Genomic DNA, 126,153 nt, shown 5'->3' on the forward strand with positions numbered 1-126,153 from the left:
CAACTTGTCTGATAGTGTGTTGATTTGGCTTGTCTCGTTGTATTGTTCGATGTACGACTTGAGAAAAGTCAATGCACCTATGGCGTCAAATGTTTTATAACAGCATTACACCCACAAAATTCTGGGATTGACAATATAAAGCACGACTTTGGAAATGTCAATGCACCTTTCACATCAAAAGTTTGCGAGAACTTTATACCCATAAAGTTTAAGAATTGAAAATCCAAGCGCTCCCAAGATTCCACGGCCTCTGCGAGATGCCGCCACCAGCCCGCTCGCCATCAAAACGCCTTTGAGACTTTGTGCTCGGACGGAGCTCCTTGCGTTACGATATATGACTCCCGGTGCAATGGCGTTGCCGCGAAATCCAGCGCGAGTTCACAATGTTCGAGCTAAAATGCCTTTTCGAGCGTGAAAAGGACATCCTAGACAAAATCGAGCATGATTTCCGGCGGCGGGGGCTGAAGCCCCATAAGACCCCCCCCCCCCCCCCCCCGTCCCCCCTGGCTACGCCCCTCAAACCCAATGTATTCGTGAGTTTATGTATGCAGGAATTGAGACTAGAGTTTTGGCCTATGCAGATGACGTGCAATTATTTGCCGTGATACAGACACCGTGGATAAAACGATGAAAGAGGTTGTTCCTTTTTGCGCCGCATCTGGAAGTGTTGTCAGCTGGACTAAGTGCCTAGGTTTATGGCAGGGCAGCTGACCAAAGGCACCCGAATATTTTTTCAACATAAACTGTAGCGTTACCCCTAGAAAATATCTTGGGGTGCCATTGCAACATTATCGTGACAGTGCAGCGTATTGGATCGAAGAAGTAAAAAAAGATCAGACAGGAAAGTGGGGCGGACATAATTTTTTGATGTTTTCAAGAGCTGGTGCTTTCAGTTTGTTTTAGCTACAAAAGTGTATAGCGTACTATAGGTACTATGCATGGTAAGAATTTCGGTGGAGAAATTTTGTAGAGTGTTTGCGGTATAGAAATATAGAGATCCTTTTGGGAAAGAACTAGCCGGTGTAACTTGTTTCATTCGGTGAAGAATGGGGGACTAGGGCTAACACATCCATTTTTGAAACAGATTGTTAGTAGGTTCTTTTTCTTATGGGACCAAAGTGATATAATTCTGCGATATTGTTATTCAAGGGAGATTAAATTCTTCCTTGCCTAAGTGGGTTGTTTCATCAATAAGTGAACAAACTCCAACATCAATTGGTTTTCTGAGGGAGGTTGTAATGTCCTTTTCTTTACTGAAAGGGCATTTTTCGAATGAATTTTTGTATTCTGTGGCGCGTAAGAAACTCTATGTTGATCTTGTTGATGTTTTCTTGCCGCATCCTGTATACCGCACGATGTATAACTTGGGAGCTGAACGCAATGAGCTGAAACGCGTTAAAAATGCGGGTTAGATCTTCATGTGAAAACCTACTTCTTTCAATTGCATTCTGGCACTCTCCTTGTGAAGTCATGGCTACAAAGCAAGGACTTCTTTGTTTCATGGCCTGTTGATTACATCATAGGTAAGAAACCTGAAGCTATTGAACACATCTTCTTGGATTGCCATGACTATGTTTTCTTCTGGAATGTTCTAAAACGAACTCTGAAGAAAGAACTGTCGATAAGTCATTTCGGTATTCGGTTCTTACCATGCGCAGACACTGGGGGAGTGCCGGCTGACTTGATAATGCTTTAGTGTATGAGCAGCGTGTGAAAAACGCGTATGGATGTCAGGAATGCCCCCGATGAAAGGTCTGCGAGGGAACACCTAAGTCAAAGTCTTACGTACACGCGTGGTGCCCTCAAGCACATGATTGAACCACCAGAGTGGTTTCAGAAGCTTGACAGTTTGGTGTCTTTGATATCCTCGTTGAGGGCCTTTTAAATCAGTACGGTCTCACCAAATGATGTAATATTATTTTTCTGCACCAAGTGACCTGCTTTGTACGCGTTTGCATGGTGTTGTAATTAAGATAAATAAGAAAAAAAACGTGGTTGCTTAGTGGCTATGGTGTTGGGCTGCAAAGCACGAGGTCGCGGGGTCGAATTCTGGCATGCGGCGGCCGCATTTCGAGGGGGCCGGAGTGAGAAAACACCCGTGTAGTTATATTTAGGTGCACGTTAAAGAACACCACGTTGCCAAAATTCCTGGCGTCCTCCACAACGGCATGCCTCATAATCACATCCTGCTTTGGCACGTAAAATCTCATAATTTAATTTTATATTATTATACAATAAAGGCTGTTTTGTGTTGTAGATTGTATTGTACTCGATGGGGCTCTATGCGGTACTAAACATACCATATGCGTTGCATTTAATTTTATAGCAATCACTCCACCGCTTTACTAAAGTATTGCCTCGCATAAATTCCACCACGTGCATTGCACCGGAATAACATTCCCATTTCATCTTGTTCTGTCATGCACCCGCTCCGTGGATGATGCCCCGTTGTGGGCTTTAAGAAAATTGTGGCCAAAATGACGACGTGGTTATGAAGAGCGCTGTTGAGCGGATGACTCGGGATTAAGTTTGACTCCCTGGTGTTCTTTAATGTAAACACAGTGCACGCTACACGGGCTTTTTGCATATCGCCTCCATCGAAATGCGGCTCCCACGTCCGCCATTTCGGCCTCGCTCTCGTACTTAGCAGCGCCACGGCAAAACCTCTACACCACAACGGCAGGCGATCCGTTGTGATTTATGTGGGAGATTTTCGACTACTTACACAGTAGCGCAGAAGCGCATGGACGGCGAAAAGAAAAGGACGGGACACGGCGCTTTCTTTCTTTCGTCGTCCGTGTGTTTCTGCGCTACTGCGTAAATGATGCCGTATACCAACTCGCCCACCGGTCGGTCCGTTTGGTGTTTCGAATACTCGGCATCGTCATCAGCAGCAGAAGCGTGGCACGCGAGTTTCGCGCGTGGCCCGTGGCACGCGGAATCGAACCCCGTTCGAGACGACGGCGGCCAGGGGCCGGCATCGCCCTGCTCCTGAAAATTGATCTTTTGCTTCAGACCTGGTTGACCACGTCGAGCGACACCACAACGCGACCACCCGCCAGTTTCCGGTCAAATGACCGCCATTGATAAGGATGACGCAGCCGGATGCTAGCGCCGAGTTCCATCTACGGGTGGTCGCCGGCTGGCAGGGCTCTCCTGGGTGCCTTAGCGTGTCGTCCGTTACAGGCGAGTGAGATTACAGTGTAATATAGTTCGGGTTAACGACCTCCAAGATGGCGCGCGCTGGCAGGGTTTTCTCCAGCCGTCCCATTCAGGGCGCCCGACATCAACGAAGTCCGACAGGTGCACTTGGCGGCCCAGAGGGGGCGCTGTTAGCCGGCATCACTTAAGCTCCCTGGATCAAACAGCTTAGCGTGGAAGCTTGGGTACGTTGCTGAAACAAGTTAACTTGTGTTATATATGGACTTCAGCGTCACTCTCCCCTGTGACTCGGAAGGGAACTGTCTTGCCGAGTGGAAGAGCCTTCTTAGCGCAGGCGGAGCGACATGCCATAGCGATAAGCTTCTTCTTTGATATTTCGCCCGTTTGTTCTTTTTTGAGTGTTAGGTAAGCCGAGCAATCTTTATAACCTATTTTTCCTATACTTTTCATTTTCAACAATTTTTGCTTAGATATAAGTAGCTAACGAATAGTTACAATTTTTTACCACATCTAGGGTCACATTGTACTGCTCCTTTTTAGTGCGAGGTAATGGTTGGTACTAGGCGGAAGCCCCGCGTGCGTTGTTCTGAGGGGAAGCGCTCTTACGCGTTGGAAGAAACGCGATTTGAGTCAGTACGCGAAGCGAACGGTCCAGCTTTTATCTGTGGGATGTGCGTGCTAGGATCACGGCTAGATAACTTAGAGCAGGAAAAGCCGAGCGTGCTGGACAGCGAACAGAAGCAGAGGAAGGAAGTAGAATAAAAGTGCTGAAATGAAGTCTCTCATGGACAGTGTTAAATTTATGAGCGATGGATCCGAAGACATGAAAAAGAGGCTTAGAGAAGCCACAGAAGATAGGGAAGCCTTGAGAAAGGCGAATGAAAGGTTTTGTGCTAGGAGCAAGGAAAATGAAAACGTTATTCAACAACTTCAGAAGAAGGTTGTTCAATCGGAGCAATACTCGCGCAGGTCCAATATAGAAATTCAGGGACTTGTGCAACAGGACAATGAACACGTTACTGAACTTGTCGGGAAAATTGGTGATGTGCTAGCTGAGCCCATAACTCCTTGTGACATTGAAGTTTGTCACCGTGTGCCCACCTGAAAAGCTGGAAAATCTAATGTGGTTGTCCAGTTTAAGAGCAAACAGAAGAGGGACAGCGTTCTTGAAAATACGCGGAAGGCTAGGTTGCGAAACAATCATGTTGAAATTATTGATGATATCAGAGTATTTATTAATGAGCACCTCTGTCCCACTTTGAAACGTCTTCTTTCGCTGGCATTAGCAAGAAAGCGCGAATGTCAGTGGCGCTTTGTCTGGGCGCGAAATGGGAAAGTACTTGCACGCAAGACTGAAGCCAGTAGCGTCGTCCACATTGCCTCAGAGACTGACCTTCAATAGGTCGCCTAAATTGCAGCGTCCAAAGAAGTTCAACTTTGCTATCTTTTGACTGCCCGATGTATCGTGAGTATAGCTTACCAAGCGAAATTGCTCTGCCCGCACACGCAAAAACCATTTCCGCGCTTCACGTTCACTTGCCTATAAGCACGACATACTATGTTTCTTGCCGAGTTTACTTTTCCATTTGACAGCATCATGATCTCTGAAACGTGGTATCAGGAACACAGTGAAATGCTGATCATAGATGGTTACACACATTTCTTTATTAATCGCACCGATAAACGGGGGGGGGGGGGGGGGGGTGGCATTGCATGTCAAGCACGGCATACAGTGTGATGTGCTTGAGGAATTCACCTGCGTCACGCCGCATTACGAAGTGCTAAGCGTTAAATCTGACAATAACCTGTTTGTTGTGATGTACCGACCACCTACTGGTAATATATCTAATGTCTTAGAATTTACTGAAAAGCTACTAGAGCATGCTACTTTTCACAATTACAAAGTGCTTCTTGGTGGTGACTTCAACACTAACGTGCTTGATGAAAGCGCTCCAACTCTTGCAGTAAGTAAGGCAATCAATTCTTCCGGTTTCTGCAGCGTTATTACGACACCTACTCGCGCGACACCATCTTGTCAATCAGGTCTCGACAATTTCATTGTTAACGCTGGTGCAGACATTTGCACAGCCGGGACTCTCAGCTATGATATCAGCGATCATTTTCCAATATTCATAATGTGCTCATTTTATATTCACGAAAGAACTTTACCTGGTACCACGTTCAGCTACAGATGCCTGTCAGGCAAAAATATGCAACACTTTCGCGCGCTTGCTTTGCGCACAGACTGGTCTTCTCCTTGTAACGTAAAGGTGCTAGTCAAGCGTACGATGAATTTCTGTCTATATTCAGTCGCCTATACAATTTGTAGACGCGAGCGTCTACGTCATCTGTCGTGCGACGCTGATGCTGCTGCCGCTACAGAGGGGTGCCTCTGTAGCGGCAGCAGCATCGGCTTCGCACGAGAGATGACGTAGACGCTCGCGTCTACACGAGGCACGAGCGGCGGGCACGCTCCGGCACGGGCTAGCGTTCCGAAGGAGATTGTTAAAAGGATGCTACTCTAAGCGATCGGGTGTCGGTTTTTCCTCTCCTGCAAGAGCCCGACACTTTACCGGTCTACGTGGTCGCTCGTCGCCACAGTTTGGTGACTCCGGACGTGATACTGCCATACGCTCCTGTGGTAGAGACGACCATGGACCAGACCGACGCTACGAGAGCTCAAGGCCAGAACCCTTCCGAGGAACGCGGTGAGCCCTCCTGTTCCGCCATCGCTGTCCGTCTCCCACAGTTCTGGGACCAGCATCTTTCGGCGTGGTTTCTACAGGCCGAAGCGCAATTTCAAGTCGCTGGTATCCGCTCTCAAGCCTCGGAAGTTCCATTACACCGTCACAGCGCTCTCGCCCCCCGCCATTGACGAGGTAGCAGATTTGTTGAACTCCCCATTGCCTGCCGCCGCCTATGACGATCTCAAGGCAGCACTGCTACAGCGCACAGCAGCCTCACAGCGTTCTTGCATCCAGCAGCTTCTGCCCGCTGAAGAACTCGTCGACCGACGCCCTAGTCAACTTCTTCGCCGAATGACCCAGATGCTCGGAAACAACGCGAGATCCATCGACAACACAATGTTGCGCGAATAGTTTTTGCAACGACTCCCGGCTAACGTGCAGACTGTCCTGGCGACAGCCTCTACCATGGACCTTATCGGACTTGCCGCTTTGACCTACAAAGTCATGGAAGTAGCCACCCCAACCATCGCAGCCACGGCACCGTCTCCAGGTGACAATACAACCTCTCTGCAAACTCTTTCCTGCTCTTCCGCAGTGCAATCTCCTCTCGACTCCTTGAGTGAGCGCCTGGAACGCATCATCTGTGGAGCGGAACATCGCCGCACATCTCGTCGCCCACGCAGCCGTTGTTCCAGCAGATCAGGAGGCACGGGCACCCGCAATGAAACCTCAACTACAACGCCTGGCGTTTGATACTACCACCGCCGTTTTGGAAACGACCGACGCTCGTTAGTGTCGGCGTCCCTGCGCTTGGCAGGGAAACAGGCCGGCTGACCTCTAACGGCGACGAGTGGTCCGGCCCAACACACAAGTCGCCTTTTCTACGTGACGGACAGAGTTACGGGACAACGATTCTTAGTCGACACAGGTGCTGACATCAGCATTCTCCCCGCCCAACACTCCGACCGAAAAGAGACACCTGTGTCGTTTTTGCAAGCCGTCAACGGCACCAGGATTCCAGTTTTCTCGTCACGCTCCGTCATGCTAAACCTTGGCCTTCGACGAGCGTTCCGCTGGATTTTCCTGGTTGCAGACGTCCGTTGTGCAGTCATTGGAGCAGACTTCTTGCATAACTACGGACTCCTTGTGGACATCCAACGACGCCGTCTCATCAACTCCGTGACCCAGCTATCCGCTCCCGGCGTCCCATCATCAGACACATCGCCCATAGCGCCTATTTCTGCCATGTTGGACGAACCTTTCGCCGCGCTCCTACGCGAGTTTCCCACTTTGACGCGCCTGCCGGACTGCACGCAACCGGTGCAACATGACGAGTGCCATCACATCGTCAGCTCCGGCCCACCGGTCTATTTTAAACCCTGGCGATTGTCCCCGGAGAAACTCAAGATCGCTCGCGCGGAGTTCGAACACATGCTGCAACTTGGCATCATCCGCCCTTCCTTCAGTAACTGGGCATCACCACTTCAGATGGTGCCTAAGAATACGGGCGACTGGCGCCCATGCGGCGATTACCCGGCACTAAACAACGTCACAGTTCCTGATCGCTACCCTCTACCGAACAGTCAGGACTTCACGGTAGCGTTGCACGGTGCGACGATCTTTTCTAAGATCGATCTCGTTCGCGCCTACCATCAACTACCGGTCGGTGAAGAAGACATTCCCAAGACCGCCATCACCACACCCTTCGGTCTTTTCGAATTTCTCCGCATGCTTTTCGGTTTGTGGAACGCGGGCCAATCCTTTCAGCGTTTCATCGATTCCGTCACCCGAGGGTTGCCTTTCGTTTTTGCATACACTGACGCCTTCTCTTCGCAAGCTCTTCGGCAGAGGAACACCTTCACCACTCGCGGTTGTTGTTTTCACGCCTTGCCAGTAAGGGAATTGTCATCAACGCCGCCAAGAGTGAATTCGGTCAACCCGAACTCGAGTTCCTCGGTCATATCGTCGACGCTAATGGCATTCGACCTCTGCCGTCCAAGATTCGTGCCATCGAAAATCTTCCCCGACCGACCACACTCACCAAGCTTCGCCAATTTCTCGGATTTGTCAATTTCTACCGCCGATTCATTCCCGAGTGCGCAGGACTTATGGCTCCGCTAGACGCTCTCCTGGTAAACAAACGCAAACAAGTGCTTCAGTGGACTGAAGAGACCACTGACGCTTTCACAAGAATCAAGTCTGCCCTCGCCGACGCCACGCTGCTTAGACACCAAAAGCCAGACGCACCCACTGCCATCATGACCGACGCTTGAAACAACGCCGTTGGTGCCGTTCTGCAGCAATTCATCGACAATGCATGGCATCCACTCGCTTTTTTTCTTTAAGAAACTGAAGCCTGCGCAGTCCCGCTACAGCGTGTTCGGCCGTGAATTACTCGCTGTTTACGTGGCTATCGAGCATTTTCGCCATTTCCTCGAAGGCCGTGCATTCACTGTCTTGACTGACCACAAGCCCCTTGTGCACGCAACGAATCGCTCGACGTCCTGTTAATCGCCCCGCGAGAATCGACACCTTTCCTACATCTCCGAGTTTACAACAACGTTCCGCCACATCAAGGGCACCGACAACGTTCCAGCCGACGTTCTGAATCGTGTCAATGTCGTTTCCACGTTGACATCAGAACCTTTCATCATCAACGCCGACTTACTCGCCAGTCAACAGCGTTACGACACTGAACTTCGTACACTCCGGAATTCAACGTCCCTGAAATTGGAAGACGTCGTTGTGACTCCAGATGGTACGTCCGTCGTCTGCGACACTTTAACGACACACCAAGACCATACATTCCGGCATCCCTTCGCAGAAGTCTATTCGAAACAGTGCACAACCTATCGCACCCTGGCATACGCGTGACACAGAAGCTTCTTTCCAGTCGTTTCGTTTGGCCTCGGCAAAACGCGCAAGTTCGCGATTGGGTTCGCTGCTGTTTGCCGTGTCAACGTTCGAAGACCCAGCGTCACCCCATTCCGCCTGCCAAGTCTTTTCTTCCACCCCGATCGTGGCTCTCCAAGAAAATGCACAGCTCAACACACTGGATGAGCTGGTGCAGCAGCGGCGTGATGCTTGCAGGCTTCAAGGCCAGCCTTTCACACGCAACGTGTGTTCTCAGGGCTTACGCTTTCTCGAACTCGCTTCTACCACCACCATCGCCAGTTCTTCCTCCCTGCAGTTTTGTACAGCTGAGTGATAACAAGCCAACTGATATACATCGCCCGACATCAACTCACGCGGCCGCGTCGCTTCGTGACCGAATTATAGCTCACGATGCCCACCTGCTGCTTGGCTCCACCGTCCCTTACGTTGATGCAAGCATTCAGGACTGTGAAACAACCACTGCAACTTATTGCCCATGCGCACCTGCCCTTAATAAGACGACCCGGTTTCAAATCCAAGAACCTCCATCCTCCTTTTGTGCTGAGCTCCTTGCTGTCTGAGAAGCATTGTGCTCTGTGGCCGCCTTTCCCATGGTCCCCACGGCCGCATCGTCATCCGCACTGATGCCTTCCAGGCGACGCGGCTTCTGCGACGCGTCAGTCGCAGCCCTGACACATGCCAAAAGATCCATCTTCTGGCAGCACGCATCCCACTGGCAATATCTGTCGAGTGGATCCCACGCGACCTTATAAGCTTCCAAGGCCGTGCGGATTCTGCGACCCTTCCAGCGGCCTCTCCATCGTCACTGCCTCAACTCTTTCACCTAGATGATGCCACCCTCCTTTTATCAAGAAAGGAGCACCTCCGGCGCCGCACACGTGCTCTCATCCCTCCGTGTGCGGTAAACCTCCCTCGCGGTCTTACCCGTGCAGAGGAGGTTGCGCTTCGGAGGATCCGCGTCGGGGTTGCCCTCACTCCTGCCGTGACTAGGAAGTGGCCGCACTTTCGCCCGTTGTGTCCTCGTCCTGAGTGTCCACTCTGCAAGTCGCGAAATGCTGAAGCCGACATCCATCACCTGCCTTGGGTGTGCCCTGCACTGAAACCGACGAGGCTCCGGCACCTCGCAGCCGCGGCACTCTCGCTGCATAATCCGAGCGATTACACTGCTTGGACACAGGGACCGCATTATCGATCCCTCTTGGATTTCATTAGCTCAGCAAATCTTTTCTCATTCAGTTAATCATCCTTATTCAAAACCATCACATACCCCTGTATGCCCTGAGGCATTTAGCCTCGTATTAAAAAAAATTTAGCCACACTGCTTATCCGGGTGCCGTAGGCGTCAGCTCTCGCTAACTTGAATTAGTTTGAAAAGCACAACTTGCCTTCAATAACGCGAAACTTAACCAACACCACATGCACGCTGTGCCTACCGCGCCTCGCGATGAATGACGGTTAGCACGTATTCAAAAAACGCGCCAGTGCTCACTCACTTCCGAGCGCTCGTGACTAAGCGTGCTTCGTATTGAGCTTCGTGTTGAGCACTACACAATGCGTAATCTGATTTTGCCTACTGTCCACGTGATGCAAAGCCGGTCCGCACCACACAGTACGGCCAGGCTGGAGCACAAGAGCCCGAACTGCAGCCCTGCTGTGAGCTTACAGTTGTGCGTAGCCACATACAACTGACTCTTCTGCATAGCGTAAATACATCGATTTGCCGTACGTCCCACTTGCCGTACTCAGTAGGCGGAGTTCGGTCACTCTATCGCTACCGGCGTTCCTCTATACTCCTACGCAAGAGATAACTGAGGGCGAACGTAACTATTTCAGTAATATATTCTGGGTAGCTACCGTACTCACTCAAAGTTACACTTTAGGCTTCAAGAAATGTGGTTCAGGGGCCCTTTAATTTATAGTAGTGAACACGAGCTATTTACAAGCGCCAAACTGCTCACTCCTATTTTCGTGCCTTGTAGGAATAATTAATTTGCCTACTTTTTCATGCAGATCCCCTACACAAAGTGCAAGAACTGGCAGTCCGGGTGTTCAGAAATTTTGAGCCTGCATTGCATGGCCGCTCATGAAAAGTTCTGTACATTTCGGTAAGCAAGTTTTTCAAGACGCCGTCATGTTAGCGGCGCCAATTTCGCTCACACAATTTCAGTGTGCGTGTGTGTATGCTCTACCTGTGGCCTCCTTTTCAGAATTTAACAGTTGCTTGCTAGGGAGCACAGTGGAAAGTGACTTGCAACTTTAGGGTCTGGTTATAGATTTGCAAATGTCGAAATTGCTTGATCTCTCAATAAACATGATTGTTTCTAATAGCTGTGATACATTGAGAGATTGCATTACAATCGATGCTATTTAACTGCGAACGATCTTGCTGAATATTCTTAGAGCCGTAGACATAACAGTTTTCTTTGGGAGCTATTTCAGTGCCAGCAGCAGTTCTCACCGAATAAAAGTATCCATTCAGATTGTTGTCCATCTGTACGTCTATTCCAATTCGGCTATACACGTGACACAACTATCACACAACGCAAACGCAAAGTGGCTTCCTAAGCTCGCAGACCACGTGATGTGTCTATGCAGGCAAAGGAAAGGGCTCTTCAGCACACACACACACACACCTCCAGAGATTGATTGCGGCTATTAATGTAGTTACTGTGCGACACGTAATATATACATATTCTAAATGCTCGTAGAATTGGCTGATCAACAAACCCCAGCTTTCGGGCTTTTCTTCTGCCAGAACGCAGGGACATATAGATAGGATGCGTAACAAAACACGCGTTTATCAAGGCGATTGTATGAAATACGCGATCGTTATGCTGTTTTGTATCGTGTAACTGCGCTCGTGCCCGTGTTGTGTTCCTTTTCTTAACCGATATTGTTGTCGTTGTACGCGGCTACACCTCGTAGTGCATGCAATACACGACAGTAATACGCGCTGCTGTCTGTAGTGTTATTCGCGAACGGTCGTCTCGCTATTGCATAGGGCGATACGCAACGCTGGGCGCGCCATTTCCTCCGCCGATCTCGAAGGCGGCGAACGTGTGGGAAGGGTGCGTTCAGATGAATTCGGCCGAGCACATACGGCGACCGTTCATAATTCGGATTAAAAAAAAAGATGTCAGTTTTCTGCCAGATCATGGATGACAATGCAATCTAACTATTGCGGGAAAAAATGTTGCCTACACGAAGAAATAAAATGCGGAAGCAACCTATCCGTCACACGCGGTTCTTGTGGATTTTGCCACAGAAATTCACCTCGTAGTTAGCTTTCAAAGAAAACTTAGTCTGTGGCTCTAAGGATACTCAGCTGGAGAGTTGGCGGTTAAATACCATCGAATGTAACATATTACCACAGAATATCACAGCTATTCTTCTGAGAAAAATTAAGAAAACCTGCAAGAAGGGAACATTACGCAGCATTGACGGAAGTTCAATATTGTTTTTTTTCATCTGTGCTGAAAAAGAGCATATTTCTCAAATTTTCCAGCTTTTAAACTCGGTGTCAGAACACTCGTTGATGTATGAAGTAAATAGTTTTGCTTTTGCTGGGTGAACAAATCCATAGTAAGCGCTTACACTCTAAGAAACGTTTACACCTTTGGAGTGCCCCTTCTGCCACACAACGATAATCGTCATCTGCCTTGATGCGTTTCCTTTCTTAAACGCTGCGAGGCCGGTACTTTCCAGCAACGAACTGCATGCGCGTTATCAGCATGATAGCATTCCCGACAGGAAGGTAGCGCGCGCGGCGTTTTCAAGAAAGGTAACGCATCAAGGCAGATGACGATTATTGTGTAGCAGAAGGGTCACTCCAAAGGGTGTAAACTTTTCTTAAGGTGTATGATATGGCATGTTGACGAATCAAGACAATTCTAGAAAAAGAGCAATCTTGGATTCTGCCTTAGAAATTTCCCCAAATCAAGAGGTTTGACATACACTGTCAGGATTGGGGGCTCAATCCCATCGCTCGTGATCCGTTGTCAAGATTGGAGTCTCTGCAGCATGAATTCGAAGGTAGGTGGCCCATGCCGTCGTCCAACTTACCCACGCTGAGGACGTGGATGAAGGGAAGGACTGCTTCTCATCGAGAACGAGGAATACGGGTTTATTTACAGTATTTACACGCAGTTCATCAGTCTAGCATGACTGCGAGAGAAAGTACGTCAGTCTAACACGACTGCTTGAGAGAGTGTCTCAGTCCAGCATGACTGCTTAAGAAAAGTGTGTCGAGCATCCGCACAACAGCAGTTTTTAAACTATCGGTCCCCCCGCGATACAAGGTGACGCGAACGTTCGTTTAGTCACCGCAAACTAGCCGCCTCTCCGCAGGACTGTTTACACACACACATGCACACACACACGTGTTCACGGTCCGAAACCGACACCACACGAATTTCGTAGAAAACTCGGAGCCGTTCCGGGTAGCGCGTTGTCTTGCGTCTTGGTTGGTGCGTGGGAAGGAGCCTCCGTCGGCGTTCCCGCGGCAACTCCCCCGCCCGTAGGAGATCAGGTCCGCGTTGTCGTGTTGCGCACAAAGGCTGCTTCGTCGAACTCCTTCACTCACAACGCATTCTAGCGACGGAGAGTGGAGGATGCGCGTATTGTTACCGACACAAAGTCGACTTAGCCACGCCGTGGCTAGAGGTTGGCGGCGGCATTCCAAGATAAGGTTGCCACCGCTGGCGTAACTGGCTGGCAAACTTGCACTGCAGCTGGCCGTTCTTAACGACACTTAACAACAGCTAGCTCGTGTGTAATGCGGGACCGGGCAGTAAATGCGGGACCGGGCAGGCACCACTGTTCATGGAAAATCTGATGCCAACTTGGGCAACTGGGTATGTGCCACTTGCACTGCTCTACAAGGACGAAAAGAGTGCCTTAAGTTTCCCCGATCCGGAGCGAAAGTAAACCCACGTCACAAGGATTCCTGAAGGACAGCAAACCGAAGCATTAATTAATTACCGTGCTTCGCCACAATTTCACTGGGTACATATGTTTCACTTTTAACTGAACGCCTTTCACGCCAGTGCTACAGCGAGCTGGGCCATGAATGCACTGGGTATGTGCCGCTCTTCAAGAAACCTGTCGCCAAATTCCGAAGCTGGGTGCGTGCCGCTGAGTTTGCGGCCGTCGAGGAAATAATTATGAGCGTTCACACGCACCGGCACGCTTATTGTGCCAAAATCCACGCGCGGACTCCTCGGCAGTGCTACTACATGGCGCAGCATGTCTTTAATGAAATGCGTTAGAGGAGCCCGATGGCCGCATGATGCGTTTCTCAGCGCTTGTACGCACCGGCGCCACATGTATTTCAGAGACCACGTGCAGCCTTCGTGGCAGTGGCGCCTGGTGTCGCGGAGTTTTATTAGCGGAGCGCGAAGGAGGAGTCTCGCTGGAGTACACGAATCTTGCATAACTAGTTTCGGCGTTGGCAGTACCTTGTGTCGCTATATTGATTTAATGGCAACGCATTACCGTCGACATTCATCATGAGATGGGTTCCACCGCTTTCGCTTTCTTTCTTTCTCTTTGAGTATCGGTTTTGTCGTTTGTCAATTTTCATTATTTGTCTTTATCGCTGTTTATTTTTTATTTTTATGAACGAATGCTTGGTAATTGCACCGCTTCCAAGCATTGACTTCAGGGGCAACGGGCCTCGTCAAGGTGGCAAAACGCAGCTTTTCACCCAAGTACTCCCGTTTGCATGAGTGTACAACATGTATGAGGGAATCTCTATAAGTGTACAAGATGGCAAATAAAAAGAATAACTACGGAGACAAGACTACAAGAGCTGAACTGACTTCTGACGTGTTCTGCGTGCTACTCCTTCTCGTCTTAAGTCTTGTTCATGCTACTTATGTATTTTGTAATGGGACAGTAATCTCTTATTTTGAAATTATGCTCACTTTAGTCGGTGGAGAGTGCCGGAGAAGCCGGAGGACCAGGTCCAACCGCGGGGTCCCGACAGCTCACGCGGTCGAGCGATGGCGGAAAGCGTCGGCAGCGAAGAAGGCACTGATGCGGTGAGCACTGGGGTCACGAAAGGTTCTTTTCTCCGGACAATATTATTTTCTTTAACTATTACGACTTAGCAATATTAATAAAATAATAAAGTCCTTTTGTATGCCCATGACATTTGCATTGTGCTTAGAGATGACAACGTTTATGACTTATATATTAACGCAAACGAAGAGTTAAAGGGCCTATACACGGTTTTAATCGTCAAACTTACAATTAACGTTAAGAAAACTAAATATGTTGCATTTCGCGCATGTAGCAAGTCCCTACCTGTTAAACGTTTACTGTTATTATTAAACCACATGGCACTGGATGAAGTTGCTTCATTTCGATATCTTGACGTGTTCTTTGATAACAACCTGTATTGGTAAAAGCACATAAGCGCAGTCTACATACAGCAGACATCGCGATGCTTTCACTCACACGAACACATCATTTTAATATAAACACCTTGCGTATTTTATCCTTTGCATTCATCCACTGTCATCTAACGTACGGCAACGAATCTTCTCTTGAACTTCTCTTGAACTGATCCGCCAGCAACACAAACCTAGCGAAAATATACTCATCATTAGTAACGAACCTAGTCTGGCTTTGTTAGTAAAATGAATTTATTGTCATATGATAGAATCCATATAATAACGATTGCCGGAATTTTTTTTTTTTCTCAAAAATAATCTGCCCTTTTAGCAGTAGGTATTTTACTCATCCTCTCGGGCGACGATGCGCCATACATGCGGAAAGTTCAATCTTCCTTCTAGTAAGAATATTTAGTCAGCGTTTGACTCAGTTTAGTTGGCCTAAGTTTCGCATTAACTGCGAGTACAAATAAGACGAGGGAAACTATTCTTCAGTGCTTAAGAAGTGCTTCCTGGGGGTAAATCTAACTTCGCAACGTTACTGATCATATTTGTCTCGATTGCCATAATTCTTTAAACATTTGGCGGTACACCCTGTAATTCATTGTGATGCTATCTTACCCATAATACTTTTTGATTACGGCTTGGAAATGTTCATATTGACGATATTTTAATGCTTTGTTATTATAAGTGCTTGTGTTTGTATTTACTTGTACGTGTGTGTTAAACGCGTACATGCGAATTAAGTTACGTAGCTAGAACTTTTTTTCTACTTCAGACACTTTCCTTCTAAAGCATTCGATGGGGGCGAAATGCGAAAACACCCGTGTACTTATAGTTAAGTGCACGTTAAAGAACCTCAGGTGGTCGAAATTTCTGGAGTCCTCCACTACGGCGTGCCTCATAATCAGAAAGTGGTTTTGGCACGTAAAACCCCATGATATAAATTTTAATTCGAAAGCATGTATACAGTTTACTAGAATGAGGAAACTAGAGATTAATTATTTGTTCAGGTAGACATCAATTTGAACAAGAAAGCAATAAAATCAAGGGAAGCCGTTCACTAAATGATGTAATTAAAATAATTACCTTTTGAATTACAATTACGGAAGCCATGTATAGAGCAGTGGTAAAAGAAATCACGATAGCAATCTTGTTTCGCGTTCGTGCATTTCATATTCATCGTGTGGATCAATATGGCTACCGTCAAATTATTTGCTATATTCACTCCAATGCTCACGCGGCGGCGTGCGAAGCGACCACTGAGTGACGTATAGTAGGGCGACGTAAAATGAAGCTACACCATTTCGCATAATCAAGCGGTCTTGGTGCTGAAGGGAATGTTTGTTCAATCAGGTGCCGCGCAAAGCAGCAATGAAAGCTCGAGGTACGAATGACGTGCGAGCAGCTTCATTATACACCAACCTTCTATTTCACGGAGGGGTTGTATGAAGCAACGCCTGCTAGATACATATCTACACTCATAGGCAAAGTTACACCCTTGGGAGTGTATCTCTGCCACGCAACGATAATCGTCATCTGCCTTGCTTGCGTTTCCTTTCTTGAAAACGCCGCGCCCGCTACTTTCCTGTCGGGAGTGCTATGTCATGCTAATAACACGCATGCCGTTCGTTACAGGAAAGTACCGGGCTCGCCGCCTTAAATAAAGGAAATGCGGACAAGACAGATGACGATTATCGTTGCGTGGCAAAAGGCTGTAATTTTGCTTCAGAGTGTAGGAAGTGTTCCATAAAGCTCCTCAAACAACACTCTAAGAACAGTTTACACCCTTTGGAGTGCCCCTTCTGGCACACAACGATAATCGTCATCTGCCTTGATGAGTTTTCTTTCTTTAACGCTGCGAGTCCGGTACTTTCCGGTAACGAACGGCATGCGAGTCATCAGCATGATAGCATTTCCTTTCTTCTTTTTTTTTTAATGAACCAGATCTCTGTTCCCGACACTGTTCAGGAAGCTGCTGTCGCAATTACTGTCATTGGCTAGTAGAAGGGCTGGGTCGGCTTACCTGTGACCTCAGTTGGCAAAGCCAATGCAAAAGAAACATTTGCATGGCGAGGTCGAATTCCGGGTACTATCACCAGCGGCCATAGCACGCAGATCGCGATTGAGAAGCCAGAAAGGTTAAAGCTGGCAGCTCCCGCGCATCCTTTGCTCGGGTGATAAGGCTGCAGAGTCATGACGGGAAACGTGTAGAGATCTCTTTTTTGGCTGTCCTTTTTGCTTGCGTTCATGAGTACCACACAACCGCGCAGAAGTGCAGGCATCGTTTCGCAGCCGCCGTCTACGGCGTGGCTGCGAAACTCTACTTTGTCAACCCACTGGTACAGTGAGCTAAGTGCTTTCGCCGGAATCACTTCGACAGATGTCATCATCACCATCATAATGATCATCACCATCAGCCTATTTTACGTCCACTGCAGGACGAAGGCCTCTTCCCGCGATCTCCAATTACCCGGTCCTGCGCCAGCCGATTCCAAGTATATACCACTCGCCAATTTCCTGATTTCGTCGTACCACCTAGTCTTCTGCCGTCTTCTACTGCGGTTCCCCTCTCTTGGTACCCATTCTCTGACCTTAATGGTCCAAATGTTATGTAATAGTCGCATTACATGACCTGCCCAGCGCCATTTCCTTCTCTTAATGTCTAATAGAATATCGTCTATACCCGTTTGCTCTCTGATCCAAACCGCTCTCTTTCTGTCTTAAAGCTATGCCTTGTCAGGACTTACATAGAGGATATCTTGGCTCTGGCCGCCTTGCGAACCCTAGTATGACGGAAGCCGAACACGTTCGACACATTAAACGGCATTGGGTCTGTCGCGTTAAGCGCCTTAATCGTGCGAAATCCGGCTGCTGTCCAAGACATCACTTCCACGTATCAGCGCCTAGAGGAGCGGCGGTCTCTTCGTCTTCAACATGGCAGCAGCGATCCTCAGGTTCCCCGTTATTCAGATCTATGTGCTCTTATTCGCACCACCATCTGCGAAGAGCTTCAAATCGAAGACCTCAGGCGTTCACCTGCTGCCTGTGCCCCAAGCTTCGCCCTCCCCCCTCCCCCCCCCCTTCGACTTGCGCGAGGTCGTAAAGCAAGAGTTGACAGCGATAACTGCACCCACGACGCACCTCGCTCCGGTAGCGCGCCCCACGCCTACCTACGCGGATGTTGCTTCGCCACCCAGCCCTACCGTTATCTCCATGCCTAGTGACGTTACCTATGACCATTTGGCTTGGATGGGAACCAGAGCACTTGCTGCGCCATCCTACCCTCAGTGGCACCCACCTCATCGGGTTTGTTTTTACGTTGGTATACGCGGCCATATATCTCGCTTCTGCCGCCGTCGCCAGCAGGATGAAAGACGAGGCTATGCTGAGCACGAGAGAGACCGCACTCTCCAACCAGCCGCCCACTATCCCGGATTGTACTCGTTCCCTCAGCAGCGCTCTCGGTGTCCTCCAGCTGTTCCCAATCTGCATCATACTTCCCGTTCGGCCACACGTCGGTCTCCTTCGCCTTACCGGAACTCTACATGACCGCTTCGCCCCAGTTTTTGGAGGCCAAACTGCTTCTTATCGGTCTTCAAAAATTCCTCCTTTTCGCCCGGCCAACATGCTTTATGTAACTGCTGAAGGTGTTCCCGTGTGAGCTCTCATCGATACCGGTGCCGCCGTTTCTGTATTCACGGCTGCGGAAAGTAAAAACACCTTATCTTGGAGCTATTTTGCGTGGTGCTAATAATGCATTCATTCGCCCCGACGGAGAGTGTACTGCTCGTGTTCTCATCGACGGCATTCGCCACCACATTGAGTTAATCATCGTTCCAACGTGTATCCATGAACTTATACTGGGTTGGGACTTCCTACATTCTGCTTCAGCCGTCATTTCATGTAGAGAGGAAGTTGTCCATATTACGGATACAGCGCTTGCACCTGTTACGCACTCTTCACCTACATGCGTGAACTTGGCCATCGCTGTAGACTACGTCCTGCATCCTGGTCATGAAGTCGTTGTAGCCGTAACATCCACTCAGATCGCCAACGGAGGCGCTCTAGTCGCCCCTTCTTCCCGCTGTACTTCTCGCGGAATTCCCATTGCCGCTTGTCTCGTCCGGTTTTGACGTGGCCGCGCCTTCTGTATGCTTGCAACACGACACCAGATCCTGTGATACTGCCCAAAGGGATGACTGTGGCTTGGTTCTTGGTTCTGACTTAACAGCCGCGCAGTCCGAAGCCCTACTGTTGCTCTTGACGAAGCACAAAGACTGTTTCGATAGCTGTTCCCCTGTGTTGAGCCAAACTTCTGTTGCTACACACCCAATCGAAACCGATGGTTCCGCCATAATACGACGACGCCCCTATCGTGACTCGCCGTCCGAACTAGAGGTTATTGAACAACAGGTTGCTGCCATGCTCTAGCGGAAGACTATACGGCCTTCATCTAGTCCCTGGACTTCTCCCGTGGTTCTGGTAAAGAAAAAAGTGGCTGGGTTCCCTTTTGCGTCGATTATCGAGCGCTAAATAAGATCACACGCAAGGGCGTATATCCAATACCTCGAACTGACGACGCTTTCGACACATCACACGGGGCAGAGTATTTCTCCAACCTTGATCTTGGTCGAGGTGGGCCGCCGCTCTGCGCAGCTCAGACCTCGGAATTCAGATGTGGGCAGTCCAGCAAGCCCGTGAAGCGGCGTTGAGGCAGGGCCTTGACGTTCCTCCGTGGGAGACCTGAGCGCGGGTCGCGTTAAACCTTGCCGGACATACAAGAAAGTTGTATCCATCCATCCATCCATTGATCTTCGATCACGATTTTGGAAAATCCCGATGAACGAGGCTGACAAAGAATAGACCGCATGCGCTACACCAGACGGACTTTATGAATTTAACGTGATGCCTTTTGGTCTTTGTAACGCTTCCGCCACATTTGAAGGCCTAACAGGTCACATCTCAGGTCTTCCAATTTGATCGTGATCAAAATGGAAGACCTGCCTCTGTTATCTGGACGATATTGTCATCTTTTCGTCTAACTTCCGCCAACATCTTCATCACTTAGACCAAGTTCTGAAATGCCTTGCCAATCCTGCTCTCCTGATCAATACAAAACATGCAAATTTGCAAGCCAGACAATAAAAGTATTGGACCAAGTCGTCTCAAAAGATGGCATCCAGCCAGACCCTGAAAATATTAGCGCTGTTCTCCAGTTTCCTCTCCCCCAGCAACAGAAAGATCTAGTACTTTTCTCGGCTTGACTTCATACTTTCGTCGATTTATACGCAACTTCGCCGGAATTGCAGCTCCTCTACACAAGCTACTGGTTACCGGTGCCTCTTTCACATGGACTAACGACTACGAGTCGGCTTTTCAAGCTCTTAAGCAATATCTTACTTCCGGACCAGTGCATCGCGACTTCGATGATCGAGCCCTCACCATACTCCATACTCCATACTCCATACTGACGCAAGCGCACAAGGCATTCGCGCACTACTTCTGCAACGTAATGCAGCCTCTAAAGAGCAAGTCATAGCATATGCCAGCCGAACACTTTCTCCAACTGAGCGGAACTATATCATTACAGGCTAAGAGTGCCTGGCTATCGTTTGGTCGATTCAGAAATCCCGCCCATACTTCTATATATATATATATATATATATATATATATATATATCCCCGGGCGCCATCAGAAGACGAAGCGGCAGAAGACGGTTGTTGTTGCTCGTGCTCGGCCCGATCAGCCGTTGTCTCTTTCTTTGAATTTATATAAAACGCCGAGCTCATCTAGCCTTTAAAGCGTGCTATCAATTGTTGGAGGCGCTGACTTCCTTTTTCGATCTGGAACTCCGTTCCCGGATTCGCAGTACTCGGCATCGCAGAGCCGGAGGCAAGAACTGCGCTCATGTCGACAACTTCATGGCCTTGATTTCTACCTGCGAACGAAATAACCATGAATATTGAGGCTGTTTCCGGGCAAACACTCGTTGATACTGGAGCCGCTGTTTCTGTTCTTAGTGGAGAACTGTCCCGCAAGTTAACAAAGAACGCGATTCCGCTTTCCGACGTCTCCCTGCGTACTGCAAGCGCGTACCACATTCAACCTGCAGTGGCATGCTCAGCTCGCCTTTGTCATTCAGGACATTTTGTACCTAGTCGAATTTGCCTCCGCGAAGGGCTTCTGTACCGCCGCAACTACTTAAGTGATGGCCGTGAATGGTTGCTGTTGATTCCTCGCCACATACGCTCCGACGTCTGTGCCTCTTTTCACGCGGATCTGCAATGCGCGCATGCTGGTGTACTAAAGACGTATGCACGCCTACGGCTTCGACACTACTGGCGAGGAATGTACCGCTTCGCTCGGCAGCACGTCCACTCGTGCTCCAAGTACCAATGCCGTAGGAGCCCACCTCACCAGATAGTAGCGCCGCTCCAACGATGGCCTTGTCCCTCCTGACCTTCCGACCGTATCGGCAGTGATTTGTACGGACCTCTACACACCCCAGATGGTAACCACTGGGTCATCGTCACTGTGGACCACTTCACGCGCTACGCCGAAACTTCAGTGCTGCCGGCGGCCACAGCACGTGAGCTCGGCTTGTTGATCCTTAGCAACCTTGTCCTTCGACAGGGTGCGCCTCGCAAGTTACTGATTGACCGTGGTCGTTCATTTCTATCCGAAACTGTAGAAACCCTCCTTAGCTAATGCAACATTGTCCGTAGGACTACAAGTACCTATCTTCCGCGAACCAATGGTATGACTGAACGCTTTAATCGTGCTCTCGGTGACATGCTCGCCACGTACATCTCCGCTGACCACACCAACTGGGACCGCATCCCACCCCCGTTTGTTGCAGTATGCTTACAAAAGCACCACTCAGTCTACCACGGGATTCTCTCACTTTTTTCTTCTTTATGGTCGCGAACCTTCCTCGTTTGTGGACACAATTCTTTGCTATCGCCCCAACGCTTCCGAATCTACAACTCTATCCGAAGCCGCAATGTCGTCAGATTACCCGCTCACTTACTTTTTCCGTTCCTTTTGGTGAGATTTTCCATGCTAAAGGCACGATATGATTAAGAGGCATGCCGTAGCATTAGACTTAGTATCATTCCGGAGCACCTGGTGTTCTTTAACGTGTACCCAAGGAATGGTACACGGGCGATTTGAGATTTCGCCCCTATTTAAATGCGGCTTGTGTGACTTGATCCCACGCCTTCGCGATCAGTTGCGCAACTTCATTTTCACTACACCACCACGGCGGGTACCCCATTCAATCATGGTTTTCTTCTTTTTAAATTGGCCTGATTCTGAGGTGTTAATGAAACCAGGGTTCCGAAATTCCCCATTCCTCCCTTGGTACTCTCTGTCGCGTGCCTATAGACGGCGGAAGCGGGTTATAGGCACGTATAGGTAGCCGTAAAGGCAACCGGGTACCACCCGACTGCTGGTAGCCGGGTATCCAACTACAAAGAATTCGCCATCAAAGCAATGTTTTGTTAACGTCTCTGATAAGGTCGAAAGGTACAAGGAAAGGATACTCAGTGACGAGGAAGAGGGATGCCGCGGGAATCCTCTTTTCCCACTTCGTATGCAAGGGGGATGCGTTGGTGCTCTGTAGCAGGCCCCCATGGGCGCACGGCGACACTGTCCGAATTGCGGAGTAGAACCCGCTGAAGTGGTCCGTGTTTACGAAGCGCTGTTTTTTCTGCCGCCTTTGCCTTGCAAACTTCTATTCACACAAGTGCCGAATAGTTATGAGAAATGTTTATATAGCAAAGCTCATCAACCGCCAATATTCCCAGGTAAAATGTTAAATTTCGTCATGTCGTGAAAGTAGTCACTTTGAAATTCGTAACTTGCGGTGGGAGGTAGGATAAAGAAAATAACTTGATGGCACCATCAATCGTTAATTTCGTTCGTGTATTCTGAAGTGGATCAAGTAAAGCGGGTCTATTTCTTATTTAGTGAAAACTCAACACAAGTAAAATTCGAATGTTTTTCTTTTCATTGACACATTTCGTACTGGGAAAAGACGAAAGTATCAGCCTGCAGAAGCAATCTTCATTCACAACTCAAACTTGTACACAATATGCGAACATAGATTCTACAAGATCGAAACCAATGCGAAAATTATTATCGTCACGAGCTGGTCATAGGGCAATTGACGCTGTCACGTCTGTTATGATAGTGCACATTTATTGTGCCTCATAGAAAGTTCAGTTCAATACATACATTTCAGAGCCAGTATTAGAAGTAAAAAGTGGCAGAATTTTAAACTGGATACGTTAAGCTGCATGAAAGGAAGCTGCCTATAATAGCTCTTATCATTTGAACTACTTGCTTTGGCGGTGCATGTCAACAAAGAGTGAACAAAATCGACGTACATGCATTCAAGCCCTTCCTTACACCTATTTCACCGACAGCAGACGGGCTGTCGTCATGACGAATGAGTCGACACTGGTCCTATGAGAGTCCTCGCAGGCTTTCACAGAACGGTTTTACTCTTGCAAAATGAATACCTGCTCAGAAATTAGCGATATATACTTGTGCTTACCTGGTCTCATTCAGAAACCTGCAAAACTTCGCAGAAGTGAAAATGGTGGTGCTAGAACACCTTAGAGCCGCATAAGACGTGTGACATCCCGATTTAGCTATCCTCGTCTAATGATTAGTTGACCTGGTTTCCTGCGTCTTCCGTTCCTTGCACACCTGATCACGCCTACCCTGCTCATATTCCCATCGTCCTAGTAGGCACGATAACCGAAGCAGATGACGAAGCGCGGTCCGACTTGTGATATTGTTGAGCGAGTGGCAACGGTGAGTGGATGCGAGCCCGCACTGCGTCAGATTTGAAATTTACAAAAAGAGAAATAAAAATAACTAAACTGAAGGGAGAGCTGCTTACCGTTCATTGAAATTTTATTGTTTCTAAGAACTTGTGAATGACAAGAAATGTGAACATTCACATCTATTTTACTTAGTTCTGCGAGATCTTGGGATGCCTGACAACCGCTAGAAGCGCGCTTGTTCCTTGAAACACAGACTAGCACTTGCCCTCCTTGGCTTATTTATGAGATACGTGTTATTATAGCAGTGAACGCGTGCCATTTATCAGCTATAGAATGCTCACCCTTATTTTTGTGCCTTTTACGATTAACAAACTTGCCTACTTTATAATGCAGATTCCGTACACCCGGTGCAGAAATTGGGCGTCCGGCTGTACTGCCATCGCCAGGCTGGACCTGATGGCCAGCCATGAAGCCGCGTGCGGCTTTCGGTAAGCAAGTATTTGGCTACGTTGCACCTTACCTATAATAGATATGTTTCTTTCTGTGACCTCATTGCTCTGCAGTTCTGGCCGTTGTATCCTAAAAGAAAAAAGGAAGTGAGTAGCAGTTAGGCTGTGTATTACTGTCTGACAGTCAGATGTGTGCTTTAAACAAGACAGGAAAGCTTGAAATTATAAGCTAAATATTTCACGACTTCTCATCCTGTACAGCCTGAGTAGGAAAAAGTAAGGGCGGAGTGCATGATTATACATTATTTAACACGCATTAAGTCATCGCGACATTGGTGAAAACGTAGTGTTTGTACGCTTCCTGTATAGCAGTTGGCAGCGAAGTTGCTAAAACGTCCACGTAACGGAAAGATGAAAACGCCGTGGGTTTCGCCAGCATGGTGGCTTATGTGCCTCTGTTGCTGATTCAGCCACGACACAGCATAATCATAAATAACAGCAGAAATAGCTAAATTGCTGCTACAATACACCACCAAACATTTGCATCGCTTTGACCATACCACGCCGGCGTCGCGAAGGAACTGATATCGATGCCGATAGTCTCCTTCTTTGCTTCGACTCCGACCACTCCCAAATTCGTGCTTTCGCGCGAGAGAAGCATGTGACATTCTTTGAATCCACCCGCTTGGCGTTGACCACTGCCGAACTAAAGCCCCCCTTTTCGTCAAACCATGTACACGCCTCTTGCTTGCGAAGGTTGAATGACACCAAGACAGTCATCACCTCTCGGTGACAAGTGCGCGGGCCTTTGTGTGTGCATTCTTTTCTGCGGGACTTAGATGGAGAAATGTGCTTTATGGCCGAGGTCGAAAAGGAACCTGAAGAGACAACTCTGCTCCTTCCCCCCCAGCTTGATGTTGTTCGGCTGTTAGGGGCGGCGTGGTTTTATTTTTCGTGGCAATTATTGTTCCTGAAACGGACCTTCCCTCCAAACAAGATAAAGATTTAAAAATAATATCATATAGGGTGAATCAGGTGGTTAATATATTTTGCACAAAATATCTTTTAGCACTTGCCGCTCTCAAACACAATACTTTGCTTCGTGGAGACCAGCGCAAGACAATGTTGAAACCTGTTATAGTAGTACTTTTATAGTTAAATAGATGTCCATCGCATTGCGGCTACGACGTTAAAGATTTTAAGGCGTGCTAAGCATGGCAAAAGCATCACCACTGATATCCTGGCACTTGGTACCGTGGAATGCAGTAATTAGGAATTCCGTAAGGCCACCGGAAAACCTTACCTAAGCTTAGAACTTATTGCCGTGCTACGAAGCAAAAGCAGTGAATATTAAGAGTGAGCTATTATCGCTAATCGATATGGTTTCACACATCAAGCCAAAATCACCCATAAAGCAGATCAGCTGAAATTTATAATTAATTTGATTTAGCTTTGATGCAACGTCCTAATAATTTCCTCTAATGTGGAGGAGCCGTCTGTAACAGGCAGAGACGAAAGCGAACGAATAGGGAAGCGAACAAGGCTGCATTTTTTTTTATACAGCAAGGATCATTACTTTCTTCTTCACAGAAAGCTGACACTTGCAACGAGTGGAGCGCTTCTCAGTCTTCGCCCTCTGCGCTTCATGTCAACACGCTCTCACTCAACAGAAGCTGTATTTTGGAACCTTTTAGCTGTTTTAGAGGCAACGTTCCGGCACCGTGTTACTCCGAGTTTCGGCTCTTTTTCTCTTGTTTTAACAGATATTGTGACGCTACGTGCTGGCATGTTCCAGATTAGGACCTACTATTTATATCCCGGAGAGCATTGAGCTGATGATCTCGTTAGAAATCAAATTGGTGGCCTTGCGAAAGCAGTGCGCGGTTTAAGGCCGATTTACGCTGAAGCCGCACGCCGCACCGCCTGCCTGCCGCACGCCTGTGGTCGGGCGATTGCTCATTTCGCAGACTGGTACACACGCTTCAGTGTACACTCTATGTGCGGGCCCAGTGTACATCGATAATTGTGCACCAGTGCGCGAAATGTGCAGTTTTCCGCATGACCGCACGCATGCGGCCAGCGGGTGGTGCAGCTCGAGCGAAAATCGGCCTTTAATCGTCCGCCCTAAAGCTGAGATAAGTCTGTGTACCAGGTGCGCGGCCTGCATAGGACTCCGATATCGTCAGACCGGTCCACTGGTGTAGCGCGAGCTAATTTTCTCGGAGTGCGGTGGCTTCACCGTAGGCTCACTTAGTCCCGTAGAACCCATAAAAAATTATCTTTAATAGCAGTTTACTAACACATTACTTTAAACATTTTAGTGGCACTCCTTCAATAATTGGCCATCTACTTGGATTGGAATAGTGCTTTAAAAAAAGGGCTTGATTCGTGATTGTGTCATATATCGACATTATTGTGCTTAAAAAAAATTCATCGAAAGTTCTCAAGTCACTTCCTACTCTAAATATTTTTCGGCAAACAATACAAGCTGTGACGTACTACATGCTCAGTACGCCAACAGAAAAAAAAAATATTTTGATGTATAGTAATAAAACATTCTTTACACAAAACTAACAATCCTTTTGACGGAGTAATAAAGTGGTTATTTAGGCAGGAGTTAGAAGAAAGTATGTTAATGGTTAAAATATTCATTATACAGAAATAAATTGGAACACTAGTAACGGTGTACAAACAATGTTCTCCATACAAAAGTAAGAATGACAATTTTTAACAGTGTATTAAAAATGTTCTTTATTCAAGAGTAAGGAGGAATGCTTAAAACAATGTATTTAAGATATCCTTCATACAAAACTCAGAAGGAAGTCTGTGAACGGTGTAGTTAAAGTATTCTTCATACCAGCCGGCCAGCTGGTATTCTTAAACCAGCTGGCCGCTCACCTGGCGCAGCATCACAACGTCACTGTGAATGCAGTGCAGGGTAAGTCAGTACAACAAGAAAGAGAACACGAATTGTATTCCAATGTAACAATTGGGAGTGATAACTTGCGCTGCATGTCACCGTAACATCAACATGGAAACTGTCGTTTGCAATCCCGAGCAAGCTGTGCAGGAGTACTGCTCTAAGGTGCCAGGTGGACTAGCGAACCGCAATACATCGATTTCGACCTTTTAAAATATAGTAGTTATTTGTTTATGTATTTTTTATTTGTAAAATACCTTACAAGGCCCCTTCTTGGGGATTGAGTAAGGGGGGCATACGATCAAGTACATACAATTAACAACAATAACAAATGAAAACAGCAGCCAAGTGCACAGCCTAAAAGTCATGAAACATTTTTGCTACATAAAGCTGCATATGATTACAATAAAAAGGAACAATATAAGTTAGTAACAACGTATAACACTGCAAGAAAAAGGCAAAGAAATAATACAGAGCAGTGATTGTGATAATAATGGTTAACATGAGTTAAGCGAGTTCAGTGAGCTCTTGAATTTGTCACGGTCAGTTTCCAAAACTATGTTGTCGGGGAGGTTGTTCCAGAGCCGAATGGCACGTGGAATTGCAGACGAGTTAAATGGTTCTGTTTTACTGATTTATTGATGGACTTCAGTGCTAACGTCGAAAAAAAATTATATCTCATGGATTCAGGAAGCATGTTAACGCGCAAAAGGGATGTGAGTGAATGTTTTGACCCTTCATGTTCAGCTATTAGGAATTGTGAAGGGGTCATCAGGAGCACACTGACGCTTACCCGTTAAGGCGCATGTTTTACACAGCCTCATCATGGCATGAACCTCCTCAGCATTATTTGTAGATGAATACCGTCTCCCCATCTTAAATACAAAGGAAGACACGTCAGCCTAATGAGAATGAAAAATGGTATCACACTTACGTGCCGCACACAAGAAAGGATGTAGTAGCTCGTAAAATAAATCAGTTGTTTGAGAGCGTCTCCCTTAGGCGCCCGTTTCTGCGTTGAGTTTCGACGTCCCTCGGCGTCGGCGGTGTCCGTCAGCGTATCCGAGCGAACGAGTGCAGCGACGATTGAGAGAGCGAACGGGGAGCGCTGCGAGGGATGAAAGACGGCGATAACGAAGAGAACGCGAGGAGAAAAGCGAAGGCGGAGGGTGCAGCGGAACCATGAGGCGGTAAGCGGAGGAGCAGGGTATGGCGACACCGAGCGGGCCGCGTCGCTCTATGAACGGTAGATACGCTGGAAGAGGAGTTTATGTGCGGGGTCCCGCGTTACGGGATCACGTTTTATAGTACCTTCTTATTACAGTCCGAAGCTATCATGTCGGCAGCGTGGGTTTGGGCTGTACTTAACGATTTTCATGACGCATCTTACTATGAGAAATTCAATTAGTTCAGTAAGGCCTGTGCTCCATGCTGAGCGACTGCATGGTTGCGGCTTGGAACGATTCTTTGTCAAGCGACGTCTGAAGCCGACACCGGAGTTTTTGCGACAAGGGGCCCTTGACACTATCGCGTTAAAGAGTGTCTAAGCACTTGCATGCAGCAACATTACCGCGCTCCAACATGCTAGAAAGCGGCGATGGGTGTTGTAGGTAGACCGTGATGGGGTTCCTGATGCCAGTTTTTGCTGTGTCCTCTCTTGTGTCCTGCAGAGGGAAGTGCGGATGTGGTTCTGCAAGACCCCACAAGCAGAGACTACATCACGCGGGTCCTATTGCTCCTGCATGAGGACCACGTCTTTGGCGTGGTCTTTGAGCGGACCGGTCAGTTTCACACCGACGGAACTCTAAACGTCTTCAGCCTCACGCCAAGTTCTGACCCCTATGAGTTCGAGATAATTCTTCGGGGTCCAATGGGGACAAGTTCTTGGTGCTCCAGGGCTGTTGCTCCTGACGCAGGCGAAGACACGGCCATTGGCTTTACCGAGCCATTTCTCCATCGAATGGCTCTTCACGGCTGCCTCCGCATAGAAATAAAGCTGAAAAATTCAGTCCTGTAACAAGGACGAGGGGATTTCGTGTCTTGCATATGGACAGACACCTGAAAGCGTGACGTGGTCTGACCCCTCAGTTGAAGAAAGCTGCGTTCCATCGCCGTCTTTTCTCAAGTGTTATCATTTCTGTATGCAGGCAAGCTGTTTCCCTATAGCAAAAACCAGCGTCTTCCAGTGCCTTCCAGTGTGAAACCAGCGCGTTTTTTGAAACTGCATCACGATGGGTACCCTGGCGCTCGCTGGGACTTATTGGAACATCAGTGAGAACGCTGGATAAGAGTTGAGTCACACTGGAAGAGACGCTGATTCCACTGCCATGACGCTGGGGCGTACTGGCTTGTGCTGTACACTCGCTGGTTCTCGCTGCAGTTCTGAATATAAAATGTTTGTACAATTTCATCGCTTGATACTAGTCTTTTGTCCTAAATACCGCTATATCTTCGGGTCATAAAACTTTATTTCGTGTCGCAGGTTGCAAAAAGGTGTGTGAGCTGCCCTGTTAATTCATGCACATTTGACACTGAAGATCACTTTCGTTTTTTGAATTTCCCCGTTTGACTGTGCGGATAGCTAAATTCTTGAACGAAACCCCGCAAACGCAGAGAACGCCCCGTTTTTTAGTAGTTTGCACGTAACATATGACTGCGAGTTGTCGCCGTTGTCACAGTGTTGTGGTGTGGCCATGAACTCCACAAGTCGTTCAGACGCGCTCGAACGGACCCCGAGTTCGAAGCCTACCGCTGACTGACATTATCGCACCAATAACAAAGCTGAGGTGATTCGGGTGCTTCCACTTTTCCTATTGTATTAAAAAAAAAGTCCTGAGGCTCAAATACACACATTTTAGCTTTCGCCAGCTACGCGCGCCGAGATTTGTTCCCAGCGAAGCTTAGGCCTAGTGTATCCGCCCAGTCTGTCTGCACGCTATCGGCGCGTCTAGGCACAGGAATAAAGAAGTCTAGCAAGGATAAATCATCGGTGTTCTGAAATGAACCATTTTTTCAGGTCTACAGTGCCAGCAGAAGAAGCGATGACCGCCGATGTGACGCGTCATAAGCACAAGTATATCTGCTGTCGCCGAAGGCTCTCAGCACTAGCCTGCGCTTCTCTGACGAATATATAGAACTAGACAGACGTGTTGACTGTAACGCATCATTGAAATAAGGAAACGTTGCATATCCTTCGCGTGAAAAACAGGAAACGGCTATCGAAATCGGCAGTAATAGCCCATAACGGGTCCCGGGTCCGCGGTTCATTAAGGACATTTTTCGAACTTAATATACCAATCGCAAGCGAAAATCGATGTTGTGGCACTTCCGAGCATGCTACTGAATACGGACACCAAATGTTTCTTTGTAGTACAGGCGTGAGGTTTACGTGTTGGGCGAATAACGCATCTGCCATGTCTGTGCGAGGCGTACCTCTGCGAAACTAAAGCTGCTTTGTGATTTCGACACGGCAAATTATCCGTTCACGTTCACCTGCTGGCGTGGCGCAGCGGTGAAGTACCGTGTTTGGGCTGTGTAGGTCGGGCGATCAAATACGGGCTGGAGCACTTTTATTTTTACGTTCTTTTTCCTTTTTTTATTGCACTAAAACGCTCTCTGTTGTTTTCTTTATGCAAAAAAATATATACGGTCTCCAGGCACCGCGTATTTAACAAGCTAGAGCTGTTTCTCGCACCAGTAGCCAGCGCCTCCCAGTATATATGCTGCGCCTGCCCAGCGCCCCAGCATCAAGCGCGCGGCACTGGGCCCTTAATCCGGCGCGCTGGATACTGGGTGCTGGGTTTTGCAATAAGGTTTTTATACAAAGTCTATGCGTGTGTGAAGAATAAAATAAAATATATGTGAAAAAGATATTTTACAGGGTGAAATGATAAGTATGAACACAGCAGCAGGGCGCAAAGAATTTCTAAGAAGTAACGTGGAAATACAGACGCCATTTCATAAACGTGCCTTATGTACGTACCATCCCTAACCGTCAGGAATTGCATATGGCACAAGAGAAAATCATTCAATGATGCACCAAACTGACGTTTCGGCCGCACAATAGAAATAAAAAAAAGTGAAAAGTAGGAACGCGCATGGTAGCTTGAAATGCGCGTGCGCACCTGTTGAAGTTGGTCGACATGATGTCAAAATGTGTGCACGCGCATTTCTAGCTGTGATGCGTCCCTACTTGTTAATTCTTTTTTTAATCCGCTTTTTTTCTGTCTTTTTTTATTGTGATGCCGAAACGTGGGTTTGGTGCATCACTGCCTTCCAACCATGTGGGGGTATTGGCCATCTTCAGGTCGCAGCAGAGGCAACCCCTCTCAAACCTGTCACACGGACTGCATCTTTCATATTTCCTTGCGGACATGACGGAATGTGCACCTTGGCGCATGGGTCATTCACAAACGGCTTACCCATTTAGGTTTCCTTGGTTTTTCTTCTGACTTTTTTTTGTCTGTCACGCAAGTTTGTATTCACGGTTGTTTTCGTTGATTTCGACGTGAGCCAGTGCATGTGCTGGTATTTTTGACAGCACTCCACTTCCTTGTTATTTTCCTCTTTTTTTACAAGTGTAATGTCGTAAAGTTTGTATTCCCGTTTTTCTTTCCTCTCGCTGGCTTCTCTGTCTCCTTACTGAGAAAATGTACAAATTCACACTCTTGATGAAAGGCGTAGCCCGGCGGTAACGTCAGTAAAGTCATGTTATGTCTTCGACGTGCTTCTCTTCCTTGAACTATATATATATATATATATATATATATATATATATATATATAATATATATATATATAAAATATAAAATTTAACTGTAATTTGACACACCCTGGCGATTATATATATATATATATATATATATATATATATATATATATATATATATATATATATATATATATATATATATATAATCGCCAGGGTGTGTCAAATTACAGTTAAATTTTCTTGTTTAATCCCCTACAATTCAATTCTTACGACAAGACCGTAAACTTCGACTATTACTGCATGTTTTCTTTGGCACAAGCAGTAGTTCCTTGGCCAATAGTTAAGCAATTCCTGCAAAACAACTGTGTGTATAATATGCTTGCTTTATTATTTATTTTTATGATTTAGATTTATTATTTATTTGCTTGTTTTATTTTTATTATTTATTATTTATTTATTTATTATTATTTATTATTTTTTCGTGTAGCTATATATTATGGCGTGCGCGCGACTTCTTCTGTATGATTATTTAGAGATGTTATGTAAATTGTTCTCTTGTTTATGTGATTTGTTATGTGCACTCTTGCGAGCAGCTAGTTGTCATTTTCCTGAAACTGATGTACTGCAATCCTTTTTTTTTTTACTCTGTTGAACTCAAAGCGTGTGAGCTGCCACGAACTGCGGAGGGACAGGCACCTTTGTCAGGCTTGATTGCCTTTAGCCCCTGCCCCTGCAGTGAGCTTTGTATATTGCTTACTGTAAATAAAAACACTTACTCACTTACTTACTTACTTACTTACTTACTTACTTACTTACTTACTTACTTACTTACTTTACTTACTTACTTACTTACTTACTTTACTTACTTACTTACTTTACTTACTTACTTACTTTACTTACTTAATTTCTTAATTAATTATTGAAGTACTTAATCACTTAATTACATAATTACATACTTAATTACTTAGTCGCATACTTAAATACCTAATTAATTAATTAATTACCTAGTTACTTCATTACCTATTTACTTACTTAATTACCTAATTGATTACATAATTACTTAATTACTTACTTAATTACTTAATTACTAAATTACTTACCTAATTACTTACTTAATTACTTACTTACTTATCCGAATGTCCTGCTTCCACGTGGTTGCCTAATATAAAGCTTTAAAGAACAAGTAGCTTTAATTTATATTAATGTAATGAGTAATGAATGCGTACCATTCATACACTTCGTAGAAAGGCATGGAAGAATGCGCTTACCATCATGAAAGTTTGTGGTTCTAGCTTTCATAAAATCAATAATGAGTGATGTGCTGAAAGCGGGTACTTGTGCCCAAGGTTTGTGTTTCATGATGCTTGATTTCACTTACGTTACACAATACTAAACATTTTGTGAGAACCTGATAAGAATTCCACATTGTGAAGGGAACAATTAAAGGCTACTTACTAAATACAAACACGATGCGTACAGATGGCTTGGCAGTTCTGTAACTCAGAAAAGCACATACACGTTCGCTGACTAAATCTGTCGTTTAGACATAGGAGCTTATTTTTTAGTGAACAGATTGTCGCCGATGTCACGTTCTTTGCCATAGTCCCGACAAATGCATATGAACATCCTACATATGGTTTGCTGGCAAAGCCAGTTATCAAACTAACGAGATAGTGTGGAATCATATTTCAGAGTAAGCCGAAATTATTTTTTTGCTTCACAACTCACTTGACGAGTTAATCGAGGCGCACGACATTGCGCAGTACGAACGATTATCTAATTCAAAGACAGGTCGATGCATCCTCGAGGCACTCGGCATCGCGTACCATACTCAGCATGGAGAAAAGATGGCGGTTCAGGCTTCGGTCCGCGACCGCCTGATCATCCCGCCGCTTCCCAAAATCATGCACCCGACGCACCACGCCGCGAGACGCAACAATCGAGCAAGATACCTTCAGAAGAAGTTTGGCAACAGCAACGAGGCGGTGTACGTAGACGCTGCGAGATATGAAGGAGAGAAAAGCGCACACGCGATCGCGGTTGTAGACCGCACGGGTAAGTGCCTCGCGAGCGCTACAGTGACCACGGGACACACGGAGGCGGCCGAAGAAGCCGCAATAGCCCTGGCACTGGCCACGGTACCTAGCGCTGCGATCGTGATCAGCGACTCGCAGGCGGCAATCCGCGGCTTCGCGCGCGGTCGCGTCTCGCGGGAAGCGGTCCGCATACTCCAAATTTGTGACGACGGCGACTCGTCATCGCCCTCGCAACCCCAAAATTCTACAGTCTTCCTCCTCTGGACCCCGGCACACACCGATGTCCCGCTCGCGGGCAACGAGGCGGCCCACGCCACGGCTCGAGGTCTCACACGCCGAGCCGCCGCAGATTATGTGGCCGCCGCCCCGCCCCGGATAGCGGGGCATCGGATCTGCCTGATCGGGACACTACAACAGAAATGCGGCAACAAGAATCACAATGGGCGTGGGGCGATCGCCTGACCACGTTCAGAGATTTCACCCAACACTACAGACTCCAAAGACGCACATTCCCGCCACCACACGACAAGTTAAAGAGGAATGAGGCCGTAACTTTACGCTTGCTCCAGACACACAGCTACCCTAGCCCCCGCGGTCCTACATCATTTCTACCCAGGTTTATATCCAACAGATGCCTGTAAAGCTTGCGGACAGCGAGCAACGCTGCGACATATGCTCTGGGAATGTGCCGGCAACCACGGTAACGGGACCACATCCGTGCGCGACGCGTCCGTAATCGCGGCCTTTACCACAGTAAGGGAAGCCTCGAGCTCGCTTCTCCCCGACGCCGCCCCAGCTGCGGGGCCCGCCGGGGACCTTCTCCATCGGCGTCGCCGCCGCTGGGAGGCGGCTCTCAAAAGTTCAGAGTTGGCAGTCCAGCTCTGGGCCGTCCGGCAAGCCAAAGATGCCGCCCGAGTCCAAGGACTTGGAGCCGCCACCTGAGGCCACCACAACGAAACTGCCGGCCATTCATTAATAAAGTTTCTTCTCTCTCTCTCTTCATGACAGAAATTGCACAAGATGGCGGAATGAAATTTTGCGTACTTATATATATACTTGAACGGAGTAACCCTACTCTGCACAAGGTAATTACATCTGAATTTATGTCGAACTGATGCAACAACTACTGTTGAATAGTATCTCCAAATGGCTTCCTAACACGAAAAAGCAACAGCGCACAGACGAAAATTTTGTGCTTGGAACTACTGATATCAAAATATGATTTACACTACTTCAGATAAGTTGACAATTATATTTGCCTTTATCATGGTGCAAGGTCGTCAACACTGGGAACACGCAGGGATTTTGAAACATCATCGTGAGGTTAACGTAGTGTAAATAGTTTAGATAAGTTTGCTTCATAGTTCGATTTCCATAGCTAGATTGCTATATTTCAACCTCATTACGGGCATTTTATTGTCAAGCTGAAACATCTTTGAAAGCACACTCACTAAATAAGGCGAACAAGACAAAATTACACAATCACAATGTATAATGTCTTGAGTTTTCTAGGTTCTATCGCAGATGCAGGTAACCCACAAAGTTAATGAAGAAACACTAAACTAAACTGCGCGTAAGCATGCGCGTCTACCCGCTGGAAAGCACGGTAGCATTTGGCTGCAAACACATGGCACACCGCCGCTCTTTTCTGGCACGCACCACATAAGACGCATTCACGCTGCAGAGACACGTGGTCTTTTGAGGAATCTTGGTGGGCCGCACGACAAATACAGAAGGCGTAGACGACAGGAGCGCAAGCCGCACCCACTGAACACAGCCTACGCAATGAGGACGACACTGGCGTAACCTGCGCCCCACGAACGATGAGCCCTCGTATTTAATGCATTCTGATTTAAAGTTTGATAGTTGTATTCATATAGGAGGATGTGGCCAAGCACTGCACCAGGGTGGCCAATTCAGCTCTGGTGAGGGAGTGAGTTACCGGTTCTGGTTCCCGGGATCAGGGCGCACTCCAGGCCTGTTTATGCAATTTCATCAAGGCGTGAATTTTTTTTTAATCTAGTGGAAAATTGGGCGGCCCTGGGATACAAACCACGGTCCTCAAAGCACGCGAGGCGGATGCTCTACCTCTACGCCATCGCTGCAGTTTCGGATTGGGAAGAATTGGGGATATGAGTTAATGGAGAATACCTTAGTAACTTCGATTCGCTGATGATATTGCCTTGATTGGTAACTCAGGGCACCAACTGCGATGCATGCTCACTGACCTGGACAGGCAAAGCAGACGGGTGGGTCCAAAAATTAATCTGCAGAAAACTAAACTAATGCTTAACAGTCTCGGAAGAAAGCAGCACTTTACAATAGGTAGCGAGGCACTGGAAGTGGTAAGGGAATGCATCTACTTAGCACACGTAGTGATCGCGGGTCCGGATAATGAGAATCAAATTATCACAAGGATAAAAATGGGCTGGGATGCGTTTCGCATGCATTCTCAGATCTTGAACAGCAGGTTGCCATTATCCCTCTACAGAATAGTGTATAACAGCTTTGTCTTACCAGTGTTCACCAGCGGAAACGTGGAGGCTTACGAAAAGGGTTTTATTTAAATTGAGGACGACGTAACGAGTTATGGAAAGGAGAATGATGGCTGTACCGTTAAGGGACAAGAAGAGAGCAGATTGAGGGAGGCAACAAACGCGAGTTAGTGACGTCTTTGTTGAAATCAAGAAAAAGAAATCGGCATGGGCAGCGCATGTAATGAGGAGGGAAGATAACCGATGGTCATTAAGGGTTACGGACTGGATTCCAAGGGGAGGGAAGCATAGCGGGGAGCGGCAGAAGGTTAGGTGGGCGGATAATATTAAGAAGCTTGCAGGTACAACATGACCACAATTAGCACATGACTGGGGTAGTTGAAGTATGGGAGAGGCCTTTGCCCTTCAGTGGGCGTAGTCAGGATGATGATGATGACGATGATGATGATGATGATGATGATGATTGAAAGTTACAATGCGCCCGGAAACATCGCCCACTGCACATGTGTACCTCCGAGATCGTTTCAACAATTTGTAATGCTGCTGTAGGGGCTGACGACAGCAACAAGTTACTTAGAACAAAGTGAAGGCGCAGGTAGCACGGGCTCGTATCGTAAAGCGTCGTGGACGGGCTTCAAAACAACTGCATAAAGAAATTCAACAAGAGAGGACATTCGGCGAAAACTGTCAACGGGAAACGCGTCACACCTAGTGTAAAACTCAGCCATTAGTTGACGCGCGCTTCATATAGGATGTGGCAATATTAGGCAACCACGTCGAAGCAGGACACTAGGATAAAACAAGCATAGTATACACGCAGTTGTTTTGCCGGAATTACTTAACTATTTCCCATGGAACTACTGCTTGTGCCATGAAAACATGCAATAATAATCGAAGTTTACGATCTTGTAAAAATTGAATTGTAGGGGATGAAGCAGGAAAATTTAACTGTAATTTGACACACCCTGGCATTGATATATATATATATAGTTCATGGAAGAGAAGCACGTAGAAGAAATAACATGACTTTACTGACGTTACCGCCGGGCTACGCCCTTCATCAAGAGTGTGACACCAAGCACAGAGAGCTCAATTTGTACATTTTCTCAGTAAGGAGACAGTGAAGCCAGCGAGAGTAAACAGAAACGGGAATACAAACTTTACGAAATTACGCTTGTTAAAAAAGAGAAAAATAACCTAGGAATGGAGTGATGTCAAAAATACCAGCACATACACTCGCTCACGTCGAAATCAACGAAAACAACCATGAATAGAAACTTGCGCGACAGACAAAAAAGAAATCAGAAGAAAAACGAAGAAAATCTAAACGGGTAAGCAGTTTGTGAATGACCCATGCGTCAAGAGGTGGTGCATCATTGAATGATTTTCTTTTGTGCCATATGCAATTACTGACGGTTAGGGATGATATAAGGCACGTTTATGAAATGACATCTGTATTTCCACATTATTTCTTAGAAATTCCTTGCGCCCTGCTGCTGTGTTCATACTTATCATTTCACCTTGACAAATCATTTTTTCACATATATTTTATTTTATTCTTCACACACGCATAGACTTTGTATAAAAACCTTATTGCAAAACCCAGCACCCAGTATCCAGCGCGCCGGATTAAGGGCCCAGTGCCGCGCGCTTGATGCTGGGGAGCTGGGCAGACGCAGCATATATACTGGGAGGCGCTCGCTACTGGTGCGAAAAACAGCTCTAGCTTGTTAAATACGCGATGCCTGCAGACCATATATATTTTTTTGCAAAAGGAAAACAACAGAAAGCGTTTTAGCGCAAAAAAAAACGGAAAAAGAACGTAAAAATAAACGTGCTCCATCTAGTATTTGATCGTCCGACCTACAGAGCCGAAGCATTGTACTTCACCGCTGCGCCACGCCAGCAGGTGAGTGAGTGAGTGAGTGAAAACTTTTGAGTCTTTCAAGAGTTTTGCGGTTAAGAGGTCTCCGTCGTCTTCATCTTCTTGGCGCTGGCGACTTGAGACTCCTCTTCAGCAAGGGTGGGCCCATATTCCAAGGCTCCACTGAGTCGTGCTGCATCGCTCGCGTGCTGCACTAGGGCCCTTTGGGCCGTGAGCTCGCTGCTGGTGAGCCGACCCTCCCATTGCTCCGCACTCGGGTGTTCGTGTTTGTGGAATGTTTTGTTGCGTTCGCACTCCCAGGTGATGTGGTAGAGTGTAGGTTTGGCACCGCACCAAGGGCAGGTGGCCCTGTATTGTGTCGGAAACATCTTATTGAGCACGTGTAAGTTGGGGAAGGAGATTGTTTGTAGTCTGCGCCAGCTGGTCGCTTCCTCATTTGTGAGGTCTTTGTGTGGTGGCGGATATCTAATTCTAGTTCCTCTATGTAAGTTCAGGGTCTCTGCGTATCCCCCCTCGCAAGCCTGTAGGTGGGTCTCCGGGGCATCCGACCGCCCAGCTCGGAACGCTTCGCCTCAAGCTAGGCTGTCCGCAGGTGAACATGAACGGCTACTTTGCCGTGTCGAAATCGCGAAGCTGCTTTAGTTTCGCAGAGCTCGCCTCGCACAGACATGGCAGATGCGCTATCGCCCAACACCTAAAGCTCACCCCTGTACTACAAAGAAAAATTTGCTGTCCGTATTCAGTAGCATGCTCGGAAGTGCCACAACATCGATTTTCGCTTGCCATTGGTATTTTAAGTTCGAAAAAAGTCCTTAATGAACCGCGGACCCGGGACCCTGTATGGGCTATTACTGCCGATTTCGACAGCAGTTTCTTGTTTTTCACGCGAGAGATATGCAACGTTTCCTTATTTCAGTGACGCCTTTCAGTCAACACGTCTACTTTTATATATTCGTCAGGGAAGCGCAGGCTAGTGCTGAGAGCCTTCGGCGACAGCAGATATACTTGTGCTTATGACGCGTCACATCGGCGGTCATCGCTTCTTTTGCTGGCACTGTAGACATGAAAAAATGGTTCATTTAAGCACACCGATGATTTATCCTTGTTAGACTTCTTGCTTCCTGAGCTTAGACGCGCCGATAGCGTGCAGACAGACTCGGCGGATACACTAGGCCTAAGCTTCGCTGGTAACCAATCTCGGCGCGGGTAGCTGGCGAAAGCTAAATGTGTGTATTTGAGCATCAGGACAGTTTTTTAATGCAATAGGAAAAGTGGAAGCTCCCGAATCACCTCAGTTTAGTTATCGATGCGATAATGTCAGTCAGCGGTAGGCTCGCACTCGGGGTCCGTTCGAGCGCGTGTCTGAACGACTTCTGGAGTTCATGTCCACAGCACAACAATGTGACAACGGCGACAACTCCCAGTCATATGTTACGTGCAAACTACTAAAAAACGGGGCGTTCTCTGCGTTTGCGGGGTTTCGTTCAAGAATTTAGCTATCCGCACAATCAAAACGGAAAATTCAAAAGACGAAAGTGATCTTCAGTGTCAAATGTGCATGAATTAACAGGGCAGCTCACCCACCTTTTTGCAAACTGCGACACGAAATAAAGTTTTATGACCCGAAGATATAGCGTTATTTAGGACAAAAGATTAGTATCAAGCGATGAAATTGTACAAACATTTTATATTCAGAACTGCAGCGAGAACCAGCGCCTGTACAGCACAAGCCAGTGCGCCCCAGCGTCATGGCAGTGGAATCAGCGTCTCTTCCAGTGTGACTCAACTCTTATCCAGCGTTCTCACTGATGTTCCAATGAGTCCCAGCGAGCGCCAGGGTACCCATCGTGATGCAGTTTCAAAAAACGCGCTGGTTTCACACTGGAAGGCACTGGAAGACGCTGGTTTTCGCTATGGGGAAACCGCTTGCCTGCATACAGAAATGACAAGAGTTGAGAAAAGACGGCGATGGAACGCAACTTTCTTCAACTGAGGGGTCAGACCATGTCACGCTGTCAGGTGTCTGTCCATATGCAAGACACGAAATACCCTCGTCCTTTTTAAATGACAGATTTCGTCAATTTTATTTCCATGCGGAGGCAGCCTTCAAGATCCATTCTATGGAGAAATGGCTCGGTGAAGCCAATAGCGGTGTCTTGGCCTGCATCAGGAGCAAAAACCCTGGAGCACCAGGAATTTGTGCCCGCTGGACCCCGAAGAATGATCTCGAATTCGTATGGGTCAGAACTAGGTGTCAGGCTCAAGACATTTAGAGTGGCTTCGGTGTGAAATTGACCGGTGCGCTGAAAGACCACGCCGAAGACGTGGTCCTCATGCAGCAGCAGAAGGATGCGCGTGATGTGGTCTTTACTTGTGGGGTCTTCAAGAACAACATCCGCAGTTCCCTCTGCAGGACACAAAAGAGGACACAGCAAAAACTGGCATCAGGAACCCCATCATGGTCTAGCTACAACACCCATCGCCGCTTGCTAGCATGTTTGAGAGCGGTAATGTCGCTGCATGCAAGTGCTTAGACACTTTTTAACGCGATAGTGTCAAGGGCCCCTTGTCGCAAAAACTCCGGTGTCGGCTTCAGACGTCGCTTGACAACGAATCGTTCCGAGCCGCAACCATGCAGTCGCTCAGCATGGAGCACAGGCCTTACTGAACTAATTGAATTTCTCATAGTAAGATGCGTCATGAAAATCGTTAAGTACAACCCAAACCCAAGCTGCCGACATGATAGCTTCGGACTGTAATAAGAAGGTACCATAAAACGTGATCCTGTAACGCGGGACCCCGCACATAAACTCCTCTTCCAGCGTATCTACCGTTCATAGAGCGACGCGGCCCGCTCGGTGTCGCCATACCCTGCTCCTCCGCTTACCGCCTCAATTGTTCCGCTGCACCCTCCGCCTTCGCTTTTCTCCTCGCGTTCTCTTCGTTATCGCCGTCTTTCATCCCTCGCAGCGCTCCCCGTTCGCTCTCTCAATCGTCGCTGCACTCGTTCGCTCGGATACGCTGACGGACACCGCCGACGCCGAGGGACGTCGAAACTCAACGCAGAAACGGGCGCCTAAGGGAGACGCTCTCAAACAACTGATTTATTTTACGAGCTACTACATCCTTTGTCGTGTGCGGCACGTAAGTGTGACACCTTTTTTCATTCTCATTAGGCTGACGTGTCTTCCTTTGTAAGATGGGGAGACGGTATTCAACTACAGATAATGCTGAGGAGGTTCATGCCATGATGAGGCTGTGTAAAACATGCGCCTTAACGGGTAGGCGTCAGTGTGCTCCTGATGGCCCCTTCATATTTCCTAATGGCTGAACATGAAAAGTCAGAACATTCACTCACATTCGTTTTGCACGTAACATGTTTCCTGAATCCATGTGATTATGATTAATTGTTTTTTGACGTTAGCACTGAAGTCCATCAATGACTACTATATTTTATAGGGTCGAAATCGATGCATTGCGGTTCCCTAGTCAACCTGGCACCTTAGAGCAGTACTCCTGCACAGCTAGCTCCGCATTGCAAAGGCCAGTTTCCATGCTGATGTTACGGTGACATGCAGCGCAAGTTATCACTCCCAATTGTTGCAATGGAATTCAGTTTGTGTTCTCTTTCTTGTTGTACTGACTTACCCTGCACTGCAATCACGTTGACGCTGTGTTGCTGCGCCAGGTGCCCGGCCAGCTGGTTTAAGCAGCGGACCCATCCACAGCAATTGTACAAGCAGCGCACCTGTCTGCATACAAAAAAAAAAAAAAAACATTGCACCACTCATTATCTTTGAGGTTGCACCAAGAATCCAGCTTGTTTTACAGCGAAGCTGTTTATGAGTTTAGAAGCTCACGAACACCTTCCATGCCTCCTTCACGATTTTCTGAGAAATACAAATCAACCCCCAAGTTCATATCTTGAGAAAGCAGAAAATATTTTAGGGGTGATAGGCGGCCAACATTTGACTACGTCGGTTATTTGGAATTGATGAAATATTGCTAAACCTTTGTTACCAGCCGCTTTAGAGTCTGTATACGAAACACAAAGTTTCTATGCCCTGGGGAAGGGGGGGAGGGGGGGGGGGGAAGGGGGGGGGAGGGGGGTCGGCGAAGAATTGCTGTGATTTCATATTTAGAAAGAAATTGACGCCCCGCCATCATTGACGTTCATGGAACGTTTCAACTTGTGTAGGCTATTTTGTTTGAAAAATACTTATCGAATATTTGTGATACTTGTTTATTCCCTATTTTGATACGTTCTACGAAGCTGGTAGTCTAGTTTTCCTGTCGCCTTTGGGACCTAGGCGAATCACGTAGCTTTTATTGTATTAAAGTATTGAAGCACGTTAGGAATGACGTGCGATCAATGCTTCGTTTGCGTTCATTAATTATACCCTTTGTAAAGAATATTTATTGAAGTGATGCACAATGCCATTCCGCCATTATCTGCAAGGATGCAAGGAGTCCTAGAAAAACTGACATTGAGTATAAAATCAATAATATTGGGCGATATAGCAACTTTGATGTATGCCAAGCGTTGACGGTGCGCTAATTGGAAGCATTGCAAATAAGAACTCAACCCTCATTTTCCTCCCCTGTCATTAGCGTCGTACGAGGTTTGTATTGTGTTGCCATAGTTTTCTCGTTGAACTCCAGAAAACTACGTTAGCAGTTGGTGAAAAGGGGACACGTTATGTGTAATTGCAGGCTACCATTAATGTCCGTCGTTTAATTTCTTCCTTTGCAATAAATAAGGTATTCATTTGCTCCCGTGTTTTATGGGTAAGCTTTATCAGCAGCGCAAAATTGCTCTCGCTGAATAGCAATAACAAATTCCCCCAAGTTTTAATCTAGCGAAAATAGGGGAGAATGCTATGAAGAATCGGCATACGAAGCTAAATACCTGCGCAAGAAATACTGCCTTTACAAAAGATTCCGGACAAAGTGCCTGAATGTGTCTTACAGCCTAAATCAGCTATCCCTGGCAAAACATCTCTATTATAATAATATTAGGACTCCTACACAGTGTCTCTTTACTTAACTGACAATATGTTTAAATTTACATTCTGGTAACATTTGTTCATAGACTGTGAAAACACTTCTTTCTTACTTTTGTATGAAGGATACTTTAACTGCACCATTCACAGACTTCTTCTGAGTTTTATATGAAGGATATTTTAAATACATTGTTTTAAGTATTCCTCCTTACTCTTGTATAAAGAACATTTTTAATACACTGTTAAAAATTGTCATTCTTACTTTTGTATGGAAACATTGTTTGTACACCGTTACGAGGGTTCCAATTTAATTCTGTATAAAGAATATTTTAACCACCAACATACTTTCTTCTAACTCCTGCCTAAATACCCACATTATTACTCCCGTCAAAAGGATTGTTAGTTTTGTGTAGAGAATGCTTTATTACTATACATGAAAATATTTTTTTTTTTTCTGTTGGCGTACTGAGCATGTAGTACGTCACAGCTTGTATTGTTCGCCGAAAAATAATTAGAGTAGGAAGTGACTTGAGAACTTACGATGAATTTTTTTTAGGCACAATAATGTCGATATATGACGCACTCACGGATTAAGCCCTTTGTTTAAAGCACCATTGCAATCCAAGGAGATGGCGAATTATTCACACAGTGCTACTAGAATATTTAAAGGAATATGTTAGTAAACTGCTATTAAAGATAATTTTTTATGGGTTCTACGGGACTAAGTGAGCCTACGGTGAAGCCACCGCACTCCGAGAAAATTAGCTCGCGCTACACCAGTGGACCGGTCTGACGATATCGGAGTCCTATGCAGGCCGCGCACTTGGTGCACAGATTTATCTCAGCTTGAGGGCGGACGATTAGAGACTGATTTGCGCTCGAGCTGCACCACCCGCTGGCCGCACGCGTGCGGTCATGCGGAAAACTGCACATTTTGCGCACTGGTGCACAAATATCGATGTACACTGGGCCCGCACATACAGTGTACACTGAAGCGTGTGTGCCAGTCTGCGAAATGAGCAATCGCCCGAACACAGGCGTGCGGCAGGCAGGCGGTGCGGCGTGCGGCTTGAGCGTAAATCGGCCCTCACCGCGCACTGCTTCTGCGAGGCCACCGATTTCCTTTCTAACGAGATCATCAGGTCAATGCACTCCACGATATAAATAGTACGTCCTAATCTGGAACATGCCAGATCCCGGCCACGGCGGCCGCATTTCGATGGGGGCGAAATGCGATAACACCCGTGTACTTAGATTTAGGTGCACGTTAAAGAACCCCAGGTAGTCAAAATTTCCGGAGTCCCACACTACGGCGTGCCTCATAATCAGAAAGTGGTTTTGGCACGTGAAACCCCATAATTTAATTTTTTTTTGGCACATGCCAGCACGTAGCGTCACAATATCTGTTAAAAAAGCTAAAAAGAGCTGGAACTGAGAGTAACACGGTGCGGCAACGTTGCCTCTAAAACAGCTAAAAGGTTGCAAAATACAGCTCCTGTTGAGTGAGAGCGTGTTGACATGAGGAAGCGCAGAGGGCGAAGACCGAGAAGCGCTCAACTCGTTGCAAGTGTCAGCTTTCTGTGAAGAAGAAAATAATGATCCTTGCTGTATAAAAAAAAAAATGCAGCCTTGTTCGCGTCCCTATTTGCTCGCTTTCGTCTCTGCCTGTTACAGACGGCTCCTCCACATTAGAGGAAACTATTAGGACGTTGCATCAAAGCTAAATCAAATTATTTAAATTTCAGCTGATCTGCTTTACGGGTGATTTTGGCTTGATGTGTGAAACTATATCGATTAGCGATAATTGCTCACTCTTAATATTCACTGCTTTTGCTTCGTAGCACGGCAATAAGTTCTAAGCTTAGGTAAGGTTTTCCGGTGGCCTTACGGAATTACTAATTATTGCATTCGACGGTACCAAGAGCCAGGATATCAGTGGTGATGCTTTTGCCATGCTTAGCACGCCTTAAAATTTTTAACGTCGTAGCCGCAATGCGATGGACATCTGTTTAACTATAAAAATACTACTATAACAGCTTTCAACATTATCTTGCGCTGGTCTTCACGAAGCAAAGTATTGTGTTTGAGAGCGGCAAGTGCTAAAAGATATTTTGTGCAAAATATATTAACCACCTGATTCACCCTATATGATATTATTTTTAAATCTTTATCTTGTTTGGAGGGAAGGTCCGTTTTACGAACAATAATTGTCACGAAAAATAAAACTACGCCGCCCCTAACAGCCGAACAACATTAAGCTGGGGGGAGGGAGCAGACTTGTCTCTTCAGGTTCTTTTTCAACCTCGGCCATAAAGCACATTTCCCATCTAAGTCCCCCAGAAAAGAATGCACACACAAAGGCCGGCGCACTTGTCACCGAGAGGTGATGACTGTCTTGGTGTCATTCAACCTTCGCAAGGTATAGATGCGTGTACATGGTTTGACGAAAAGGGGGGCTTTAGTTCGGCAGTGGTTAACGCCAAGCGGGTGGATTCAAAGAATGTCACATGTTTCTCTCGCGCGAAAGCACGAATTTGACAGGGGTCGGAGTCGAAGCAAAGAAGGAGACTATCGACATCGATATCAGTTCCTTTGCGACGCCGGCGTGGTATGGTCAAAGCAATGCAAATGTTTGGTGGTGTATTGTAGCAGCAATTTAGCTATTTCTGTTGTGGTTTATGATTATGCTGTGTCGTAGCTGAATCAGCAACAGAGGCACAAAAGCCACCATGCTGGCGAAGCCCACGGCGTTTTCATCTTTCCGTTACGTGGACGTTTTGAGCAACTTCGCTGCCAACTGCGATACAGGAAGTGTACAAACACTACGTTTTCACCAATGTCGCGATGACTTAATGCGTGTTAAATAATGTATAATCATGCACTCCGCCCTTACTTTTTCCTACTCAGGCTGTACAGGGTGAGAAGTCGTGAAATATTTAGCTTATAATTTCAAGCTTTCCTGTCTTACTTGTTTAAAGCACACATCTGATTGTCAGACAGTAATACACAGCCTAACTTCTACTCACTTCCTTTTTCTTTCAGGATACAAACGGCGAGTGCCGTTTACCACGCTGTGGGCTTTGTTGTGCTTTCGGCCACGAGTAATAAGTTAATAAGTTAATAAGTTAACACCGAGGCCCAGTCCTCGGTGTTAACGACCCTGAAGAAGGCAACGCCTGTTAATGAAGCCAAGTCATTGGATGGTTGGAAATACACGTGGGATGACGCGGTAGAACCAACTAACTCAATAGAGGTCGAGGGAAATGAGGCCAAAGAAACTTGCACCTCAGCAGAAGTCATGATCGGAGAACAGCACTACAACGACGACACCGTGATGCCAACGTCAAGTAGTGCAGCTGCTAACAGGCTTCACGAAGAGGCGGATGAGCATGAGGAAAAAGACAGAGTCCGGGAGTGACGAGCGTCCACCGAAATCTACCCCGGGACGCCGACCGGCGTTCAAGCCCAAGCCCGGCGTTCCGCCGAAACGCCGCACTACAACCCAGACGCCTCCGCTAACGCGGAGGCGTTCCTGGGATAATAAAGGTTGGGAAGTCTGGGGACTGCAGTTTGTGGGCAGGAAGTGCGTCGGCCGTGGTCATTGTGCTTTGAAGTCCAGAAAATCATGGTCCGCCTCCCGAGACCGTCGAGTCATCGTAGCAGATGTGAGACAGACGATATGCGGTAACTGGTTTACATTCTCCTTTCGTTAAATGACAATTAACTTTTCGACTGGTTTTTGTGTCGTGACGTTGAACGTGCGCGGACTAAGCGGGCGTAGAAGGCAGTGCCAAGCAAACCATATTCCTATTGAAAATAGTATTGACATATTGGCCGTTGAAGAAGCAAAAATTGCGACTGATAAATACATGGAGCAAATGGTTAACGTTTTCCGCCCCAGATATACTGTATGTGTATGTCACACGGTGGGTAGGTCTTGGGCTGCCTTATTTTCTTTTTTTTTTTTTGTTTGCGTAGCAGCATTGGTGCAGTTGGAGTAGTCACGTCATCCGATTAATGGTAGAACGGTCCTCTGCGATTATATTTTTTCAGAGATGCCTTGAAGGGCTATGTTCTATTCTACGGGAATAAGAACTTGACGACATTGGTTATGTGTTGTCAAGCGAAAACCATGCCATGTATACGCACTACCAAGTTCAGTGTCAGCGCAGGCTAGACGGAATTTACGCTCCGTTAACCTTTGTACCTTTATTTTCAAGTTATAAGGTGTTACATGTTAGCTTTAGCGATCATTTCCTGATTATGTCAACCATAGGAAAGAAAGAAGAAGCACCAAAATTCAGTTGGGACTTATGGAAGCTAAATGAAGAGCTTTTGCAAGACCATGTCTTCCCAAAGGCAGTTGAAGAAAAGCTCGAAAATTTGCCCAGCACAACTACGTCAGCGTTCATTGCAGATCGGGAACTCTTCAAAAGAGACGTTAAATTCACCGCAATTGAAAGAGCATACGTAGTCAATCATAAAAAAAAAAAAAAAAAAAAGAAAACCTGGAAAGGAATTGCACCTCAGATTAAAATACATGCTCTGCGCAGAAAGCTGTTCGCCTGGATTATTTTTTTTATTAATAAGATTTTACGTGCCAAAACCACTTTCTGATTATGAGGCACGCCGTAGTGGAGGACACCGGAAATTTCGACCGCCTAGGGTTCTTTAACGTGCACCTAAATTGGATTATTTTCGATATAAATCAAAGAAGTTATATCGTAGCTTGAAGTCATGGATGAAGAAAAGTACAGGAGTTCAGTATTAATGGCAAGGGCAGAGAGTTTATGGATGAGAGAGACGCCTACCAAGTGAGTAGAAAGTGACGAGAAGAAACATGCAGTTTCCAAAGAAATAACAGAAATAAGGTATCAAAGCGAAGTCACTAATGATGTTGGAATAATTCAGCACGGATTTTAGTCTTATTAATGAAAGTTTGATGGGGAAGAAGACATGTGATGTTAAACGTTTTAGAATAGAATTTGCGCCATTATTTCCAGCATTGTCAGAGGAGAACTGCGAGGCGCTCGACAGACCAATAAGCCTTTCAGAACTCGAGGATGCGTTTGACGAACTTTGTCCCGGCAAGTCACCGGGGCGTGATGGTCTTGGGGAGGCGTTCTATAACAGCTTTAAAAGTGGAATAGCTGCAGCATTACACCGCGTGATAAGGGAGATGTACAATAACAGGGAAGCGCCTCCTCGTTTTCGGACATCGCACGTTATTTTAATTCCTAAAAGCGAAAGATCGTGCGAGACTTTTGGCGGTTGAAGCCCTACAGACCAATAAGCTTGAGAAATACGGGCTATAAAGTTTACACTAAAGTACCGGTGCGTCGATTGCAGAGTGTTATAAAAGAACTTGTGGGCCCCCATCAGACACGCGGTATCAAAGGCAGATCAATATTTTCGAATATACATACTGCAAGGCCGATACTGGAATGTTGCGATGAAAGGACAGAGTCGCTATGATACAAATTGACCTTGAAAAGGCTTTTGACAGTCGAGCATGATGTCATATTCTTGCTTTTAAAACATGTTAAAGCCAGTGCAGTGATAACACCTGGAGTAGGAATGGTGTACAAAGATTGCACTGCCATGTTAGTAATAAATAGGGAAATTTGGCGCCAGTATAAAAGTGGAATTATCAGTAAAACAAGGATGCTCTCTGTCGCCTCTTTTATTTGCCTTGTATTTAGAGCCTTTTTGTTTGAAAATAATTGAAAGCCAATCTTTCCGTGGGTTTATTTATGCAGGAATTGAGACTAGAGCTTTGGCTTATGCAGATGACGTGCTATTTTTTCCGTGATACAGACAGCATGGATAAAACGATGAAAGAGGTTGTTCCATTTTGCGCCGCAACTGGAAGCGTTGTTAGCTGGACGAAGTGTCTAGGTTTATGGCACGGCAGCTGGCCACAGGCACCCGTGTACTTTTGCAACATGAACTGGAGCGTTACCCCTGGAAAATATCTTGGGGTGCCATTGCAACATTATCGTGACAGTGCAGCGTATTGGATCTAAGAAGTAAAAAGAGTGAAAGATCATACACAAAAGGGGGGTGGGCACAATTTTTTGATGTTTTCAAGAGCTAGTGTTTGCAATTTGTTTTTAGCTACAAATGTGTATTATGTACTACAAGTGTTATGCATGGCAAGAATTTCTTTGGAGAGATTTGATAGAGTGTTTGCGGTATATATATGGTGATCCTCTTGGGAAAGAACTAGCCAGTGTGAGTTGTTTCATTCGGTGAAGAAGGGGGTACTAGGGCTAACCCATTTGTTTTTAAAACAGATTGTTAGTAACTTCTTTTTCTTAAAGGAACAGAGTGATATACTTCTGCGCACTGTTATTCAAGGGAGATTAAATTCTTCCTTGCCTAAGTGGGTTGTTTCATCAATAAATGGACAAACTCCAACACCAATTGGTTTTCTGAGGGAAGTTGCGATGTCCTTTTCTTTACAGAAAGCGCATTTTTCGAATGAATTTTTGTATTCTGTGGCACGTAAGAAACTCTATGGTGATCTGGTTGATGTTTTCTTGCCGCATCCTGTATACCACACGATGTATAACTTAGGAGCTGAACAGAATGGGCTGAAACGCGATAAAAATTCGGGTTAGATCTTCAGTGAAAACCTACTTCTTTCATTTGCATTCTGGCACTCTCCTTGTGTAGTCATGCCTACAAAGCAAGGGCTTCTTTGTTCCATGGTCTGTTGGCTGCATCATATGTAAGAAACCTGAAGCTATTGAACACATCTTCTTGGATTGCCATGGCTCTGTTTTCTTCTGGGACGTTCTAAAACGAACTCAGAAGAAAGAACTATCGATAAGTCATTTCGGTATTCGGTTCTTACCATGCGCAGACACTGGGGGAGTGCCGGTTTGACTTGATAATGCTTATGTGTATGAGCAGTGTGTGGAAAACGCGTGTGGATGTCAGGAATGCCCACGTAGATGGAAGGTCTGCGAGGGAACACCTAAATCAAAGTCTTACGTACACGCGTGGTGCCCTCAAGGACATGATTGAACCGCCAGAGTTGTTTCAGGAACTTGACAGTATGGTGTCTTTGATATCCTCTTTGAGGACCTTTTAAATCAGTACGGTCTCACCAAACGATGTAATATTATTTTTCTGCACCAAGTGACCTGCTTTGTACGCGTTTGCATGGTGTCGTAATTAAGGTAATTAAGAAAAGAAACCGTGGTTGCTAAGCACGAGGTCGCGGGATCGAGTTCTGGCATTCGGCGGCCGCATTTCGAGGGGGGCGGAGTGAGAAAAAAACCCTGTACTTATATTTAGGTGCACGTTAAAAACCCCAGGTTGCCAAAGCTCCTGGTGTCCCCGACTACGGCATGCCACATAATCACATCTTGCTTTGGCACGTAAAATCTTATAATTTATATTTATATTTTTTAAACGATAAAGGCTGTTTTGTGTTGTAGATTGTGATTGTACTCGATGGGGCTCCATGCGGTACTAAAAATACCATATGCGTTGTATTTAATTTTATAGCAATTACTCCACCGCTTTACTAAGGTCATGCCTCGCATAAATTTCACCACGTGCATTTCACCGGAATAACATTCCCATTTTATCTTGTTCTGTCATGCACCCGCTCCATGGATGATGCCCCGTTGTGTGCTTTAAGAAAATCGTGGCCAAAACGACGACGTGGTTATGAAGAGCGCTGTGGAGCGGATGACTCCGGATTAAGTTTGACCCCCTGGTGTTCTTTAACGTGAACACAATGCACGCTACACGGGCTTTTTGCATATCGCCCCCATCGAAATGCGGCTCCCACGTCCGACATTTCGGCCTCGCTCTCGTAGTTAGCAGCGCCACGGCAAAACGTCTGCACCACAACGGCAGGCAATCCGTTATGGGTTATGTGAGCGATGTTTCGGCTATTTACACAGTAGCGCAGAAGCGCATGGACGGCGAAAAAAAAAAAAAAAACGACGGGACACGGCGCTTTCTTTCTTTCGTCGTCCGTGTGTTTCTGCGCTACTGCGTAAATGATGCCGTATACCAACTGGCCCACCGGTCGTTTGCTTTGGTGTTTCGAAGGCTCGGCATCGTGATCAGCAGCACAAGCGTGGCACGCGAGTTTCGCGTGTGGCCCGTGCCACGCGGAATCGAACCCCGTTCGAGGCGACGGCGCCCAGGGGCCGACATCGCCCTGCTCCTAATAATTAATCTTTTGCTTCAGACCTGGTTGACCACGTCGAGCGACACCGCAACGCGGCCACCAGCCAGTTTCCTGTCAAAGGACCGCCATCGATAAGGATGACGCAACCGGATGCTAGCGCTGAGTTCCATCTACGGGTGGTCGCCGGCTGGCAGGGTTCTCGTGGGTGCCTGAACGTGTCGTCCATTACAGGCGAGTGAGATTACAGTGTAATATAGTTCTGGTTAACGACCTTCAAGATGGCGCGCGCTGGCAGGGTTTTCTCCGGCCGTCCCATTCAGGGCGCCGGACATCAACGAAGTATAGTCCAGCGAGTGCACTTGGCGGCCCAGAGGATCATTTAAGCTCCCTGGATTAAACAACTTAGCGTGGAAGCTTGGGTGTGTTGCTGAAACAAGTTAACTTTCGTTATATATGGACCTCAGCGTCACTCTCTCGAATGACTCGGAAGGGAACTGTCTTGCCGAGTGGAGGAGCCTTCTTAGCGCAGGCGGAGCAACATGCCAAAGCGATAAGCTTCTTATTTGATATTTTGCCAGTTTGTTCTTTTTTGAGTGTTAGGTTAGCCGAGCAATCTTTATAAATTACTTTTCCTATACTTTTTATTTTCAACAATTTTTGCTTATATATGTGTAGCTAACGAATAATTGCAATTTTTCACCACATCTAGGGTTACATTGTACTGCGCCTATTTAGTGCGAGGTAATGGTTCGTACTAGGCGGAACCCAGGCGTGCGTTGTTCTGAGGGGAAGCGCTCTTACGCGTTGGAAGAAACGCGCTTTCAGTCAGTACGCGAAGCGAACGGTCCAGCTTTTACCAGTGGGATGTGCGTGCTTGGGTCACGGCTAGAAAACTAAGAGCAGGAGAAGAATGAACTAGCCGAGCGTGCTGGAAAGCGACCAGAAGCAGAGCAAGGAAGTAGAATAAAAGTGCTGAAATGAAGTCTCTCATGGACATTGTTAAATTTATGAGCGATGAATTTGAGGACATGAAAAAGAGGCTGAGAGAAGCCACAGAAGATACGGAAGCCTTGAGGAAGGCGGATGAAAAGTTTTGTGCTAGGAGCAAGGAAAATGAAAATGTTATTCAACAACTTCAGAAGAGGGTTGTTCAATCGGAGCAACACTCGCGCAGGTCCAATATAGAAATTAAGGGACTTGTGCAACAGGACAATGAACGCGTTACTGAACTTGTTGGGAAAATTGGTGATGTGCTGGCTGAGCCCATAACTCCTTCTGACATAGAAGTTTGTCACCGTGTGCCCATCCGAGAAGCTGGAAAATCTAATATAGTTGTCCAGTTCAAGAGCAACCAGAAGAGGGACAGTGTTCTTGAAAAAGCGCGGAAGGCTAGGTTGCGAAACAATCAGGTTGGAATTCCTGATCATACCAGAGTATTTATTAATGAGCACCTCTGTCCCACCTTAAAACGTCTTCTTTCGCTGGCATTAGCAAGAAGGCGCGAATGTCACTGGCGCTTTGTCTGGGCGCGAAATGGGAAAGTACTTGCACGCCAGTAGCGTCGTCCACATGGCGCTTTGTCTGGGCGCGAAATGGGAAAGTACTTGCACGCCAGTAGCGTCGTCCACATTGCCTCAGAGACTGACCTTCAAAAGATCGCCTAAATTGCAGCGTCTAAAGAAGTTCAACTTTGCTCTCTTTTGACTACACGATGTGTCGTGAGTATAGCTTACGAAGCGAAATTCCTCTGCCTGCACACGCAAAAACATTTCCGCGCTTCACGTGAATTCACGTTCACTTGCTATAAGCACAACATACTATGTTTCTAGCCGAGTTTACTTTTCTATTTGACATTATCATGTTCTCTGAAACGTGGTATCAGGAACACAGTGAAATGCTGATCATAGATTGTCACACACATTTCTTTATTAATCGCACCGATAAACGTGGGGGCGGTGAAGCATTTCATGTCAAGCACGGCATACAGTGTGATGTGCTTGAGGAATTCACCTGCGTCACGCCGCATTACCAACTGCTAAGCGTTAAATCTGACAATGACCTGTTTGTTGTGATGTACCCACCACCTACTGGTAATATATCTAATTTCTTAGAATTTACTGAAAAGCTATTAGAACATGCTACTTTTCACAATTACAAAGTGCTTCTTGGTGGGGATTTCAACATTAACGTGCTTGATGAAAGCGCTCCAACTCGTGCAGTAATTAAGGTAATCTATTCTTCCGGTTTCTGCAGCGTTATTACGACACCTACTCTCGTGACACCGTCTTGTCAATCAGGTCTCGACAATTTCATTGTTAACGCTGGTGCAGAGATTTACACAGCCGGGACTATCAGCCATGATATTAGTGATCACTGTCCAATATTCATAATATGCTCATTTCATATTCACGAAAGAACTTTGCCTGATACCACGTTCAGCTACACATGCCTGTCAGGCGAAAATACGGAACACTTTCACGCGCTTGATTTGCGCACAGACTGGTCTTCTCTTTATAACAACAAAGATGTTAGTCAAGCGGACGATGAATTTCTGTCCATATTCAGTCGGCTATACAATTTGTCTTTCCCGCTTAAAACAGGAAAGGCAAAAAAAAAAAAACTCATTAGAAAGCCGTGGGTGCAACCACAGCATGTTAGAATGATTAAGTAAAAAATAGGATGTTAAATAAATTTCTGCGTATGCGTCAGCAAAGTGATCTCGTTGCATTTAGGAAGTTAAGGAATATACTAAAGAACTGCTAAAAGCTAAAGCCCTCTATAATGAGAGCCTTTTTGCAGCCGTGTGTAGAAAAAATCCAGAAAATACTTGGACAATTATAAATGATGCAATCAGACAGGGAAATGTGAATCGCAGTTTGCGTGAGATAACCGTGAACAACGAAAAGGGTACGGGCGTCCTTTTAAACGAGCGTTTCAATGAACACTTTGTGAACATGACGGCATCATCAAAAGACACGGTCAGTGGTACTACTGTTAAGAGATGTGCGCATAGCATTTTTCTCGGGCCGAGTGACGATGCCCGAATTTGTCGTACATTTTTGAGCTTAAAAAACAGCAATGCTGTTGCTGCAGACGGCATTCAAATCAGACCTATAAAATTTGTAATCGATGTCATCGCAGTTCCCCTCGCATTTGTTTAACCTTGTTATGGAATCGGGACATTCTCCAACAAGTATGAAGAAAGCAAGGGTGTCAGTTATTTTCAAAGGTGGGAACCGAAATGACCTGGGGAGTTATAAGCCTATTTCCATTTTATTCGCTTTTTCTAAGGGTTTACAAAAACTGATTTCTGCTCGCATTAACAATTTCTTTGCGAAGAATTACATTCTTCCTCATTGTCAACACCGATTACACTCGGGCAGGTCAACCGCAACAGCTTTGTTACGCCAAAAAGAGCTAATGATTAATAACATTGATGCGGAAAAACGAAAGTTGGGTATTTTTATTGATTATAGCAAGGCATTTGATCGCTTGTCATCAAATTTTAATAAGTAAAGTAGAAGGATATGGTATCCGTGTTGTGGCAAATCAACTCTTTCAATCTTATCTGTCTGGGCGGACGCAGTCCGTTGCTATCGAAAAGTACTGCTCTTCATATAGAGAAATTAAATCAGGTGTGCCCCAGGGTAACGTTTTGGGCCCGATTTTGTTTAATATCTTTGTAAACGATATTGCTGAAATAGGGACACATCCATTGTACTATACGCTGACGATACGAGCCTGTTTGTCTCTGGCAATGATCTTGATCTGTTACAGAGATCTCGCAGTATCCTTTCTAAATTGTCGAGTTGGTCTCGTGATAACGCTCTAACAATTAATAGCTCCTAATCAAAGGCCATATTGTTCAAGGCAAGAGGCAGGCAGTCTTATTTAAACGAAGATTTATTGCTGCATGGCGCGCCCATTGAGATTGTAACCAAATACAATGTATTGGGCGTTACGCTGTCAGAACATATGAACTGGACATATCACATTGAACTAGTTATGAAATCATTGTCATCTGCCGCAGGTGCATTTTCTCGTTGCGTTATTTTTTTCCAGAGAAAGTGAAGTTGCAGATATATTATGCCTTGTTTGAATCGCATCTGAATTATTGTGCGCTTGTATGGGCCACCACCACGAAACGTAATCTTCATGCACTTATTCATCTTCAAAAAAGAGCACTTCGACATTTAGCGAATGTACCTTATTTCTATTCAACTGCGCAACTTTTTGAAAGTAATAACAATACAAGTAACTAACTTTTATGAATACAGGCTACTGTATTCTTTTTGCTTCGGCTTCCAAAATATTAAAACATTTTTAAAGAACACGTCATGACTTGAATATGACAGAAGTGATGCGCGTACCCGCAGCAATGACAGGTGGTTAGTACCGTACAGGCGTACAAATTACCTCATGCAGTCGCTAAGACATACGCTACCTTCACTATTAAATAAATTTGGGAAAGAAAATGTTGTCATAAATACCTTGAGTCGAAAACAGATTAGAGCGTATTTTTGTAAACCTATTTTTGAAATGTGATCTTTGTAATTATTCTAAATGTGACCCATTGTATTTGTATATCCTAATAGATCAGTATTTCCGTTGTTGACTTACTGCTGCCATGTGAGTGCCTTGAGGCACATTCAAGCGGTATGTCCCAGCTTTTCGCCTGGAGGACCCCCAAGAAGTTTGTTGAAAATAAAACATTTTATTGATTGAATAAAAGCTAGCCAACGTAGAAATGAAGCTGAGGGCCACCATTCCGCAGAGCAACGGTGAACGCTTCGATGCGAACACCGAGAACAGCACTGACTTCAAAGCGAGAACAGCTCAAACCAGCGTGTCGGGAAGCATTGGCGGAAGCGTCATAGGTATGGTGACGAAGGGGCCACCACTGTCGTGCCGGCCGCGCAAGACAACAAAGCAAAGGACAAGGATAAGATAGGAGAGGGCGTAGTGGCCTCAGGTGCATTTTTAGGCGACGAGGAGGAGGAAAATCGTCGTGCTGTCATTGTTGGCGATTCCAGCATGTGTAAAGTAGAATCGGCGATAACAGAGAGGGTAGGCGCAGGCGAACGAGTCCAGGTTAGCGCGCTTTCGGGAAAACCGATTAGGGAGCTGATAGGGAAAGCCAAGGGGCCGGTGCGGGACACATTGGAGGAGAGACACCTAGTGTTGATAAAGGGCGGAGTGATTGACATAATGCAAGGACGAAGGGCAGGGATAGCGAACCAATTAGCCAAAGGAGTCACCCACCTCCGGAATGTTTTAAAGTACAAATCACAGGGCGCACGGTGCTAGAAGTTACATATATATATATATATATATATATATATATATATATATATATATATATATATATATATATATATATACATGTATTAGGTTTTTTTTTACAGTGGTATAATCTATTCTTGTACAATCATTTTCCCTTTGTTTTCATTTTCTTTCGCAAATGATAGATACTTCTCTCATTTCTTTCTTTTGAGGTTTTTTTTGCTAAAACCATGATATGATTAAGAGGCACGCCATATTGTTGGACTTCGAATTATTCGGCAGCACACGCCATTGTTTAACGTCTACGCAATGCATGATCCACGTGTCTTTCCACGCCTCCATGGAAATGCGGCTTTTGATGCCGGGATTTGATCCCGCACCCTGGGATTTGCAGCGCAACTCCAATTCCACTACACCATCACGGCGGGTACCCATTCATTCGTCCTTCTTTTCAAGTTGCTCTCATCCTGGTATCTTAATGTAACTACCAAAAAGAGATGTTATTTTCTAGTTCTTTGCACTTGTTTATGATTTATCCTTTATTTTATGCATACCTTGAGTCCCGTTGGAATTTTTGCGCTAAGCCGGGTATTTCTCTTTATTCACTTATACGATTGTGTTCAACAAGCATACGATCACATATCATTTTCACATTATGCCGACAGTTTTCGTATTTCTGCCTACTTTTGTTTATTTGTATAATATAATATTTGTTTACTAGCATTTCGTTGTTTTACCTATTACTATTTGTAGCCTTTGATGAGGAGGTCCACCAACATGTGCGTTTGCAGTTTCTCCTGTAAGTTCGTTTTCCCATAGCTTTCTCCTACAAAGCGGATGAAGTTAATTCCAATTGATCCTCACTGCGAAGCTTTTATTCTGTGACACACCCGAAGCATCATGTTATAGTCAGACGGATAATTCTTCCTTTCTTAAGAACTACCTGTGGTCTCGGTTTTCCACAGGACTCGTTGTCGCACTCCTAATTGTGTTTTCAAGGTTTACAATTCTCTGTACTGCTCCACCGTGCAACAAACCGAAGGAAACCTCCATTGCTTTCTGTAAGGTTAAAGCGGTTAAAGGTGAAAAAAAAAAGGATTCCACGGATACCATACGCTGGTACGCAAATCTCAGCCAAATTTTGCACTCGAACGCGGCGCAGTTCCTGGAACTCATTTTCTTAGCGGAGTCACCATTGCTCAAACATTATGTTGTAAACAGAAGCTCACCAAATTTGGAACTGCCATATTTCATCACGTTGCAGACTGCTGTATACAATTGGTATCGGCAAATAGCAACTGTGTATTCTTACATGGGTTGCGCCAGCCCACGTAGGAACAAAACTTTGGCCACACTGCTTACCCGCGTGACGTAGGCCTCAGCTCTCGCTAACGTCAATTAGTCTGGAAAGCACAACTTGCCTTCAATAACGCGAAACTTAAGCAACACCACATGCATGCTAGGCCTACCGCGCCTCGCGATGAATGACGGTTAACACGTATTCAAAAAACGCGCCAGTGCTCGCTCACTTCCGAGCCCTCGTGGCTAAACGTGCTTCGTATTGAGCTTCGTGTTGAGCACAACACAATGCGCAATCTGATTTTGCCTACTGTCCCCGTGAGGCAAAGCCGGTCCGCACCACACAGCACGGCCTGGCTGGAGCCCAGGAGCCTGAACTCCAGCCCTGCTGTGAACTTACAGTTGTGCGTAACCACACACAGCTGTCTCTTCTGCATAGCGTAAATACATCGATTTGCTGTATGGCCCACTTGCCGTACTCAATAGGCGGAGTTCGGTCACTCTATCGCTAGCGGCGTTCCTCAATACTCCTACGCAAGAGAGAACTGAGGGCGAACGTAACTATTTCAGTAATATATTCTTGGTAGGTACCGTACTCGCTCAAACTTACACTTTAGGCTTCAAGAAATGTGGTTCAGGGCCCCTTTAATTTATAGTAGTGAACACGAGCTATTTACAAGCGCCAAAAATGCTCACTTATATTTTCGTGCCTTGTAGGAATAAATAACTTGCCTACTTTTTTATGCAGATCCCCTACACAAAGTGCAAGAACTGGCAGTCCGGGTGTTCAGAAATTTTGAGCCTGGATTGCATGGCCGCTCATGAAAAGTTCCATACATTTCGGTAAGCAAGTTTTTGAAGACGCCGTCATGTTAGCGGCGCCAATTTCGCTCACACAATTTCAGTGTGTGTGTCTATGCTCTACCTGTGGCCTGCTTTTTGAGAATTTGACAATTTCTTGCTAGGGAGCACAGTGGAAAGCGACTTTCAACTTTAGGGTCTGGTTATAGATCTGCAAATGTCGAAATTACTTCTGATCTCTCCAATAAACATGATTGTTTATAATGGCTGTGATACAGTAAGGTAGTGCATTACAATCGATGCTATTTACCTGCGAACTATCTTGCTGAATATTCTGAGAGCCGTAGACATAACAGTTTTCTTTGGGAGCTATTTCAGTGCCAGCAGCAGTTCTCACCGAATAAAAGTATCCATTCAGATTGTTGTCCATCTGTACGTCTATTCCAATTCGGCTATACACGTGACACATCACACAACGCAAAGTAGCTTCCTAAGCTCACAGACCACGTGATGCGTCTAGGCAGGCAAAAGAAAGGGTACTCGAGCACACACACACATCTCCAGAGATTGAGTGCGGCTATTATTGTAGTTACTGCGCGACACGTACTATATGCATATTCTAAGTGCTCGTAGAATTGGCTGGTATTTCTGCTGCCAGAACGCAGGGACATATAGATAGGATGCGTAATAAAACACGCGTTTATCAAGGCGATTGTATGAAATAAGCGAACGTTATGCTGTTTTCTACCGTGTAACTGCGCTCGTGTCCGTGTTGTGTTCCTTTTCTTAACAGATATTGTCGTCGTTGTACGCGGCTATTCCGTGACTACGCCTCGAAGTGCATGCAATACACGACAGTAATACGCGCTGCTGTCTGTGGTGTTATTCGCGAACGGTCGTCACGCTATTGCATAGAGCGATACGCAATGCCAAGCGCTGCATTTCATCCGCCGATCTCGAAGGCGGCGAACGGGTAGGAAGGGTGCGTTCACATAAATTCGGCCGAGCACATACGGCGACCGTTCATAATTCTGATTAAAAAAAAGATGTCAGTTTTCTGCCAGATCACTGATGACAATGGAGTCTAACCATTGCGGAAAAAAAAATGGCTACACGAAAAAATAAAATGCGGAAGCACCCTATCCGTCACACGCGCTTCATGTGGATTTTGACACAGAATTTGACCTCGTGGTTAGCTCTCAAAGAAAACTTAGTCTGTAGCTCTAAGGATACTCAGCAGGAGAGTTGGCGGTTAAATACCATCGATTGTAACATACTACCACAGAATATCACAGCTATTCTTTTGAGAAAAATACAACCAAACCTGCAAGAAGGGAACATCACGCCGTATTGACGGAAATTCAAAATTTTTTTTTTCATCTGTGCTTAAAAAGACCATATTTCTCAAATTTGCTAGCCTTCAAACTCGGCGTCAGAGCACTCGTTGATGTATGAAGTAAATAGTTTTGCTTTTGCAGGGTGAACAAATCCACAGTAAGCGCTTACACTCTAAGAAAAGTTTACACGCTTTGGAGTGCCCCTTCTGCCACACAACGATAATCGTCATCTGCCTTGATGCGTTTCCTTTCTTTAACGCATCGAGGCCGGTACTTTCCAGTAACGAATGGCATGCGCGTTATCAGCATGATACCATTCCCGACAGGAAAGTTGCAGGCGCGGCGTTTTCTAGAAAGGTAACGCATCAAGGCAGATGACGATTATTGTTGTGTGGCAAAAAGGGCACTCCAAAGGGTGCAAACTTTTCTTAAGGTGTATGAAATCGCATGTTGACGAATCAAGACAATTCTAGAAAAAGAGCAATCCTGGATTCTGCCTTAGAAATTTCCCCTAATCAAGAGATTTCACATACACTAACACAATCTGCAATGGAATTTAGCGTTTTGTTTTTCTCATTGAGTAGCAAAGCAAGAAATGTGACAGAGAAAACGATAACCCCGGAGCAATAATTAATTAATTAATTAATTAATTTTATTGATACATATTGCAGGCTCAATGAGGCTATTGTAAGAGTGCGACGAACAAAAAACACAATTATAAGAGAGCCTGCGTCAATTGTTTCAGTGGTAGTGAACGGATGTTGCCCGATAATGATTCGAGATCCGTCATTCAATTTTCACCTCTGATTTCTCGCCTACTACCTGCGCCGAGCCAGATGATGCGCGTGAGATACGTGTATATATCGGCTGCGAAACACCATACCGTGGGTTCCTCCTTCTGAACAGCGATTCAAAAGCAAGTTTCCCAGCCCGCGCACACCAAAACGGCTCTTCTAAAATCACAAAGAAGTTCTTGCAAGACCGCAACTTCATCTAGAAAAGTGCCAAATAGGACATTGCTTTCCTCAGAGGTTTACTCGAGCAGCTCGAAGATGGTGCACTACTGGGGTACAACTTGGCGCAGAGGAAAGGGGACACGTTCGCAATAACTGAGAAGCTAGGCAAGCCCACATTCTTTAACTCTCAGCATGTCCGAACTCCGCAATGAGCACCTGCTCAAATTCATCGACAGAGTCACAGAGCCGGTCGAGACGCCGCCGCAGAGTCAATGCCACGGCCAGCTACCTGCAAAACAATAGCATAACTTCTAATGCTACCCTACGTAAGATCACAACAATTGTTATTGTTTTTTTCGGTGGCACGGAAAGTCGTAACTTGGGGCGCTCTGAGGTAAAACTATTCCAAACTTTTCTGTTCCCATTCTGCAATCAGCCCTCCGCGATTGGTCAAAAACTTTTTTAGACCACCCCCACTTCTATCTGTCACGCGACGTCACGAAAATCGCGATAGCTCCTCATATGATATGACATGTACACACTGATTATGCATGATTTGCCCGAACAAAAAAAAATAGTTATTTCTGATTCGACGCCTTTTCCCCATTAGCCCTGGGCTATTGGTCAAGAGTTTTCGGGCTGCACCCATTTCACCTGCTTGTCACGCGACGTCACAAAGCTGCAAAAACTTACCGCGTCATAATGACGTGTACGCGTTAACGGTTCATTAATATGCCGAACAAAACTGAATTTTCTTCTGAATAACCGCATGCTGCCCCGTTCCGAATGGAATAAAAGATGGCTGCCGCCGATCGCTCAGCCACTGGCTACTCGCACCTGCCGGAGAACATGGGTTTATTTGCGCGTAATACACCTTTTTGTGTGGCCGTTTAACGTTTTTGGGCACTTTGTTCCGTGCAATACATGCATTTCAATGACAGTATTAAAAGTAAAGAGTCGCAGAATTTTAAACTGGATACATGCACCTGCATGAAAGGAAGGCGCCTATAATTGCCCTCATTTAAACTACTTGCCTTGGCGGCGCATGTCATAAAAGAGTGAACAAATTGAACAAACAAGCATTCAAGCGCTTCGTTACACCTATTCAACAGGCAGCAGATGGGCTGCCGTCATGACGAGTTAGTCAAGTGACACTGGTCTTATGCGAGTCCACTCAGGCTTGCACAGATGGGATTACCCTTGCAAAATGAATACCTGCTCAGAAAATAGCGAGAAATACTTGTGCGCACCTGGTCTCATTATGAAACCTGCAAAACTTCGCAGAAGTGAAAATGGCGGTGCCAGAACACCATAGAGCCACATAAGACATGTGATGTCCCGATTTAGCCATCCTTGTCTAATGATTAGTTGACGTGGTTTCCTGCGTCTTCCGTTCCTTGCACACATGATCACGCCTATCCTACTCATATTCCCATCGTCCTAGTAGGCACGATAACCGAAGCAGATGACGAAGCGCGATCCGACTTGTGATATTGTTGAGCGAGTGGCAACGGTGAGTGGATGCGAGCCCGCACTTCGTCCGATTTGAAATTTACAAAACGAGAAACAAATAACTAAACAGAAGGGAGAGTTGCTTACCGTTCATTGAAATTTTGTTGTTTCTAAGAACTTGTGAATGACAAGAAATGTGAACATTCACATCGTATTTTACTTGGTTCTGCGAGATCTTGGGACGCCTAACAACCGCTAGAAGCGCGCTTGTTCCTTGAAACACAGACTAGCACTCGCCCTCCTTGGCCTATATATGAGATACGTGTTATTATAGCAGTGAACGCGTGCCATTTATCAGCTATAGAATGCTCACCCTTATTTTTGTGCCTTTTACGATTAATAAACTTGGCCTACTTTTTAATGCAGATTCCCTACACCCGGTGTAGGAATTGGGCAGCGGGCTGTACTGCAATAGCCAGGCTGGACCTGATGGCCAGCCATGAAGCCACATGTGGCTTCCGGTAAGCAAGTATTTGACTACGTTGCACCCTACCTATAATAGATATGTTTCTTTCTGTGACCTCATTGCTCTGCAATTCTGGCCGTTGTATCCTGAAAGAAGAAAGGAAGTGAGTAGCAGTTAGGCTATGTATTACTGTCTGACAATCAGATGTGTGCTTTAAACAAGTAAGACAGGCAAGCTTGAAATTATAAGCTAAATATTTCACGACTTCTCATCCTGTACAGCCTGAGTAGGAAAAAGTAAGGGCGGAGTGCATGATTATACATTATTTAACACGCATTAAGTAATCGCGACATTGGTGAAAACATAGTGTTTGTACGCGTCCTGTATAGCAGTTGGCAGCGAAGTTGCTGAAACGTCCACGTAACGGAAAGATGAAAACGCCGTGGGTTTCGCCAGCATGGTGGCTTATGTGCCTCTGTTGCTGATTCAGCCACGACACAGCATAATCATAAACCACAGCAGAAATAGCTAAATTGCTGCTACAATACACCACCAAACATTTACATCGCTTTGACCATACCATGCCGGCGTCGCAAAGGAATTGATATCGATGGTGATAGTCTCCTTCTTTGCATCGACTCCGACCACTGTCAAATTCGTGCTATCGCGCGAGAGAAGCATGTGACATTCTTTGAATCCACCCGCTTGGCCTTGACCACTGCCCCATTTTCGTCAAACCATGTACACGCCTCTTGCTTGCGAAGGTTGAATGACACCAAGACAGTCATCACCTCTCGGTGACAAGTGGGCGGGCCTTTGTGTGTGCATCCTTTTCTGGGGGACTTAGATGGAGAAATGTCCTTTATGGCCGAGGTCGAAAAGGAACCTGAAGAGACAACTCTGCTCCTTCCCCCCAGCTTAATGTTGTTCGGCTGTTAGGGGCGGCGTAGCTTTATTTTTCGTGACAATTATTGTTCCTAAAACGGACCTTCCCTCCAAACAAGATAAAGATTTAAAAATAATATCATATAGGGTGAATCAGGTGGTTAATATATTTTGCACAAAATATCTTTTAGCACATGCCGCTCTCAAACACAATACTTTGCTTCGTGGAGACCAGCGCAAGATAATGTTGAAACCTGTTATAGTAGTACTTTTATAGTTAAATAGATGTCCATCGCATTGCGGCTACGACGTTAAAAATTTTAAGGCGTGCTAAGCATGGCAAAAGCATCACCACTGATATCCTGGCTCTTGGCACCGTGGGATGCAATAATTAGGAATTCCGTAAGGCCACCGGAAAACCTTACCTAAGCTTAGAACTGATTGCCGTGCTACGAAGCAAAAGCAGTGAATATTAAGAGTGAGCAATTATCGCTAATCGATATGGTTTCACACATCAAGCCAAAATCACCCGTAAAGCAGATCAGCTGAAATTTATAATTAATTTGATTTAGCTTTGATGCAACGTCCTAATAGTTTCCTCTAATGTGGAGGAGCCGTCTGTAACAGGCAGAGACGAAAGCGAGCGAATAGGGAAGCGAACAAGGCTGCATTTTTTTTTTTATACAGCAAGGATCATTACTTTCTTCTTCACAGAAAGCTGACACTTGCAACGAGTTGAGCGCTTCTCGGTCTTCGCCCTCTGCGCTTCCTCATGTCAACACGCTCTCACTCAACAGGAGCACTATTTCGCAACCTTTTAGCTGTTTTAGAGGCAACGTTCCGGCACCGTGTTACTCCGAGTTTCGGCTCTTTTTCTCTTGTTTTAACAGATATTGTGACGCTACGTGCTGGCATGTTCCAGATTAGGACGTACTAATTATATCGCGGAGTGCATTGACCTGATGATCTCGTTAGAAAGGAAATCGGTGGCCTTGCAGAAGCAGTGCGCGGTGAGGGCCGATTTACGCTCAAGCCGCACGCCGCACCGCCTGCCTGCCGCACGCCTGTGGTCGGGCGATTGCTGATTTCGCAGGCTGGTACACACGCTTCAGTGTACACTCTATGTGCGGGCCCAGTGTACATCGATATTTGTGCACCAGTGCGCGAAATGTGCAGTTTTCCGCATGACCACACGCGTGCGGCCTGCGGGTGGTGCAGCTCGAGCGAAAATCGGCCTCTAATCGTCCGCCCTAAAGCTGAGATAAGTCTGTGTACCAGGTGCGCGGCCTGCATAGGACTCCGATATCGTCAGACCGGTCCACTGGTGTAGCGCGAGCTAATTTTCTCGGAGTGCGGTAGCTTCACCGTAGGCTCACTTAGTCCCGTAGAACCCATAAAAAGTTATCGTTAATAGCAGTTTACTAACATATTCCTTTAAACATTTTAGTAGCACTCTGTGGATAATTCGCCATCTCCTTGCATTGGAATGGTGCTTTAAACAAAGGGCTTGATTCGTGAGTGTGTCATATATCGACATTATTGTGCCTAAGAAAAATTCATCGAAAGTTCTCAAGCCACTTCCTACTCTAAATATTTTTGGCAAAAATACAAGCTGTGACGTACTACATGCTCAGTACGTCAACAGAAAAAGAAAGATATTTTCATGTATAGTAATAAAGCATTCTTTACACAAAACTAACAATCCTTTTGACGGGAGTAATAATGTGGGTATTTAGGCAGGAGTTAGAAGAAAGTATGTTGGTGGTTAAAATATTCTTTATACAGAATTAAATTGGAACCCTCGTAACGGTGTACAAACAATGTTTCCATACAAAAGTAAGAATGACAATTTTTAACAGCGTATAAAAATGTTCTTTATACAAGAGTAAGGAGGAATACTTAAAACAATGTATTTAAAATATCCTTCATATAAAACTCAGAAGAAGTCTGTGAATGGTGCAGTTAAAGTATCCTTCATACAAAAGTAAGAAAGAAGTGTTTTGACAGTCTATGAACAAATGTTACCATAATGTAAATTTAGATATATTGTCAGTAAAGTAAAGAGACACTGTGTAGGAGTTCTAAATATTATTATAATAGAGATTTTTTGCCAGGGATAGCTGATTTCGGCTGTAAGACACATTCAGGCACTCTGTCAGGAATCTTTTGTAAAGGCAGTATTTTTTGCGCAGGTATTTAGCTTCGTATGCCGATTCTTCATAGCATTCTCCCCTATTTTCGCTAGATTAAAACTTGGGGGAATTTGTTATTGCTATTCAGCGAGAGCAATTTTGCGCTGCTGATAAAGCTTACCCATAAAACACGGGAGCATATGAATACCTTATTTATTGCAAAGGAAGAAATTAAACGACGGACGTTAATGGTAGCCTGCAATTACACATAACATGTCCCCTTTTCACCAAGTACTAACGTAGTTTTCTGGAGTTCATCGAGAAAAGGATGGCAACACAATACAAACCTCGTACAACGCTGATGACAGGGGAGGAAAATGAGGGTTAAGTTATTATTTGCAATGCTTCCAGTTAGCGCACCGTCAACGCTTGGCATACATCAAAATTGCTATATCGCCCAATATTATTGATTTTATACTCAATGTGAGTTTTTCTAGGACTCCTCGCATCCTTGCAGATAATGGCGGAATGGCATTGTGCATCACTTCAATAAATATTCTTTACAAAGGGTATAATTAATGAACGCAAACGAAGCATTGATCGCACGTCATTCCTAACGTGCTTCAATACTTTAATACAATAAAAGCTACGTGATTCGCCTAGGTCTCAAAGGCGACAGGAAAAGAAGACTACCAGCTTCGTAGAACGTATCAAAATAGGGAATAAACAACTATCACAAATATTCGATAAATATTTTTCAAACAAAATAGCCTACACCAGTTGAAACGTTCCATGAACGTCAATGATGGCGGGGCGTCAATTTCTTTCTAATTATGAAATTACAGTAGTTCTTCGCCGACGCCACTACGCACCCCCCCCCCCCCCCCCCCCAGGGCATAGAAACTTTGTGTTTCGTATACAGACTCTAAAGCGGCTGGTAACAAAGGTTTAGCAATATTTCATCAATTCCAAATAACCGACGTAGTCAAATGTTGGCCGCCTATCACCCCTAAAATATTTTCTGCTTTCTCAAGATATAAACTTGAGGGTTTATTTGTATTTCTCAGAAAATCGTGAAGGTGGCATGGAAGGTGTTCGTGAGCTTCTAAACTCATAAACAGCTTCGCTGTAAAACAAGCTGGATTCTTGGTGGAACCTCAAAGATAATGAGTGGTGCAATATTTTTTTTTTTTGTATGCAGCCAGGTCCGTTGCATCTATAGAAGCTGCGGCTGGCTCTGCTGCTTAAACCAGCTGGCCGGCCACTTGGCGCATCAACACAGCGTCAACGTGATTGCAGTTCAGGGTAAGTCAGAACAACAAGAAAGAGAACACGAACTGTATTCCAATGTAACAATTGGGAGTGATAACTTGCGCTGCATGTCACCGTAACATCAGCATGGAAACTGGCCTTTGCAATGCGGAGCTAGCTGTGCAGGAGTACTGCTCTAAGGTGCCAGGTTGACTAGGGAACCGCAATGCATCGATTTCGACCCTTTAAAATATAGTAGTCATTGATGGACTTCAGTGCTAACGTCAAAAAACAATTAATCATAATCACATGGATTCAGGAAACATGTTAACGTGCAAAACGAATGTGAGTGAATGTTCTGACTTTTCATGTTCAGCCATTAGGAAATATGAAGGGGCCATCAGGAGCACACTGACGCCTACCCGTAAGGCGCATGTTTTACACAGCCTCATCATGGCATGAACCTCCTCAGTATAATTTGTAGTTATACCGTCTCCCCATCTTACAAAGGAAGACACGTCAGCCTAATGAGAATGAAAAAAGGTCTCACACTTACGTGCCGCACACGACAAAGGATGTAGTAGCTCGTAAAATAAATCAGTTGTTTGAGAGCGTCTCCCTTAGGCGCCCGTTTCTGCGTTGAGTTTCGACGTCCCTCGGCGTCGGCGGTGTCCGTCAACGTATCCGAGCGAACGAGTGCAGCGACGATTGAGAGAGCGAACGGGGAGCGCTGCGAGGGATGAAAGACGGCGATAACGAAGAGAACGCGAGGAGAAAAGCGAAGGCGGAGGGTGCAGCGGAACAATTGAGGCGGTAAGCGGAGGAGCAGGGTATGGCGACACCGAGCGGGCCACGTCGCTCTATGAACGGTAGATACGCTGGAAGAGGAGTTTATGTGCGGGGTCCCGCGTTACAGGATCACGTTTTATAGTACCTTCTCATTACAGTCCGAAGCTATCATGTCGGCAGCTTGGGTTTGGGTTGTACTTAACGATTTTCATGACGCATCTTACTATGAGAAATTCAATTAGTTCCGTAAGGCCTGTGCTCCATGGTGAGCGACTGCATGGTTGCGGCTCGGAACGATTCTTTGTCAAGCGACGTCTGAAGCCGACACCGGAGTTTTTGCGACAAGGGGCCCTTGACACTATCGCGTTAAAAAGTGACTAAGCACTTGCACGCAGCGGCATTACCACTCTCAAACATGCTAGAAAACGGCGGTGGGTGTTGTAGCTAGGCCGCGATGTGGTTCCTGATGCCAGTTTTTGCTGAGTGTCCTCTCTTGTGTCTTGCAGAGGACCGCGCGGAGCTCGTCTTGGAAGATCCCAACAACAAAGAAAACAGCATGCGCATGGTCCTCCTGCTGCATCAGGAGAGCGTGTTTGCAGTCACCTACGAGCGGACTGGCCCGTTCTACACGGAATCGAAACTCAACATCGTCACGCTGACTCCTCGTTGTGACGAATATGAGTTTGAGATTATTCTTCGTGGGCCCTCTGGTGTGAACTCATGGCGGTCAAAGGCACTTGCATGTGGAACACTCGAAGACACATCCGTGGGGCTCACCGAGTCATTTATCAACAAGATGGCTCCCCACGGACTCCTAAGAATGGAAATGAAATTGACGAAATCTGTCATTTAAAAAGGACGAGGGTATTTCGTGTCTTGCATATGGACAGAAACCTGACAGCGTGACGTGGTCTGACCCCTCAGTTGAAGAAAGCTGCGTTCCATCGCCGTCTTTTCTCATGTGGTATCATTTCTGTATGCAGGCAAGCTGTTTCCCTATAGCAAAAACCAGCGTCTTCCAGTGCCTTCCAGTGTGAAACCAGCGCGTTTTTTGAAACTGCATCGCAATGGGTACCCTGGCGCTCGCTGGGACTCATTGGAACATCAGTGAGAACGCTGGATAAGAGTTTAGTCACACTGGAAGGGACGCTGATTCCACTGCCATGACGCTGGGGCGCACTGGCTTGTGCTGTACAGGCGCTGGTTCTCGATGCAGTTCTCAATATAAAATGTTTGTACAATTTCATCGCTTGATACTAGTCTTTTGTCCTAAATAACGCTATACCTTCTGGTCATAAAACTATTTCGTGTCGCAGTTTGCAAAAAGGTGGGTGAGCTGCCCTGTTTATTCATGCACATTTGACACTGAAGATCACTTTCGTTTTTTGAATTTTCCCTTTTGACTGTGCGTATAGCTGAATTGTTGAACGAAACCCCGCAAACGCAGAGAACACCACGTTTTTTAGTAGTTTGCACGTAACATATGACTGGGAGTTGTCGCCGTTGTCACAGTGTTGTGGTGTGGCCATGGACTCCAGAAGTCGTTCAGACGCGCTCGAACGGACCCCGAGTTCGAAGCCTACCGCTGACTGACATTATTGCACCGATAACAAAGCTGAGGTGATTCGCGCGCTTCCACTTTTCCTGTTGTATTAAAAAAAAAGTTGCACGAACCACATTGGGTGGGCGTGTATGCGTGTGTTTGTGCGTGTGCGTGCGTGTGTGCCTGCACGTGTGTGGTTGTGTCGTTTGGGGAAGGAAACCGAATTGGGCCTCGAGAGCACAGCAAATAATTGCGTACGTTTATTTTGGTTGCTTTTTGAATTGCGCGTTTTTATGCAAGAAGGCTACGTTGAAGCTGGAAAGAAACACGCCACGCGTCCCTTCACATATATACAGCCATGAATTCATGTCACCCCGTCTCTTTCAATTCTAGCGACATAGTATTCATTACACGGCCCTTATTGCAATAAAACATGCAACCACGTTTACTTCAATGAGGACATCAGGTAAACGTCCCATCACGTACAGGAAAACAAAAAAAAACCGAGGAGGAAATATTTCTTAATGTTCCTGATTACGTCAGTAACATGTACATTTTGGTTAATATTGAACTTCACATGCCGCACGCTTCTATAAAATAAACGTTTTTTCTAACAAGGACTTCTCTGTCGAGAGAGAGCGAAGCGTTGCTGAAAGTAGTAGCGTGACACATCCGAGCTTTTGTTAAAGGCATTTCTTACAAAAGTGGCAATTTTTATACATGCGCCTAACTCGGCCCAATGAATTGCGATAGCGATCCCTCAGTTCGCCGATTTTGCTTTTTCTCGCATTTGTAGTTATGCTGTTAAAGAAATTCATTAATTTACGGAGAAACCTGCTGGCATTACGTTCGCGGAGAGCATTCCGTACTTAAATGAGTACCGACAAAAAAATTTCGAAGCCGTTTTAACGAGTGAGATCGATTAACGTGGACGCCCCCACATGGTCTGCAATATATCAACGGCGTATAAAGCTTACAACATATATAAACTAAATTTAAAGTACGTGCTTGCAGCCAACCGCAAAACGCTGGCTCTCACGACATCGACATCAAGAAAGGAATGTAAACAACCGAGAAAACAATACGTCACAAGTTTTCGTTGGCTGCCATGCCTCCTTGAATGTTGTCTTCTTCTCAATTATTGATTGTGGGAGGACGCTCTCCGTGTCGCTGCAACTGCAGAATTAAGCGACAGTTTTCTTCGTGTCAGCGGATTTGCCGCACTATCAGCTTGACTGCGCTGCACTTACCATGCACGAATTGCGAGTAAAGCGCAATGTCGCATATGTGCTGCGTCATTGACTGCTGCCGAACACATTCAGGGTTTGGAATAGCGAGGCATCGTTTTCTCCGCGATAGCCTTCAACTGACATAAGTGTACTCAGTTTGTGCGCGTCTCTGGACACTTAGAATGGACCCTGCTGAGGAACAGACAGATTTGCTCCTTTCATTTTGAGCGCGCATGCAACAAGTAAAACCCGCCAAACTTAGCGCAGGCCGACCTTCCACCAATACTACGTGGCCACAAGCCTGCTGCTGTGCCGACTATTCACCACTCATTGTATCCTGCTGCGGAATATACTTCATTGCCCAAGCATTCTCGACAACAAGTTCGTACTACTGGCAGCGGTGCGTACGCATAATGATAGCGTCGTATGTGATGATGCCTGATATTGTGCAGTGATGCTCGGAGTCATGCACGGGCACGGAGTTTGAGCCAGGTGCCCCCCTTCTCGTGTCGATGGACATCAGCGTGGGCTACGAGATGAATGAGGCCGCAAATGCAGCAGATGGGTGTTTAGTGCACCGTGGCGACGACTATAATGGTGAGCGCAGAACGATTACCGTTTAGCCAGTGGCTCAACTTTGCTTCTTGCTCTGCGCGATATACTGCTGACCAGTGACCGTGCGAATGGCAAACCATCAAGTCACGTTTGCAAAAATTGAGATATGTTTGAGCTTTTCCGAGTAAAAGGCTAGGCCGCGCTCTTCGAGTAATCGACCATCCCGATAGAAATAGTAAGCAATATACAAAGCTCACTGCAGGGGCAGGGGTTAAAGGCAATCAAGCCTGACAAAGGAGCCTGTCCCTCCGCAGTTCGTGGCAGCTCACACGCTTTGAGTTCAAAAGAGTAAAAAAAAAAAGGATTGCAGTACATCAGTTTCAGGAAAATGGACAACTAGCTACTCGCAAGAGTGCACATAACAAATCACATAAACAAGAGAAAAATTTACATAACATCTCTAAATAATCATACAGAAGAAGTCGCGCGCACGCCATAATATATAGCTACACGAAATAAATAATAAATAATAATAAATAAATAAATAATAAATAATAAAAATTAAACAAGCAAATAAATAATAAAACTAAATCATAAAAATAAATAATAAAACAAGCATATTATACACACAGTTGTTATGCCGGAATTGCTTAACTATTTCCCAAGGAACTACTGCTTGTGCCAAAGAAAACATGCAGTAATAATCGAAGTTTACGTTCTTGTCGTAAAAATTAAATTGTAGGGGATTAAACAAGAAAATTTAACTGTAATTTGACACACCCTGGCGTTTATTTATATATATATATATATATATATATATATATATATATATATATATATATATATATATATATATACCATGGAATAGAAGCACGTAGAAGAAATAACATGACTTTACTGACGTTACCGCCAGGCTACGCCCTTCATCAAGAGTGTGACACCAAGCACAAAGAGCTCAATTTCTGCATTTTCTCAGTAAGGAGACAGAGAAGCCAGCGAGAGGAAACAAACACGGGAATACAAACTTTACGAAATTACGCTTGTAAAAAAGAGGAAAATAGCAAAGGAATGGAGTGATGTCAAAAATACCAGCACATGCACTAACTCACGTCGAAATCAACGAAAACGACCATGAATACATACTTGCGTGACAGACAAAAAAAAATCAGAAGAAATACCAAGGAAATCTAGATGGGTAAGCCGTTTGTGAATGACCCATGCGTTAAGGTGCACATTCCGTCATGTCCGCAAGGAAATATGACAGATGCAGTCCGTGTGACAGGTTTGAGACGGGTTGCCTCTGCTGCGACCTTGAAGATGGCCAATACCGTCGCATGGTTGGAAGGCAGTGATACACCAAACTGACGTTTCGGCAGCACAAGAAAAAAAGACAGAAAAAAAGTGGATTAAAAAGAGAATTCACAAGTAGGGACGCAACAGGTGCGCACGCGCATTTCAAGCTACCATGCGCGTTCCTACTTTTCACTTTTTTTTATTTATATTGTGCGGCCGAAACGTCAGTTTGGTGCATCATTGAATGATTTTCTCTTGTGCCATATGCAATTCCTGACGGTTAGGGATGGTACGTACATAAGGCACCTTTATGAAATGGCGTCTGTATTTCCACGTTACTTCTTAGAAATTCTTTGCGCCCTGCTGCTGTGTTCATACTCATCATTTCACCCTGTAAAATATCTTTTTCACATATATTTTATTGTATTCTTCCCACACGCATAGACTTTGTATAAAAACCTTATTGCAAAACCCAGCACCCAGTATCCAGCGCGCTGGATTAAGGGCCCAGTGCCGCGCGCTTGATGCTGGGGCGCTGGGCAGGCGCAGCATATTGGGAGGCGCTGGCTACTGGTGCGAGAAACAGCTCTAGCTTGTTAAATACGCCGTGCCTGGAGACCGCATATATTTTTTTGCAAAAAGAAAACAACAGAGAGCGTTTTAGTGCAATAAAAAAAGGAAAAAGAACGTAAAAATAAAAGTGCTCCAGCCCGTATTTGATCGCCCGACCTACACAGCCCAAACACGGTACTTCACCGCTGCGCCACGCCAGCAGGTGAACGTGAACGGATAATTTGCCGTGTCGAAATCAAGAAGCAGCTTTGGTTTCGCAGAGGTACGCCTCGCACAGACATGGCAGATGCGTAATCGCCCAACACGTAAAGCTCACGCCTGTACTACAAAGAAACATTTGGTGTCCGTATTCAGTAGCATGCTCGGAAGTGCCACAACATCGATTTTCGCTTGCGATTGGTATTTTAAATTCGAAAAAGGTCCTTAATGAACCGCGGACTCGGGACCCTGTATGGTCTATTACTGCCGATTTCCATAGCCGTTTCTTGTTTTTCACGCAAAGGATATGCAACGTTTCCTTATTTCAATGATGCCTTTCAGTCAACACGTCTGTCTAGTTTTATATATTCGTCAGAGAAGCGCAGGCTAGTGCTGAGAGCCTTCGGCGACAGCAGATATAATTGTGCTTATGACGCGTCACATCGGCGGTCATCGCTTCTTCTGCTGGCACTGTAGACATGAAAAAATGGTTCATTTCAGAACACCGATGATTTATCCTTGCTAGACTTCTTTATTCCTGTGCCTAGACGCGCCGATAGCGTGCAGACAGACTGGGCGGATACACTAGGCCTAAGCTTCGCTGGGAACAAATCTCGGCGCGGGTAGCTGGCGAAAGTTAAAATTTGTGTATTTGAGCCTCAGGAGCGCGCGAATCACCTCAGCTTTGTTATCGGTGCAATAATGTCAGTCAGCGGTAAGCTTCGAACTCGGGGTCCGTTCGAGCGCGTCTGAACGACTTCTGGAGTCCATGGCCACACTACAACACTGACAACGGCGACAACTCCCAGTCATATGTTACGTGCAAACTACTAAAAAACGGGGCGTTCTCTGCGTTTGCGGGGTTTCATTAAAGAATTTAGCTATCCGCACAATCAAAAGGGAAAATTCAAAAAACGAAAGTGATCTTCAGTGTCGAATGTGCATGAATAAACAGGGCAGCTCACCCACCTTTTTGCAAACTGCGACACGAAATAAAGTTTTATGACCAGAAGGTATAGCGTTGTTTAGGACAAAAGACTAGTATCAAGCGATGAAATTGTACAAACATTTTATATTGAGAACTGCAGCGAGAACCAGCGCCTGTACAGCACAAGCCAGTGCGCCCCAGCGTCATGGCAGTGGAATCAGCGTCTCTTCCAGTGTGACTAAACTCTTATCCAGCGTTCTCACTGATGTTCCAATGAGTCCCAGCGAGCGCCAGGGTACCCATTGCGATGAAGTTTCAAAAAACGCGCTGGTTTCACACTGGAAGGCACTGGAAGACGCTGGTTTTTGCTATAGGGAAACAGCTTGCCTGCATACAGAAATGATACCACATGAGAAAAGATGGCGATGGAACGCAGCTTTCTTCAACTGAGGGGTCAGACCACGTCACGCTGTCAGGTTTCTGTCTATATGCAAGACACGAAATACCCTCGTCCTTTTTAAATGACATTTCGTCAATTTAATATCCATTCTTAGGAGTCCGTCGGGAGCCATCTTGTTGATAAATGACACGGTGAGCCCCACGGATGTGTCTTCGAGTGTTCCACATGCAAGTGCCTTTGACCGCCATGAGTTCACACCAGAGGGCCCACGAAGAATAATCTCAAACTCATATTCGTCACAACGAGGAGTCAGCGTGACGATGTTGAGTTTGGCTTCCGCGTAGAACGGGCCAGTCCGCTCGTAGGTGACTGCAAACACGCTCTCCTGATGCAGCAGGAGGACCATGCGCATGCTGATTTCTTTGTTGTTGGGATCTTCCAAGACGAGCTCCGCGCGGTCCTCTGCAAGACACAAGAGAGGACACTCAGCAAAAACTGGCATCAGGAACCACATCGCGGCCTAGCTACAACACCCACCGCCGTTTTCTAGCATGTTTGAGAGTGGTAATGCCGCTGCGTGCAAGCGCTTAGTCACTTTTTAACGCGATAGTGTCAAGGGCCCCTTGACGCAAAAACTCCGGTGTCGGCTTCAGACGTCGCTTGACAAAGAATCGTTCCGAGCCGCAACCATGCAGTCGCTCACCATGGAGCACAGGCCTTACGGAACTAATTGAATTTCTCATAGTAAGATGCGTCATGAAAATCGTTAAGTACAACCCAAACCCAAGCTGCCGACATGATAGCTTCAGATTGTAATGACAAGGTACCATAAAATGTTATCCTGTAACGCGGGACCCCGCGCATAAACTCCTCTTCCAGCGTATCTACCGTTCATAGAGCGACGCGGCCCGCTCGGTGTCGCCATACCCTGCTCCTCCGCTTACCGCCTCAATTGTTCCGCTGCACCCTCCGCCTTCGCTTTTCTCCTCGCGTTCTCTTCGTTATCGCTGTCTTTCATCCCTCGCAGCGCTCCCCGTTCGCTCTCTCAATCGTCGCTGCACTCGTTCGCTCGGATACGTTGACGGACACCGCCGACGCCGAGGGACGTCGAAACTCAACGCAGAAACGGGCGCCTAAGGGAGACGCTCTCAAACAACTGATTTATTTTACGAGCTACTACATCCTTTGTCGTGTGCGGCACGTAAGTGTGAGACCTTTTTTCATTCTCATTAGGCTGACGTGTCTTCCTTTGTAAGATGGGGAGACGGTATTCAACTACAAATTATACTGAGGAGGTTCATGCCATGATGAGGCTGTGTAAAACATGCGCCTTACGGGTAGGCGTCAGTGTGCTCCTGATGGCCCCTTCATATTTCCTAATGGCTGAACATGAAAAGTCAGAACATTCACTCACATTCGTTTTGCACGTTAACATGTTTCCTGAATCCATGTGATTATGATGAATTGTTTTTTTGACGTTAGCACTGAAGTCCATCAATGACTACTATATTTTAAAGGGTCGAAATCGATGCATTGCGGTTCCCTAGTCAACCTGGCACCTTAGAGCAGTACTCCTGCACAGCTAGCTCCGCATTGCAAAGGCCAGTTTCCATGCTGATGTTACGGTGACATGCAGCGCAAGTTATCACTCCCAATTGTTACATTGGAATACAGTTCGTGTTCTCTTTCTTGTTGTTCTGACTTACCCTGAACTGCAATCACGTTGACGCTGTGTTGATGCGCCAAGTGGCCGGTCAGCTGGTTTAAGCAGCAGAGCCAGCCGCAGCTTTTATAGATGCAACGGACCTGGCTGCATACAAAAAAAAAAAAAATTGCACCACTCATTATCTTTGAGGTTCCACCAAGAATCCAGTTTGTTTTACAGCGAAGATGTTTATGAGTTTAGAAGCTCACGAACACCTTCCATGCCTCCTTCACGATTTTCTGAGAAATACAAATAAACCCTCAAGTTTATATGTTGAGAAAGCAGAAAATATTTTAGGGGTGATAGGCGGCCAACATTTGACTACGTCGGTTATTTGGAATCGATGAAATATTGCTAAACCTTTGTTACTAGCCGCTTTAGAGTCTGTATACGAAACACAAAGTTTCTATGCCCTGGGGGGGGGGGGGGCGTAGGGGGGTCGGCGAAGAATTTTATCCCAGTCAGTGTGGTCAGGAAATATGTACATGAAAATCATGTCAGACAGCGTACGGTGGAAGCGCTCAGTAAGGCCATTGGTTTGCAGATGATAGGTAGACGTAGATTTGTGCATGGTATCAGCGGCTCGAAGGACTTCCTTGAGAACTTAAGAAATAAACGCCTTGCCACGGTCACTCACAAGAACGCGAGGAGCCCCGCTGCGCAAGACGATGGAGGGCAAGAAAAAGTCAGCGACCTCACAAGCGGTACCGGATCGGAGAGGGGCAGTCTTGGCATGTCTTGTTAATAAATGGTCGACCGAAGTGACAATCCAATGGTGACCGGAGGGAGTCAAAGGCAAGGGGCCATATAAATCAATGCCAACAAATTAAAAAGGTGCGTCCGGGCAAGGCAGAGGTGGTAGTAAACCGGCAGGAGGGGATATCGAGCGTATGCGGTGCTGACATGACGCACAAGAGGCAATATATTTGGCCACCGTTGTGGATAGGCCAGGCCAGAAGCAGCGGGTCTTGATGCGGTCGTAAGTCTTGTGAAAGCCTAAGTGGCCAGGCGATACGCTGTCGTGAAGTGCCTCTAAAGCTCGAAGGCGAAGGCAGCGAGGTAGAACTGCGACCCACCGGTGACCTGTTGGGCGGTAAATGTAGTAGTGTAGCACGCCACCTTGAAGGCGGAATTGTTGAAGTTGGCGTCGCTAGCGGCTGTTGGGTGGTTGGGCGAACCCACTAAGGCGATCCATGAGAGTTCGACAGTAGGAGTCGGCCCGCGGATGCAAGACGAAAACAGAGCGTGATTAAAGCGTAACTTGGTCCAGGGCCGTTATCGAGAGCTGGTGTGAGGCAGGAGTAGCATCGGAACGAGGTGGTGGGGAAGACGAGGGCGCGTTACCGGGAGAGAGCGAGAGTGGGCAGCGAGACAATGCGTCTGCATCATCATGACTTTTTCCGCACTTGTACGTTATGGTAAATTCATATGGTAAATTACGTTATGTAAGTACCATTACCATTACGTAAGTACGTTATGGTAAATTCATAGCGGCGTATCCCGCGTCCTAAGCGTCCTGACATGTTTTTCATTGATGACAACCAACACAGAGCATGATGGTCGGTGGCGATCGTGAAGTGGCGACCATAAAGGTATGGGCGGAATTTCTGAATCGACCAAACGATAGCCAGGCACTCTTGCTCTGTAATGATGTAGTTCCGCTCAGGTGGAGAAAGTGTTCAGCTGGCATATGCTATGACTTGCTCTTTAGAGGCTGCATTACGTTGCAGTAGTGCGCGAATGCCTTGTGCGCTTGCGTCAGTATGGAGTATGGAGTATGGAGTATGGTGAGGGCTCGACCATCGAAGTCGCGATGCACTGGTCCGGAAGTAAGATATTGCTTAAGAGCTTGAAAAGCCGACTCGTAGTTGTTAGTCCATTTGAAAGAGGCACCGGTAACCAGTAGCTTGTGTAGAGGAGCTGCTATTGCGGCGAAGTTGCGTACAAATCGACGAAAGTATGACGTCAAGCCGAGAAAAGTGCTAGATCTTTCTGTTGCTGGGGGAGAGGAAACTGGAGAACAGCGCTAATATTTTCAGGGTCTGGCTGGATGCCATCTTGAGACGACGTGGTCCAATACTTCTATTGTCTGGCTTGCAAATTTGCAAGTTTTGTATTGATCAGGAGAGCAGGATTGGCAAGGCACTTCAGAACTTGGTCTAAGTGATGAAGATGTTGGCGGAAGTTAGACGAAAAGATGACAATATCGTCCAGATAACAGAGGCAGGTCTTCCATTTCGATCACGATCAAATTGGAAGACCTGAGATGTGACGTATTAAACCTTCAAATGCGGCGGACACGTTACAAAGGCCAAAAGGCATCACGTTAAATTCATAAAGTCCGTCTGGTGTAGCGAATGCGGTCTATTCTTTGTCAGCCTCGTTCATCGGGATTTTCCAAAATCCTGATCGAAGATCAAGGCTGGAGAAATACTCCGCCCCGTGTAATGTGTCGAAAGCGTCGTCAGTTCGAGGTATTGGATATACGTCCTTGCGTGTGATCTTATTTAGCGCTCGATAATCGACGCAAAAGGGAACCCAGCCACTTTTCTTTTTTACCAGAACCACGGGAGAAGCCCAGGGGCTAGATGAAGGCTGTATGATCTTCCGCTCAAGCATGGCAGCAACCTGTTGTTCAATAACCGTTAGTTCGGACGGCGAGTCAGGATAGGGGCGTCGTGGTATTATGGCGGAACCATCGGTTTCGATTGGGTGTGTAGAAACAGAAGTTTGGCTCAACACAGGGGAACAGCTATCGAAACAGTCTCTGTGCTTCGTCAAGAGCACCAGTAAGGCTTCGGACTGCGCGGCTGTTAAGTTAGAACCAAGAACCAAGCCACAGTCATCCCTTTGGGCAGTATCACAGGATCTGGTGTCGTGTTGCAAGCATACAGAAGGCGCGGCCACGTCAAAACCGGACGAGACAAGCGGCAATGGGAATTCCGCGAGAAGTACAGCGGGAAGAAGGGGCGACTAGAGCGCCTCCGTTGGCGATCTGACTGGATGTTACCGCTAGAACGACTTCATGACCAGGACGCAGGACCTAGTCTACAGCGATGGCCAAGTTCACGCAGGCAGCAGGTGAACGCCTGAGGTCTTCGATTTGAAGCTCTTCGCACATGGTGGTGCGAATAAGAGCACATAGATCTGAATAATGGGGAACCTGAGGATCGCTGCTGCCATGTTGAAGACGAAGAGACCGCCGCTCCTCTAGGCGCTGACACGTGGAAGTGATGTCTTGGACAGGAGCCGGATTTTGCACGATTAAGGCGCTTAACGCGACACACCCAATGCCGTTTAATGTGTGGAACGTGTTCGGCTTCCGTCATACTAGGGTTCGCAAGGCGGCCAGAGCCAAGATATCCTCTATGTAAGTCCTGACAAGGCATAACTTTAAGACAGAAAGAGAGCGGTTGGGATCAGAGAGCAAACGGGTATAGACGATATTCTAATAGACATTAAGAGAAGAAAATGGCGCTGGGCAGATCATGTAATGCGACTATTACATAACATTTGGACCATTAAGGTCAGAGAATGGGTACCAAGAGAAGGGAACCGCAGTAGAAGACGACAGAAGACTAGGTGGTACGACGATATCAGGAAATTGGCGGGTGCTATATACTTGGAATCGGCTGGCGCAGGACCGGATAATTGGAGATCGCGGGAAGAGGCCTTCGTCCTGCAGTGGACGTAAAATAGGCTGATGGTGATGATCATTATGATGGTGATGATGACATCTGTCGAAGTGATTCCGGCGAAAGCACTTAGCTCACTGAACGAGTGGGTTGACAAAGTAGAGTTTCGCAGCCACGCCGTAGACGGCGGCTGCGAAACGATGCCTGCACTTCTGCGCGGTTGTGTGGTACTCATGAACGCAAGCAAAAAGGACAGCCAAAAAAGGGATCTCTACACGTTTCCCGTCATCACTCTGCAGCCTTATCACCCGAGCAAAGGATGCGCGGGAGCTGCCAGCTTTAACCTTTCTGGCTTCTCAATCGCGATCTGCGTGCTATGGCCGCTAGTGATAGTACCCGGAATTCGAACTCGCCATGCAAATGTTTCCTTTGCATTGGCTTTGGCAACTGAGGTCACAGGTAAGCCGACCCAGCTCTTCTACTAGCCAATGACAGTAATTGCGACAGCAACTTCCTGAACAGTGTCAGGAACAGAGATCTGGTTCATTAAAAAGAAAAGAAGAAAGGAAATGATATCATGCTTATAAGTCGCATGCCGTTCGTTACCGGAAAGTACCGGACTCGCAGCGTTAAAGAAAGAAAACTCATCAACGCAGATGACGATTATCGTTGTGTGCCAGAAGGGGCATTCCAAAGGGTGTAAACTGTTCTTAGAGTGTTGTTTGAGGAGCTTTATGGGACACTTCCTACACTCTTAAGCAAAATTACAACCTTTTGCCACGCAACGATAATCGTGATCTGTCTTGTCCGCATTTCCTTTATTTAAGGCGGCGAGCCCGGTACTTTCCTTGTAACGAATGGCATGCGTGTTATCAGCATGAAATAGCACTCCCGACTGGAAAGTAGCGGGCGCGGCGTTTTCAAGAAAGGAAACGCAAGCAAGGCAGATGACGATTATCGTTGTGTGGCAGAGATACACTCCCAAGGGTGTAACTTTGCCTATGAATGTAGATATGTATCTAGCAGGCGTTGCTTCATACAACCCCTCTGTGAAATAAAAGGTTGGTGTAAAATGAAGCTGCTCGCACGTCATTCGCACCTCGAGCTTTTATTGCTGCTTTGCGCGGCACCTGATTGAACAAACAGTCCCTTCAGCACCAAGACCGCTTGATTATGTGACATGGTGTAGCTTCATTTTACGTCGCCCTACTATACGTCCCTCAGTGGTCGCTTCGCACGCCGCCGCGTGAGCATTGGAGTGAATATAGCAAATAATTTGACGGTAGCCATATTGATCCGCACGATGAATATGAAATGCACGAACGCGAAACAAGATTGCTATCGCGATTTCTTTTACCACTGCTCTATACATGGCTTCCGTAATTGTAATTCAAAAGGTAATTATTTTAATTACATCATTTAGTGAACGGCTTCCCTTGATTTTATTGCTTTTTTGTTCAAAATGATGTCTACCTGAACAAATAATTACTTTCTAGTGTCCTCATTCTAGTAAACTGTATACATGCTTTAGAATTAAAATTTATAGCATGGGGTTTTACGTGCCAAAACCACTTTCTGATTATGAGGCACGCCGTAGTGGAGGACTCCAGAAATTTTGACCACCTGGGGTTCTTTAACGTGCACCTAAATCTAAGTACACGGGTGTTTTCGCATTTCGCCCCCACCGAATGCTTTAGAAGGAAAGTGTCTGAAGTAGAAAAAAAGTTCTAGCTACGTAACTTAATTCGCATGTACGCGTTTAACACACACGTCCAAGTAAATACAAACACAAGCACTTATAGTAACAAAGCATTAAGATATCGTCAATATGAACATTTCCAAGCCGTAATCAAAAAGTATTATGGGTAAGATAGCATCACAATGAATTACAGGGTGTATCGCCAAATGTTTAAAGAATTATAGCAATCGAGACAAATATGATCAGTAACGTTGCGAAGTTAGATTTACCCCCAGGAAGCACTTCTTAAGCACTGAAGAATAGTTTCCCTCGTCTTATTTGTACTCGCAGTTAATGCGAAACTTAGGCCAACTAAACGGAGTCAAACGCTGACTAAATATTCTTACTAGAAGGAAGATTAAACTTTCCGAATGTATGGCGCGTCGTCGCTCGAGAGGGTGAGTAGAATACCTACTGCTAAAGGGGCAGAATATTTTTAATATTCTTCTTCTTCTTCTTCTTCTTCTTCTTCTTATTATTATTATTATTATTATTATTATTATTATTATTATTATTATTATTATTATTATTATTATTATTATTATTATTATCTAGTGAAAGGAGAGACGCTTGATTCTGCAGCTCTTGAGGGAGCACGGCGAAGCGTCGGCAGGGGACAGGGAGTGGGAAGTGAAAGATGATAGAGAAAGAGGGAAGATGTGGCCTAATAGACTGCACTATGCGCGACAGGTGGCAGTCATCAGTAAAGTTGCCAGGGTTGTAGCGGGCGCTTACAGGGTGTCTATTCCAGCGGAATTTATAAACCCCAGCAGGCTTCGCAGTGTAGGAAGCTGGGCACACACCGGAAACAGCAGGTCAGTCTCTGTGGCCGCTGGAAGGCCGTGGCGTCTGTAAGTGTTGATCACTATGGAGCGTTCCTGCGCCAAGGATGGGCAGGGACAGAGAAGGTGCTCCAGAGTCTCGGGGAGTATAGTGCCTAGAATATACTGGCACTGTACATGAGGGGAGAGTGCATCGCCGCGACGCCACGTGACCCACGCTGTCGGTCTCGCAAGCCGGTGTATTTCGCGCGTTCCTCGTCCACGCAAGCTCTCGCCTGCTGTCTGACCATGCCTCGGTAAGGCCCAATGAAAACGCGCCAAGCGTCTGAAGGTTCTCAGTTTCCTGCGAGGCGTTCGTAACTCGAAGGACGCTCAGCAGAATTCAAGTGGATGTTGGGCCACCCCAAGATCTAACGTTGGCCCGCACCCAAATTCCATGTAGGTCCCACCCCAAAACTTCAAGTTTTCCCAATCCCACATTTCATTTGTGCCAACCCCAAATTTCAAGCATGTCCAACCCGCAATTGAAGTTGGCCCACCCCCAAATTTCAGTTGGCGCACCCCCACGCTTCAACTGGGCCTACCACCAAATTTAAGTTGGCCCACCCCCTGATTTCAACATGGTCCGCACCCAGATTTCAAGTTGGCCCACTCCAAATCTAACTTCGCCCACCCCCAGATTTCAAGTTGGCTCACTCCCAAATTTAAGTTGGCCCACCGAGAGGCTCGACCCACGTGGGAGCGGCCCACTTCGTGAAGACTCACGATCTGCAGGCCTTAAATAAAATTTTACCATACCATACCATACCCCCAGATTTTAACTTTCCCCATCGACAAATTTAGTCTGAACCACCGCCAAATCAACTTGGCCCACCTCCTAATTTATTTGGCCCACCCCACGTTTCAAGTTGACTCACCCCCAAATGTCAACTTGGCCCACGCCCAAATTTCAGTTCGCCTACCCCTACTATAAGCTTCGCCATGCATTTTCAAAGGAGCCTTATGTATTTCTATGGGTATTCTCTTTTTTATTTTATTTTGCTTGAATTTGTTCCTTACCGCTTAAAAGCTACAAATCGTCTGCATTTACATTATCATAACGCTTAAATGTGTGCAAATTGCGCAATTTTGTACAGATACAAGTCATTACAGTTCTCGCGTGATAGGGCTGGGGAGCTCGCCAAAGAATGCTACGTATTAAAACTTGCAGTGCATGCGCGCACAATATCTAATGCAAACAAAATCATGAGCCATTTTACTCTGTGAAGATGGATGACCAGCGAAGCGGTGTAGCACACGACAAAGAGGTGGCACAGACTTTTGAACAAAGGTGCGGACACATTTTTTGTCTTGATCGGTGTTCATCGTGACGAAAAGTACGCACACACATTTATTTTGATACATCCGCTTTCATTCGTGCTATACATTCCTTATATACATTCGTGTTTTTATTTCGCGATATATTGAGGCAAAAAATTTGAGACCGAAATCACCGCACCGACTAGGAGTGGGCCAGTGCCGTCAGCACCTTCGCAGAGGTAAGAGCAGTACGGGAACGCTGGCCTGATGAGCGGCATCGGAGCCAGCTGTGGTAGAAGACGACGACGAACGCGCGAGCAGCGGCACGAGCCATTGCTGATGATGATAGCTTTTGCTCACACAGATTTGCTTACGGACACGAAAAATGCATGGAACCCTAGCCATAAACAAACGCTGCAATAAGAATACTAATATCGCCTTTGTTGCGCGCACAGCCACGGCCACTGGGAAAGCACTGCTCCAAGTATACTGGCCTGAAACAGATGCTCTAGACGGTTGTTAACGCGTACGCTTGTACATAATACTTGTGTATGTTGCGTGTGTGTGTTCTGTGCATGATGGGTCATCCCACACATCACCCTTGTCCATTTGGAGTAGCATGCAACACAAACATCTCCAACATCCAATAAATAAAGTCTCCGTCGAGCAAGAGAGAGAGAGAGAGAACGTTGATGTAGGAAAGGTGGATAAATCGGCCAGAGTGCCTCTACCCTGCTGCTCAGCTTTGAAGAAGGGGTTGGGGTACGATAGAGAATACCGTATGTGCAGTCTGTGGCTCCATGTCGCATCATGCCTTCCTCATTGGGATGACCGATCACTTGCGACACATGCAGCTGCGACGAGACTTTGACGCACCTTCTCTTTGCCCAAGTGATGTGCCTCGTGCTTTACACATAAGATAGTCGCCGAATGTCTGAATGTTTTAGGTCAGTGCTTCTAAAAGAATTACGCGGAGACGACTGTTGGCAGTGCTCCATTTCCCCCGAGATCTACGAGCCTACACCCCAGAGTTCAGCACGCTACGTACTTCACCCCTAGTTTGTGCGCGCGCTTGCGTGGTGCTTATTTCCCTTTTCTTGCTATCGCTTCACATCCTCGCCCTATGCGGCGCAGCCAACCACAACTACCTGCGTTAAGCCTCCTTACATTTATATGCATCAGTCACGAGATATTCAAACACCAACGTTGCCGCACTTCTCGAACGTTTATTCATAGGCTTCGGAGTGCAGAGTGCAGTCTACCGGGTGGCCGTATATTAGCTACAACGCAGCAGAGCTGCAGCGCCGTGGCGGCGTGAGGGAATCGAGACGTATCTTCGCAATAATGACAAGCACACGAGAAGGCCATTACGTTTTGACAAATATATACCCAGCAAATGAAAAAGAAAGGGAGGCGAATATTTTAAATTTTGCGCCCGCCACAGCGGTTCGTCGAGGCCACCGCGACGAAGTGCAGCTAGACGGTGGTGAGGCAGATGACCCTGCCGTAGCTGTGCAGGGGTTCCCTCTTGGTGTACACGAGGCGCCACGGCTCGAGTTGGCGGGTGCTGAGCTTGTCGAGGATAGGTCGCGTGGCAGCCGAACGCAGGAAGAACGCGGCCACCACCTCCACCTCGTCCTCGTGGCTGCACGAGGCCAGCAGGCTGGACAGCAGCGACTCGGCCGTCTCAACGTCGTCGGCGAACAGCCAGCGCAGCACCAAGCGACCGGTGCTGTCTCGCTGCATGCCGCCGTAGCCGCAAATGTTGCGCTCGTTGCGCGTGGCCACGCGGATGTCGAGCCCGACCTCGTGCACGGTCGAGGCCAAGTGGCGCTTGCGGTTGAAGCCGAACACGTGCTTGTCGTACGAGGCGAGAGCGTCGAAGTACTTGTCCTTGTACTCGAGCACCAGGAGGGTGCGCGCGAACGCGGCCCGCGAAAGCCGGGTCGGCCCGAAGAGGATGCCCGTCGCTGGGTTCAACGGGAACGGGTAGACCTGCTGCAGTTCCCGGCAGGCGGGCTCGGGCAGCAGGGTGAACAGGTTCTTGCCGCTGGTGACGTGCAGCAGCTCGTTCCACAGCAGGACGCCCACGTGCTCGAACGCGTAGTTCTCGCGGATGTGGCAGAAGCCGCAGAAGGCGACCTCTTCGTCGAACACGAGCACGCTCGCGGCGCCACAGATGAGCCCTGGCACGAGCGCGCAATCGCTAAAGCATGGCTTCCACATGCGCCCGGAATCAGGTGAACGAAAAAAATATATATATATTGCGCGCGAACACGAAGCGGGTTTAGCGGAACAGCGAATGACGCCGTCATTAGCTGTTGATCGGAAACTTTAACGGAACCCATCCGTTCAGATTATTTCGCTTTTTGAAGGTTCAGTGAGCCCCGGACCGTAGCTACACTGCATGGCCGAGTGGTATTTACACCACCACCACCACCACTACTACTACTACTACTACTACTACTACTACTACTACTACTACTACTACTACTACTACTACTACTACTACTACTACTACTACTACTACTACTACTACTACTACTGCTACTACTACTACTACTACTAGAAATATGAATAATGACAATTACTCGTACAATGACTGCGATGACTATGTATTGAGCGCCACGCAATGCAACCATGATGGTGATGGTCGGCTCAACGTAACAACAAAAATAAACAGATTATAACGCGGCGTGTTTCTATGATACTTGGCTCCACTGAATGCAAGCGGTAGTTCGTGCCCACGAGATATTTGACCTGCCAAGAACAAAATTCGCCGCGCGCCGTTCGGCCTGAACAGTGTTGAGGATGCATGTATAAGGCCTACCGCAGGAAATGAAAGGCTGTTGGCAGCGATGAACGTCGTGCCTTTCACTGCGATAGCAGCGAGAAGCTCTCAACTCCGTCCATCTTTTGCGTGACGCCGACAGCGTCAGTGACCATAATCATCGTCATGAAGTCATCGTTTATCGCGTTGTTGTTAGACCACCTTGTCATCGCCGACGTCAAGAAAAAAAAAAGCCCTCCACCGCAATGCTCTCGCTGCCGACAACCCGGCAATCTGGCCCCGGCATTTATCTTATAATAGCGCGGCGTTATAAGGTATAAAGTATTACCAGGGAGGGCATCGCTGTTTCGCGCAATGAAACAATAAAGCACGGCAAAATATATGTACTCGTATGTACGAGGTGCTTAATTAAGACGATACATACTTTTTATAAAAAAAGCTATGAGCGTGGGACGCCTGCCGTCTTTACATGCGAGCTTTGCGGCGAGGCGGAAATACTTTGCCGCTGCTTACGTTACCTTCAAAAATAAAAAATTAAAAAAATCTGTTCATTAACATTTTTATTATTAACCTGGCGGCAGTTTTTTATACATGCGAAACTTGTGGGGCGTATCAATTTATAGTATACCCATTTGTTAGAAATCCAAGAAATCGCACTTAATTTGACACATTTATCATTGAAATTGAAGGCCAAGTCCAGGCAATATCGAGACAGCGCGCGTCCCGCAGCGCGTCGGATAGCAGCAGCCCGTAAACGAAGTTTGAGTGATGGCATACCGATGCAAATCATAACCGGACAAACAGCGGCGCATGCTTGCTTGGCAAGGCGTGCCGTATCAGTAGCTGCCGCGAATGGCCGAGGCGTTTGGTTTCGAACTTCCTCGCACTTGTTGTCACGGGGAGTTTAGGCCTGATATCGCCACCCGCAGTAGTGGGGACAGTGCAAGAGAAGAGGCAGGAAGGACAAGGAAGAAGAGCGCGTGCTATCCCCCCCGCCCGCTCGATGGTCAGGTCCCTCCGCCGTGTTTTTCGGAAGCCAGCTGTCCTCATTAAACGGCGCGAGTCCTCTCTGAAGACACGTGACAATATGACAGCCGGGCCGCCTTTACTGCGCTCCCCTACGCTCGCTTTTCGATTTTGTCCGGATTTAGCAACGAGACAAATATATATAGTTAGGTGGCACTTTCTAGGTAAAAAATAAAGTACGGGTACATTAAAATGTGACTGAATTCAAATTTTCCATTTACCCACTGCCCCGAAGGCACTAATAAAAAAGTGAATTATTTTTAGTTTTAGTCTTTTAAAGAAACTTAAGCGGTGGATAAGCATTTTTGCATCACCGTGCGACTCGCATGGGAGGGCGATAGGTGTCTCACGGTCATAGTCTTTTTTATATAAAAAATCTGTAATGATTAACAAAATCACCATGTATAAAGTCACTTCGTATGTGTATCTCTTGGCACTGTGTCCAGCTATAAGAACAGCGCATGATATTGGACGATTTCATTATTCCAACACGTTATGTGTCGCCTACGAACATCGTCAAAAGCTGCGTAAATTGGCCACGTTAACGCTTGCACATATAAAAAAGAAAGCTATATGCCTACTAACCGCGTGGTTCGAAATCACGGCGCTGCTGCACGGAACACTTTCGAGCGTGACGCGCTGACCGCTGCGCAGTCGCACGAACTTAGGGCCTGGTAGTTTTCGTGCGCAGCGTTGCACCGCGCACTGTCTCTGAACGTGGCGGTGTGTGTGCACTAATTTACGAGGCCACCGCGGGCCATAAATAGCGGAGGCAGACGACGCTCTATGCATCGCGAAGAAGTTCTTGAAATGATGACGGTATCAGCTGTGAGAGCCCTCTGGCGTCACCAATAGCTACAAGGGCTGCTCTGGACTACTTGAAGATCACCGGACTAGAAGGAAGGCTTTAAGGAAACTGGTGTGTTAGTGTATATATGCGTCCCTTCTTCCTGTTCTCTTCATCACCTTTCTTTACTCTTTTCTGTTCCCTTTACTTTTTCCCCTGCGCAGAGTAGCAGGGGAAGAGGGAAAGAAAAAGAGAAAGAGAGTCTCTCTCCTTTTTTCTTGTTCCCCTGCTTCAAGTTTTACTTTGTTCCAGGGAGGGTAGGTTTAGTACACCCGAAGACCAACTTGCTTGCCCAAGAACAAGTTCTTTTGGAGATTCTTAGCGCATTTATAAAATATTGGACGAACTACAGCATATTTTGAATGTTGCTCTAGCGGAATTTTTGGAAAAAATAGTGGAAACACTGTTAAGCGGCTTTTGTTCCTAATAGTACATCCATTGCTTAAAAAGCTCTGTAGAGCTGTTTCCTAACGTTTTCTTTAGGAAAGCATGATCTTCTTTCGAAATTCTGCAAGCGCTCTGACATCAACATAAATCACACAATAAAAACTTTACAAGCTTTAGATGGAGCTTCTCTTTATTTACCGCGCAAAAATAATAAATGATCCTCGTCCTACGTAGAAATATTGCTTAGCTATGCTTCACATTAGATTCCAGAGATCTTGTGAGTGAATTTCAGCGGCTTCACGAAAATAACAAGCTGAATGCAGACTATTGTTAACGTTTTGTCTTCATCGCGGCAAGGAAAAGTTGACAAATACTGAGGCCTGTGCCGCAATTTTGTCCGGCACCAGTGAATATTACTATCCGAACTCATAGCTAGGAGAATATCAAAGAGCTCCAGCATGACAAACAGAATGTCGAAGTCTACGTTGGTGGTAACAAACCCGGAGGAATAACATGTTGGGAAGAAGCTTCTGAAGTTCACGCAGACAGTCTCTGTGCACACTACAGTCCTTTCAAAAGCCGTAAGTTAGGGTACCAACGTAGCCTGCATTAGTTTACACGGCACGGAAGGCGACAAGTATTTTTTGTTGTTTCTACAGGAGAATGTGAACACGATGTGGTACTTTTGTAGTGCACTGTAGTGTAATAGGAGTTAACCCAAATGATGCCGAATGCGCCTCTCAGTTTCAGAAAACCTGCATACGCTGCAATAAACGTGGTTTTCCGTGCTTCTCGGACCCGTAAAATTTTATGGACAACCTACGGACGGGTTCATCGACTCAATTTAACGTCCTCTCTAGCGACTGTCATCTACTTCACACAAAACGTTTTATTCTGGAGATAGATGGACGGTGCGTCCTTCAGCGTCGTTCAATATTAATGTTATATGGCGTTTACGCTTACCTCGTGAGGTGTCGACGGCGACGAAGAAGCTACTTGGGCAAAGCATGTGCCTCGTGACTATTGCGGCGTGCAGAGTGTACGTGGATTCCGGTTCTTTCCAAGGCAGATACATGATCTCTCTCACGTCGTCGTCGGTGGCAATTCTCAGCTTGACAGTGTCACGCACTTCAGAAGGAAGGGTCGCAAAGTAGTTGGGCAGATCATGAAGGCCAAAGCAGATGAATGACTCGAACGATTTTTCCGGAGAAATGCGGTTCCTACACAATGTGCACTCCCCCGAACCGATGCGAACGGTGCTTTTCAAGCTGGCTGCGGAGGGCTGCTCGGCCACAAAGCGCTGCTCTTCTGACGTCGTAGTCGCTTTCACTGTGGCTGTCCTCCGAGGTTCCCGAGTGGACCTCTCGCTCGACGCGAAAGTCGACGAACGTTTCTCTTCGTAGCTTTCTGCCGAAGTTGCTGCCATCGCCTGCTTCTCATTTCCGACAAAATTCGACGCTGCGGCAGTCACGTTTCTCGCCTCTTCGAATGCAGCGTCCCGCGGGGCCTCTTCTTTTTCAGTGGCCTGTGCTGTCGAGTCCTGGGCCGCGCCTAAGCAATACTCCGCTCCTCCTTCGACATTCTCTCCGTGCTCCACGTTACGTGATGGTGTCGGAGGTGGCGCAGCAATCGCTTCAGACGACGCGCCCGCCTTGGAGAATGTGCCCGTTGACAACGTTCGCGAGACGACTCTATTCTCGAGATTAAGTGGCTTCTTGCCCCGTAGTTCCGCCTGGTTTCTTATTATGCCTGAATCGAGCATTCTTTGTACGAAATAGTCTTCCACAGAAGGTGCGCTCTGCGACGACGTCGACGAGGCAGTCTTTTCAACGTTCATACCCTGTCTATTCTCGTAAAATTTCGCCTTCTGCGCGTCGGAAAGGACACCCTCGGTGCCCTGAGGCGATTGCTTGCGCAATACACGCCAAGCAACGGCCTCTGCATAAGCGTTCCTTATGGCAGTTAAGCTCTCAGCAGGTGAAACAGTGATTGGTGCCGGTTCGTTGAGCCTAGTGCCTGAGGAAGACACACGCAAATTAGGTGTTGTTATATGGTCGAAAATTTCGCTGACCAGCATTTGCTCTTCGGCCATGACCATGTCGGTTTGATTTTCTTGGTTTTTATCTGCGGGCGCTACTTCTACTAGGTAAGTTAAAGCTCCAGGTTCAAGTTTTCGAATTACACATTTGGCGCCGCGGCCGCCCAACGCTGAGAACGAGAACCGGCGGTCCGTATGGGAAGTTCTCTCCAACTGGGTGTCGCTCTTCCGTGGAGCGCCTTGCAAAGAGCAACGATAGTCGTTGACGTACTGATCACCTGGCTTTTGGCTAACCGTCCCCGTCTGGTAATAGACAGGTATTTCCTGTTGTCCCATGTTGGGCGGGAAACTTGGAGCTTGCGCGCTTGTGAAGTCCTGTGCCTGCACCTGTTTCTGATGCACCATGCCTTGTTTGTGGATGTCGGTTCCACTGACGTGCTGCTGAATGATTTTTTCAATTAACTCTGCAATGGACTTGCAACGCACAGGCTGTGGTATGGCTTTCTCTTGCTGCACCTTTTTGTCGGCAAGACGGCGTTCCTCTTCTTTGCGGGAAGCTAAGTCAGTTGCAGAAGTGTATGGTGACCCCGAACGTATCCTCGCGGGCGCCTCTTCCGAGCAGGGGTACTCCCTAAATCGCTTAACGGATTTGGTAGTTTCTTCGCGCTTTGCCGCTTCTTCGATGGCTGCCGCTATGAAGCGCCTCACCGCATTTTCAGACGTCCGTTCACCTATATGTTTCTTCACAAGAACTTTGTCTTGAAGTTCTTTAGTTTCGCCTTGATCTGTCGTCAAAGTGGTCCTCTGGGCTATTTCAAGCGTTCCCTTGTCCTGTACTGATGCTGTTCTCCCTTCTCTTTCTATTGAAACAGGCACATCATTCCAACGCTGCTCGAACTGTCTATGTCTTTCTTCTCGAATAGCATCATATGGCCTTTCGGAGAAAATTTCCTTGCCATCCACCTCTTTGCTTTCAGCATCTTTACCTTCCCATTGGTCGTGTTCTTCCGCGAGAACACGGTGTTTTTCTTGCGCCTTTGTGGTAACTGCGGATTTGTGCTCTTCAACTTTCGCCTTGATTTCTTCACCAATATCTACTGAAGGCTGTGCGCCTGCTTTGGTCGGCTCTTCTGGCTCTGGTTCTGGTTGTCTTTTCTCAATACGTTCATAATATTCTTCAAGGACCCCCGCATATCCCTCCTGGTCAAGGCTCATGACAGTTTGTTGCACTGCGGTCGCAGGTTGTTCAAGTGCTTCTGCTGTTGACCTTTCCTGTTCTTGAGACAGATCGTCCTCACTGCGTCGCATGAGGAGCTCCTCTTCATATGTCTCGTACCTTAGCCGGCCAAGAGACTCGATTCCTTTGGATGATCGTATCGTAAGTACGTCATCAGGGAGAGGTTCGACGTGGTAACGAGAGCTAGCTTCGATCTTCTTTTCCACTTCACGAACTAACTCAGCCAGGATGTACTCGTCAGGGGTGTACTGTAGGAGGCTGCTATCTACGCGGGGCTGATCATTTGTCGGTTGACTGACCCGCTCTTCTTGTTCGGCGCCGTACGTAATAGGAGCTATTTGGGGCTTTATAAGCGCCTCGCTTACTGGTGGGGGAGCGGTGCCTTCTTGCATAGCTGTGTCGTACATTTTCCTTCCAGAAACTTCTTCGTAACCACCCTTCTGCTCCTCGGCCTGTCTTACCTGCTCGGTCATCTCTTTGTTCTGTACTTTGATTCTGCTGTGCCCAGTGTGCACTACGTCTGAAGGAGCATCGAAAAGGGCGGCAGCTTCTCCCAGCCTAGTGCTACGACGCTCTGTAGTGTAAAGACGGGCGGGCCATTGTAACGCGTCATCTCGATCGGTGAATTTGCAAACAGGTCGCTCAGTCTCACTTGAACGAATTTCTTCGGACGATGCCTTAGGGGTCGACCCAATCAGTGAAAGCTCTGGAAGCGGTGTGAGCACTACAGCTGTTGTACTTCCGGCTTTATTTTCCACTTGCTTCTCTTTGTGTGCGCTGACATATTCCGTACTCAAGTCTTGAGGGGCTTTATCAGGAAGCGATTCACATTCGCAAGCAATTTCGGCAGTAGCTTGTGTGGGAAACAGCTTGCCTGCATACAGAAATGATACCACATGAGAAAAGACGGCGATGGAATGCAGCTTTCTTCAACTGATGGGTCAGATGACGTCACGCTGTCAGGGTCTGTCCACATGCAAGACATGACATACCCTCGTCCTTCTTAAATGACAGACTTTGTTAATTTAATTTCCATTCTTAGAAGTCCGTCGGGAGCCATCCTGCTGATAAATGACTCGGTGAGCCCAACAGATGTGTCTTCGAGTGTGTCACATGCAAGCGCCTTTGAGCGCCATGAGTTCACACCAGAGGGCCCACGAAGTACAATCTCAAACTCGCATTCGTCACAACGAGGTGTCAGTGTGACGATATTCAGTTTGGCTTCGGCGTAGAAGGGGCCAGTCCGCTCGTAGGTCACGGCAAACACGCTCTCCTGATGCAGCAGGAGGACCATGCGCATGCTGTTGTCCTTATTGTTGGGATCCTCCAACACGAGCTCCGCGCTGTCCTCTGCAAGACACAAGAGAGGACACTCAGCAAAAACTGGCATCAGGAACCACATCGCGGCCTAGCTACAACGCCCACCGCCGTTTTCTAGCATGTTTGAGAGTGGTAATGCCGCTGCGTGCAAGTGCTTAGCCACTTTTTAACGCGATAGTGTCAAGGGCCCCTTGTCGCAAAAACTCCGGTGTCGGCTTCAGACGTCGCTTGACAAACAATCGTTCCGAGCCGCAACCATGCAGTCGCTCACCATGGAGCACAGGCCTTACTGAACTAATTGAATTTCTCATAGTAAGATGCGTCATGAAAATCGTTAAGTACAACCCAAACCCAAGCTGCCGACATGATAGCTTCAGATTGTAATCAGAAGGTACCATAAAACGTTATCCTGTAACGCGGGACCCCGCACATAAACTCCTCTTCCAGCGTATCTACCGTTCATAGAACGACGCGGCCCGCTCGGTGTCGCCATACCCTGCTCCTCCGCTTACCGCCTCAATTGTTCCGCTGCACCCTCCGCCTTCGCTTTTCTCCTCGCGTTCTCTTCGTTATCGCTGTCTTTCATCCCTCGCAGCGCTCCCCGTTCGCTCTCTCAATCGTCGCTGCACTCGTTCGCTCGGATACGTTGACGGACACCGCCGACGCCGAGGGACGTCGAAACTCAACGCAGAAACGGGCGCCTAAGGGAGACGCTCTCAAACAACTGATTTATTTTACGAGCTACTACATCCTTTGTCGTGTGCGGCACGTAAGTGTGAGACCTTTTTTCATTCTCATTAGACTGACGTGTCTTCCTTTGTAAGATGGGGAGACGGTATTCAACTACAAATTATACTGAGGAGGTTCATGCCATGATGAGGCTGTGTAAAACATGTGCCTTACGGGTAGGCGTCAGTGTGCTCCTGATGGCCCCTTCATATTTCCTAATGGCTGAACATGAAAAGTCAGAGCATTCACTCACATTCGTTTTGCACGTTAACGTGTTTCCTGAATCCATGTGATTATGATTAATTGTTTTTTCACGTTAGCACTGAAGTCCATCAATGACTACTATATTTTAAAGGGTCGAAATCGACGCATTGCGGTTCCTTAGTCAACCTGGCACCTTAGAGCAGTACTCCTGCACAGCTAGCTCCGCATTGCAAAGGCCAGTTTCCATGCTGATGTTACGGTGACATGCAGCGCAAGTTATCACTCCCAATTGTTACATTGGAATACAGTTCGTGTTCTCTTTCTTGTTGTACTGACTTACCCTGAACTGCAACCACGTTGACACTGTGTTGATGCGCCAAGTGGCCGGCCAGCTGGCTTAAACAGCAGAGCCAGCCGCAGCTCTTGAAGGTGCAACGGACCTGGCTGCATACAAAAAAAAAAACATTGCACCACTCATTATCTTTGAGGTTCCAACAAGAATCCAGCTTGTTTTACAGCGAAGCTGTTTATGAGTTTAGAAGCTCACGAACACCTTCCATGCCTCCTTCACGATTTTCTGAGAAATACAAATAAACCCTCAAGTTTATATCTTGAGAAAGCAGAAAATATTTTAGGGGTGATAGGCGGCCAACATTTGACTACGTCGGTTATTTGGAATTGATGAAATATTGCTAAACCTTTGTTACCAGCCGCTTTAGAGTCTGTATACGAAACACAAAGTTTCTATACCCTGGGGGGGGGGGGGGGGGGGAGGGTGCGTAGGGGGGTCGGCGAAGAACTACTGTGATTTCATAATTAGAAAGAAATTGACGCCCGCCATCATTGACGTTCATGGAACGTTTCAACTGGTGTAGGCTATTTTGTTTGAAAAATATTTATCGAATATTTGTGATAGTTGCTTATTCCCTATTTTGATACGTTCTACGAAGCTGGTAGTCTAGTTTTCCTGTCGCCTTTGAGACCTAGGCGAATCACGTAGCTTTTATTGTATTGAAGTATTGAAGCACGTTAGGAATGACGTGCGATCAATGCTTCGTTTGCGTTCATTAATTATACCCTTTGTAAAGAATATTTATTGAAGTGATGCACAATGCCATTCCGCCATTATCTGCAAGGATGCAAGGAGTCCTAGAAAAACTCACATTGAGTATAAAATCAGTAATATTGGGCGATATAGCAATTTTGATGTATGCCAAGCGTTGACGGTGCGCTAACTGGAAGCATTGCAAATAATATCTTAACCCTCATTTTCCTCCCCTGTCATTAGCGTTGTACGAGGTTTGTATTGTGTTGCCATCGTTTTCTCGATGAACTCCAGAAAACTACGTTCGTACTTGCTGAAAAGGGGACATGTTATGTGCAATTGCAGGCTACCATTAACGTCCGTCGTTTAATTTCTTCCTTTGCAATAAATAAGGTATTCATATGCTCCCGTGTTTTATGGGTAAGCTTTATCAGCAGCGCAAAATTGCTCTCGCTGAATAGCAATAACAAATTCCGCCAAGTTTTCATCTAGCGAAAATAGGGGAGAATGCTATGAAGAATCGGCATACGAAGCTAAATACCTGCGCAAAAAAATACTGCCTTTACAAAAGATTCCTGACAGAGTGCCTGAATGTGTCTTACAGCCGAAATCAGCTATCCCTGGCAAAAAATCTCTATTATAATATTATTTAGAACTCCTACACAGTGTCTCTTTACTTTACTGACAATATATTTAAATTTACATTATGGTAACATTTCTTCATAGACTGTCAAAACACTTCTTTCTTACTTTTGTATGAAGCATACTTTAACTGCACCATTCACAGACTTCTTCTGAGTTTTATATGAAGGATATTTTAAATACATTGTTTTAAGTATTCCTCCTTACTCTTGTATAAAGAACATTTTTATACGCTGTTAAAAATTGTCATTCTTACTTTTGTATGGAAACATTGTTTGTACACCGTTACGAGGGTTCCAATTTAATTCTGTATAAAGAATATTTTAACCACCAACATACTTTCTTCTAACTCCTGCCTAAATACCCACATCATTACTCCCGTCAAAAGGATTGTTAGTTTTGTGTAAAGAATGCTTTATTACTATACATGAAAATATTTTTTTTTTTCTGTTGGCGTACTGAGCATGTAGTACGTCACAGCTTGTATTGTTCGCCGAAAAATATTTAGAGTAGGAAGTGACTTGAGAACTTTCGATGAATTTTGCTTAGGCACAATAATGTCGATATATGACGCACTCACGAATCAAGCCCTTTGTTTAAAGCACCATTGCAATCCAAGGAGATGGCGAATTATTCACAGAGTGATACTAGAATGTTTAAAGGAATATGTTAGTAAACTGCTATTAAAGATAATTTTTTATGGGTTCTACGGGACTAAGTGAGCCTACGGTGAAGCCACCGCACTCCGAGAAAATTAGCTCGCGCTACACCAGTGGACCGGTCTGACGATATCGGAGTCCTTCCTATGCAGGCCGCGCACTTGGTGCACAGATTTATCTAAGCTTTAGGGCGGACGATTAGAGGCCGATTTGCGCTCGAGCTGCACCACCCGCTGGCCGCACCCGTGCGGTCATGCGGAAAGCTGCACATTTCGCGCACTGGTGCACAAATATCGATGTACACTGGGCCCGCACATACAGTGTACACTGAAGCGTGTGTACCAGTCTGCGAAATGAGCAATCGCCCGACCACAGGCGTGCGGCAGGCAGGCGGTGCGGCGTGCGGCTTGAGCGTAAATCGGCCCTCACCGCGCACTGCTTCTGCAAGGCCACCGATTTCCTTTCTAACGAGATCATCAGGTCAATGCAGTCCGCGATATAAATACTACGTCCTAATCTGGAACATGCCAGCACGTAGCGTCACAATATCTGTTAAAACAAGAGAAAACGAGCCGAAACTCGGAGTAACACGATGCCGGAACGTTGCCTCTGAAACAGCTAAAAGGTTGCAAAATACAGCTCCTGTTGAGTGAGAGCGTGTTGACATGAGGAAGCGCAGAGGGCGAAGACCGAGAAGCGCTCAACTCGTTGCAAGTGTCAGCTTTCTGTGAAGAAGAAAGTAATGATCCTTGCTGTATAAAAAAAAATGCAGCCTTGTTCGCGTCCCTATTCGCTCGCTTTCGTCTCTGCCTGTTACAGACGGCTCCTCCACATTAGAGGAAACTATTAGGACGTTGCATCAAAGCTAAATCAAATTAATTATAAATTTCAGCTGATCTGCTTTACGGGTGATTTTGGCTAATGTGTGAAACCATATCGATTAGCGATAATAGCTCACTCTTAATATTCACTGCTTTTGCTTCGTAGCACGGCAATAAGTTCTAAGCTTAGGTAAGGTTTTCCGGTGGCCTTACGGAATTCCTAATTACTGCATTCCACGGTACCAAGAGCCAGGATATCAGTGGTGATGCTTTTGCCATGCTTAGCCCGCCTTAAAATTTTTAACGTCGTAGCCGCAATGCGATGGACATCTATTTAACTATAAAACTACTACTATAACAGGTTTCAGCATTGTCTTGCGCTGGTCTCCACGAAGCAAAGTATTGTGTTTGAGAGCGGCAAGTGCTAAAAGATATTTTGTGCAAAATATATTAACCACCTGATTCACCCTATATGATATTATTTTTAAATCTTTATCTTGTTTGGAGGGAAGGTCCGTTTCAGGAACAATAATTGTCACGAAAAATAAAACCACGCCGCCCCTAACAGCCGAACAACATTAAGCTGGGGGGAGGGAGCAGAGTTCTCTTCAGGTTCCTTTTCGACCTCGGCCATAAAGCACATTTCTCCATCTAAGTCCCGCAGAGAAAGATGCACACACAAAGGCCCGCGCACTTGTCACCGAGAGGCGATGACTGTCTTGGTGTCATTCAACCTTCGCAAGGTATAGATGCGTGTACATGGTTTGACGAAAAAGGGGGCTTTAGTTCGGCAGTGGTCAACGCCAAGCGGGTGGATTCAAAGAATGTCACATGCTTCTCTCGCGCGAAAGCACGAATTTGAGAGTGGTCGGAGTCGAAGCAAAGAAGGAGACTGTCGCCATCGATATCAGTTCCTTTGCGACGCCGGCGTGGTATGGTCAAAGCGATGCAAATGTTTGGTGGTGTATTGTAGCAGCAATTTAGCTATTTCTGCTGTGGTTTATGATTATGCTGTGTCGTGGCTGAATCAGCAACAGAGGCACATAAGCCACCATGCTGGCGAAACCCACGGCGTTTTCATCTTTCCGTTACGTGGACGTTTCAGCAACTTCGCTGCCAACTGCGATACAGGAAGTGTACAAACACTACGTTTTCACCAATGTCGCGATGACTTAATGCGTGTTAAATAATGTATAATCATGCACTCCGCCCTTACTTTTTCCTACTCAGGCTGTACAGGATGAAAAGTCGTGAAATATTTAGCTTATAATTTCAAGCTTTCCTGTCTTGTTTAAAGCACACATCTGATTGTCAGACAGTAATACACAGCCTAACTGCTACTCACTTCCTTTTTTCTTTCAGGACACAACGGCCAGAACTGCAGAGCAATGAGGTCACAGAAAGAAACATATCTATTATAGGTAAGGTGCAACGTAGCCAAATACTTGCTTACCGAAAGCCACACGTGGCTTCATGGCTGGCCATCAGGTCCAGCCTGGCGATGGCGGTACAGCCGGACGGCCAATTTCTACACCGGGTGTAGGGAATCTGCATTAAAAAGTAGGCAAGTTTGTTAATCGTAAAAGGCACAAAAATGAGGGTGAGCATTCTATAGCTGATAAATGGCACGCGTTCACTGCTATAATAACACGTATCTCATAAATAAGCCAAGGAGGGCGAGTGCTAGTCTGTGTTTCAAGGAATAAGCGCGCTTCTAGCGGTTGTCAGGCATCCCAAGATCTCGCAGAATCAAGTAAAATAGATATGAATGTTCACATTTCTTGTCATTCACAAGTTCTTAGAAACAATAAAATTTCAATGAACGGTAAGCAGCTCTCCCTTCAGTTTAGTTTTTTTTTATTTCTAGTCCCAGTTGGTGTGGTCATCGCAGATGTACATGGGGAGCATGTCGCCGAGAGTACGATTAAAGCGTTCAGTCATACCATTGGTTTGCGGAAGATAGGCACTTGTAGAACGACCACGGTCAATCAGTAGCTTGCGAGGCACACCGTGTCGAAGGACAAGGTTGCTAAGGATGAACAAGCCGAGCTCACGTGCTGTGGCCGCCGGCAGTACTGAAGTTTCGGCGTAGCGCGTGAAGTGGTCCACAGTGACGATGACCCAGTGGTTACCATCTGGGGTGTGTAGAGGTCCGTACAAATCACTGCCGATACGGTCGAAAGGTCAGGAGGGACAAGGCCATCGTTGGAGCGGCGCTACTATCTGGTGAGGTGGGCTCCTACGGCATTGGTACTTGGAGCACGAGTGGACGTGCTGCCGAGCGAAGCGGTACATTCCTCGCCAGTAGTATCGAAGCCGTAGGCGTGCATACGTCTTTAGTACACCAGCATGCGCGCATTGCAGATCCGCGTGAAAAGAGGTACAGACGTCGGAGCGTATGTGGCGAGGAATCACCAGCAACCATTCACGGCCACCACTTAAGTAGTTGCGACGGTACAGAAGCCTTTTGCGGAGGCCAATTCGACTAGGTACAATATGTCCTGAATGACAAAGGCGAGCAGAGCATGCCACTGCAGGTTGAATGTGGTACGCGCTTGCAGTACGCAGGGAGACGTCGGAAAGCGGAATCGCATTCTTTGTTAACTTGCGGGACAGTTCTCCACTAAGAACAGAAACAGCGGCTCCAGTATCAACGAGTGTTTGCCCGGAAACAGCCTCGATATTCATGGTTATTTCGTTCGCAGGTAGAAATCAAGGCCATGAAGTTGTCGACATGAGCGCAGTTCTTGCCTCCGGCACTGCGATGCCGAGTACTGCGAATCCGGGAACGGAGTTCCAGATCGAAAAAGGAAACCAGCGCCTCCAACAATTGATAGCACGCTTTGAAGGCTAGATGAGCTCGGCGTTTTATACAAATTCAAAGAAAGAGACAACGGCTGATCGGCCCGAGCAACCGTCTTCTGCCTCTTCGTCTTCTGATGGCGCCCAGGTACATATATATATATATATATATATATATATATATATATATATATATATATATATATATATATATATATATATATATATATATATATATATATATATATATATATATATATATATATATATATATATATATATATAAAAGAAGACCGAGACCGACCAAGCTGTCAACGCTCTTTATTCGTCAAAGGCGACGCCCCAGCTCACGCACGAAGAAGTAGAATAACAGGGAAGATGATGACGGCTATGTACAAATGAAACCGACAAAGTTTATGAATAGTCCTTACACTAACTTCCCGCCGTCATGGAAGCGGTCAGCCTGGCCGTAGATTAGAGATTATCAAACCAGGAGTGAAGGGCTTCATCCGGGAGTCGTGAACAACTGCGGCATTCCGGCGACGCCGGTCATTGATGGAGTGTACTGGGCGGACGAGATAGTTCACTGCAGATCTTTGCTGCACAACGGTGTATGGTCCAATGTAGCGTTGAAGGAAGTTCTCACAGAGGTCTGGAGTGCAGACTGGTGTCCAAAGCAGGACTTGGTCTCCAGGGTGAAAACGCGGGTCACGGCGTGTGTTGTCGCAGCGACGTTTGCGCTCAGCTTGGGTAGTTTCAGTGCTTTGCCGGGTGATTTGAAGCAACGTGCAACTCTGGCAGCAATATCTTCTGGAATGGACGCGTTAAGTGAAGGTGCTAAAAAGAATTCTCTGTCGAATATGGTGGAAGGAGATCGTCCATACTCAAAGGAAGAAAGGGCTGCAGCCGGTATTCGGTTGAATAGCAGAATTATATGCGAATGTCACAAAAGGAAGAATTTTATCCCAGTCAGCGTGGTCAGGACATATGTACATGAAAATCATGTCGGACAGCGTACGGTGGAAGCGCTCAGTAAGGCCATTGGTTTGCAGATGATAGGTAGACGTAGATTTGTGCATGGTATCAGCGGCTCGAAGGACTTCCTTGAGAACTTGGGAAATAAACGCCTTGCCACGGTCACTCAGAAGAACGCGAGGAGCCCCGCGGCGCAAGACGATGGAGGGCAAGAAAAAGTCAGCGACCTCACAAGCGGTACCGGATCGCAGAGGGGCAGTCTTGGCATGTCTTGTTAATAAATGGTCGACCGAAGTGACAATCCAATGGTGACCGGAGGGAGTCAAAGGCAAGGGGCCATATAAATCAAAGTCGACAAATTAAAAAATTGCGTCCGGGCAAGGGAGAGGTGGTAGTAAACCGGCAGGAGGGGATATCGAGCGTATGCGGTGCTGACATGACGCACAAGAGGCAATGTATTTGGCCACCGTTGTGGATAGGCCAGGTCAGAAGCAGCGGGTCTTGATGCGGTCGTAAGTCTTGTGAAAGCCTAAGTGGCCAGCCGACACGCTGTCGTGAAATGCCTCTAGAACTCGCAGGCGAAGGCAGCGAGGTAGAACTGCGACCCACCGGTGACCTGTTGGGCGGTAAATGTAGTAGTGTAGCACGCCACCTTGAAGGCGGAATGGTTGAAGTTGGCGTCGCATGCGGCTGTTGGGTGGTTGGGCGAACCCACTAAGGTGATCCATGAGAGTTCGACAGTAGGAGTCGGCCCGCGGATGCAAGACGAAAACAGAGCGTGATTGAAGCGTAACTTGGTCCAGGGCTGTTATCGAGAGCTGGTGTGAGGCAGGTGTAGCATCGGAACGAGGTGGTGGGGAAGACGAGGGCGCGTTACCGGGAGAGAGCGAGAGTGGGCAGCGAGACAATGCGTCTGCATCATCATGACTTTTTCCGCACTTGTACGTTATGGTAAATTCATATGGTAAATTACGTTATGTAAGTACCATTACCATTACGTAAGTACGTTATGGTAAATTCATAGCGGCGTATCCCGCGTCCTAAGCGTCCTGACATGTTTTTCATTGATGACAGCCAACACAGAGCATGATGGTCGGTGGCGATCGTGAAGTGGCGACCATAAAGGTATGGGCGGAATTTCTGAATCGACCAAACGATAGCCAGGCACTCTTGCTCTGTAATGATGTAGTTCCGCTCAGGTGGAGAAAGTGTTCAGCTGGCATATGCTATGACTTGCTCTTTAGAGGCTGCATTACGTTGCAGAAGTAGTGCGCGAATGCCTTGTGCGCTTGCGTCAGTATGGAGTATGGAGTATGGAGTATGGTGAGGGCTCGATCATCGAAGTCGCGATGCACTGGTCCGGAAGTAATATATTGCTTAAGAGCTTGAAAAGCCGACTCGTAGTCGTTAGACCATGTGAAAGAGGCACCGGTAACCAGTAGCTTGTGTAGAGGAGCTGCTATTGCGGCGAAGTTGCGTATAAATCGACGAAAGTATGAAGTCAAGCCGAGAAAAGTACTAGATCTTTCTGTTGCTGGGGGAGAGGAAACTGGAGAACAGCGCTAATATTTTCAGGGTCTGGCTGGATGCCATCTTTTGAGACGACGTGGTCCAATACTTTTATTGTCTGGCTTGCAAATTTGCATGTTTTGTATTGATCAGGAGAGCAGGATTGGCAAGGCACTTCAGAACTTGGTCTAAGTGATGAAGATGTTGGCGGAAGTTAGACGAAAAGATGACAATATCGTCCAGATAACAGAGGCAGGTCTTCCATTTTGATCACAATCAAATTGGAAGACCTGAGATGTGACCTATTAAGCCTTCAAATGTGGCGGAAACGTTACAAAGGCCAAAAGGCATCACGTTAAATTCATAAAGTCCGTCTGGTGTAGCGAATGCGGTCTATTCTTTGTCAGCCTCGTTCATCGGGATGTTCCAAAATCCTGATCGAAGATCAAGGCTGGAGAAATACTCTGCCCCGTGTAATGTGTCGAAAGCGTCGTCAGTTCGAGGTATTGGATATACGCCCTTGCGTGTGATCTTATTTAGCGCTCGATAATCGACGCAAAAGGGAACCCAGCCACTTTTTTCTTTACCAGAACCACGGGGGAAGCCCAGGGGCTAGATGAAGGCCGTATAATCTTCCGCTCAAGCATGGCAGCAACCTGTTGTTCAATACCCTTTAGTTCGGACGGCGAGTCACGATAGGGGCGTCATCGTATTATGGCGGAACCATCGGTTTCGATTGGGTGTGTAGCAACAGAAGTTTGGCTCAACACAGGGGAACAGCTATCGAAACAGTCTTTGTGCTTCGTCAAGAGCACCAGTAAGGCTTCGGACTGCACGGCTGTTAAGTCAGAACCAAGAACCAAGCCACAGTCATCCCTTTGGGCAGTATCACAGGATCTGGTGTCGTGTTGCAAGCATACAGAAGGCGCGGCCACTTCAAAACCGGACGAGACAAGCGGCAATGGGAATTCCGCGAGAAGTACAGCGGGAAGAAGGGGCGACTAGAGCGCCTCCGTTGGCGATCTGACTGGATGTTACGGCTAGAACGACTTCATGACCAGGACGCAGGACCTAGTCTACAGCGATGGCCAAGTTCACGCAGGCAGCAGGTGAACGCCTGAGGTGTTCGATTTGAAGCTCTTCGCAGATGGTGGTGCGAATAAGAGCACATAGATCTGAATAATGGGGAACCTGAGGATCGCTGCTGCCATGTTGAAGACGAAGAGACCGCCGCTCCTCTAAGCGCTGACACGTGGAAGTGATGTCTTGGACAGGAGCCGGATTTTGCACGATTAAGGCGCTTAATGCGACACACCCAATGCCGTTTAATGTGTCGAACGTGTTCGGCTTCCGTCATACTAGGGTTCGCAAGGCGGCCAGAGCCAAGATATCCTCTATGTAAGTCCTGACAAGGCATAATTTTAAGACAGAAAGAGAGCGGTTTGGGTCAGAGAGCAAACGGGTATAGACGATATTCTAATAGACATTAAGAGAAGAAAATGGCGCTGGGCAGGTCATGTAATGCGACTATTACATAACATTTGGACCATTAAGGTCAGAGAATGTTTACCAAGAGAAGGGAACCGCAGTAGAAGACGACAGAAAACTAGGTGGTACGACGATATCAGGAAATTGGCGGGTGCTATATACTTGGAATCGGCTGGCGCAGGACCGGATAATTGGAGATCGCGGGAAGAGGCCTTCGTCCTGCAGTGGACGTAACATAGGCTGATGGTGATGATCATTATGATGGTGATGATGACATCTGTCGAAGTGATTCGGGCGAAAGCACTTAGCTGACTGTACGAGTGGGTTGACAAAGTAGAGTTTCGCAGCCACGGCGTAGACGGCGGCTGCGAAACGATGCCTGCACCTCTGCGCGGTTGTGTGGTACTCATGAACGCAAGCAAAAAGGACAGCCAAAAAAGAGATCTCTACACGTTTCCCGTCATGACTCTGCAGCCTTATTACCCGAGCAAAGGATGCGCGGGAGCTGCCAGCGTTAACCTTTCTGGCTTCTCAATCGCGATCTGCGTGCTATGGCCGCTAGTGATAGTACCCGGAATTCGAACTCGCCATGCAAATGTTTCCTTTGCATTGGCTTTGGTAACTGAGGTCACAGATAAGCCGACCCAGCTCTTCTACTAGCCAATGACAGTAATTGCGACAACAACTTCCTGAAGAGTGTCAGGAACAGAGATCTGGTTCATTAAAAAGAAAAGAAGAAAGGAAATGATATCATGCTGATAACTCGCATGCTGTTCGTTACCGGAAAGTACCAGACTCGAAGCGTTAAAGAAAGAAAACTCATCAAGGCAGATGACGATTATCGTTGTGTGCCAGAAGGGGCATTCCAAAGGGTGTAAACTGTTCTTAGAGTGTTGTTTGAGGAGCTTTATGGGACACTTCCTACACTCTTAAGCAAAATTACAACCTTTTGCCACGCAACGATAATCGTCATCTGTCTTGTCCGCATTTCCTTTATTTAAGGCGGCGAGCCCGGTACTTTCCTGTAACGAATGGCATGCGTGTTATCAGCATGAAATAGCACTCCCGACCGGAAAGTAGCGGGCGCGGCGTTTTCAAGAAAGGAAACGCAAGCAAGGCAGATGACGATTATCGTTGTGTGGCAGAGATACACTCCCAAGGGTGTAACTTTGCCTATGAGTGTAGATATGTATCTAGCAGGCGTTGCTTCATACAACCCCTCTGTGAAATAGAAGGTTGGTGGAAAATGAAGCTGCTCGCACGTCATTCGTACCTCGAGCTTTTATTGCTGCTTTGCGCGGCACCTGATTGAACAAACAGTCCCTTCAGCACCAAGACCGCTTGATTATGCGAAATGGTGTAGCTTCATTTTACGTCGCCCTACTATACGTCACTCAGTGGTCGCTTCGCACGCCGCCGCGTGAGCATTGGAGTGAATGTAGCAAATCATTTGACGGTAGCCATATTGATCCACACGATGATATATGAAATGCACGAACGCGAAACAAGATTGCTATCGCGATTTCTTTTACCACTGCTCTATACATGGCTTCCGTAATTGTAATTCAAAAGGTAATTATTTTAATTACATCATTTAGTGAACGGCTTCCCTTGATTTCATTGCTTTTTTGTTCAAAATGATGTCTACCTGAACAAATAATTACTCTCTAGTGTCCTCATTCTAGTAAACTGTATACATGCTTTAGAATTAAAATTTATATCATGGGGTTTTACGTGCCAAAACCACTTTCTGATTATGAGGCACGCCGTAGTGGAGGACTCCAGAAATTTTGACCACCTGGGGTTCTTTAACGTGCACCTAAATCTAAGTACACGGGTGTTTTCGCATTTCGCCCCCATCGAATGCTTGAGAAGGAAAGTGTCTGGAGTAGAAAAAAAGTTCTGGCTACATAACTTAATTCGCATGTACGCGTTTAACACACATGTCCAAGTAAATACAAACACAAGCACTTATAATAACAAAGCATTAAAATATCGTCAATATGAACATTTCCAAGCCGTAATCAAAAAGTATTATGGGTAAGATAGCATCACAATGAATTACAGGGTGTATCGCCAAATGTTTAAAGAATTATGGCAATCGAGACAAATATGATCAGTAACGTTGCGAAGTTAGATTTACCCCCAGGAAGCACTTCTTAAGCACTGAAGAATAGTTTCCCTCGTCTTACTTGTACTCGCAGTTAATGCGGAACTTAGGCCAACTAAACTGAGTCAAACGCTGACTAAATATTCTTACTAGAAGGAAGATTAAACTTTCCGAATGTATGGCGCATCGTCGCCCGAGAGGATGAGTAAAATACCTACTGCTAAAGGGGTAGAATATTTTTGAGAAAAGAAAAAAAATTCCGGCAATCTTTATTATATGTATTCTATCATATGACAATAAATTCATTTTACTAACAAAGCCAGACTAGGTTCGTTACTAATGAGTGAGTATATTTTCGCTAGGTTTGTGTAGCTGGCGGATCAGTTCAAGAGATATTCAAGAGAAGATTCGTTGCCGTACGTTAGATGACAGTGGATGAATGCAAAGGATAAAATACGCAAGGTGTTTATATTAAAATGATGTGTTGGTGTGAGTGAAAGCATCGCGATGTCTGCTGTATGTAGACTGCGCTTATGTGCTTTTACCAGTACAGGTTGTTATCAAAGAACACGTCAAGATATCGAAATGAAGCAACTTCATCCAGTGCCATGTGGTTTAATAATAACAGTAAACGTTTAACAGGTAGGGACTTGCTACATGCGCGAAATGCAACATATTTAGTTTTCTTAACGTTAATTGTAAGTCTGACGATTAAAACCGTGTATAGACCCTTTAACTCTTCGTTTGCGTTAATATATAAGTCATAAACGTTGTCATCTCTAAGCACAATGCAAATGTCATGGGCATACAAAAGGACTTCATTATTTTATTAATATTGCTAAGTCGTAATAGTTAAAGAAAATAATATTGTCCGGAGAAAAGAACCTTTCATGACCCCAGTGCTCACCGCATCAGTGCCTTCTTCGCTGCCGACGCTTTCCGCCATCGCTCGACCGCGTGAGCTGTCGGGACCCCGCGGTTGGACCTGGTCCTCCGGCTTCTCCGGCACTCTCCACCGACTAAAGTGAGCATAATTTCAAAATGACAGATTACTCTACCATTACAAAATACATAAGTAGCATGTACAAGACTTAGGACGAGAAGGAGTAGCACGCAGAACACGTCATAAGTCAGCTCAGCTCTTGTAAGTCTTGTCTCAGTAGTTATTCTTTTTATTTGCCACCTTGTACACTTATAGAGATTCCCTCATACATGTTGTACACTCATGCAAATGGGAGTACTTGGGTGAAAAGCTGCGTTTTGCCACCTTGACGAGGCCCGTTGCCCCTGAAGTCAGTGCTTGGAAGCGGTGCAATTACCAAGCATTCGTTCATAAAAAAAAAACAAAGAAACAGCGACAAAGACATATAATGAAAACTGACAAACGACAAAACCGATACTCAAAGAGAAAGAAAGAAAGCAAAAGCGGTGGAACCCATCTCATGATGAATGTCGACGGTAATGCGTTACCATTAAATCAATATAGCGACACAAGGTACTGCCAACGCCGAAACTAGTTATGCAAGATGCGTGTACTCCAGCGAGACTCCTCCTCCGCGCTCCGCTAATAAAACACCGCGACACCAGGCGCCACTGCCACGAAGGCTGCACGTGGTCTCTGGAATACATGTGGCGCCGGTGCGTACAAGCGCTGAGAAACGCATCATGCGGCCATCGGGCTCCTCTAACGCATTTCATTAAAGACATGCTGCGCCATGTAGTAGCACTGCCGAGGAGTCCGCGCGTGGATTTTGGCACAATAAGCCTAGCGCGCCGGTGCGTGTGAACGCTCATAATTATTTCCTCGACGGCCGCGCACTCAGCGGCACGCACCCAGGGTCCGAATTTGGCGACAGGTTTCCTGAAGAGCGGCACATACCCAGTGCATTCATGGCCCAGCTCGCTGTAGCACTGGCGTGAAAGGCGTTCAGCTAAAAGTGAAACATATGTACCCAGTGAAATTGTGGCGGAGCGCGGTAATTAATTAATGCTTCGGGTTGCTGTCCTTGAGGAATCCTTGTGACGTGGGTTTACTTTCGCTCAGGATCGGGGAAACTTAAGGCACTCTTTTCGTCCTTGTAGAGCAGTGCAAGTGGCACATACCCAGTTGCCGAAGTTGGCATCAGATTTTCCATGAACAGCGGTGCCTGCCCGGTCCCGCATTTACTGGAATACCCCTGACACACGGGCACTCTAAAGTCCTTTAGGTAAGGGGACATCTACCGGAAAGGCGTTCAAGTGCAGTGACACACGACAAAGGAGTATCTCCTTTCCGGCAAAGTTCCTTTTCGGGAAAGGAGAGCGCGCAACTACTTTTCGAGCGGAAAAGGAGTTACTCTCGCACACAGCGTGCACAACTCGTCAATTGGAGGAAACCTGCCACACAACTACGGTGCCCATAGGTATTTTTTTACCTGGCGAAAATGTTTTAATTGTTAGCGGTATTACAATTTGTCGAATAGTGAAGATTTCCTCTAGCTATGCTCTCAAACGCTCGCATAACGTCGCTACTGCCGCCATATTGAATTCCGGCAGTGTCGTCGTCGTTTGCTGCGCGCATGTCGTGTTTTCACGTCGCAAGATGGAGACTGGACAATCAGCGCCCGCAGTAAATACCCAGAAGAAACTACAGTTGTTGGAATAACATACTGAATAAAACGCGTTACGCCTGCGCGCACAAAGGAAGGCACGACGAAGACGTGAAGAAGGACGACAGAAACGTGGACAGCACGCACAGCAAATGAACAGCACGCACAGCAAAACACCGGCTGCACATAGTTGCTGGACCAAGTTAAATGGCTACTAACAACGCAAAAACGCGAATAACATAAACGACTATAAGCATTATTAGCCATCAACAGTGAAAAAAATATATTTTTAGGTTCTACAGTAGCTAAGTGTAATTAAATACGCAGCTTTTTAAGAATGTTTTCTCTCTTGTGGCTTTAACAGCCAGCGCTATTTTTCTTGCGGCGTTCATCTGAGGAACTACCTGAAGAAGTTCAGTGCGGTGCCGTGTGTCATCGGGGCAACTCCTTTCTGCAAAGGGTCCTTCAGAGTAGCAAAAGGGGTTTACTGGAAAGGACTTTAGTTTTGCCCGTGTGTCAGGGGTATACCCCTGACACACGAGCTAGCTGTTGTTAAGTGTCGTTAAGAACGGCCAGCTGCAGTGCAAGTTTGCCAGCCAGTTACGCCAGCGGTGGCAACCTCATCTTGGAATGCCGCCGCCAACCTCTAGCCATGGCGTGGCTAAGTCGACTTTGTGTCGGTAACAATACGCGCATCCTCCACTCTCCGTCGCTAGGATGCGTTGTGACTGAAGGAGTTCAACGAAGCAGGCTTTGTGCGCAACACGACAACGCGGACCTGATCTCCTACGGGCGGGGGAGTTGCCGCGGGAACGCCGACGGAGGCTCCTTCCCACGCACCGACCAAGACGCAACACAACGCGCAACCCGGAACGGCTCCGAGTTCTACGAAATTCGTGTGGTGTCGGTGTCGGACCGTGAACACGTGTGTCTGTGCATGTGTGTGTGTAAACCGTCCTGCGGAGAGGCGGCTAGTTTGCGATGACTAAACGAACGTTCGCGTCACCTTGTATCACGGGGGGACCGATAGTTTAAAAACTGCTGTTGTGCGGATGCCCGACACATTTTTCTTAAGCGGTCATGCTGGACTGACACACTCTCTCAAGCAGTCGTGTTAGACTGACGTACTTTCTCTCGCAGTCATGCTAGACTGATGAACTGCATGTAAATACTGTAAATAAACCCGTATTCCTCGTTCTCGATGAGAAGCAGTCCTTCCCTTCATCCACGTCCTCAGCGTGGATAAGTTGGACGACGGCATGGGCCAGCTACCTTCGAATTCATGCTGGACTCCAATCTTGACAACGGATCACGAGCGATGGGATTGAGCCCCCAATCCTGACAGTGTATGTCAAACCTCTTGATTTGGGGAAATTTCTAAGGCAGAATCCAAGATTGCTCTTTTTCTAGAATTGTCTTGATTCGTCAACGTGTCATATCATACACCTTAAGAAAAGTTTACACCCTTTGGAGTGCCCCTTCTGCTACACAACAATAATCGTCATCTGCCTTGCTGCGTTACCTTTCTTGAAAACGCCGCGCGCGCTACCTTCCTGTCGGGAATGCTATCATGCTGATAACGCGCATGCAGTTCGTTGCTGGAAAGTACCGGCCTCGCAGCGTTAAAGAAAGGAAACGCATCAAGGCAGATGACGCTTATCGTTGTGTGGCAGAAGGGGCACTCCAAAGGGTGTAAACGTTTCTTAGAGTGTAAGCGCTTACTGTGGATTTGTTCACCCAGCAAAAGCAAAACTATTTACTTCATACATCAACGAGTGTTCTGACGCCGAGTTTAAAGGCTGGAAAATTTGAGAAATATGCTCTTTTTCAGCACACATGAAAAAACAATTTTGAACTTCCGTCAATACTGCGTAATGTTCCCTGTTTGCAGGTTTTCTCAGAAGAATAGCTCAGAAGAATAGCTGTGATATTCTGTGGTAATATGTTATATTCGATGGTATTTAACCGCCAACTCTCCAGCTGAGTATCCTTAGAGCCACAGAGTAAGTATTCTTTGAAAGCTAACCACGAGGTGAATTTCTGCGGCAAAACCCACAAGAACCGCGTGTGACGGATAGGGTGCTTCCGCATTTTATTTTTTCCTGTAGGCAACATTTTTTCCCGCAATAGTAAGATTGCATTGTCATCCGTGATCTGGCAGAAAACTGACATCTTTTTTTTAATCAGAATTATGAACGGTCGCCGTATGTGCTCGGCCTAATTTATCTGAACGCACCCTTCCCACACATTCACCGCCTTCGAGATCGGCGCAGGAAATGGCGCGCCCGGCGTTGCGTATCGCTCTATGCAATAGCGAGACGACCGTTCGCGAATAACACCACAGACAGCAACGCCTATTACTGTCGTGTATTGCATGCACTACGAGGTGTAGCCGCGTACAACGACGACAATATCTGTTAAGAAAAGGAACACAAAACGGACACGAGCGCAGTTACACGATACAAAACAGCATAACGTTCGCTTATTTCATACAATCGCCTTGATAAACGCGTGTTTTATTACGCATCCTATCTATATGTCCCTGCGTTCTGGCAGAAGAAAAACCAGCCAATTCTACGAGCACTTAGAATATGTATATAGTACGTGTCGCGCAGTAACGACAATAATAGCCGCAATCAATCTCTGGAGGTGTGTGTGTGTGCTGGAGTACCCTTTCTTTTGCCTGCATAGACGCATCACGTGCTCTGTGAGCTTAGGAAGCTACTTTGCGCTGTGTGATGTGTCACGTGTATATCCGAATTGGAATAGACGTACAGATGGTCAACAATCTGAATAGATACTTTTATTCGGTGAGAACTCCTTCTGGCACTGAAATAGCTCCCAAAGAAAACTGTTATGTCTACGGCTCTAAGAATATTCAGCAAGATAGTTCGCAGTTAAATAGCATCGATTATAATGCACTACCACAAAATATCACAGCTATTATAAACAATCATGTTTATTGGAGAGATCAGAAGTAATTTCTACATTTGCAGATCTATAACCAGACCCTAAAGTTGCAAGTCGCTTTCCACTGTGCTCCCTAGCAAGCAATTGTTAAATTCTGAAAAGGAGGCCACAAGTACAGCATACACACACACACACTGAAATTGTGTGAGCGAAATTGGCGCCGCTAACATGACGGCGTCTTCAAAAATTTGCTTACCGAAATGTACAGAACTTTTCATGAGCGGCCATGCAATTCAGGCTCAAAATTTCTGAACACCCGGACTGCCATTTCTTGCACTTTGTGTAGGGGATCTGCATAAAAAAGTAGCCAAGGTAATTATTCCTACAAGGCACGAAAATAGAAGTGAGCATTTTTGGCGCTTGTAAATAGCTCGTGTTCACTATTATAAATTAAAGGGGCCCTGAACCACATTTCTTGAAGCCTAAAGTGTAACTTTGAGCAAGTACGGTACCTACCAAGAATATATTACTGAAATAGTTACGTTCGCCCTCAGTTATCTCTTGCGTAGGAGTATTGAGGAACGCCGGTAGCGATAGAGTGACCGAACTCCGCCTACAGAGTAGGGCAAGTGGGACGTACGGCAAATCGATGTATTCACGCTATGCAGAAGAGGCAGTTGTGTGTGGTTACGCACAACTGTAAGTTCACAGCAGGGCTGGAGTTCAGGCTCCTGGGCTCCAGCCTGGCCGTGCTGTGTGGCGCGGACCGGCTTTGCCTCACGGGCAAAGTAGCCGAAATCAGATTGCGTATTGTGTAGTGCTCAACACGAAGATCAATACGAAGCACGTTTAGCCACGAGCGCTCGGAAGTGAGCGAGCACTGGCGCGTTTTTTGAATACGTGCTAACCGTCATTCATCGCGAGGCGCGGTAGGCACAGCGTGCATGTGGTGTTGGTTAAGTTTCGCGTTATTGAAGGCAAGTTGTGCTTTCCAGACTAATTGAAGTTCGCGAGAGCTGACGCCTACGGCACCCGGATAAGCAGTGTGGCCAAATTTTTTTTTTTTAATACGAGGGTAAATGCCTCAGGGCATACAGGGGTATGGGATGGTTTTGAATAAGGATGATTTAATGAATGAAAAAAGATTTGCTGACCTAATGAAATCCAGGAGGGATCGATAATGCGGTCCCTGTGTCCAAGCAGTGTAATCGCTCAGATTATGCAGCGAGACTGCCGCTGCTGCGAGGTGCCGGAGCCTCGTCGGTTTCATGTGCAGGGCACACCCACAGCAGGTGGTGGATGTCGGCTTCAGCATTTCGCGACTTGCAGAGTGGACACTCAGGACGAGGATATAACGGGCGAAAGTGCGGCCACTTCCTAGTCACGGCAGGAGTGAGGGCAACCCCGACCCGGATCCTCCGAAGCGCAACCTCCTCCGCACGGGTAAGACCGCAGGGGAGGTTTACCGCACACGGAGGTATGAGAGCACGTGTGCGGCGCCGGAGGTGCTCCTTTCTTGTTAAAAGGAGGGTGGCATCATCTAGGTGAAAGAGTTGAGGCAGTGACGATGGAGAGGCCGCTGGACGGGTCGCAGAATCTGCACGGCCTTGGAAGCTTATAAGGTCGCGTGGGATCCACTCGACAGATATTGGCTGCGGGATGCCTGCCGCCAGAAGATGGATCTGTTGGCATTTGTCAGGGCTGCGACTGACACGTCGCAGAAGCCGCGTCGCCTGGAGGGCATCAGTGCGGATGACGATGCGGCCGTGGGGACCATGGGAAAGGCGGCCACAGAGCACAACGCTTCTCGGACAGCAAGGAGCTCAGCACAAAAGGAGGAAGGTGGTTCTTGGATTTGAAACCGGGTCGTCTCATTAGGGCAGGTGCGCATGGGGAATAAATTGCAGTGGTTCTTTCACAGTCCTGAATGCTTGCATCAACGTAAAGGACGATGGAGCCAAGTAGCAGGTGGGCGTCGTGAGCTATAATTCGGTCACGAAGCGACGCGGCCGCGTGAGTTGATGTCGGGCGATGTATATCAGTTGGCTTGTTATCACTCAGCTGTACAAAACTCCAGGGAGGAAGAACTGGCGATGGTGGTGGTTGAAGCGAGTTCGAGAAAGCGTAAGCCCTGAGAGCACACGTTGCGTGTGAAAGGCTGGCCTTGAAGCCTGCGAGCATCACGCCGCTGCTGCACCAGCTCATCCAGTGTGTTGAGCTGTGCATTTTCTTGGAGAGCCACGATCAGGGGGGAAGAAAAGACTTGGAAGGCGGAATGGGGTGACGCTGGGTCTTCGAACGTTGACACGGCAAACAGCAGCGAACCCAATCGCGAACTTGCGCGTTTAGCCGAGGCCAAACGAAACGTCTGGAAAGAAGCTTCTGTGTCGCGCGTATGCCAGGGTGCGACAAGTTGTGCACGGTTTCGAATAGACGTCTGCGAAGGGATGCCGGAATGTATGGTCTAGGTGTGTCGTTAGAAGTGTCGCAGACGACGGACGTACCATCTGGAGTCACAACGACGTCTTCCAATTTCATGGATGTTGACGAAATCCGGAGTGTACGAAGTTCAGTGTCGTCACGCTGTTGACTGGCGAGTAAGTCGGCGTCGATGATGAAAGGTTCCGATGTCAACGTGGAAACGACATTGACACGACTCAGAACGTCGGCTGGAACGTTGTCCGTGCCCTTGATGTGGCGGAACGTTGTTGTAAACTCGGAGATGTAGGAAAGGTGTCGAATCTCGCGGGGCGCGCGTAACAGGACGCCGAGCGATTCGTTGCGTGCACAAGGGCCTTGTGGTCAGTCAAGACAGTGAATGCACGGCCTTCGAGGAAATGGCGAAAATGCTTGATAGCCAGGTAAACAGCGAGCAATTCACGGCTGAACACGCTGTAGCGGGACTGCGCAGGCTTCAGTTTCTTGGAGAAAAAAAGCGAGTGGATGCCATGCATTGTCGATGAATTGCTGCAGAACGGCACCAACGGCGTTGTTTGAAGCGTCGGTCATGATGGCAGTGGGTGCGTCTGGCTTTTGGTGTCTAAGCAGCGTGGCGTCGGCGAGGACAGACTTGACTCTTGTGAAAGCGTCAGTGGCCTCTTCAGTCCACTGAAGCACTTGTTTGCGTTTGTTTACCAGGAGAGCGTCTAGCGGAGCCATAAGTCATGCGCACTCGGGAATGAATCGGCGGTAGAAATTGACAAATCCGAGAAATTGGCGAAGCTTGGTGAGTGTGGTCGGTCGGGGAAGATTTTCGATGGCACGAATCTTGGACGACAGAGGCCGAATGCCATTAGCGTCGACGATATGACCGAGGAACTCGAGTTCGGGTTGACCGAATGCACTCTTGGCGGCGTTGATGACAATTCCTTTACTGCCAAGGCGTGATAACAACAACCGCAAGTGGTGAAGATGTTCTTCTGCCGAAGAGCTTGCGACGAGAAGGTCGTCAATGTATGCAAAAACGAAAGGCAAACCTCGGGTGACGGAATCGATGAAACGCTGAAAGGATTGGCCCGCGTTTCGTAAACCGAAAAGCATGCGGAGAAATTCGAAAAGACCGAAGGCTGTGGTGATGGCGGTCTTGGGAATGCCTTCTTCAGCGACCGGTAGTTGATGGTAGGCGCACGAGATCGATCTTAGAAAAGATCGTCGCACCGTGTAACATTACTGTGAAGTCCTGAATCTTCGGTAGAGGGTAGCGATCAGGAACTGACGTTGTTTAGTGCCCGGTGATCACCGCATGGGCGCCAGTCGCCCGTCTTCTTAGGCACCATCTGAAGTGGTGATGCCCAGTTACTGGAGGAAGGGTGGATGATGCCAAGCTGCAGCATGTGTTCGAACTCCGCTCGAGCGATATTGAGTTTCTCCGGAGACAAACGCCGGGGTCGGAAATAGACCGGTGGGCCGGAGGTGACGATGTGATGGCACACGTCATGTTGCACCGGTTGCGTTCAGTCCGGTAGGCGCGTCAAAGTGGGAAACTCGCGTAGGAGCGCGGCGAAAGGTTCGTCCAACATGGCAGAAATAGGCGCTATGGGCGATGTGCCGGATGATGGGACGCCGGGAACGGATAGCTGGGTCCCGGAGTCGATGAGACGGCGTCGTTGGCTGTCCACAAGGAGTCCGTAGTTGTTCAAGAAGTCTGCTCCAATGACTGCACAACGGACGTCTGCAACCAGGAAAATCCAGCGGAACGCTCGTCGAAGGCCAAGGTTTAGCATGACGGAGCGTGACGAGAAAACTGGAATCCTGGTGCCGTTGACGGCTTGCAAAAACGACACAGGTGTGGCTTTTCGGTCGGAGTGTTGGGCGGGGAGAATGCTGATGTCAACACCTGTGTCGACTAAGAATCGTTGTCCCGTAACTCTGTCCGTCACGTAGAAAAGGCGACTTGTGTGTTGGGCCGGACCACTCGTCGCCGTTAGAGGTCGGCCGGCCTGTTTCCTTGCCAAGCGCAGGGACGCCGACAGTGACGATCGAGCGTCGTTTCCAAAACGGCGGTGGTAGTCTCAAACGCCAGGCGTTGTAGTTGAGGTTTCATTGCGGGTGCGCGTGCGTCTTGATCTGCTGGAACTACTGCTGCGTGGGCGACGAGATGTGCGGCGATGTTCCGCTCCACAGATGATGCGTTCCAGGCGCTCACTCAAGGAGTCGAGAGGAGATTGCACTGCGGAAGAGCAGGGAAGAGTTTGCAGAGCGGTTGTATTGCCACCCGAGAGTTTTCAGAGCGGTTGTATTGCCACCCGGAGACGGTGCCGTGGCTGCGATGGTTGTGGTGGCTACTTCCATGACTTTGTCGGCCAAAGCGGCAAGTCCGGTAAGGTCCATGGTAGAGGCTGTCGCCAGGACCGTCTGCACGTTAGCCGCGAGTCGTTGCAAAAACAATTCGCGCAACAGCGTGTTGTCGATGGATCTCGCGTTGTTTCCGAGCAGCTGGCTCATTTGGCGATGAAGTTGACTAGGGCGTCGGTCGCCGAGTTCTTCAGCGGACAGAAGCTGCTGGATGCGAGAACGCTGTGAAGCTGCCGTGCGCTGTAGCAGTGCTGCCTTGAGAACGTCATAGGCGGCGGCAGACAATGGGCAGTTAAATAAATCTTCTACCTCGTCAATGGCGGCGGGCGAGAGCGCTGCGACGGCGTAATGGAGCTTCGAGGCCTGAGAGCGGATACACGCGACTTGAAATTGCGCTTCGGGCTGAAGAAACCACGCCGAAGGATGCTGGTCCCAGTACTGTGGGAGACGGACAGCGATGGCGGAACAGGAGGGCTCACCGCGTTCCTCGGGAGGGTTCTGGCCTTGAGCTCTCGTAGCGTCGGTCTGGTCCATGGTCGTCTCTACAACAGGAGCGTATGGCAGTATCACGTCCGGAGTCATCAAACTGTGGCGACGAGCGACCACGTAGACCGGTAAAGTCTCGGGCTCTCGCAGGAGAGGAAAAACCGACAACCGATCGCTTAGAGTAGCATCCTTTTAACAATCTCCTTCGGAACGCTAGCCCGTGCCGGAGCGTGCCCGCCGCTCGTGCCTCGTGTAGACGCGAGCGTCTACAAATTGTATAGGCGACTGAATATAGACAGAAATTCATCGTACGCTTGACTAGCACCTTTGCTGTTATAAGGATAAGACCAGTCTGTGCGCAAAGCAATCGCGCGAAAGTGTCCCGTATTTTCGCCTGACAGGCATCTGTAGCTGAACGTGGTATCAGGTAAAGTTCTTTCGTGAATATAAAATGAGCATATTATGAATATTGGACTTTTATCACTGATATCATAGCTGATAGTCCCGGCTGTGTAAATCTCTGCACCAGCGTTAACAAAGAAATTGTCGAGACTTGATTGACAAGATGGTGTCACGCGAGTAGGTGTCGTAATAACGCTGCAGAAACCGGAAGAATTGATTACCTCAGTTACTGCACGAGTTGGAGCGCTTTCATCAAACACGTTAATGTTGAAGTCACCACCAAGAAGCACTGTGTAATTGTGAAAAGTAGCATGCTCTAATAGCTTTTCAGTAAATTCTAAGAAATTAGATATATTACCAGAAGGTGGTCGATACATCACAAAAAGCACGTTATTGTCAGATTTAATGCTTAGCACTTCGTAATGCGGCGTGACGCAGGTGAATTCCTCAAGCACATCACACTGTATGCCGTGCTTGACATGCAATGCTACACCGCCCCCCCCCCCCCCCCGTTTATCGGTTCGATTAATAAAGAAATGTGTGTAACCATCTATGATCAGCATTTCACTGTGTTCCTGATACCACGTTTCAGACAACATGATAATGTCAAATGGAAAAGTAAACTCGGCTAGACACACAGTTATTATGTCGTGCTTATAGGCAAGCGAACGTGAATTCACGTGAAGGGCGGAAAGGTTTTTGCATGTGCGGGCAGAGCAATTTCGCTTGGTAAGCTATACTCACAATACATCGTGCAGTCAAAAGAGAGCGAAGTTGAACTTCTTTAGACGCTTCAATTTAGGCGATCTTTTGAAGGTCGGTATCTAAGCCAATGTGGACGACGCTACTGGCTTCAGTCTTGCGTGCAAGTACTTTCCCATTTCGCGCCCAGACAAAGCGCCACTGACATTCGCGCTTCCTTGCTAGTGCCAGCGAAAGAAGACGTTTCAAGGTGGGACACAAGTGCTCATTAATAAATACTCTGGTATCATCAATAATTTCAACATGATTGTTTCGCAACCTAGCCTTCCGCGCTTTTTCAAGAACGCTCTCCCTCTTCTGTTTGCTCTTAAACTGGACAACTATATTAGATTTTCCAGCTTTTCAGGTGAGCACACGGTGACAAACTTCAATGTCAGAAGGAGTTATGGGCTCAGCTAGCACATCGTCAATTTTCCCAACAAGTTCAGTGACGCGTTCATTGTCCTGTTGCACAAGTCCCTTAATTTCTACATTGGACCTGCGCTAGTATTGCTCCGATTGAACAACCCTCTTTTGAAGTTGTTGAATAACGTTTATATTTTCCTTGCTCCTAGCACAACACCTTTGATTCGCCTTTCTCAAGGCTTCCCTATCTTCTGTGGCTTCTCTAAGCCTCTTTTTCATGTCCTGAAATTCATCGCTCATAAATTTAACACTGTCCATGAGAGACTTCATTTCAGCACTTTTATTCTACTTCCTTCCTCTGCTTCTGTTCGCTTTCCAACAGGCTCGGCTTCTCCTGCTCTAAGTTATCTAGCCGTGACCCTAGCACGCACATCCCACAGATAAAAGCTGGACCATTCGCTTCGTGTACTGACTGAAATCGCGTTTCTTCCAACGCGTAAGAGCGCTTCCCCTCAGAACAACGCACGCGTGGGTTCCGCCTAGTACCAACCATTACCTCGCACTAAAAAGGCGCAGTACAATGTGCAACCCTAGATGTGGTAAAAAATTGTAATTATTCGTTAGCTACTTATATCTAAGCAAAAATTATTGAAAAAGTATAGGAAAAATAAGTTATAAAGATTGCTCGGCTAACCTAACACTCAAAAAAGAACAAACGGGCGAAATATCAAATAAAAACCTTATCACTTTGGCATGTTGCTCCCCCTGCGCTAAGAAGGCTCCTCCACTCGGCAAGACAGTTCCCTTCCGAGTCACTCGAGAGAGTGACGCTGAGGTCCATATATAACACAAGTTAACTTGTTTTAGCAACATACCCAAGTTTCCACGCAAAGTTGTTTAATCCAGGGAGCTCAAGTGACGCCGGCTAACAGCGCCCCCTCTGGGCCGCCAAGTGCACTCGCCGGACTTCGTTGATGTCGGGCGCCCTGAATGGGACGGCCGGAGAAAACCCTGCCAGCGCGCGCCATCTTGGAGGTCGTTAACCCGAACTATATTACACTGTAATCTCACTCGCCTGTAATGGACGACACGCTAAGGCACCCGGGAGAGCCCTGCCAGCCGGCGACCACCCGTAGATGGAACTCAGCGCAAGCATCCGGTTGCGTCATCCTTATCCATGGCGGTCATTTGACCGGAAACTGGCTGGTGGTCGCCTTGCGGTGTCGCTCGACGTGGTCAACCAGGTCTGAAGCAAGAGATCAATTTTTAGGAGCAGGGCGATGTCGGCCCCTGGCCGCCGTCGCCTCGAACGGGGTTCGATTCCGCGTGCCACGGGCCACACGCGAAACTCGCGTGCCACGCTTCTGCTGCAGATGACGATGCCAAGCATTCGAAACACAAAAGGGATCGTCCGGCGGGCCAGTTGGTATCCGGCATCATTTACGCAGTAGTGCAGAAGCACATGCACGACGAAAGAAAAAAAAGCGCCGTGTCCTATCCTTTTTTTTTTTTTTTCGCCGTCCATGCGCTTCTGCGCTACTGTGTAAATAGTCGAAACATCGCCCACATAACCCACAACGGATTGCCTGCCGTTGTGGTGTAGAGGTCCTAAAAAAAAAACTTTTTTTCTTTTTTTTTTTCCGTGGCGCTGCTAAGTACGAGAGCGAGGCCGAAATGGTGGACGTGGGAGCCGCATTTCGATGGAGGCGATATGCAAAAAGCCCGTGTAGCGCGCACTGTATTTACATTAAAGAACACCAGGGGGTCAAACTTAATTCGGAGTCATCCGCTCCACAGCGCTCTTCATAATCACAACGTCGTTTTGGCCACGATTTTCTTAAAGCCCACAACAGGCCATCATCCACGGAGCGGGTGCATGACAGAACAAGATTAAATGGGAATGTTATTCCGGTGCAATGCACGTGGTGGAATTTATGCGAGGCAAGACTTTAGTAAAGCGCTGGAGTGATTGCTATGAAATTAAATACAACGCTTATGGTATTTTTAGTACCGCATGGAGCCCCATCGAGTACAATACAATCTACAACACAAGACAGCCTTTATCGTTTAAAAAATATAAAATTAAATTATGAAATTTTACGTGCCAAAGCAAGATGTGATTATGAGGCATGCCGAAGTGGGGGACGCCAGGAGTTTTCGCAACCTGGGGTTCTTTAACGCGCACCTAAATATAAGTACACGGGTTTTTTCTCCCTCCGCCCCCCTCGAAATGCGGCCGCGGCATGCCAGAATTCGATCCCGCGACCTCGTGCTTTGCAGCCCAACACCATAGCCACTAAGCAACCACGGTTTCTTTTCTTATTTACCTTAATTACAACACCATGCAAACGCGTACAAACCAGGTCACTTGCTGCAGAAAAATAATATTACATCATTTGGTGAGACCGTACTGATTTAAAAGGCCCTCAAAGAGGATATCAAAGACACCAAACTGTCAAGTTCCTGAAGCCACTCTGGCGGTTCAATCATGTGCTTGAGGGCACCACGCGTGTACGTAAGACTTTCACTTAGGTGTTCCCTTGCAGACCTTTCATTTACGCGGGCATTCCTGACATCCACACACGTTTTCCACACGCTGCTCATACACAGAAGCATTATCAAGTCAGCCGGCACTACCCCAGTGTCTGCGCATTGTAATAACCGAATACCGAAATGAGTTATCGACAGTTCTTTCTTCAGAGTTCGCTTTAGAACATTCCAGAAGAAAACAGTCATGGCAATCCAAGAAGATGTGTTCAATAGCTTCAGGTTGCTTACATATGATGCAGTACAGACCATGGAACAAAGAAGCCCTTGCTTTGTAGCCATGACTTCACAAGGAGAGTGCCAGAATGCAAATGAAAGAAGTAGGTTTTCACTGAAGATCTAACCCGAATTTTTAACGCGTTTCAGCCCATTGCGTTCAGCTCCTAAGTTATACATCGTGCGGTATACAGGATGCGGCAAGAAAACATCAACCAGATCACCATTCAGTTTCTTACGCGCCACAGAATACAAAAATTCATTCGAAAAATGCGGTTTTAGTAAAGAAAAGAACATCACAACTTCCCTCAGAAAACCAACTGGTGTTGGAGTTTGTTCACTTATTGATGAAGCAACCCACTTAGACAAGGAAGAATTTAATTTCCCTTGAATAACAGTGCGCAGAATTATATCACTCTGGTCCCTTAAGAATAAGAACTTACTAACAATCTGTTTTAAAAACAAATGAGTTAGCCCTAGTACCCCCTTCTTGACCGAATGAAACAACTCACACCGGCTAGTTCTTTCCCAAGAGGATCTCCATATATATACCGCAAACACTCTATCAAATTTCTCCAAAGAAATTCTTGCCATGCATAACACTTGTAGTACATAATACACTTTTGTAGCTAAAAACAAAATTGCAAACACTAGCTCTTGAAAACATCAAAAAATTGTGCCCACCCCACTTTTGCGTATGATCTTTCACTCTTTTTACTTCTTAGATCCAATACGCTGCACTGTCACGATAATGGTGCAATTGCACCCCAAGATATTTTCCAGGGGTAACGCTCCAGTTCATGTTGCAAAAGTACTCGGGTGCCTGTGGCCAGCTGCCGTGCCATAAACCTAGGCACTTAGTCCAGCTGACAACGCTTCCAGTTGCGGCGCAAAATGAAACAACCTCTTTCATCGTTTTATCCATGCTGTCTGTATCACGGAAAAAATAGCACCCCATCTGCATAAGCCAAAGCTCTAGTCTCAATTCCTGCATACATAAACCCTCGAAAAGATTGGCTTTTAAGTATTTTCAAACAAAAAGGCTCTAAATACAAGGCAAATAAAAGAAGCGACAAAGAGCATCCTTGTTTTACTGATAATTCCACTTTTATACTGGCACCAAATTTCCCTAATTATTACTAAAATTGCAGTGCAATCTTTGTACACCATTCCTACTCCAGGTGTTATCACTGCACTGGCTTTAACATGTTCTAAAAGCAAGAATATGACATCATGCTCGACTGTCAAAAGCCTTTTCAATGTCAATTTGTATCATAGCGACTCTGTCCTCCCTTTCACCGCAACATTCCAGTATCGGCGTTGCAGTATGTATATTCGAAAATATTGATCTGCCTTTGATACCGCATGTCTGATGGGGGCCTACAAGTTCTTTTATAACACTGTGCAATCGACGCACCACTACTTTAGTGTAAACCTTATAGCCCGTATTTCTCAAGCTTATTGGTCTGTAGGCTTCAATCGCCAAAAGTCTCGCACGATCTTTCGCTTTTAGGAATTAAAATAACGTGCGATGTCCGAAAACGAGGAGGCGCTTCCCTGTTATTGTACATCTCCCTTATCACGCGGTGTAATGCTACAGTTATTCCACTTTTAAAGCTGTTATAGAACGCCTCTCCAAGACCATCAGGCCCCGGTGACTTGCCGGGACAAAGTTCGTCAATCGCATCCTCGAGTTCTGAAAGGCTTATTGGTCTGTCGAGCGCCTCGCAGTTCTCCTCTGATAATGCTGGAATTAATGGCAAAAATTCAGTTCTAAAACTTTCAATATCACATGTCTTCTTCTCCATGAAACTTTCATAATAGGACTAAAATCCGTGCTGAATTATTCCAACATCATTAGTGATTTCGCTTTGATACCTTATTTCTGTTATTTCTTTGGAAACTGCATGTTTCTTCTCGTCACTTTCTACTCGCTTGGTAAGCGTCTCTCTCATCCATAAACTCTCTGCCCTTGCCATTAATACTGAACTCCTGTACTTTTCTTCATCCATGACTTCAAGCTTTTCTGAAGCAATTCCCGTAGAATCGAACTTATAAGCACGACACTTTTATCACAAACACTAGTCAACTTAGATTTATCTTCTGGAAAGCAAGCACAATTAAAATCACCCAGTAAAAGACATGCCTTTCACAATTCAAGTACTGTTGAATATCCCCAAAAAGGACTTCCCGCTCCCGAGCTACGTTCGGGGCATGAACACATAGCCCTTCAAGGCATCTCTGAAAAAATGTAATCGCAGAGGACCATTCTGCCATTAATCGGATGACGTGACTGCTACAACTACGCCAATGCTGCTACGCAAAAAAAGAAAATAAGGCAGCCCAAGACCTACCCGCCGTGTGACATACACATACAGTATATCTGGGGTGGAAAACGTTAACCATTTGCTCCATGTATTCATCAGTCGCAATTTTCGCTTCTTCAACGGTCAATATGTCAATACTATATTCAATAAGAATATGGTTAGCTTGGCATTGCCTTCTAAGCCCGCCTAGCCCGCGCACGTTCAGCGTCACGACGCAAAAAGCAGTCGAAAAGTTAATTCTCATTTAACCAAAGGAGAATATAAACCAGTTACCGCATATCGTCTGTCTCACATCTGCTACGATGACTCGATGGTCTCGGGAGGCGGACCATGGTTTTCTGGACTTCAAAGCACAATGACGACGGCCGACGCACATCCTGCCCACAAACTGCAGTCCCCAGACTTCAACAACTCTAGTTATCCCAGGAACGCCTCTGCGTGAACGGAAGCGTCTGGATTGTAGGTAGTGCGGCGTTTCGCCGGAACGCCGGGCTTGGGCTTGAACGCCGGTAGGCGTCCCGGGGTAGTTTTTGGTGGAGGCTCGTCACTCTCGAACTCTTTGTCTTTGTCGTCATGCTCATCCACCTCTTCGTGAAGCCTCCTAGCAGGTGCACTACTTGACGTTGGCATCACGGTCTCGTCGGTGTCGTGCTGTTCTCCAGCCATGACTTCTGCTGAAGTGCAAGTTTCTTTGGCCTCATTTCCCTCTGCCTCTGTTGAGTTGGTTCTACCGTTACATCCCACGTGTCTTTCCAGCCATCCAATCACTTGGCTTCATTACCAGGCGTTGCCTTCTTCAGGGGCGCTAACAACGAGGACTGGGCCTCGTCGTGGCCGAAACGACACCAAAGCCCACAGCGTGGTAAACGGCACTCACGCCGTATGTGCTCGAAGCCACGACATCGGAGGCAGAGGGGAGCTCTGCCTGGGACGTGCACAAGCGCAACATCTTCCGCTACTCGCAGCTGGTGGGGCAAGTCCTCAGCGGCGATGCCCACCTTCAGCTTAATAGTGACAGAACGGGTGGTTGACCCTTTGTCAACGCATCCTTCTACCCGCCAGCTGTCCCTGGTGATCTCAGTCACCTTTTCAAAAGGCGACAAAGCAGTGCGGACGTCGTCCGGTGCACCGTGAAGAAGCCAGTAGAACTTGGTACGGACGCCTCGGTCACACGGGTCGACAACCGCACAGCGGTGATCCTTGGCATCAAAATCACCCGCAGCGAGAATCCTCTTTTATCCTTCTTCGTCCTTGAATGTAAACGCCCACAGATGGTTGATTTGATATGCACCTAGCGCAACCATTTCCGGCATGCGAGACAGCCAAGTAAGAGCGTCTCGATAATGTTACACTCTGTAAGGCCTCGCCTTAACGTCACCATCTAAAAAAACCGTATGCAGAACGGACGTACCTGTTTGCAGCGTTTGTAAAATCAGTTGGTAGTCCTGTTGACCTGATACCATGGCCGAAATGGGCCGCTGAAGCCGCTCGTGAAGAACCCGATATTTCGCTTCTGCTCACCTCGCTGGCTGAAGAGGAAGACCAGGCCACGGACGCATGTATCGGCAAGCGATCTGAAACGCCCTTATGAATTTATCGCGGGCGCGAAATGCCTTGAGACGCTTGGCGCGTTTCGATTTGGCCACCTGAAGAAGCTCAATCGTTGCAATTAGTAGCGATTGTGCGTGTTCGCGGCGTCTTCTGCACTTCGAAGAGTATTGATTGCTCTGAAAGTTACGACAATAAGACTTATGTAGCGTAATACACAAAGCCACAAGAACGTCTGAATCCACAAGCACGAAGAGCAGACAAATCCATGTACTTCCCATCATTCCTATGGTAGGGCAACGACTGCAGCACCAGAGTTCCCCCTAGTATGTTGTAGAAAACTCTATGGTACGTACAACGCTTCGGCAAAGACACTTACGACAGCTTACGTGTGGGAATGCGAATTCGTTATATAGACCCTTTACGGAAATGTGTTTACAGTGCAGCTCTTAGGCGCCCGTTCCTGCGTTGAGCGTCG

At 46.7% G+C, this 126,153-nt stretch overlaps 3 protein-coding genes and 1 long non-coding RNA gene across 7 annotated transcripts; 2 read left to right on the plus strand and 2 right to left on the minus strand.

Moving 5' to 3' along the window:
• Positions 1 to 23,937: 23,937 nt before the first annotated feature.
• On the plus strand, positions 23,938 to 29,420 carry LOC140216354 (uncharacterized). Its single transcript, XR_011892998.1, has 2 exons — positions 23,938 to 24,426; positions 28,978 to 29,420. It is a non-coding gene; the product is annotated as an uncharacterized lncRNA (long non-coding RNA).
• Positions 29,421 to 58,785: 29,365 nt separating this feature from the next.
• LOC126546467 (uncharacterized) lies at positions 58,786 to 69,445 on the plus strand. Of its 2 annotated transcripts, XM_055062572.2 has the most exons (4): positions 58,786 to 59,016; positions 63,146 to 63,240; positions 67,404 to 67,507; positions 68,749 to 69,445. In XM_055062572.2, the coding sequence occupies exons 2-4, from the start codon at positions 63,209 to 63,211 to the stop codon at positions 69,093 to 69,095; spliced, it is 483 nt and encodes a 160-aa protein (XP_054918547.2). In that variant the 5' UTR covers positions 58,786 to 59,016; positions 63,146 to 63,208; the 3' UTR covers positions 69,096 to 69,445. The 2 variants fall into 2 exon arrangements, with proteins under 2 accessions (XP_054918547.2, XP_050050511.3); XM_050194554.3 differs by lacking the exon at positions 58,786 to 59,016 and having other exon boundaries at positions 62,945 to 63,240.
• A 5,240-nt stretch (positions 69,446 to 74,685) lies between these two features.
• Positions 74,686 to 93,311, minus strand: LOC129380211 (uncharacterized). 3 transcript variants are annotated; one of them, XR_008608916.2, is made up of 3 exons: positions 90,135 to 93,311; positions 76,668 to 76,771; positions 74,686 to 75,423 (listed from the first exon to the last, which is right to left on the minus strand). XR_008608916.2 is itself a non-coding variant. In XM_072287185.1 (2 exons), exons 1-2 carry the CDS (start codon positions 92,917 to 92,919, stop codon positions 76,725 to 76,727), a joined length of 2,832 nt encoding a protein of 943 aa, XP_072143286.1. In that variant the 5' UTR covers positions 92,920 to 93,311; the 3' UTR covers positions 76,444 to 76,724. The 3 variants fall into 3 exon arrangements, 2 of the variants coding, with proteins under 2 accessions (XP_072143286.1, XP_054918544.2); XM_072287185.1 differs by lacking the exon at positions 74,686 to 75,423 and having other exon boundaries at positions 76,444 to 76,771; XM_055062569.2 differs by lacking the exons at positions 74,686 to 75,423; positions 76,668 to 76,771 and adding an exon at positions 85,484 to 86,306.
• Positions 93,312 to 93,447: 136 nt separating this feature from the next.
• LOC126546520 (uncharacterized) lies at positions 93,448 to 112,849 on the minus strand. The gene is made up of 5 exons (XM_055062570.2): positions 112,505 to 112,849; positions 107,658 to 107,769; positions 99,320 to 99,414; positions 95,040 to 95,143; positions 93,448 to 93,796 (listed from the first exon to the last, which is right to left on the minus strand). The coding sequence occupies exons 1-5, from the start codon at positions 112,657 to 112,659 to the stop codon at positions 93,450 to 93,452; spliced, it is 813 nt and encodes a 270-aa protein (XP_054918545.2). The 5' UTR covers positions 112,660 to 112,849; the 3' UTR covers positions 93,448 to 93,449.
• Positions 112,850 to 126,153: the final 13,304 nt, after the last annotated feature.

Source organism: Dermacentor andersoni, chromosome 3 (assembly GCF_023375885.2).
Source record: "Dermacentor andersoni chromosome 3, qqDerAnde1_hic_scaffold, whole genome shotgun sequence".
In the NCBI taxonomy this organism is placed as follows: Eukaryota; Metazoa; Arthropoda; class Arachnida; order Ixodida; family Ixodidae; genus Dermacentor; species Dermacentor andersoni.

Bases quoted from the DNA above. Each gene is read 5' to 3' on its own strand.
- LOC129380211 (XM_055062569.2), bottom strand. From the start codon at position 92,919: ATGACCGAGCAGGTAAGACAGGCCGAGGAGCAGAAGGGTGGTTACGAA. The intron at 86,307-90,134 runs GTAAGCGTAAAC...CGCTCGTGCCAG, and splicing joins CGCCGTCGACACCTCACGAG to GGCTCATCTGTGGCGCCGCG.
- LOC126546520 (XM_055062570.2), bottom strand. From the start codon at position 112,659: ATGCTCACTTCTATTTTCGTGCCTTGTAGGAATAATTACCTTGGCTAC. The intron at 99,415-107,657 runs GTGAGCACTGGG...TTTTTAATGCAG, and splicing joins GCGAAGAAGGCACTGATGCG to ATTCCCTACACCCGGTGTAG. The intron at 95,144-99,319 runs GTAAGCAAGTAT...TTTTGTATGCAG, and splicing joins GAAGCCACGTGTGGCTTTCG to CCAGGTCCGTTGCACCTTCA.
- LOC126546467 (XM_050194554.3), top strand. From the start codon at position 63,140: ATGCAGATTCCCTACACCCGGTGTAGGAATTGGGCAGCGGGCTGTACT. The intron at 63,241-67,403 runs GTAAGCAAGTAT...TTTTGTATGCAG, and splicing joins GAAGCCACATGTGGCTTCCG to CCAGGTCCGTTGCATCTATA. The intron at 67,508-68,748 runs GTAAGTCAGAAC...TGTGTCTTGCAG, and splicing joins CAACGTGATTGCAGTTCAGG to AGGACCGCGCGGAGCTCGTC.